At 38.9% G+C, this 106,123-nt stretch overlaps 2 protein-coding genes across 4 annotated transcripts; both read right to left on the reverse strand.

The window, feature by feature from the left end:
* Nucleotides 1-484: 484 nt before the first annotated feature.
* KIF27 (kinesin family member 27) lies at nucleotides 485-82,622 on the reverse strand. The gene is made up of 17 exons (XM_028146254.2): nucleotides 82,567-82,622; nucleotides 69,518-69,902; nucleotides 62,446-62,646; nucleotides 56,205-57,163; nucleotides 42,077-42,283; nucleotides 35,774-35,943; nucleotides 35,146-35,249; nucleotides 33,644-33,799; nucleotides 30,774-30,979; nucleotides 29,150-29,347; nucleotides 21,961-22,074; nucleotides 18,559-18,735; nucleotides 14,990-15,205; nucleotides 9,073-9,279; nucleotides 6,867-7,065; nucleotides 4,046-4,210; nucleotides 485-1,151 (listed from the first exon to the last, which is right to left on the reverse strand). The coding sequence occupies exons 2-17, from the start codon at nucleotides 69,813-69,815 to the stop codon at nucleotides 667-669; spliced, it is 4,062 nt and encodes a 1,353-aa protein (XP_028002055.2). The 5' UTR covers nucleotides 69,816-69,902; nucleotides 82,567-82,622; the 3' UTR covers nucleotides 485-666.
* Nucleotides 82,623-88,922: 6,300 nt separating this feature from the next.
* QNG1 (Q-nucleotide N-glycosylase 1) lies at nucleotides 88,923-98,285 on the reverse strand. Of its 3 annotated transcripts, none has more exons than XM_028146253.2 (4): nucleotides 98,128-98,285; nucleotides 96,314-96,573; nucleotides 93,765-93,960; nucleotides 88,923-90,171 (listed from the first exon to the last, which is right to left on the reverse strand). In XM_028146253.2, the coding sequence occupies exons 2-4, from the start codon at nucleotides 96,485-96,487 to the stop codon at nucleotides 89,939-89,941; spliced, it is 603 nt and encodes a 200-aa protein (XP_028002054.1). In that variant the 5' UTR covers nucleotides 96,488-96,573; nucleotides 98,128-98,285; the 3' UTR covers nucleotides 88,923-89,938. The 3 variants fall into 3 exon arrangements, with proteins under 3 accessions (XP_028002054.1, XP_054583368.1, XP_008140255.2); XM_054727393.1 differs by lacking the exon at nucleotides 98,128-98,285 and adding an exon at nucleotides 97,511-97,632; XM_008142033.3 differs by lacking the exon at nucleotides 98,128-98,285 and adding an exon at nucleotides 97,089-97,632.
* Nucleotides 98,286-106,123: the final 7,838 nt, after the last annotated feature.

A 106,123-nucleotide genomic window follows, 5' to 3' on the forward strand; every position in this document is an offset into this window, starting at 1 on the left:
AATGTTTTAGTGTTATTCTATTATTGCTTCCCTGTTCCATAGAACTGCACTCATTTCTCCCATTTTTAGTAGCATAAAGAGAGAGATGTTGAATAGATAGGGCAGGAAAAAAATGAAAACTTATATTCCATAATATTATCAAACCAATATTATAACATTCTAAATACAATTCCAGAAAAAGAACAGAAGCCATGTTTAAAAAAATCAAGACTGATCACTCAACCTCTGTGGGTTCTAGGACCATAAATTAACCTTAATCCACAAACCTAGCCAATTGCCTTAGCCCACAGACTACATTTTGGCACAGGTTTTTAGCTGTGTCAATACATATATAGTAGGTGACTTTCCCTCAGACATAAGCAATATTTAACTGGATCTCTTTAAAATAACAAAAATATACTTGTATTTGAAAATAACAAACATAAGATATAATTATTGCATTATAACATACTTACATAATATACTTTTATATTATATAATAATATACATTTGATGGATATATAGTTTATTATTCTACTCTTTGTCTTGTTCTTCAAATATGCCTGGAAAAGAATTTTAGACAAATTTATAAGTGGAAATATTTAAATGTTCCATTACTTGACAGTAATGGAAAATGTGTGTTTGGTTATTATGGAAAAGCAAATCAAAAGTTCTATTAATAACTACCTAAGTTTTTAAGTCACTCAGTTTCCTAGCTATTTCAATGGAATCGGCAGTCATAGATCCAACCCCAACTCCAAGACTGGACCTTCGTAATGATAGTTCCAAGGCAGAAATCTGACGTAACTCTTTACGACACAATTTTACAGGCATGACACCATGAAGCTGTCCCATGTTTCCCATTGGCTGAATTTGGGGTGATGGTTGACTGTGAGGTTTTGTGAACTGATTTTCATCTATTTCTGTTTTATCCTCGTCGCTTAACAAATGCCCTCTAGTGGGTGCTAAAGAGCTATAAATTGGAGGTAATTCAGGGTCGTCTTCCCGGAGCTTCTGAGAATTTGTTTGTATTCTTGAGCTGCTTGCTGAACTGTCTAATTCTCTTTCCCTTCCACTTAATTTCATACTTTCAGTTCTGGATGCCCATTTTAATTCTTCTGAAACCATGCTTGCTTCTTCTGGGTTCAGGACTCCATCTCCAGCATCATGATCTAAAAATAATCCAAAAAGCAAAGAAAATTAGAGTTCCTCAAAAGCAGGTATTTAGTCATGACATCCTAACATTATTACATTATAGTGTTTTTCTTTTTTATTGAGTTTATTGGGCTGATATTGGTAAATAAAATTATATAGGTTTTCAAGTGTGGTAATTACATTATTATCACTCATAAATTGTCTTTCAGCTTTTTTTGTTAAATAATTTCTTAGACAAATATAATTGTGAATATGAACTATTCTGATTTTACTTTGAGACATCTTGCATGTGACTAACTGAGAACTTTTTGCTCTGGAACAAAGTTGAAAAATAGTCTGCTAGTGATTTTGGTACTCCCTGGAAACACGGAAGTGTTTGGGCCTCTCTGGTGCCCTTCCAACCTGCCCTCCACTGGGATTGCCACCAGTGATCACATTCTAAATCCTAGCTGAGTGAAGCCAGCACTAGAGAATACTGTCTCTGCCCCATATCTCCAGCGACTCTTCTGGGACTTGGCATTATGTGCGTGACAATCTAGTCTTGATAGGAGGGTTCTACTCTCTGAATATACTCTGGGGTTCTATTATCGAAACGGAGATGGGAGCAAAGCCCCTCAGTGAGGGACACTCTGCTGGAACAAAGCCTGAGGTTCTCAAATTATAGAATCATCAAATAGCAAAGACAAAAACTTACTTAAGGGAAGCAGGTACTGGACCTCATATAATGAAAAATGCCAACTTTAACATATGTTGACACATGATTAGTACACTTCTAGACCTATGAACATCAAGTTTAAAAACAGAAGTTGCACAATGGCAACTCCCAAGCCAAATCTGACCCACAGATAGGTTTTAGTAAGCCTATAATACCTGACCCAAAATTTGAAAATTGGAAAGTTTCTAGAAAAAAAGAGAGAACTGACAATTTCTGAACAGCAACTGGAACAGAGTTGCCCCTGTCCACTTAGACAACAGCTGCAGTCCCCTCTGCTCACTTTGGCTTCCCTGGCTCCTGCAGTCATGTTAGTTTGTGACTCCTGGTTTAAAACATAATTTGTTTTCTAGTATTTAAAATTCTCTCAAAAAACACCTGAATAAGCAAATGACATAGATCCTCACAAAGAACTAGCAGATCCTCACAAAGCTGACCCCAGACAGTACTCCCAAGGTTTGCTTCACATTAGAGTCAATAGGAAGTTTTAAAAATCCTAATGCCCAGGTCACAGTGGCACATGTGGAAGAACACAGATGGGTTCACTGGAGAAGCCCACTCCCAAGCCAGTCTTGGATTCTTCACAATAGAAAGTTTCCCTCTTCCAGAATTTTACCATTAGGGAACAAATTAGAGAAGGATGACAGTAATTCACCCAAGGTCACACAGCTAGTAAAATAAGAAGTTAGGAGTCCAACCCAGATCTTCTTTATTTTTCCTTCTTGTTTTATTAAACCCAGATCTTCTGATTCTAGTATCCTCAAAGAGTTTTATAGTGATTTAAATTGACATACGGATAGAGACTGAAATATGTAAACAAGTGCATAGGCTGCATGTCCATATAAACTGATTCTATTCTCATAAAGTATGTTACAAAACAGATGCACTATACAGAGACATGACTCAAAAGTGACCACAATATTTTGGTCAAAAGATTAATTTTAAAAATATATATTTTATTGATTTGTTTACAGAGAGGAAGGGAGAGGGATAGTTAGAAACATCGATGAGAGAGAAACGTCAATCAGCTGCCTCCTGCACACCCCCTATTGGGGATGTGCCCACAACTAAGGTCCATGCCCTTGACCGGAATCGAACCTGGGAACCTTCAGTCCACAGGCCGATGCTCTATCCACTGAGCCAAACTGGGTAGGGCAAAAGATTTTTATGCATTTGAAAATGCTAAAAATATTCAAAGAAGATAAATACAAGCCCAATAGGCAGACAATGAAAAGAGTACTATAAAAACTAATGAACTGAATACCAATTAATATGTATTAACTAGAGACCTGATGCACAAAATTCGTGCAAGAGTAAGCCTTCCTTCCCCCGGCTGCCAGCACTGGCTTCCCTCTGGCACCTGGGACCTGGGTTTCCCTCCGGGACCGGGCTTCCCTCGCAGCCCTGGCTTCATCTGAAAGGTGGTCCAGAAGGACGTCTGGTCTAATTAGCATATTATGCTTTTATTATTATAGATTAGGATACTAACTATTAAGCATATAGTATTTTTTAGAAAACTCAGAATTTAATATGTTTAAGTTGCTATATTTTATAATTCAAACCAATCTTGTTTAGTGTCATTATTATTAGAGTAATATTTTGAGATAAGATATAATACAAGCTATATTCCCAATATGATTCCAACTTTTTTTTTTTTAAAGCATGAGGAAAATACTGACAAGAATTATACTAAATGTTAATAGTTCTGGATAGAATTATGGGTGTGTTTTTTTGCTATATTTTCAAATTTTTCTATAATGACTATATATCACTTTTTATAGACAAAAATAAAAGTTTTTAAGATGGGTCAAAATAGAATAGTAAATTAGCTGAAATCATATCTTTTTTTTTTTTTTTTAATCCTCACCCAAGGATATTTTTTCCATTGATCTTTAGAGAGAGAGTAGAAGGGAGTTACTTTAGGTCAGGGAATACAAAAGCCCACGGCACATGGCAAGCAAGCAATCAATATGTGTAGTTTCCTTCACACATATACATTTATACATTCATTAATTTTCCCTGTGGTTTGTCTTATACATAGACTAGAGAATTACTTTTGTTTACAGAGCCAAATAGAAGTTAAATTTATCTAGTCCTAAATAACCAAATCAATTGGGAAAAGCTGAACTACAAATCAGACCGACTTCACCAAATGCTAGAAAAACAGTGTTAGCATGACAAGTAGCACTAAATGCTTACGTTCAGATGGTACCGGTGGCCTCCGAACTGCTTCCCCTAACAGTTCCTTAAGTTTCTTCTTAAGATCTCTGCTGGTTTTCTTATAGAAATAAAGATCTTTTTCCAGCTGTTGGATTTTATCTTCATATGCTTTTAAAGTTTCCATAATGCCTTCGCCATTTTGCTCTATAAAATAGAAATTTACATTTAAAATCAGCTTAAAATAAATGTTTGAAATTATGTATTTTCATATTTAAAGGGTCAGATTATGTTACAATGTATCTGTTACCTGAATGGATTTGTTTCCACCTACAATTTGGATTCTTCTGCCTGTAAAATTTTTCAAAGTAGGAATGATACCTTAGTCACCTTCTCTACCCTACCCCCACAACATTTTTATGATTCATAAGCACTTTCTGAATTACTCCTAACTAGATTTATCTTTAGAACAAAGTTCTTTTCTATTCAAAATTCACATTTGGAACTCTGTCCATCAGCTACATCAATATCCAAGTTTGTATCAGGAACAGTGGGTATATGAAAAGTCACAAGCCTTTGACTATACACCCAGAGAATATACAACAAAAAAACACCTCAAAAAAACTAAAAAAAACAAACAAACCCAAAAACAGTCAAAAGAAGCTAGAAATACTAAATTACAAAGGAAAACACAACAAAAGAAGGGGAAGTAGCATAGTAACAGGGTGGGACAAAAGTAGGTTTACACTTGTGAGTAGGAGAAACACAGGGTTTATTCTTATACTAGAGGCCTGGTGCACGAAATTCATGGACTGGGGGGAGGGGAGGGTGTTCCTCAGCCCAGCCTGCGCCCTCTTGCAGTCCAGGAGCCCTCAGGGAATGTCTGTCTGGCGGCTTAGGCCTGTGGGGAGTGGGCCTAAGCCAGTAGTTGGACATCCTTAGCGCTGCAGCAGAGGCAGGAGAGGCTCCTGCCACCGCCGCTGTGCTCGCCAGCCATGAGCCCAGCTTCTGGTGCACTGACCACCAGGGGGCAGCTCCTGCATTGAGTGTCTGCTCCCTGGTGGTCAGTGCACATCATAGCAACCTGTTGTTTTGCCTTTCAGTTGATTTGCATGTTAGCCCTTTATTATATAGGACTAGAGGCCTAGTGCACTAATTCGTGCACAGCTGGGGTCCCTAGGCCTGGCTGGTGATCAGGGCCAATAGGGGCCATCTCACCCAGTCCCGATCAAGGCAGGCAGATCAGTGCAGCTGGTTGGAGGGAGAGACCATGGGAGGTTGGCCGGCCAGGGGGGAGGGACTGCGAGAGGTTGGCCAGCTGCGGGGAGGGACCAGGGGAGGTTAACTGGCTGCAGGAGGTTGGCTGTGGGAGTGCACTGACCACCAGGGGGCAGCTCCTGCATTGGAGCATCTGCCCCCTGGTGTTCAGTGCGCGCCATAGCAACTGGTCGTTCTGGTCATTCAGTCGTAACGGTCGCTTAGGCTTATATATATATAGACTAGAGGCCCAGCGCACAAAATCGAGCATGGGTAGGGTCCCTAGGCTTAGCCTGTGATCAAGGCCATCTTCTGCCCGCTCGCCAATCCCCAGTCCTGCCCCGCTGCCACCCCCCAGTTCGCCATGGTTCCCCAATGGCAGCATAGCTCCGGTTCCCCAGAGCCTGCAGGCTGGGGGGAGGGACCAAGAGCTCAGCTGTTCCGCCCGCTTGCCAGTCCCACCCTGCCGCCACTCACCTTGGTTCACCATTCACCATGCTGCAATCAGAGCCTGCAGGCTGGGGGGTGGGGAGGGACCGAGAGGTAGTCAATGCACCTCATGGCGACTGGTTGAGCGGTCTTTCCGCTTATGGTCGCTGGCCTCTTATTATATAGGATTATTATTTATTAATTAATAATGTGTTTTTTCCATAATGTAAACCTATTTTTACCCCACCCTGTACATTAGAAATTATATTAAAATACCACTTTTAGAGCCTTAAGGCAGAACTAAAATAAAGTAAGCAGAGCACATTTGAATAATATGATGTAAGGGATCCTGTCATCAGGCAACTGGATGTCAATTAACTGGTTATAGAATTAACTTAGAGGCAAATTGCCTAAGCACTCAAATTCACATATTTTCCAATTTTCTGCTTCCTTGGTTTGCTTCTTCCAGATCCCTTTAAAAGCATTTCCAGCTATAGATGCATAAGAATCAGGATTAAGCAGCTAAGTGGCCTGGACTGAAGCATTACCAGTATCCCCTGGCAGTGATTTTGTTGTCATAGCAACTGCTTGTTTACCAGCCATATGCCCAGGTAATGTGAGGACTGACTGCTATGACAGCTCTTTCCACACCAGAATTGATGGTTGAACTACTGTGCACTGATAACAGTATTTGCCTATTAATGGCAGACTAATTTTGACCTAAGATATAACCTTAATGCATAAAGGTTATAATCAGCTGAAAATTATAACAAGAAATATAACTAGAAATCTGTCAGAGCCTATCACTTTAATTTTATGAAGGGAAAGTAATTTAAATATCAGTTACTATATCCTTAGGAGGCAGAAATTTTTCAACTGTACACCACAAAGCCAGAAGTCATTCCACAACTCTATGTAAAAACTAGACCAACAACAAAGTAACAGGATTGCAGCAGTTCTTTTGTGTGACAGTGGGGATAAGCACATGGGGTGGCATTTCAAGCATGAATAGCCCTACATCAAAGGCTAACCAAAACACAGAAAGCAGAAAAACATGAATAAGCAGTAACTGTATAGCTGCTGGACTTTTAAGTGATCAAATGCTGTTCTATCTTCCTTTCCAAATCCCCCTCCTACATATCTCCTATACAGAACTGACAACGGGGCAGGCAGGTACCTGGGAAATGATGTAACAGCAACTGCATTTTTTGCTCATGTTCCTTTTGTTGGAAGGTCAGTCTCCGGTCACATTGCAATTTCAGATGTTCCAGTGCAGATTCCAATTCACGAAACATATTATCCCGTTCCAGAATCTTCATTTTCATTTCTTTATTCTGTAACTGTAGTTTTCGCTCAGTTTCTCGCAAATTAACCACCTAGCAAATACATTTTTTTTTAATCTTTTCAGTCTGTCTTAGATAGCCTGGTACAATAGATTAATCTACTTCTGTTAGGCAATGTAAGATGAACTTCCTTAATCACCATGGTATAACTAGGCAAATGCTTTGTAACAGACCCACAAAATAACCTAACAGTCTTTTGAATTTGTTGGGATTCTGAATTGGTAGTAATTTTATTTCAGTATAATGTTGCTCTACTAACTGCTCCTCCAACATTTCTTAGACATTTATAATCCTATAATTTACATTTATAATCCTATAATTCTATTTCTTTAGTCTAAGAAGATATTAAGAAGCTAAAGACTCTTATAACAGCCAGATAATTTCCCATGTGAAGTCCAAAATGGATGTTATAAATAAGTGACAAAATTTTTAAAACTCTATAAATACCGAGTTTGGTTTTAGATTGTCAATTTAGTCCATTGGGTTCTTCTCTGCATTGATATGAAGTAAAAAATGTCTGTGTCACAGAGCTTGTTAATAGTATAATGACTTTTTAAGAAAAATACTCACTTTTCTCAATGGTTCTCAGGATCAGATAATCCACTGACCTTGGCCTAGACGTTTTGTGTTAAGAACACTTACTCTAAGATTACCACAAAAGAGTTATCTATATCAAAACCTCCAGAGTACCCCACCATTTTTCTACCCTCCACACACCCAGCGATAGAATGCACTCTCACCAATAACAGCAGCTTACTACTGACAGTAATTATCCAAGAGGAGAACTGTGCACAACATTTCTATTCATTGCTCATCTTTTTTTCACTTGTGTAACAGAATTAGAACTTTATTTTAAACTTCAGTGTTTTATTGCTCATTAGTTGTCTGATATTCCCTTAAATTGCATATACTTTTCAGAGGAAGAAGTTATCTACTTGTTTAACACTTCATAATATATATTTTAAAAGAATACATTAGAAAAAAAATGGATATAGTTCTCCATGGTACAGAGCATTTCTGGATCAGTAAATTGTCAAATACATATAAAATCCTATATAATAAAAGCCTAATATGCTAAGTGTCTGGTCGTCCAGTCGTCTGTTCAACCAATCTAAGTGTAATATGCTAATAATATGCTAAGGCCACTCAACCACTCGCTATGACATGCACTGACCACAAGGGGCCAGACAGTCAACCGGTCGACCAGTCGCTATGATGTGCACTGACCACCAGGGGGCAGACACTCCAACTCGTAGGTTAGCTTGCTGCTGGGGTCCAACCAATCGGGACTGAGCGAGATGGGCCAAACACACCCTGGAGTCCTCCAGTGGTCCTTCCCTGGCTGGCCAACTTCCCACATCCCTCCCCAGCCCTGATCATGCAACGGTGGGGTCCCTCGGCCTGGCTGTGTCCTCTCACAATCCAGGACCCATCGGGGGATGTTGGAGAGCCAGTTTTGGCCTGATCCCACAGGCCAGGCCAAGGGACCCCACTGGTGCATGAATTTGTGCACAGGGCCTCTAGTATAAAATATTTTTATTCATATTAAGCATATTCAGGTTAGTGCTAAAATCTATTACTGTTTTTGCCAGTGATGTACCACTTCATCTCCATATCAATTCACAGGTTATGATGAAAAAGTAAGTGTACCCCTCTTCTACAGCAATGAAAGAAAGGTAACCCAAACTTGGAGGCCCTTGATTTTTCATGAGTGCTAATTAGCAACATCTAAATCTAGAAAACATCAAGAAGCAGTGACTGAGGAATGTAAATTCTTTGATTTTAAAAACTACTTCAAAAAGCTCTTATTTCAGAAGGCCCTTCAACTTTAAGAACCACACCAAGTTAGGCGTACATACTTGGATAATCACAAAGCTTTCAGATGACAGCATGCAGTACTGTAAAGAGAAATCATGCTTAAATCTGGAGTTACACCATTTTTATATGTCTTCTAATTTCCTTAAAAATTCTAAATATGTGAGATGTGTAAGCATCTGGACCCCTCTTTAGAAGAAAATCCTCTATCTCTCAAAAACTAACCTTATTGAAATATCTGAAAAGGATAGCTCTAATCTCAGTAGGATTCAGGCCAATTAGTTTTTCCAAGACGTTTGCTTCACTATGAGAGAGGTTTTGAAATGAAACTCTGAGCGAGTTCTGGCGACTTTGGATACTTTCATTCTTGTACTCAATTGCAGCTTCCAAAGCTTCAATCCCTTCTTCAAGTTGGAAAAGAGCATGTTCTTCCTAAGATATAACACAACAGAAATAATTCATTTTATTTTATTATTATTTTTTAAAATATTTTTATTGATTTCAGAGAGGAAGGGAGAGGGAGAGAGAGAGATAGAAACATCAATGATGAGAGAGAATCATGGATCCGCTGCCTCCTGCACGCCCCCTACTGGGGATCGAATCCATGGGCCCTTGACTGGAATTGAACCTGGGACCCCTCAGTCCATAGGCCGACACTCTATCCACTAAGCCAAACCAGTTAGGGCAGAAATAATTTATTTTAAATGAAATAGTATAACTTGGACTTTGTCACATACTAAGATCTTACTATGCTACATTAAGTCCTCACTTAATGTTGTGAATAGGTCCTTGGAAACTGCGACTTTAAGCAAAACAACGTATAACAAAACCAATTTTACCATATGCTAATTGATATAAACAAGAGTGAAGTTCCTATGGCATGTATCTGGCCACAAAAACATCATCAAACCCCTAAATAAAGACCCAAAACACTTCTAATATTAAACACTGAAATAAATGTGAGCTATACATACATTTAAGGAAGGTTAATAAAAACAAGTAAGATAATGATTTTCCAACCCACTAATTCAGTTCAGGGTTATGGGTGGCTGAAGCCTGTCTCTACACTCAGGGTGCAAGGTGGGAACCCTCCCTAGACAGGCCACTCTTCCATTGCAGGGCACACTCACACCCACCTTCACTCAGACTGGGACAATTTAGACACATGTATTCATCTAATGTGCACAGCTTTGGGGATGTAGGGGGAAACCTGAGTCCAAAGAGAAAACCTTCACAGACTTGGGGAGAAGGTGCAAATTTTAAATAGTGACCCCGGCCCGGAATTGATGCCTCCCCACCACCACCACCACCACCACCATTATAACGAAATGACTTCGAATGAAATGACGTTACTCAAGGACCTGCTGTATTTGAGTCTAATGGGCATTACCTTTCTACTAAACTTTAAGGAAAGAATGTTTATTGAGTGTGTGCTATGCTACACAGTGTGCTTATGTTGGTATACACATATGTAACATATAATCACTGAATTCCTGCAATAAACCTATTAGTAAAATGGAAGAGGCAGAAGCTTAGGTGAGTTATGAAACATCCCAAGGTCATACAGCAAATGCTGAACACCAAGCCTCAGCCCACAGGATTAGCAATTTTGTAATATATCTCCCTCCATAGCTCCTAAAGTGTATATTATGTGTCAGGGAGATCTGGAGACCCCTTGATGTTTCTTCAAATATCTATTAAAACAATATATTGCTAGGAGGGAAAGAAGAAATAAGATTCAGAATAAATTAAGAACTAAATCAAATTTGAGTCTCTAAGGGAAAAACAATATGGCATTAAAAAAAAGTAGTGAGGATTTAAGGACATGAAACATTTCATAAGAGACATCATTGGAGGGAAAATATGGCAGCATAATATTTTTTTATATGCCAGAGATTTCCTTTGTAGGAAAGAAATACGATGAATACCTATCAGAAAATCTAGTGGTTCTCTGAACTATCCAAATAATATGTTATTTGGGGGGAGGGATCCAAATCTTGGTAAGAAATTTTTCACACTTGCCGAGACCTCGAGATATATATATATATATATATATATATATATATATATATATACACACATATATATATATACACATATATATATATTTGTACATGTGTTGGAGGTTACCTCAACTCTAAGTTCCTGAGTGCAGAGTATCTTGTCTATATTCATGCCCTGGTTGCCTAGCACAGTATGTTACACAGTTTAAATTCATTGTCTATTGAATGAGTTGATGAAGAAGAGAAAAAAATATTTTTTTCATTATGTCTTGGTTATATGACCCAAATATTTCTTTCCACTCATCTCCCCAGCATTTCCAGGAAAATAATGTCAGTACTTTAATTTACCTAAAAAACAGAGTGATTTCCAGAGCTTCTTTTCTGAAATTCAGGGAAATAGTATGTAACAACCTATTCCAGTGAAAGGTCAAATAATATGTATTTTTAAAAGCTAGTTTATAAAATATCCTGAAAGAGCCATTTTGAACAAAGTGTTCTACAGCCATTTTATTTCTCTGTGCAATCACTAACCTTCAAGAACTTGATGATTTGACAATCACTCCATAAGAAAGAAAAAATAAACTTAAATCCTGAAAGGTACAAGGATGAATGAATCAGGAACCAGAAAATAAAAGTTATCCAAAGAACATATTTGACTCATGAATGCATAGTGTGATTATATTTTTACCAAAAACAAATGTGGAAATAGTTTGACTTTATAAATGGCTGGGAACAATTAGGTGCTAATTTAATTCCTACAGTTTTGGATCCAAGTTAAGGAAGCACCAAGATACTGTAAGACAGTATAGCAACTATGGAACCTGACACCAGCCGCTCCAATGGGGCTGCAGTGCCTAAATATCTGTGGATCCCACTAACCCAGCAATAGGTATAGAGTGACAAGATGAGTGGCAATGGGAAACTGTCCCAGGATGAAAATTTGCCACAACTCAAACCATCAATTACCAAGAATTGACTATCCTTTATCATAGAGCACTTTTTAAAACAACTGTGTACCAAGGAGTAGGTCTGGGTGGGGCCTGAGGCTCTGCATTTCTAACGCAGGTGACCCTGCTGCTGCCGGTCCAGAGGTCAGTGATCTGAGAATAGAAATGTAAAGCAATGGTCTCCATACCTTTTAAATCACACATACCAATCAATACAAAAAGAAAACAAAACTAAAAGTTTTGAGCAAGCACTACATATATGTATATTTCTCAACAAGTTAAATATATCTTATAATTCTAAAACATAAAATTGGAAGCTTACCTCAATTACTAGGCAACTACTCTGAATTATTATTTTTTTAAATCTTAAAGTTTCTGAATTTTACCAAAGGAAGTGATTTGCTTATATTAAAGTGTATAGTTATCTAAAACCTATTACTTTCCCAAATTAGAAAAATATTTTGATTTATTGTGGAAAGAGAAAATAATTCCAAGCAAGTTTAAAGACATCAAAACAGCAAACCTTTCCACCTAGATTCTATTGTCTTGTGTCACATCAGCATTTCATGTTCCCCACCATCTGCTATTGGCAGGTGTATTTGTTAATATTAATCTCAGATTGAAAACAGTGGGAAGAGCAGAGCCCATTTCAGAGCCAACTAAAAAGAACCATGTGGTCACTGGGCCAGGAGCTTAGTTAGCTCTGCTGCAAGGAACTTGAACAGAACCTGTGGTCATTCCCAATTAACCTCTTTCGTGCAGACCCAGCCTGAGATTCTGCCTGTGGCTGTGCTTGTGGCTGAGTCGTGGGGTCTTATGACGCTAAGGAAAGGTTTGACTGGAGAAAGTATCTGTGCTCCAGCTCGGCTTTGAAGCAGAGCTTGGAATGTTCCAATATGTCGATTACAATCAGCTTATAACTTTAAAAAAAACAGATAATTAGTAGTGTTATGAAGTTATTTTTTTTAATGTTTTTTATTGACTTCAGAGAGAGGGAGAGAGGGAGAGAGACAAACATCAATGATGAGAGGGAATCATTGATCAGCTAGCTGCTTCCTTCACACCCCCTACTGGGGATTGAGCCTGCAACCCAGGCGTGTGCCCTGACCGGGAATTGAACCAGGACCTCCTGGTTCATGGGTCGCCACTCAACTACTGAGCCACACCAACTGGGCTCAGCTTATTTATTTATTTAAATAAAGGTGTTTGAGGTTTTTTTAATCCTCATCCAAAGGTATTTTTCCATTGATTTTTAGAGACAGAAAGACAGAGAGAAATATCAATGTGAGAGAAACACATCCATTGGTTGCTTCCTTGACGGGAATCAAACCCGGGAACCTTTGTTCTGCAGGCTGATGCTCTATCCACTGAGCCAAACCGGCTAGGGCTGGGCTCAGCTTCTAACTTTTAATGGGAACACAAGAGCTGAATATAGCAGCAGCATCCTCCTTTCCTGAACTGCCAAGTTGAGCCTTTATAGGTAAGAAATGTATAAATGTGTGTGTATATAAGGAGGAGGAGGGGAAAAGAACCATGTGGAAGAAGGGTGCAGAGAAGCTCACACAAATAAATGGAACCCCACCAAGGCTCATCACTCCCTCACACCAACCCAGAGTGGCTGCTACACTGGTAGCATGCACACTCCTCTATTTTCACCACAAAACTTTACATGTCTTTAAAATTTTATAGAATTCCACGTGAAGAAGAAACCTTCTTGATGGCATAATGGACCATTTACCCTTCTGCAAACATAATTTGCTCATTCCCATCTCTATGCCTTATTTAACAGTGTTCTATCTATAAAATGGCCTTTTCTATATTGACCAGTTTAGTATATTATGTTTTTCATAATCTAGCTCATTTCTAATCCACCAAGACTGTCCTAATAATCTTCCCCCACATGATCACTGCATTGCTTTGTATAATAATAAGTATGGCTTATTTATGTTCTTCAGTGTTTAGAGTTTTCTTATCCTTCTATTTTCTCCAGATAGAGTATGAATCTCTCAAGAGAAGCATAATGCTTTTTTTGTTTCTTCCATTGGGCCCAGTAACAGTCTTGGGCAGGCAAGAATTCCTTAAATACTTATATGTTTTTCTGTATTTTAGGCTCTCATACCTTCAAATTTATAAACTTGGGCTCCAATTTAAACAGTCTTGTGAGGACAGCCAGAATATGTGATCCTCTGCACTGCTACCTATGTTGAGTGATAAAATGGCAGTAGAGGCTTATAATACTACATAGCCCTCAATCGACTTAGTTTTCAACACTTTTCATCATCTCAGTGAGCAATAATCTAATATCATGAAATCCTTTCTCCTCTTCCCTCTTAACTAGTTCCCTTTAACTTCCTCTCATACTTTCTCTAAAACACTACAAGATTCACCAAGGTGCATGTTTCCCAGCTACTCACTTTCTCTTAGCAAGTTTCTCTTGCTTTGGTAATGACAAGACATCACCAATAAATATTCACAAAGAAAATTCTGGCTCAAAAATTCATCGTTGTCTGATCAAGTAAGGTACAGGTACCATTGCCAACTGAGGTAAAATTCTGAAAGACAAAGTCTGGGGCAATTTGAAAGCCATGAATGAAATATCTTTTCATATTTAAAAAAATAAAGGTGAGAGAAGCTATATGGTCCCTTAAATGAAAACTAACTAAAGGGTATTTTTATTAGGGTTTGAATTTTATGCATCTATCTGGAAGGGACATGCTCCTGAACATTGGGCCTTTCTCAACCAAGGTAATAGGAAGAATTAATCCTTAATGCCTGGACAATCATTGTATGTAATGAATTGCCTAGTATCATTCAAGAAAAGATGCAGACAGAGAAGGGAGGTGCCTTCTTTGGAAGAAATGAGAAAAAAGAGTCTCTTCAAATCATTGTCTGTTTTGTGAGTTCAGATAAGTAACCCAGCTGAGAAGGGCCAGACTCAAGGAAAAGTGTTAGCCTCCCAACCCCTGGCAATCCAGGAAGGGACCACCCACATTCATGGACCTCTACATAAGGACATGGCGGTCTCTAGTCAAGCATGGCTTGTGGTGCCAGGTAAACTCATTTCATCTGACAAAGTCTCAAGGAAACAAAGTTCACCAGATTTATCATTTTTTATGTTTAAATGACAGAGGGAGGAAATCATCCAAGTGGTCCATCATACAGCACTTCCAGTTTCAAAGAATACTGACTTACTTCAGGCGATAACACGCTACCATTTTTAAGTTTCTCTTCCACACTGTTTCTTCGTCTCTGTAGCTGATCTTTTTCTTTCTGGAGGGCTTGAACTTGTTCTGAAATCTTTATTTTCTCCTCAGCTGTGCTGCTCTGGAGCTGCACATTCTTTTTGGACAACTCTTGGTCCAACAAGTTCAGGCGAGTTGATATTTTCAAACTATCTGTGCTTAAGGCCTAAAAAGATACAATCAACGAGAACCCCAAAAAATTAGAAATCCAGATTGCATATAATTAGGAAAAACATAGAGAAAATTACTAAATGAGTATTTTTTTAGGTTCTACATTATTTTCTCCCATGGATTTTTTTTTTTGGGGGGGGGGGATGTAGGAGGACTTCATTTTCTAAAATCTTAAGTTTAATGCCTTTTTTTTTTAATGAAAAATCAAACAATGAATTTACTACCAAATATTGCTTGGCCACACCAGACCACACAGCATAGGTTTTGAGAGGTACTATTTTTCTTTTATTATTTTCTAAATTGAACTTTTCTTCTTTGGCCTGGTTACATAGTAGAATTAATTACATTAAAATTTCCTAGAGTTTGAGATTTGGTTGGTTTATTATTTAAACATATAATTTGTTTCTACTCATTTCATTCTGGTCAGAAAATACAGCCAGTCAGATTTATGGAGCTCTTAATTATGGACTAAGTTAATTTTTAAAATATTTTTTCATCAAAGTAATTATATGTTTACTAGAGGCCCAGTGTACGAAATTCGTGCACGGGTAGGATCCCTAGGCCTGGCCAACGATCAAGGCTGATCAGGTTCGCCACCTCCCTGCCTCCTCCTTCCCTCGCTCCCTCAGCACCCCACTGCCACTGCTGGTCACCCACCATGTTCCATGCTGCCCCTTGGTGGTCAGCATATGTCATAGTGAGCTCCCGGTCTCGTTGTCGAATTCCCAAGGGGACACTTTGCATATTAGCCTTTTATAAATATAGATACTACCATAAGGTGTATAATTTTTTTAAAAGCCACCCTCTCACCTGAGTCCCATTCCCCAGAAACAATTACTTCAATGTTTTAGCTATTTCTTCTGGTATTTATGTCCATGTTTCTAAAGAATATTATCAATTTTAGATACTGTCTACTGACTGTCAATCATGGAAGGTAATGATTTAGCACTTTCATGCCTTCTGTTTCCTTATACTTTTAAATTTTTTGTTGTTGATTTTTTTAAAGAGAGAAACATCGATTTGTTGTTCCATTTATTTATGCATTCATTGATTCTTTTTTTTACAGCTTTTTATTGACTTTATTAACCCTTTGCACTCGCTTGCTTTTTTCAATTCCTTTATTCTATTGCTAACCGTGTCGAGTCACACTCGACATCTGAGTGCAAAGGGTTAATTTTTAAATATATATTTTTATTGATCTCAGAGAGGAAGGGAGAGGGAGAGATAGGAATATCAATGATGAGAGAGAATCATTGATCAGCTGCCTCCTGCACACCCTCTACTGGGGATCAAGCCCACAACCCAGGCATGTGCCCTTGACCAGAATCAAACCTGGGACCCTTAAGTCCACAGGCCAAACCAGCTAGGGCCATTGGTTTATTCTTGTATGTGCCCTGACTGGGGATCGAATCCCCAACCTTGGCATATCGAGACAATGTTCTTTTTTTTTTTTTTAATATATTTTATTGATTTTTTACAGAGAGGAAGGGAGAGGGATAGAGAGTTAGAAACATCGATGAGAGAGAAACATGGATCAGCTGCCTCCTGCACACCCCCTACTGGGGATGTGCCCGCAACCAAGGTACATGCCCTTGACTGGAATCGAACCCGGGACCCTTGAGTCCGCAGGCCGACGCTCTATCCACTGAGCCAAACCAGCCAGGGCTCGAGACAATGTTCTTAACAACTGAGCTACCCAGCCAGGGTTCTTATAAGTATTCCTTAAATACTGAAAAAAAAAAATACTGCATAATCTTTTTATGCCTTTTATTCAGAAAAGAACCAGTAATATGACAGTCTCAAGTTTTCCTTCTGTTTTAACATAATCTTCAAAGAATCAATTTTGCTTTGATCGACTGTGGATTTCATTTATTTGTACTCTCTACTTATGTCAGTATGTGTTTGCTCCTAAATATTACATCTTGTTGAAACTATAAAATATCTGCTCTTTTTCCCCCCTGTATCATAAACTTATTTCCATAAAAAGATTTTTTCCTTATTCCTTTTTTATTTTTTATTTTCTTCTTTTGTGATACAGAACATAACATAGAGTTCCCAGGTTATTTTCTCCTATTTACTCATTTGATATTTTAATTTGGTAATCCCATTTTCTCTTGTTTATGTTTTGAGGGACAGTTTTTAAAACTTCACATTGAAAAAAAACAAAAAAGAACTTTACATTGATAGCCAGTGTGAGCATGCTACCTGGATATAGCACCAGCAGCTCGGGTGGTTGGAGGGGATGCCCCTACCTCTGTGTCCATCAGCCTGTGCTGACAGCTATTTGGGGAACAGAGAACAGAGCGTCCCTGTCTTGCCCATTATATTGAGGTGGAGAAGTTAAGAACATAACACTGTCAACTCAGATCCTACTGATCTAGAGTCTGGCTGAAAGGCAGATCTAATAAAGAGGCAGGTCATTGATCCTCTCTGTTCATTAAATCAGTATATAGATTGACCTCAGACTCCAGGCCTGCTGGAGACAAAGTTTTGGGTGAGAAAGTCCTTTTCAAGTCTGTGGCAAGCCAGCTTCATTTTTAGATTCTGTTTTTGCTGTTGCTAATTTTGAAGATACACAAAGATATATTTAAAATGTATGTTATGGTCCTCTACTCCCTTCACAATCATTTTTTCAAAACTTGAAATTGAGGCAAACTCTTTCATAAAACTACTTTGACTGGCTCATAAAATCCAAGTCTCTAGAAAAAACTTTTGTAAAGGTCCCCAAGTCTTCATAATTTGAAAAATAATAAATCTTCATTATATAAAATCCTCTTTTATAGAAATCCTGAAACCTCTAACTTTAGATAGTAGTGATAGCTAGGTCATTTTCAAGTCTATTTTTCCAGATTACCAATGTTCAGTATACAACATCAAATAGTACAATTTATTTAGAAAATATCCACTGAAGTTAATAATAGAGGTCTCCAGGGGAAATGGAGAGTTATTGCTTAATGGTTAGAGAGTTTCTGTTTGGAGTAATAAAAAGTTTTAGAAACAGACAGTAGTGATGGTTATACAACATTGTAAATGTAATTAATGCCACTGAATTGTACATTAAAAATGGTCAACATGGTACATTTTACGTTATGTATATTTTACCACAATTTTAAAAATACAAATAAATAGTAATAAATAAATCATATTTGGCAGAACATTGAACTTTTTACTTAAAAATTGAATAGATTTCAGTTATGGCCATTAGATAAACAGTAATAAGCAAAATACACTGAAAATCAGAAGAGTTTTCTTCTGATTTCTGGCTTCACAATGGTTTACTTCTTAAAGAAAAAAATCCTACTTTATATGACTTACAACCAGAATGAAACAGCGTATTAAACAGAATACCTGACTAGATCTCAACTTCTTATTTTCCAGGTAGCTCTTCTCCTGTAACAGGGCCTCCTTCTTAGAAACTATGGCCTCCCGCTTCTTCAGGTCTTCTTCCAGCTCCTCTAATTCTTGGCGTTGGTTCAGAACTTTCTCTACTTCTTCATCTAACCATTTCTTTTGCTCATCCAATTTCTACATTAAAATTACAAAGAAACTTTGTTTTCCTTCTGCCATAAAATTTATAAGGTACTATAACTTCAGATTGGCCGAAAGACCTTAAATGAACACGTGGAAATAACAAAAATAGTGTTCCTGTCTAAAACTGTCTAGAAGTGAGTGGTTCCACTTAAGATCTTGCTGTGTTGTGTAATAAGGAATTAAAACTTACTCTCCAAATATGAGTCTGAGATTTATTTAGGCTGACCAAGAAAGGGGTGACAATTTCTTTACATATTAGTAAGAGTTCGTTCTGAGAACAAGCTGGGAATATTTTTCTCTGTCAAAGAGGTGCATACCTCTATCACAGCACTAACACTCCTGGTTCCCCAACTTGAGATCCTTGATTGAATACGGACTGTACTTTTCACCATTGGATTCCCAAAATTTGGCTCATGACTGGCCTCAATAAAATGTTAAATGAATGACTGAATGCCTGATTCAATCAACTAATCGATGAAGTGAATAAATGAATACACACAGTGGAAGACATTGATGATGGAGCATAGAAATCCACTCTGCACTGTATCCTGTCAACACCAAATAATTATTCAGAAAATACAGTCGGAAAGATTTTCAAAGCAAGCAACTTAATACTCTCTTGAATTAAGGATACCCAGAAGCAAAAACAAACAAAAATATGAAGGGAATATGACTGTTCAAAATGAACTCTATTAAGTACTCATTTGCACTGTGTTCACAGTAATGAAGCAATGCCAACTAAACAACCAATAATAGATATAAAATCAATATAGTACTATGTTCCTGTACTTTTGAAGCTTGATAAAAAATGGTTCCTAGAAATCTACATTAAGACAATGAGATAGAAAATATGCATGAGAAAAAGCAAAGTGGCCACAACAAAGTTGGAAGACTGACTCATAGCAAAGAGCTATGAGTCAGTCTTCCATCCACACCTAAAGAGTATGGTCCTATAGCACTATCACATCCAAACCACAATGAAGCCTAAAATAGTAGCGCTATAATTTTAAGAAACAGAAAGGCTATCCAGAGCAATATAGAAATAGTTTATTTTTGTTACATCCAGCTATACCACGAGTATTAAGTTGCTTGCTTTGAAAATCTTTCTGACTGTATTTTACTGAATAATTATTTGGTGTTGACAGGAAAGCCCATATATGAGACCCTATGAAGTCTAGCAATTAAACATATTCTACAAACATTCCTTGACTATGAGTTGGGTTTGAAAGATGAACAATAGAGCTTTTTAAAGCTCCATTCCAACAGGAGAGAAACCGAAACATTATTGGTGATTATAAATGCTAACTCGTAGGTACCATGTAAGCAAAAATGGAGAGGGATTGGCTTTGTCTGGAAATAAAGGAAATGCCAAAGCCAGTCCTACAGAGTAGGTAATATTTTAGCTCTGCTTTGAAGAATAGGAAGGAGTCTGCTAACATAATACAAGTTTTTTAGGGAAATAATAATAGATTTTTCTGCATTTGATATAATAGAGGTTATGATTTGTGTAATTCACTGTATCTTAGTTTTCTGAAAACTTCTTGATTTGTTTTTTTCTCTTTTTATAGCAAAAGTTCCTACCATACAGTTTTAATTTTAAATATTTTCTTCTTATACAGGGACTTCATATCAAGTCATTGTCCTATAATAAGTTCTCTGGATACTCACATTGATTAACATAATTTTGTCCTTGTTTAGAGTCAAATTCTGGAAAATGTTTGTTTTACAACATTAAGAAACATGAAGTTTTGTGTGTATTTTTCTTAACCCAAAACAGTCAGTACAAGCATTGTAAATTTTTTATTATTGTACATGTTTAAAATTTAGATCCTAAACATTTTGAAAAAGCAGATCTCACTATACTGCATATTCCTACCTCTTCTGCTCCCCTCACACCCTTCCCACCCAGAAATGCTCTTTAACCAATTTCTAAAACACACTAGTAAAATAAATAACTGGGAATACAGTAAGTCTTCACTTAACATCATTGGTAGATTCTGCAATTTTAAGCAAAACTATGTATAATGGAACCAATTTTACTATAGGCTAATTTATATAAACAAAAGTTAACTTCCCCAAGCATCTTATCGACATTACAATGAAACAATGTTGAATAATATGACGTTATTCGAGAACCTGCTGTATATTCATGAAATTCTATTAAAGTATAAAATTCAGGAACAGAGAATAAATTTTTCAGAATCAAGATGATGGTATATGCATTTGAGTATAATTATAATATTTTTTGTTTTGAGAAAGAGATTTTATTTATTTTTTATTAAGGTATTACATATGTGTCCTTATCCCCTCCCTGTTGCCCCCCAAAAAGTGCAGTAGTTTTCTGTAAGATTTTTAGAACTGCCATTTTGAATTTACATAAAATTAAAATTTTGTTTCTTTGAACATTCTTTTTTTTAAAAAACATATTTCATTATTTTTTTACAGAGAGAAAGAGAGAGGGATAGAGTTAGAAACATCGATGAGAGAGAAACATCGATCAGCTGCCTCCTGCACACTCCCTACTGGGTATGTGCCCGGAACCAAGGTATATGCCCTTGACCAGAATCGAACCTGGGGCCCTTGAGTATGCAGGCCAATGCTCTATCCACTGAGCCAAACCGGCCAGGGCTGTTTCTTTGAACTTTCATAGTAATTTATGAATTTCACTTTTTAAATGTGGCATTAGTCCTGGTGATTTTCCTCAGTGGATAGAGCATCCCTGGCCCTCAGTTGGGATGGGTGCAGGAGGCAACCAATCAATGTGTATCTCTCACATCGGTATTTCTCCCTCTCTCTCTTTCCCCCTCTCTTTCACTCTCTCTAAAAAAATGGAAAAAATATCCTTGGGTGAGGAATAAAATAAGGCACTAAAACAAACAATAGCTTTTAATATATTGTATATGGTGCATATAAAATGAATGGGGAGCTCTGATTTTTAGAAATACGTATTTCCATGGGAATAAGTCAGTTTTGACATGGGAATAAATACAATCTGGTGAACATGGATTTCATGTTTATATTCCACATGAAATAAATCCATATCTGGATAAGAAAATAATTTTTAATAACAGTAAAGTTTCAGAAGAAATACAAATTTTACCCTTAAGTTGCAAAATCTAGTGTTTGAAGATTTTATTCAGAGTTCACCATTTTTTACCTCTATTTAGACAATCACCAAATAGAAGAAAAACCAAAAAACACTAAATAGAATTGACAAACCTGGAGTTGGTCTATACTTCCAAACAAACCTTTTCTTCTTTCCATCTTAAATGCATCTAGGTCCTCAGCTTTCAGTTTCAGACCTTCTTCCAGTTCTGTTTTTAACTTTAGTTCCTACAGAAAACAGAAATCAGAAATACCTTATGGCTTTCATAGTGGCCAATGATTACTATGAAAATAATAATTTTATTAACATTTGCTTTCTTAGTTGCAAAAAGAAAGTGAATAGATGAAGTCGGGGCCATTTGAAAAGAAAATAACCTTAGCCCCTCACTAAAGCAATAAGATCTTACAGCAAAAAAATCAGGTTTTACTGACAAAACTAAGGGTTGTGTGTGTGTGTCATTCTTTCCCAGTGTTACAAATTAGTGTAACATGGATGAGTCTGAAAACTATAAATGTGTTTTTTTTTCTCTTGTGCCTTTCTGAACTCATTACCCTCAGTTAGTACATCCAAGGCACCCATCTGTCATGGGGATATTAGGATTTATGATAATAGAAATGTAAAAAGTAGCAGTCTATTTCTGGCATTCAAAAATCAGATTTTGCAGCATGAGAACAGCCTTGCAAAACGGATCATAGTCCTGTGAAGGGTATTTTCCGAATTCCTTTAGCTTCCATCCACATCTTAAGGATCACATCAGAGAGGCCCGTTGCTCACAGTGCTCTTCGGGTTTAGAGAAGATGCCGCTGTCACCACTATAGCTTAGCAGGAATCAGGAAGGAGGTCATGAACCTAAGGGGGCTAGTCCACATACTATCTCCATGGTCCATGATAGAGAAGTACAGACATGGAGTGTGTTTAGAAATTGATAGCAATTTGACAGAACACTTTTATGTCTGTTGAATATAATAATTAAAAGATGGACTTTTATAATATATTTTAATTTTTATTAAAATAGTTCATGTTTTTAAAAAGTATTGGGCTGGCCCTAGCCGGTTTGGCTCAGTGCATAGAGCATCGGTCTGTGGACTGAAGGGTCCGGGGTTTGATTCTGGTCAAGGACACATACCATGGTTGCACTGAGCCCCGGCCCTAGTCAGGGAGTGTGCAGGAGGCAACTAATCAATGTGTTTATCTCACATCAATATTTCACTCTTTCCCTCTCTCTTCCACTCTCTCTAAAAATCAATGAAAAAATATCCATATGTGAGGATTAAAAATATATATTGGGCTGGATATATTAGTAATAAAATAAAAATTGTACCTTTTCCACAGGTAATTTCTAGAAGTACTGATATAAAGAAAGTAAAAAGGAAGTATGCCATTTTCTAGCCCTGGAAACAGCAGAAAGGAGAAAAGAGACAGTAAGAAAGATGTGTGTCCTGCCCTAGCTGGTTTGGCTCAGTGGTTAGAGTGTTGGCCCACAGACTTATGGGTCTCGGGTTCGATTCCGGTCAAAGGCACATACCTCAGTTGCAGGCTCGATCCCCAGCCCTGGTGTGGGTGTGGGGGGGAGGCAACCAATCAATGTGTCTCCCTCACATCAGTGTTTCTCTCTTTCTGTCTCTCCCCCTCCCTTCCACTCTCCCTAAAATCAATGGGGGGAAAAATACCCTCGAGTGAGGATTAAAAAAAAAAAAAGATGTGTGTCCCAATTTTCCTCTCTTAAGTTTTGGCTCAGAAAGGGGGTGGTAAGTAAAAGTATCACTGAGGGTAGAGGGAGAGAGAATGTAGAGTGCAGAGGCCCCACTCCCACCTTGGATTGCCCAGCCTTGCTGAAAGAGTAAGGTATAGTCAGGAAACAGACTAATTGAACCCCTCAGCCTCAGATGACAAGGACCCTGAGTTGGGAGCCAATGGGGGTCGGTTATCATGGAGAACTGACCTGCAAAATGAAGATGAGGATAGACCCCAAGGTTAGCAGGCTAGGTGGAAGACCTAGTAGGCTCAATAGGGATTTATAATGCCACTAGGAAATGAGATGAAGTCAAAGCACCTCCATGCTAAGCTGAAAGCAAGACCAGACTATGAGTCATACCAGCCGTGAGTTTCATCATCAGGGGCCAGCAGGGAAAGGTTGACAAGGGAGAGCAGATTCCAGTCAGTTACATCCAAAGACCAAATGAAACTCAGGGGGCCACTTCCTCCATAGGAGGCAATGAAAAGGTACACACCCAATCACCACATACATTGGATTCCATCTTAGGGAGAGAAGCACAGGGTGGAAGAGGCTAAAAGTCTAAATATTCTTATTCAAGAGAGCTAAGAATTATTTAAAGGAAATGTTTAAATTCACAGAAAAGGTTTAAACAGACTGGACATTTGGTTAATTCTCATGTTCCCAGCAATTATCATGACATGGACTGGGCAGGGACAGGGGGTGTCGCAAAGAACGCAAGTCTGCTATAAACTAAATAAATGTTCTCTGCATGCATTATGAGTGAATTATACTTACTACCCACCAATTTTTCATGCTCCCCTAGATCTAGTTCATAGTTATAGTTTTGCTCCTGTCATAGTCACAGCAACTTCAGGATGCTTAAGTAAAGGTACCTTATACTTGGAGCTAACTCTACTATTTCTGTCCTTCCACATACGCTTTAAAAAAAAAAAAAAAAGAATACTACAGTAGGTCTAATTCCCTCTTCTGCATATCGAAATAGACATTACTGCCTTTATTTTATATTGTAATCCCTGGCATTGTGCTAGCCTTTTTATATCTACTTAAGGACACCACTTAATCCTCAGAATAATCCTATTGCCAAGGATTGTTATAAACTACATTTTACAGATGAGGAAAATGGTTCTTAAAGGAGTAAAAAGCCCAAGGTCACACTATGGCCCACAATTCCAGGAGTTCCCATATCTTTTCTTTATAGCTCATCCATGGACTTCAGTTAAGAATTGCTGCTCTAAGGAGAACCCATGCAGAAGTCATAATATTCTCCCGAAATGGCTTAGTTGAGTGGAAAATGGACAAAGAGAAGTATTAGCTCTAAAAAGAGGTCAAGATGGGCTTTAGGACTGTGAGCAGGTTTTCTATTTGTGCATAAATTAGTACAAACTTTCATATTTCTTTGGGGCACACTGTTCCTTTTTCTGGAATACTTATTCTCCCCCTTAAATGGGTCATTACCCTAAAATGCAAAATATGACTAAAGGAACAAAATTGTCCTACATAACAACATAAAAAGCTTAAGTTACAGATAGAATTACACTTCAGCATTCTATGCACCCTGACCAAAGTTTTTTCTTTTCCCTAAGCATAGATTTAGAGAGTTTTGTGTCTTGTTGGTTTAGCCAGGGCCTATGAGGGATGAGAAGCTGAGACAGAAAGACCATTAAGACTGACAGGCAAGCCTGATCCTTACATTGGAGGAAGGACTGTAACCAAAAGACTAGGTTACTGGCAGTAGAAATGAGAACTGAATAAACTCAAGATATTTAAAAGATATAACCTACAGGATTTAGCGATTCATTGGATATGGGTGATAAGGGAGAGGATAGAGTTAAGGATGACTATCAAATTTCTAGCTTACCCAACTAAACAGATTGAGATATCATATAAAGCACATTAGAAAACTCTGTTTTCTCCTCCATGAAGTAAGCAGCGAGTGGGGAAAATAAGGAGATTATTAAGGAAGATCATAAATTTATCTATAGGATAACCTAATGAAGATATCAATAGTCAGATATGAACCTAGGGCTCAAAGAGCAAATCTGGGATCAAGGATTAATCTGGGCGTTGTTAGAATTTAACTGCAGCCATGGAAAAAATTAGGTCACTCAGGATAGAATATAGAAGATGAGGGCACATGCTAGAGCCTTGAATTCCCATTTGTAAAGGACTGATAGTGTAGGATGAGCTGTCAAGACAGACAATAAGAAATCAATCAGAAAAAAACAACAACAAGGAGAGAATAATTTCACAAAGGCAAAGAGGGAAATATTTCAAGATGGAGGGAGTAGTGAATTGTGCTAGATGCAACTGAGGTGGTGTTAACCCTTTGTACGCCATAAGCGTCTATAGATGCAAGCAAGATAAAAGCGTCTTTGAATGTGTGGCAGTTAACTGGTTAAGACAAGGACTTTAGTGACAAAGAGCACTAGTAAACTGAGAGCTTTGAAACTGACCGTAAAGCTGAGAGCCAAAAGCCAGACTAGAGAGAATAAGAGAATGAATGGAAGCAGAGAAAACAAATAAATACAGTAAACTTTTCTAAGAAGTTTGGTTATGAAGGAAGAGAGAGAGAGTAGTATAAGACAGAAGGATAATTTTAGGATGAATAAAATCTAAGGTGTTTAAAGAAGGATTCTAGAAGAAAAGGAAAAGTTGGAAATATAGAAGAAGAATTAAATATGTTAAAGCACATAAGTACTTAGCGTAGATTAACTAAGGATACTCAATAAATATTAACTACTGCCATAATAATAATTATTACCATTATGATTAAGAATGAGTAACTCAAGGAAATTAAGAAAATTCCATCTATAATAACACCTAAAAGAATAAAATATCTGGGAATAAATTTAACCAGGGAAGTAAAAGACTACTATACTGAAAATTATAAAACTTTGCTGAAAGAAATTAAAGACTTAAATAAATGCTCATGGATAAACATTATATTGTCATGATGTCAATACTATACTAAGAGATCTACAGATTCAAAGTAATCCATATCAAAATTCCAATGGCTTTTTTTGCAGAAATGGAAAAGTTGATCCTTAAATTCATACAGAATTGCAAGAGGCCTCAAATAGCCAAAACAATCTTGAAAAGAAAGAACAAAGAAAAGAACTTACTACCCTACTTCAAAATACTACAAAGCCACAGTAATCTGGCATAAGGACAGATAAGTACACAAACAGAATAGAATTGAGAGTTTAGAAATAAATCCATAAATCTATAGCCAATTGATTTTTGACCAGGGTATAAAGTCCATTCATTGGGGAAAGAACAGTTTCTTCAACAGATGTTTCTAGGACAATTGGATTTCCACATGCAAAAGAATGAAGTTGGATCTCTATTTCACACCATATACAAAAATTAACTAAATATAGATCAACGACCTATTAAATATAAGAGCTAAAGCCATAAAATTCTTTTAAAAACCCACAGGGGGGGTAAGTCTTCACAATCTTAGATTTGGCAATGGATTGTTAGATATGACACCCAAAGCACAAGTTACAAAAGAAAAAATAAATTGTATTTCATAAAAATTAAAAATGTTGCTGCATTGATGAGTATTATCAACAAAGTTTAAAGACAACCTATAGAATGGGATAAAATATTGGAAGTCATGTATCTGATAGGGTTTAATGTCTAGACTACTAGTATATAAACAACTCCTATAACTCAACAACAAAAGTTAAACAATCCAATTAAAAAGTAGACAAAGTCTCCTTCCATCACCATTTATTTCCCCTTTCCCCTTTCCTATCTCCCTTCACCCCTTCCCTTATTGTAATCACCATGCTGTTGTCTGTGTCTGAGTTTTGTTTTTTCTTACTCCCTTCACCCTTTTCACCCTAATTTTATTAACCAATGTCACACCAATAAATTAAATTAAAAATTAAAATAAAAACAGGTTGAAATAGGAACCCAAAAAAGTAGACAAAGAACCTGAATAGACATTTCTCCAAAGAAGATATAAAAATGACCGATAAGCACATGAAAAAATGCTGAACACCATTAGTCATTTGGGAAGTGCAAATAAAAACCACAAAGAAATACCACTTCAGACATACTTGAATGTCTGTAACACACACACACACACACACACACACAACAACAACAACAAGTGTTGGTGAAGATGTGGAGAAATTAGAACCCTTGTACATCCTGGCGAGAATGTAAACTAATGCTGCGTCTACTGAAAATAGTTAGTGCTTCCTCAAAAAATGTAAATATGGAATTAACATATGACCCTGCAATTCTACTCCTAGGTATTTCAATTCCAAAGAAATTGAAAGCAGAGACTTAATTACTTGTATGCCAGTGTTTATCACAGCATTATTCACAATAGCCAAAGGTGAAAACAACCAAAATCTAACAACAAATGAATGGAAAAACAAAATGTGGTATATGAATACAATGGAATATTACTCAGCATTAAAAAGGAATGAGGTTCTGATACATGCTACAATGTGGATAAATCTTGAAAATATGCTAAAAGTTTTGGAAATAGGTAGTGATGGTTGCACAACATTATGAATGTAATTAATGCCACTGAACTGTACAATTGAACATGTTTAAAATGACATATTTCATGTTACATATCTTTTACCACAACTTATAAAATTAATTGTAATATATAAAATCCCATTGTACTGTCTACTTTAAATGGGTGAATTGTATGGTATGTGAAGTATATCTCAATAAAGCTGTTTAAAAAAAGTATTAGTAGCTTGGCTTAAATACTTTTTAAGTTCACTTCCATCACTAAATTTTATGATTTTTTTAAAGGTCTGAGAATAAATTATATTCCAAAATTAAGTATCTAGGAAATCTCCAATTATGTTCTAAGCTGTGTGTTTGGCTTAACATTTCAAGAGAAGAGACTGGTATGTAGTGCTAGATAAGTGTTTGTTATTGTTATTATGATGGTGATCCTCCTCCTCTTTCTTCAAAAGAGTTCTGTGAGGCAATTATGATTAAGGCTATTATCGATATGAATAAACAGACTCACAGAGGGTAAGTGATTTTCTCAATAAATGATCCAGCTAGGAACTGAGAGAGCCGGGATTTAAACCTCTGCTAGCCTGGCTCCAGAGCCCAGCTGACACCACACCACTAGTTCCTCCCCATCCCAATCTACTCTATAAAACTGCTGGGTGTACAGGTTTGATCACTTTTCTGCTCACTTTGAGTGAAATGGTACCATTTTACCTTGTACTTTTTTCCATGCCACCACATGGACAATGCATTTCAAAGCACTTTGAAAATGGGAAATCCTATTCAAATGTCAGATGTTATTTAGAAAGTTGGCTTTATATGTTTTTGATAGTCGCAACTACAGTTAAGAAACGGTATCACTGAATTTTCTTTTATGAAGTCAAAGCCTTCAAGACAGTACTCAGAATTCAATAAATAGGCTTTACTATGTAGGTGAACAAAGCTTTAAAGAGAATGAGATCAGCAGCCAAGGAGAGGCCAAGAAGAGATACCTCACAAATAAAATCAAGACCTTGGCTTCCTCAGCTCTGGGCCATTTCATATTTAGCAGGAAAGTATGACAATATTACTTTGATTTTTTGTTGATCCCGCTGAATTTCTGTATCCAATTGCTTCCTTTTTTCATTTTCTTCTCGAAGTCTCTTTTGCAGCTGTACTTTTTGATATTTCATGTGATCTACACTCTGCTCTAATTCATTAGCACGTTTCTCATTTTGGATTGAAAGTGATGCCAACTTCTTACTATTTTGTTGCTTCTTCTGTAAGACCTGGGGTCATATGGAATATTTCAAAATGAAAAAATTGCATTTCTCATAAACTTCAAATAAACTTAAAACTTTTCATTCAATGGCAAGGATAAGCATTTTGCATATTTTTTTTTATAAATTCACAATTGTTTTTTACATTTTTACTTTTACAATTGGGAAACCACCATAATTTTCACTAGATATAAAGGATGATGAGGCTTCCTGATGCTGACACCCAAACAGAACAAAATTAATCTCTTTGATTTTTATTAATGAGTATTGTAATTTAAAAATATTACATGTACATGGTAAATATTAAAATAATACAAAACTGAACTTATATTTAATTTTGACAGTAATTGCAAAACTGCAGCAAAATGATGTTACTAGCAATTAATGTCTTTTTCATACCACTGTAAGTACTGAAAATCTTATTTAAAAGTGAGATAGGGCCCAGCCGGTGTGACTCAGTAGTTGAGCATCAACCTATGCACCAAGAGGTCACTGGTTCAATTCCTGGTCAGGACACATGCCCAGGTTTTGGGCTTGATCCCCAGTAGGGGGCGTGCAGGAGGCAACCAATCAATGTTTCTCACAGTAATGTTTCTCTTGTTCTCCCTCTTCCTTCCTCTCTCTAAAATCAGTAAAACATATTTTTAAAAAAACTGAGAAAGGATATCACTACCTTTTGCATTTATTCCACAGATGCTCAAGTGTACCAATTAGCATCAAAATATTAATGCAGCATATAGCTACATATATAATAACACAAAGAATACAAATTTCAGGGTTTTTCAATTTTAAAAATTTGTTTTATGAACTGAAATAACTTCATTATACCAAAACAAAACAAAAAAAGTAGCATTTCAATATTTAAAATGGTATATGTTAGAATACTGAAAGATGGTATTGTCATAACTGTGTGACCCTTAAGTAGTTTTTTCACCTTTCTAAATTTCAGCTTGCTCATTTATAAAATAGGGTAAAAAATACCCACTTCAATGGATTAAATAATGATTAAGTAATGCATACAAAACACCCAGGATGTATATGGCACCACTTAACTGGTAACTATCATGCTCCTCCTTACCCCCACCACCATCCTCATCATCTTCCTCATGCCCTCCCCCACCAGTTGTGCACAGATATGTCAAAGGCACAGAAATTTCTAAAACTGCATGTCCGTCCAAAAATGACATTTCTGTGTTATCTTTATTTCTTACCTTATGGTTTTTTAGAAAAGATTAAAATAATGTACTTCTTGAATGCAGAAATATATTACCCAGATCGAAATTATGTAAACCTACCAGTGCTCTGGAAAAGAAAAGTTGTATTCCAGTTTGTCTTGCTGGTAAAAACTGAGTCCTATTTTTTTCATAACTAGGTACAAGAATCCTCAAAAGCAGAAAGCTTTAAATAGGTTTTCTCAATTACATTTTTAAATTACCTGGATTTTCAGCTTTGCGGCATCCATCTTTTTACGGAACTCCCTCTGTAATTTTACTTTCAAAGCAACATCAGACAGATCTTTGTTTTCCAGTTCCTGTAGCTGCTTTTCTGTCTCAATTAATTCCACTTTTGCCTGTGCTGCTTCGTGGGCAAGTTTTGTTACTTTCAGAGAATACTGTTTGCTTACAGACTTGGCATCATTACCTTCACCAAAATAATAATAATAACAATTATAAATTATATATATTTTTTAAAACTAAGTAAAACATCAAAAACATAAAAATGCTCTACTCTTTTTTTTTTTTAATCCTCACCCAAGGATATTTTTTCCATTGCTTTTTAGAGAGAGTGGAATGGAGAGGGAGAGACAGAGAGAAACACCGGTGTGGGAGAGACAGAGAGAAACACCATGTGAGAGAGACACATCGATTGGTTGCCTCCCGCATACTCCCACCAGGGCCCAGGGAGCCTGCAACCGAGGTATGTGCCCTTGACCAGAATCTAACTTGGGACCCTTTAGTCCCAACAAACTATCCACTGGCCAAACCGGCTAGGGCAAAAAATGCTCTACTCTCAAAAGGCCAGCTGGGCCCAGTCGGCATGGCTCAGTGGTTGAGTGTCGACATATGAACTAGGAGGTCTTGGTTTGATTCCCTGTCAGGGCACATGCCCAACTTGCGGGCTCGACCCCGTGTGGGGCATGCGGGAGGCAGCCAATCAATGATTCTCTCTCATCATTGATGTTTCTATCACTCAATGCTTTTCTTACAAATATTTAGAACACAGAGAAAAACAGAGTAAGATATTTCCATATCTCTTTTCATTCTAAGGTCAGCTACTAAACCTAAAAACTTGGTTTTTGATTAGTTTTGAAGAGTCAACTGTCCCTAAACTAGATTAGCAAACTCATCGCAGTGGTAAATAAGAGTCCAGAGGTCATGGGATGAATAATTTCCAGGGACAGTTTCTCACACTATTATACTGAAAATCTCTTAATATTTTCATAAAAAGGAGTTCTTGAACTAAATGCACTGGCTCTGCAACTCTGTGATAATTTGACTAACTTTAAAATACATACAACTACTATTTTTAGTGAATCTAAGGCCCTATAAAGTATTCAACACACCAATATTTTATAAACTAAGAAAAAAGGTACAGTGCCAATTAACCAATGACATGACAATATGTTAAGATGCCGATGATTATGACATACATCCTGATTTTAGAGATATTAAAATGTGAAAAATGTGTATCAGAATTGATGAAATACAGTATAGTTATTATTGTCTGAAGTAGTTGCTCTTCAGGAGAAATCTTCATTGAGGCACCTGTGAAAAGTAAGCACACACTGACCCTCTTGCTAGTCACCATCCCTAAGGGTCCTTTGGAAAGCTCCAAACTGTCCGTGGTTCTAACGAGTAAGAAGAGGAACTTCTCTGTGTAAGTTCAGGTGTCCTCTATATTAAGGCATCCAGGATGCGATACCCCATATGTGATAACCTGAAGGGTAAATATCCTCAACTACCACAGGCAGTACCCTGAAATCTTGGAGACGAAGAAGTTATTTCACCCCCTAAATCAGTTCTTGGATACTCCTAAGAGAGTTTTACTGGCAGTGATCCTGTCTGTGAGGAAGGAAGATATTCAAACTCAATTAGACACTGGGGAGACTGGAGCTGGGGTGATGCACAGCATAGAGGTCGCCAGGAATAAGGAAGGAAATGCTTTGGGACAGGAGCAGGGTGAGGCGGTTTAGAAAGGAGGACCGTCAGCCAGAAAGCAAGTTTGCAGGAAAGAGGGGAAAGTAGAAAAACAGGCAGAGGAGTTGGGACCCATCGTAATTCTTATAATTTGGGTGTGAGTATAGCCTGGGGCTTGAAGAAAAGGAAGATAATATTTCCTTCAGTTCCCCTAAATGTGACCAGAGAGTTGTTTTTCATTGGAATTGGAGAAAAGAAACACTGGTAGCTCTTATTCCTCTAATTCTTAACTAAATTTCAAAGTAGTCAAGGCTCATACTTTGAGTATATTTGGGGGAGGAGAGGGTGCAAAAAGCACGAGACATACTTTTAGGGCAAGTCGAATGTAGCTGAGGGTGAGGAGAAGGTGTGGCACATACAACCAACCTGGCAGAAATTTGAGACTAAAAGTCAGAGGTAAAAGCTTGGCTCGCTCAAGAAAACAGCTCTCAAGAATAACTCCTTACATCTTTAGAGAAATAAAAATTAACTACATTTAAAATATAAAGTTTATGATTACTGTTAAAAATGAACTATCAAAAAAATAGATTAATAATTTAAAATAAATTATTATAGCAGAAACCGGTTTGGCTCAGTGGATAGAGCGTTGGCCTGCGGACTCAAGGGTTCCAGGTTCGATTCCGGTCAAGGGCATGTGCCTTGGTTGCGGGCACATCCCCAGTAGGGGGTGTGCAAGAGGCAGCTGATCGATGTTTCTCTCTATCCCTCTCTCTTCCTCTCTGTAAAAAATCAATAAAATATATTAAAAAATAAAAAATAAAATAAAATAAAATAATTATTAAAACGAGTTAGAAAAACATCCCAGACATATTTCCAAATGCCTAGTATAATGTTTCTTTGAAAGTGGCAAAAATGGAAGTGCCACAGAGTTTCAACACAGCACACAGAAAGCACACTGGTTAGAAAAATTCATAGATGAATCCCAATACAACAAAGTTCTTTTAATAACTAACCTCCACATATTGGCTTTCGAACAAACCTTGTTATACCAAATGCCAAGCTACAGTGGAGTGTCCTGAGCATCAAAAACTAAAGTAAATGTTACACATCAGAAACAATTTTAGAAACTTTTCTTTCTTATATTAGCTGGTTCATAGGCTATTATTACCTGTTTTCACTAATTCTTTAATCAGATCTTCTTTCATATTGATGTTAATTGTAAGTTCTCTTATTTTTTGTTTAGCTTCAGTAAGTATGAGTTCTGAATGCTTTAATTTTTGCAAATTCAACTCTTGACTCTCCTGAAGACATTCAATCTTTAAATCTTTAAAAGAAAAGAAATAAAATTGGAAAATAAAACTATCTGCTTATAAAATATTCAACAGAAATGGAACTAAAAAAAGAAAAGTAAACACGGAGATAGCAGAGGAAGGGACAGAAACAGGAAAGGAAAAAATACACGGAAATTGGGATTTTAGTTTTCTAGTTTACAGAAAGTCTTTATATATGCTTTCGTCATATCCCATGGGTTCTGATACAGTTTTTCATTACCCTTAAATATTCTGCAATTTGAGTTTTTTACTTGAGTTATTTAAGAAAGGTATAAAATCTCCAGGTGGGTATAGTGAATTTTTCCTATTAACTTTTAGTCTTCTGGTAATAAAAGAATCTAGTCTACACCAGACTACTAGAGTATGGGCCAGCACTGTTTGTTCTTATCTTACACTAGAACGTAAATCAACTATGTCACCATTAAAGATTAACCCTTTGCACTCGCTTGCTTTTTTCTTGATTCCTTTATTCTAATGCTAACCGTGTCGAGTCACACTCGACATCCGAGTGCAAAAGGTTAAGTTCAGCTTATCTTTCTTTTCATAGGGAGACTTCCTCAGTGAAGGAGCTAGTGCACTGATTTACATTCTGGCATAAGTTTCTTTCCTGGTTGTAGATCAGTAACAGTTCAAGAATGGCAATTTGACTAGTACTTATCTATATTTCTTACACATTTTTTAACTTACTTAAGATTTATTTGTGACATATAGGTAGTTTTTGTTAAATTTATATGCATAACCTCTTTAAAAAGACTATTTTCATAGTATAGGGCTTATTTGTCATGTTATTTTTATTCTCTATACTCTTACTTTTTGTGCTTTAAGCACTCACAGGCCAATATAAACTAGTTAAAATTTCCTACTATAGTTTTTGGAACATAAACATTTTACACTGTTGTGCATCAAATAATGTGTATTAGAATATTATGAGCACCCGCAGACTATTTGGCTCCAATGCCAAGGGTACATCACTAATGGTAGGCATGTGTGCCAATGAAGCAGGAAAGCAGACACCTAGTAAATTACGTAAGATACATTTTAAAGTAGTCAAGAGTACAGTGCATAGCAACTTGGGCTTGAGTGTAAAATCCCCATTCTGAGAGATTTAGCCTGTAACTCTAGCCAGAATTGTTTGGTGGGAAAAACTTTCTATTAAGGAGTAAAAATTAATAAAAAATTAGAAGTAGAGCACAGAACATACAGAAAGTTCTACCAATGAGGAAAACACTCCTACCAAGTTCCATCATTGAGAATTCCTAGATGCTTCTTAAATTATTGACTGAAGAAAAAGAGAAGTGTCTTATAAACATTAGATATAAATTACTTAAAGTCTGTGTACCTTCATTCCCCAAACTTGACTTTTGTGTTTGATCATGAATATCATTCAATTCAATAAGAGAACAAACAGAGCCTGGCTTCTGAATCCATGAGTGATTTCTATGTCTAAAAAAACAAAGATCAGGATCAAAGGTAACTTGTCTGTTAGTGTTTGCTAATCTGCCCTCAAATTAGTTTCGCCAAAAAGTGACTATAATGTTAAAATAATTATTACTTATACTGTATAAGATAAACAGAATTTTACTAACATTCCCATCCATGTTGGGCCTAGTGAGATATTCATTATATCTGTTGTCACTGTGGCAGCAGAATCAGGAAATTCAAAAACATTCTCCCTGAAAATTAATATCCAATAAATATATAAGCTCTAAAAGCAAAATTATTTTTCAATTTAAGACTGGTGACTGACACCTTAATCAATAAAGACATTTAAAAAATAAAAATAAAAAGACTGATGACTGTGTTCAAACACTGGTTTCATAATGCATTAGTTGACAGCACATTTATCAAAAACTACCTACTGTTATTTCAATAGAAAAGATACATTTTAATGAAAAAACCTCCATCTGTATATATTTATTGCATCATAAAATTATAATGTGTTTATTAAACCAGTCTATTTAACATACCTAATTTCAGATTTCTCTTGGCCTTCTGATTCTTCATCATCGCTGTTATCAGAAAATTGGCAGTGGAGGACTTCATCTTGTTCTTCTATGTGACCCAGCAGGATTTGACTTCGTGTTCGAAATCCAGCAACTACTCGATCCAGAGAGTACATAGAAGGACTTGTGTAGACCTTACAAGTAATTCCCCCACCCAACAACAACAAAAAATGATTTTTTAAATGTCTATTTTTATCTTCTTACTCAAAATGTCTTAAGAGGTTATTAAATAAGTACTCTTAAAATATCCAATTGCTGAAAATATGCATTGCCCCCCCCCCCAAAATATCAAGTTTCATTGCACAATACTATTGTGCTTCATGAACACATACTTCTTTCAGAATCTATATAGTTCTTCTTCTAAAAAGTTCTTCTATCTTCAACTACAGCTTCATGGAAAATTCTTTTGAATACTATTTGGACTCATTTTTATGAAACCAAAGACTAAAAATATCACAGCACAGGTACTCCCCAACACATGCAAAGCCCATACATAGTGCAATAGGAGGCAACTGTTTTACACCCCACCAACCTTCCCAGTTCTGAACACTTGGAGAATTACGGTGTTGCTGCTCAGGGTCTGCATCCCCCTCCAATCCAAATCCACCAAATGAAGAAATCCAGAGCCATCACCACTCCACTGCTAAGTCAAAATATTCTCAATTTGAAAATCCAAATGTATTTACTCACACTTTATATGTGGTGGTTAGGCATAGCTGAGTTAGTACTCTAAGTGACATACTTAATATGTCTCATAGGATAATTAAATGTTCATGAGCTAGCCTGAGAACTTTCTATATTATAGCATGCTTCTATTGACAATGTACCTTAATGAGCTTGGAAAACAACAATGAATTAGAAATTGCCTTTACACTTTTATTCTAGTTTCTGTTACCAAATATTTATTTTCACCACCTCTTTGTAACCAAATCTCAGGGTAATTTCTCAAAAAAGGTAAATAATAAAACCTTACAGGATACATGTAATTTGTTAATATAAATTATTATAAGTATTATAACATGAGGCCGTCAGTCAAGATGGAAGCAATACTCACCTCCTCCCACAACCAAATCAAAATTATAAATAACTACAGAACAACCATCATTCAGAACCACTTGAAATCTGGCCGAATGGAAGGCCTACAACCAGGGAATTAAAGAAGCTACATCAAGACTGGTAGATGGGGTGTAGATGCAGAATAGGCTAGTCCCATATCCACGTATGGTAGATAAAAATTGGGAGGGATATCTTGGCTGCAGAGGTCTCTCCTAAGAAGCAAAGGGTCCCAGTCCTCCCATCCTAGTGTTCCATGCCAGGAAGAGAAGTCCCCATAACTTCTAGCTATAAAAACCAGCAGGTATTGAGGCTGAGTGAGATGAAGGGCTGCTGGAGTCCCAAGCAGTTCCTCTTAAATAGACCACACAAAGACTCACTCATACTTAATTCCTCTGAGCTCAAGCACTAGAGCACCAGCTCGAAAGACACCAGAGATGCTACAGACAGGAACTGAATTGTCTAGCATCAGGGAGAGACCTGGGAGGAGCTTTAACCTAGACAGAGGTGCTGGCAGAAGCCACTGCTCTTTTGATAAGCCCCTTCCCCTGCAGAGCCCACAGTTGGGTGAGACTCCATCAACCTGGCTCACACTGTTTGCCCCACCTTGGTGATTCTCTGAGGCCATGGCCACCCAAGCTGTTCCCAGTGGCTTTACCATACAAATGGTCTGTCTTGGCTCATGTTTCAGATATTCCTAAAATCTCTCAAAACAAACAGCATCTGGCCTCAGCAAGCCCCAGACCTCTCACTAGTTCCAGGCATGGCACTAGCAGCAAATGGCCTTGGTTCACAACACGGCCTTGCCTGGGCAACTCCAAGTCCAGCACAAGTAACAGCCATAGGCAGATCACTTTGTAGCCAATGCTGAGTAGCCCCAGGCAGGTCACAAATGAAAGAAATGGAGGCAAGCAAACGACTGGATATAGAGTTCAAAACCACAGTTATAAAGTTTTTCAAGAATTTTCTAGAAAAGGCCGATAAATTTAGTGAGACACTCGAGGATATGAAAAAGGACCAACTAGAAATTAAGCGTACACTGACTGAAATAAAAAATAATATACAGAGATCCAACAGCAGACTAGAGGATCGCAAGAATCAAGTCAAAGATTTGAAATACAAAGAAGCAAAAAACACCCAACCGGAAAACCAAAAAGAATACAAAAATATGAAGATAGTGTAAGGAGCCTCTGGGACAACTTCAAGTGTACCAACATCCGAATTATGGGGGTGCCAGAAGAAGAGAGAGAGCAAGATACTGAAAACCTATTTGAAGAAATAATGACAGAAAACTTCCCCCACCTGGTGAAAGAAATAAACTTAGAAGTCCAGGAAGCGCACAGAACCCCAAACAAGAGGAATCCAAAGAGGACCACACCAAGACACATCATAATTAAAATGCCAAGAGCAAAAGACAAAGAGAGAATATCAAAAGCAACAAGAGAAAAACAGTTAGTTACCTACAAGGGAGCACCCATATGATTGTAAGCTGATTTCTCAACAGAAACTATGCAGGCCAGAAGGGAGTGGCAAGAAATATTCAAAGTGATGAATAGCAAAAGCCTACAACCAAGATTACTCTACCCAGCAAAGCTATCATTCAGAATTGAAGGTCAGATAAAGAGCTTCACAGATAAGAAAAAAAGCTAAAAGAGTTCATCACCGCCAAATCAGTATTATATGAAATGCTGAAAGGTATTCTTTAAAAAGAGGAAGAAGAAGAAAAAGGTAAAGGTAAAAATTATGAACAACAAATACATATCTATCAACAAGTGAATCTAAGAATCAAGTGAATAAAAAATCTGATGAACAGAATAAACTGGTGAATATAATAGAATCAGGGGCATAGAAAGGGAGTGGACTGACAATTCTCGGGGCGAAAGAGATGTGGGGGGTGCGGGAAGAGACTGGACAAAAATCTTATACCTATGGATGAGGACAGTGGCGGGGTAAGGGGGTTAAGAGAAGAGGGTGTGGTGGGAACCGGATGGAGGGGAGCTATGGGGAGAAGAAAGAGGAACAATTGTAATAATCTGAACAATAAAGATTTATTAATGATGCATAAATAAGTGGAACAACAAACCAATGTTTCTTTCTCTCCCTTCTCTCTTTCTCTAAAATCAATAAAATAGTCCTAACTGGTTTGGCTCAGTGGATAGAGCATCGGCCTGCGGACTCAAGGGTCCCAGGTTCGATTCCAGTCAAGGGCATGTACCTTGGTTGCGGGCACATACCCAGTGAGGAGTGTGCAGGAGACAGCTGATCGATGTTTCTCTCTCTTCGATGTTTCTAATTCTCTATCCCTCTCTCTTCCTCTCTGTAAAAAATCAATAAAATATATTTAAAAAAATAATAACGCCCTGACTGGTTTGGCTCAGTGGATAGAGCGTCGGCCTGAGGACTGAAAGGTCTCAGGTTCGATTCCGGTCATGGGCATGTACCTTGGTTGTGGGCACATCACTGACAGAAGGTATGCAGGAAGCAGCTGATCGATGTTTCTCTCTCATCGATGTTTCTAACTCTTTCCCTCTCCCTTCCTCTCTGTAAAAAAAAAAAAAATCAATAAAATATATTTTAAAAAATTAGAAAATTAAAAATAAAATAAAATAAAATAAAATAAGTTTAAATGTAATGCCTTCTGGGGGGAAAAAAAGATTTTGCAATTTTAGAAGTATTCTACTTTTGTGAATCTGGATATTCCAGAAGGTTTTTAAATATATCTCTTAAGAATATTTCAGTTGGTTTTCTTAGTATACAATTACGTCAAGTACTGAAAGTGGTATTATATACCTATTGTCTTATTTCCTTTTCATGATACCACATTTCATCAAATCTAAAATGCCATCAACACCATTATTTTTATAGCACCAAGAAGGAAAAAAAAACTGTCAAATTATGACATAAAAAACTGTCAAACCATCAACCATAAAACATATCCTGCCACCAAAGATGATAAAATGTGATAGTTTAAATCTTACAATCAATGAATTATGGTAGGTTTTCATCAGCATTTGTGTTTTTATACTAAACCTAACTAATGACTAGGACCACCTTTGTAATTTATTTTTTTCCAAAGTACCTTTTTAGTATGTACAACTTTGGCTTTTGGTTTTAATTATATCATTATTTCAATATTTAAAAAGTTAGAAATCTCTATTATATTTTAAGTTTAAATCAAGATTCAATTTTGCATTTCATCAGATCAATTTTTGGTATTTATTGAGACAAATGAGTTTTTCTTTATTTTCATATTAATTTAGTACATAATATTAGTACTTTTCTTTTATTTACCTGTATACTATTTGCAAAGATATGTGTACCCCTAGTCTGATTGGTGCAGCTCAATGGTTGAGGGTCAACCCATGAACCAAGAGGTCACTGGTTTAATTCCCAATCAGGGCACATGCAGAAGGCAGATAATCGATGTCACTCTCGCATCGATGTTTCTATCTCTCTATCCCTCTCTCTTCTCCTCTCTCTAAAATCCATAAAAATATATTTTAAAAATAGATAAATAAAATAAAATAAAAAACAGAGACCAAGAGAGGGGGAGAATAAATATGTGTAACTTCTGTAATAAAAAAAAACACCCCGTGTTATTTTTAAAAAATAAAAAAATGGAACCAGAAATACTTTCACATAACCAATATAAAAAACAGAAAATTAAATATAGATCACTTAATATGTAAGTATTAAACTGAAATAACAGACAACGTGAATTATGTGAAGAATTTATCTTTCTCCCTAAATGTTTTATAAAAAGGTACCATATATTCAACCATAAGGAAAATGTCGATGATTCTACAAAGTAAAACTGAAATTAATAATAACAATGATTTCATTTTTTAATTCAATTACTCAAGATGGAAAACCATAGAGAATAACATCTGTCTGTCTTAATCACTCTGAGGTACTGAACCTGGGACATAGTAAAGGCACCCCATGGACATCTACTGAGGACACAATGTACTAGGCCCATGGTCGGCAAACTGCGGCTCGCGAGCCACATGCGGCTCTTTGGCCCCTTGAGTGTGACTCTTCCACAAAATACCACAGCCTGGGCGAGTCTGTTTTGAAGAAGTGGCATTAGAAGAAGTTTAAGTTTAAAAAAATTGGCTCTCAAAAGAAATTTCAATCGTTGTACTGTTGATATTTGGCTCTGTTGACTAATGAGTTTGCCAACCACTGTACTAGGCAATTTCAGAGTCATCATCTCATGTAAATCCTCCACACACACCCATGTTTCCCCCATTCTGACATATAAGGAACCTGGGGCTCCCACAGGTTTAGTCATATGAGGCCTATGCAATAAATAGAGCTGGTGTTCACCCCAAGCCTGCCTGATTGCAAAGTCTATGACACCTAGCATATTTCTTATCCCTTTGACTATAATCATCACATAGATCTCAAACAAATCACCTCCATAAAAATAACAGAAGCCAAATTCATGAGTCTGCTAGTCTTTTCCATGTAACGATAACTTGATGATTTTTTAAGAGAAATGTGTGTGCATATAATTACTACACACATATTCATAATTAAAAAAAAACAAAAGTTCAGCCCAGCTCTGTGGTTGAGCATTGATCTATATGAACCAGGAGGTCACAGTTTGATTCACGGTCAAGGCATATGCCCGGGTTGTGGGCTTGATCCCCAGTAGGAGGCAGCCAATCAATGATTTTCTCTCATCATTGATCTTTCTATCTCTCCCTCCTCTCTCTTCCTCTCTAAAATTAAAAAATATGTATATTAAAAAAAAGTTCATACAGATCTTTATACAGTCTTGAAGTGTCAGCTTGGCAAGACTGAGTAATACATAAATGTCATTTTGAAAATAGTAAGACAAACCAAGTAAGTAAAAATAAATACCCTCCAACCTCATCTCAACTTGGTGTGGTTAAAGAAAGAAAAAAATTCATGAAGATACCAGATTTACTAATCATGACTAAAAATATGATGGCAAAGGATAGCTTTTTCTCCTTGATGAATGTAGATATTACCTTCAACTATTCTTTCTAAATATAACTATTCTCCTATTTATTTATTTTTATTAAAAAGGAGCATTATATAATTAAAAGAAAGAGAATACACAAGTCCATTAAAACCAAACAGAAACCAAACTACGTGCTGAGACTGTACAAATACACTGTGATATTTTATTACATATAATATTTTTAAGATCTTAAATATAAGAGATTAATGTTTAGACTTTACCTTCCTGGCATCTGATCTTTCTGGGATATAAATATAACGTCCCAAACGAGCATCAAACGGTACAGTATATGGTCTCTTTTCTGGTATCCTGGCATCTGGGCCATCTCCACAAATTTCCTTAGCTGAAGAAGTCATTGACAGGTTAAGTTTTGTTGGTTCTCCACTCAGTTGATCCAGAAGAAGTTGTTGTTCTATTATTTTTTCATTCTTTGTAGAAGATGAGAATTTAAAAAATAGAAATTCAGGGAGAATTTTAAAAATAGAGATCCTCAGTACAGGTATAAATAATGATAAAAAAAATGAGTTGTACATTGACCAAAATCACAACTACAAATCACAATTACCTTAACGGTACAGTAAAACCTCATTTATCCAAAGACTAGCCTTCTGGTGTTCATAAGGATCAAGGACTGTTCTGACTGGTAAACACTTTTGAATAGTCAGCAGCAACAAACACAGCAGAGAGTTAAATACTCAAAAAAAAAAAAAAAAAAGGCCCTATACACTGTGTTTGGTTGATTTGCCAACCTGAACCACTCTGATTAGCTGATCTTTATAAAAATTTGGGCTTTGAGTGAAATCAAAAAGTAACAAGAGACAAGAAAGTTGAAAAGTGGATGAAAAGCTGCAAATAGCAGAGGTGGCAGCAAGAGAGACAGCAGATGCAGCGAAGTGAAATTCTTTACTCAGTAGGAAAAAAAAGGCCAAAGCACAAAGAGATAAAGGTAGACAAACAATAATTATTCACACTTGGGTACATAGTAGACATTTTCTCAAAAATGAAAACCATCATTTTCAAGGGAAACAACTAACAATATTTGTTATAAATGCTAAAACTCTGGTTTCATGGAAAAATTAGAATTTTGGAAAACATTTCTGCTATTGTGAGCATGAGGACAGCTTCTAATACTTAAAGACTGCTATTGAAATAAGTGGTGATAGTAATGAATGTGATTTTTTGATATTGTATAATGAAATGCGTCAACATCTGCAAGGTCTGCATAACTTAGTAAATAAATATTTTCCAAATGACCAATGCATGATAATTCAAAATCAGATGTGGATAAAAGGTCCATTCAAAGTACAAGATAGGGAGGGACCAATGACTTTTAATGTATAGATCTTTTTTCTTTATTAAGGTATTACATGTGTCCTTATCACCCCATTACTCCCCACCCCCAAACCAACTCATGCCCTCAACCCCTGATGTCTGTGTCCATTAGTTAGGTTTATATGAACATATACAAGTCCTTTGGTTGATCTCTCCCCTTTACCTCCACCCTCCCCTACCTTCCCTCTGAGGTTTGAGCATCTAATTGATGCTACTCTGTCTCTAGATCTGTTTTTGTTAATCAGTTTATATTGTTCATTATATTCCACAAATGAGTGAGATCATGTGATATTTATCTTTCTCAGACTGGCTTATTTTGCTTAGCATAATGCTCCCCAGGACCATCCATGCTATTGCAAATGGTAGTTCCTTCCTTTTTATTTTTAAAAAATATATTTTATTGATTTTTTATAGAGAGGAATAGAGAGTTAGAAACATCGATGGGAGAGAAACATCGATCAGCTGCCTCCTTCACACCTCCCATCGTGGATGTGCCTGAAACCAAGGTACATGCCCCTTACCGGAATCGAACCTGGGACCTTTCAGTCCGCAGGCCGACGCTCTATCAACTGAGCCAATCCGGTTAGGGCACTTCCTTCCTTTTTAAAGCAGCACAGTATTCCACTGTGTAGATGTACAATAGTTTTTTTTAAGTCTTTATTGTTCAGATTATTACAGTTGTTCCTCTTTTTTCTCCCCATAGCTCCCCTCCACTGGTTCCCACTCCACCCCATGCCCTTACCCCCACACCATTGTCCTCGTCCATACATGTTCAATTTTTGTCCAGTTTCTCCCTGTACCCCGCCACACCCCTTTCCCCCCAAGAATTGTCAGTTCACTCCCTTTCTATGTCCCTGATTCTATTATATTCACCAGTTTATTCTGTTTATCATATTTTTTCACTCTATTTTTAGATTCACTTGTTGATAGATATGTATTTGTTGGCACTTCTTTCATTTGTTGTTCATAATTTTTATCTTTACCTTTTTCTTCTTCTTCCTAAAGAATACCCTTCAGCATTTCATATAATACTGGTTTGGCAGTGATGAACTCCTTTAGTTGTTCTTATCTGTGAAGCTCTTTATCTGACCTTCAATTCTAAATGATAGCTTTGTTGGGTAGAGTAATCTTGGTTGTAAGTTCTTGCTATTCATCACTTTGAATATTTCTTGCCACTCCCTTCTGGCCTGCATAGTTTCTGTTGAGAAATCAGCTTACAATCGTATGGGTGCTCCCTTGTAGGTAACTAACTGTTTTTCTCTTTCTGCTTTTAATATTCTCTCTTTGTCTTTTGCTCTTGGCATTTTAATTATGATGTGTCTTGGTGTGGTCTTCTTTGGATTCCTTTTCTTTGGGGTTCTGTGCACTTCATGGACTTGTAAGTCTATTTCTTTCACCAGGTGGGGGAAGTTTTCTGTCATTATTTCTTCAAATAGGTTTTCAGTATCTTGCTTTCTCTCTTCTTCTGGTACCCCTATAATTCGGATGTTGGTACGCTTAAAGTTGTCCCAGAGGCTCCTTGCACTATCTTCATATTTTGTATTCTTTTTTCTTTTTGGTTTTCCGGTTGGGTGTTTTTTGCTTCTTTGTATTTCAAATCTTTGACTTGATTCTTGCGATCCTCTAGTCTGCTGTTGGATCTCTGTATATTATCCTTTATTTAAGTCAGTGTATGCTTAATTTCTAGTTGGTCCTTTTTCATATCCTTGAGGATCTCACTAAATTTCTCGGAGGTCTCTAGAAGATTCTTGAGTAACCTTATAACTGTGGTTTTGAACTCTATATCCAGTCGTTTGCTTTCCTCCATTTCTTTCATTTGTGACCTGTTTCTTTGTCTCTGCATTTTGGCTGCTTCCTTGTGTTGATATGGTGGCTTTGTGTGCTAGGTGTCCTATAGGGCCCAGTGGCTCAGCCTCCCCAGTTACCTGAGGTGGATGCTCTTGGTGCACCCCTTTGTGGGTTGTATGCACAGTCTTGTTGTAGTTAAGCCTTGATTGCTATTGATATCACTGGGCGGAATTGACCTCTAAGCCAATTGGCCGTGAGAACCAGTTGTGTCTACAATGGGGGAACTGCTGTGTTGGAGACACCCTTATGGGGCAGGACTTGCTTCAGTGGGGCTTTGGTGCTCACTGAGTCTGCCCCCTGAGTGTGTCTCTTATGGATCTGACGAGTTGTAATCTGGTGTGGTATCACTTTGACCACTGGGTGCACTGGCTCTTGGATATCCAAGGAGGTGGTAAGTCAACCCTTGCCTGAGGCCACCCAGCAGGAGCTAGGAGAGATCTGCAGTTTCCTCCTTAGTTTGGGGTTTGGAGGTGCCCAGATGAGACATAGCTGTGAAGCAATGAAGGCTGCTGTTGGGCCTTAGGCAGTCTTTTGGAAGCTCTGGGGTTCTGTGACCCAGCAGCAGTTTGTTAGGTTAGGTTGCAAAAGGCCAGGCCATTCATATGCAAACGCCTCTACGCTCAGCTTGGGTGGGGTTGTAAATTGAGTGGGGCATGGTCTCTGGGAATCAGAGGGCAGAGCAAACAGCAATGGCTCCCCGTCAGCCCTGCCCTAAAGAGGCCCCTGTGTCTCTGTGTCCCTGGGCCCCGTGCAGGAACAATGAACGCTGCAACCACCTCTGAGAGAAAGCCACCCTCGTGTTCCGGCTCAATGCCAGACAGTCCAGTTTCTCCCCGAATGAGTCTGGGACCCCAGAGTCTCACCTGGTACTGGAATTCAGAGCAGTCGGGAGCTTCTATCTCCCTCCGCATTGAAAAAGACCACGGCGTAATCAGTTTTCAAGCCTGTTTCCGTGTGCACTTCCATACCTTCACTCTTCTGCACTTCTGCACCTCCTACCAGTCTAGATGTGCTTTTCTCTTTCCTTCTTATTGTAGAACTTCCTCTCAGCCAGCCTTCCCGTGGTTCTGGATAATATCTATTTTTTCTTTTACTTGTAGTTTTATGTGGTTGTGCAATACAGCAAGTTCAGGTGTTTACCTATGCCGCCATCTTAGTTCCCCTTGTACCACAGTTTTTAATCCACTCACCTGTTGTTGGGCACTTAGGCTGTTTCCAAATATTAGCTATGATAAATTGTGCTGCTATGAACATAGGGGTGCATATATCCTTTCTGATTGGTGTTTCTAGTTTCTTGGGATATAGTCCTAGAAGTGGGACCACTGGGTCAAATGGGAGTTCCATTTTTAACTTTTTAAGGAAATTCCATACTGTCTTCCACAGTGGCTACACCAGTTTGCATTCCCACCAGCAGTTCACGAGGGTTCCTTCCTCTTTGCATCCTCTCCAGCACTTGTCGTTTGTTGATTTGTTGACAATAGCCATTCTGACAGGTGTGAGATGGTACCTCAATGTCATTTTAATTTGCATCTCTTGGGTGATTAGTGACTTTGAACATGTTTTCCTATGTTTCTTGGCCTTCCTAATGTCCTTTTTTGAAAAGTATCTACTTAGGTACATTGCCCATTTTTTGATCGGGTTGATTATCTTCCTTTTGTTAAGTTGTATGAGTTCCCTGTAAATATTGGAGATTAAACCCTTATCGGAGATAACACTGACAAATATGTTCGCCCATGCAGTGGATTTTCTTGTTGTTTTGCTGATGGTTTCTTTTGCTGTGCAAAAGCTTTTTATTTTGATGTAGTCCCATTTGTTTATTTTCTCTTTAGTTTTCATTGCTCTAGGAGCTGTATTGGTGAACAAATTGCTTCAGCATATGTCTGAGATTTTGCTGTCTGTTGATTCCTCTAATATTTTTATGGTTTTCCTATCTTACGTTTAAGTCCTTTATCCGTTTTGATTTTATTTTTGTGTATGGTGTAAGTTGGTGGTCTAGTTTCATTTTTTTGCATGAATCTGTCCAATTTTCCCAACACCATTTATTGAAGAGACTGTCTTGACTCCATTGTATGTTCATGCCTCCTTTGTCAATATTAATTGAGCATCGTGGTTTGGGTCAATTTCTGGATTCTCTATTCTATTCCATTGATCTGTATGACTGTTCTTGTGCCAGTACCAGGAAGTTTTGAGAAGGGTGGCTTTGTAATCCAACTTGCTATGTGGTATTGAGATCCCTTCTACTTTGTTCTTCTTTCTCAGGATTTCTGCAGCTATTTGGGTGGGTCATGTTTTCTTATCCACTCAGCCACTCGATATCTTTTGATTGGAGCATTTAGTCCATTTACATTTAAAGTTATTGATAGGTACTTGTTTGTAGCCATTTTTATTTCTTTGTGCCTGTTTTCCTTCTTCCCTTTTTATTTCTTCTTTTTACACCAGTCCCTTTAGCATTTCTTGCATTGCTGGCTTGTTGGTGATAAACTCCCTTAGCCTTTTTTTTATCTGTGAAGCTCCTTATTTTCCCTTCAATTTTGAAATGATAGCCTTGCTGGATAGAGTATTCTTGGATTCAGTCCCTTGCTTTGCATCACTTTGAATACTTCCATTCATTCCTTTCTGGCCTGATGTGTTTCTGTTGAGAAATCATTTGATAATATAATGGGAGATCCCTTGTAACTTCCTGTCTCTCTCTTGCACCCTTTTAAGGTTCTTTTTCCTTAACGTTAGCCATCGTAATTATGATGTGTGTTGGTGTGGGTCTTTTAGGGTTGATCTTATTTGGGACTCTCTGTGCTTTTATAATTTTTTTCTTCCCCAAATCAGGGAAGTTTTCTGACATTATTTCTTCAAATAGGTTTTCCAACTCTTGATCCTCTTCCTGTCTTTCTGGCACCCCTATTATACCCATGTTGCTGTTTCATTTTGTTCTAAAGCTCCCTTAGGCTCTCCTCCTGCCTTTTGATTTTTTTCTCCAATTGCAGTTCAGATTGGGTGCATTTTGTTTCCGTCTTCTAATTCATTAATTCTGTCCTTCACTTCTCCTACTCTTGAAAGCTTCCAATGAGGTTTTTATTGTAACTATATCACTCTTTATTTCTTCCTGATTCTCACATAGGTTGTTGATTTTCTCATCCATCCAGTTTATGAATTGTATGACCCTTACTCTGAATTCTTTTTCTGACAAATTGCATGCCTCAGTTTCATTTAATTCCTCTTCTGGTGATTCCTCCTTTTCTTTCCTTTGGGGTTTTTTTGTCTCCCCATTTTTAAAAAATAAATCTTTATTGTTCAGATTATTACAGTTGTTCCTCTTTTTACCCCCCATAGCTCCCCTCCACCCGGTTCCCACCACACCCCCTGCCCTCATACCCCGCCCCACTATCCTCGTCCATAGATGTATGATTTTTGTCCAGTCTCTTCCCACAACCCCTTCCCCCCAAGAACTGTCAGTCCACTCCCTTTCTATGCCCCTGATTCTATTATATTCACCAGTTTATTCTATTTGTCAGATTTTTTTATTCACTTGATTTTTAGATTCACTTGATATGTATCTGTTGTCACTTTGTTGTTCATAATTCTTATCTTTATCTTTTTCTTCTTCTTCCTCTTCTTAAAGAATACCCTTTAGCATTTCATATAATACTGGTTTAGCGGTGATGAACTCCTGTAGTTGTTCTTATCTGTGAAGCTCTTTATCTGACCTTCAATTCTAAATCATAGCTTTGCTGGGTAGAGTAATCTTGGTTGTAGGTTCTTGCTATTCATCACTTTGAATATTTCTTGCCACTCCCTTCTGGCCTGCATAGGTTCTCTTTTTTTAATTTAATAAATCTTTATTGTTCAGATTATTACAATTGTTTCTCCTTTTTTCCCCATAGCTCCCCTCCATCCAGTTCCCACCCCACCCTCTGCACTTACCTCCCCCCTACTGTCCTCATCCATAGGTGTATGCTTTTTGTCCAGTCTCTTCCCGCACCCCCCACACCCTTTTCCCCCTGAGAATTATCAATCTACTCCCTTTCTATGCCCCTGATTCTATTATATTCACCAGTTTATTCTGTTCCTCAGATTAATTCACTTGATTTTTAGATTCACTTGTTGATAAATATGTATTTGTTGTTCATAATTTTTATCTTTACTTGTTTCTTCTTCTTCCTCTTCTTAAAGATTACCTTTCAGCATTTCACATAATACTGATTTGGTGGTGATGAACTCCTTTAGCTTTTTCTTATCTGTGAAGCTCTTTATCTGTCCTTCAATTCTGAATGATAACTTTGCTGGGTAGAGTAATCTTGGTTGTAGGTTCTTGCTATTCATCACTTTGAATATTTCTTGCCACTCCCTTCTGGCCTGCATAGTTTCTGTTGAGAAATCAGCTGACAATTGTATGGGTGCTCCCTTGTAAGTAATTAACTGTTCTTCTCTTGCTGCTTTTAACCCTTTGCACTCAGATGTCAAGTGTGACTCGACACGGTTAGCAGTAGAATAAAGGAATCGAAAAAAGCGAGTACAAAGGGTTAATATTCTCTTTTTGTCTTTTGCTCTTAGCATTTTAATTATGATGTATCTTGGTGTGGTCCTCTTTGGATTCCTTTTCTTTGGGGTTCTGTGCACTTCCTGGACTTGTAAGTCTATTCTTTTACCAGGTGGGGGAAGTTTTCTGTCATTATTTCTTCAAATAGGTTTTCAGTATCTTGCTCTCTCTCTTCTTCTGGCACCCCCATAATTCTGATGCTGGTACGCTTAAAGTTGTCCCAGAGGCTTCTTACACTATCTTCAAATTTTTGGATTCTTTTTTCTTTTTGGTTTCCCGGTTGAGTGTTTTTTGCTTCATTGTATTTCAAATCTTTAACTTGATTCTTGCGTTCCTCTAGTCTGCTGTTGGGTCTCTGCATAATATTTTTTATATTCAGTCAGTGTATGTTTAATTTCTAGTTGGTCCTTTTTCATATCCTCGAGGGTCTCATTAAATTTATCAGCCTTTTCTAGGAAATTCTTGAAAAACCTTGTTTTCCTCCATTTCTTTTGTTTGTGATCTGTTTCTCTGTCTCCACATTTTCGCTGCTTCCCTGAGTTGGTAGGGTGGCTTTGTGTGCTAGGTGTCCTATACAGGCCAGTGGGTCGGCCTCCTAGTTACCTGAAGTGGACACTCTTAGTGCACCCCTTTGTGGACTGTGTGTACAGCCTTGTTGTAGTTAAGTCTTGATTGTTGTTGGTGTCACTGGGAGGAATTGACCTCCAGGCAAATTGGCTGTGAGGACCTGCTGTGTCTATAATGGAAGAACTGCTGAGCTGGAGACACGCTTAGGGGGCAGGACTTGCTTCAGTGGGGCTTTGGTGCTCACCGAGTCTGTCTCTTGAATGTGTCACTTATGGATGTGAATAGTTGAAATCTGGTGTCATCTCACACTGACCACTAGATACACTAGCTTCTGGATCTCCAATGGGGTACAGGTCAGCTACTGTCTGAGGCCACCGAGCAGGAGCTACAGTGAGAACTACAGTTTTCTCCTCTTTGCTTGAAGTTTGGAGGTTTTGGATCTGTCTGACCAGAGCTGCAGATTGTTAGGTTAAGCTGCGATAGGGCAGGCCTTTTATATGCAAAAGCCGATGCGTGGAGCTTCGGTGGATTTGTAAATTGTGCGGGGCGGAGTCTCAGGGAGTCACTAGGCTAGGGCGTGGCAAACAGCAATGGCTGCCAGTCAGCCGTCTCTGTGTCTCCGAGTTTCCCTGTCCCCGCGTCTCGCGCCCCAGCGTAGTAAACAATGATTGTTGCGCGTACCTCTGCAAGAAAGTCACCCTCACTTTCCGACCCGATGGCAGACAGTCCAGCTTCTCCCTGTAGGAGTTCGGGTCCCCAGTGTCTCCCCAGAAACTGGAGTTCAGAGTAATTGGGAGTTTGTCTCCCTTCGGGTTGAAAAAAGCAGGGCACCCAGTCACCCACAGCCAGCCCGATATGCGTGCCTCCGTACCTCAGCTTTTCAGCGCTTGTGCATGTCTCAATGCTCTTTTCTCTTTCCTTCTAGTTGTAGAACTTCCACTCAGCCAGCTTTCCCGTGGTTCTGGGTGATAAGACGTTTTGTCTTTTAGTTGTAGTTTTGAAATTGTTGTGCGAGGCAGCAGTTTGGGTGTTTAACTATGCCGCCATATTGGTTTCCCCCTCTGGCCTGCATAATTTCTGTTGAGAAATCAGCTGACAATCATATGGATGCTCCCTTGTAGGTAACTAACTGTTTTTTTCTTGCTGCTCTTAAGATTCTCTCTTCGTCTTTTACTCTTGGCATTTTAATTATGATGTGTCTTGGTGTGGTCCTCTTTGGATTCATTTTGTTTGGGGTTCTCTGCACTTTTAAGTCTATTATTTTCACCAGGTGGGGGAAGTTTTCTGTCATTATTTCTTCAAATAGGTTTTCAATATCTTGTTCTGTCTCTTCTTCTGACACCCCTATAATTCGGATATTAGTATGCTTTAAGTTGTCCCAGAGGCTCCTTACACTATCTTCATATTTTTAGATTATTTTTTCCTTTTGCTTCTCCTGTTGGGTTTTTTGCTTCATTGTATTTCAAATGTTTAACTTGATTCTTGCGTTCCTCTAGTCTGCTGTTGGGTCTCTGCATAATATTTTTATATTCAGTCAGTGTATGTTTAATTTCTAGTTGGTCCTTTTTCATATCCTTGAGGATCTCACTAAATTTCTTGGAGGTCTCTAGAAGATTCTTAAGTAACCTTATCTTATAACTGTGGTTTTGAACTCTATATCCAGTAGTTTGCTTTCCTCCATTTCTTTCATTTGTGACCTGTTTGTCTCCACATTTTGGCTGCTTCCCTGAGTTGATAGAGTGGCTTTGTGTGCTAGGTGTCCTATAGGGCCCAGTGGCACAGCCTCCCCAGTCACCTGCGGTGGACGCTCTTGGTGCACCCTTTTGTGGGATGTGTGCACAATCTTGTTGTAGTTAAGCCCTGATTGTTGTTAGTATCATTGGGAGGAATTGATCTCCAGGCCAATTGGCTGTGAGGACCAGTTGTGTCTACAGTGGGAGAACTTCTGTGCTGGAGACACCCTTACGGGGCAGGACTTGCTTCAGTGGGGCTTTGGTGCTCACTGAGTCTGCTCCCTGAGTGTGTGTCTTATGGATGTGAAGAGTTGTAATCTGGATGGTCTCACTCTGACCACTGGGATCTCCAAGGAGGTGCAAAGTCAGCCACTGCCTGAGGCCACCCAGCAGGAGCTACAGTGAGATCTGCAGGTTCCTCCTCTTTGTTTGGGGTTTGGAGGTGCCCAGATGAGGCCCAGCTGTGAAGCAATACAAGCTGCTATCCAGCCTTAGACCTTCTTTTGGAGGCTCTGAGGCTCTGATCCAGCTGCAGTTTGACAGGTTTTTAGGTGGAGAAAGACCAGGCCATTCATGCAAACATCTCTGCACACAGCTTGGGTGGGGTTTTAAATTGAGTAGGGCATGGTCTCAGGGAATCACGGGGCAGAGTAAACAGCAAAGGCTTCCTGTCAGCCCTACCCCAAAGAGGCCCCCAGGTCTCTGTGTCCTGCGGCACCGTGCAGAAACAATGACTGCTGCAAGCAGCTCTGACAGAAAGCCGCCCTCGTGTTCTGACCCAATGCCAGACAGTCCTTTTCTCCCCGTATGAGTCTGGGTCCCCAGAGTCTCGCCCGGAACTGGAGTTCAGAGCAGTCAGGAGCTTGTATCTCCCTCGCAATTCAAAAAGACAACAGCGTACCCAGCTGCCAGCCCCTTTCTAGTGCGCCTCTGTACCTCCACACTTCACTTCCGCACCTCCTACACGACTCAATGCGCTTTTCTCCTTCCTTCTAGTTGTAGAATTTCCACTCATCCAGCCTTCCTGTGGTTCTGGATGATATTTGTTTTGTCTTTTAGTTGTAGTTTTAATGTGGTTGTGCGTGGCAGCAAGTTCAGGTGTTTACCTATGTCGCCATCTTGGTTTCTCTGTCTCCCCATTTTTGCTGTCTCTTTCTGGCCCTGGGCTACCTGCTTGGTGTCTAATGGGTTGAGGCTCCTCACAGTCCAATGGCTGTGGATTCACTAGCCCCAGGGGCTGGGTCTTCCTTGAATTTCACACCTTTTTTGTTTCTGCTCTGAGTTGTATCCCCTTCTCTCACAGTTCTGGTCCCTCAATTATCCCTTTCTCAGGGTTGGTGGGGGCGGGTGCCCAGTACCCCTAGTGTGCTACTCTCTGTGAGAGCCCAGAGCCCTTTGGCATGCAGTTCACTGTCCTCCTCCAGACCCTAAGGCAGGATGTTAGCCTAGGTCCCTCTGGCAGTACACTTGCAGTGTGGACCTGTGACCTGTGATTTGGCACACCAGGTTGTGCCAGCAGCTCTGACCTGGGCTGTGGGCAGGGCGTGCGCCCTTTGACAGCTGTCTGTCCTGGGGACAGGGTGTACACTAGCAGAAGGCTCTGTCTGTGCTGATGGCAGATCACCCACTGGCTCAAGGTTCTGTCTCAGCCAGATGCTATCCCACTCTGGGCTGCAGCTGTCTGTGCTAGAATGGGGTGTGTCCCAGCCAAAGGGTCTGTCTGTGCTGGTGCTGGATCTGCTGAGTCTATGCCGGGGCCTGGGCACTTGCCCTGAAGGGCTCTTCCTATACTGGTGGCTGGGCGCACTCGATCTGTGCCAGAGGCGGGGTGCTGGCCCTGTGCAGGCTTTGCCTAAGCTGGCGGTGGAGTGCAAAACTAGTGGCAGAGCGTGCTCAGTCTGCACAAGGGGCGGGGCCCTCATTCTGTGCCCTGTGAGGGCTCTAAGCTGGCTGTGGAGAGTGCTCAGTCAGTGTCAGGGGCGGGGCGCTCACTTGGCTAGGGTTCCGTCTGGGCAGGGGTGTAGGACACACTGGGCTGAGGTTCTGTATTGGTATCAGGGATAGAGTGGGGAGTGGGGAACCCATAGCTTGCACTCACAGCGCGAGGACCTGAAGCGTGGGATCCTGGGGCGCTGGGTTTGTGCTCTGGTTCGGAGACTCAGCTCCGGAGGTCTGTCTGATGCGTTCCCACTGAAGTCGTCTGGGACCCACGTCGCGGTACCGTGTTGCTCACTGCTGGGGCACGGTGGTGGTTCCACGCGGGTTATAGCTGGCAAGCGGCTCCCTGCCCAGGTCCGGGGGTGCTGCCCAAGGTCAGTCCGGATGTTGGTGGGGCAGCACTCCTGGCTTCCTTTACTTCCTTCTACAAGATGGTGTGCTTTCCACACCAAAGCCAAACCAGCATCGGGGTGCCCAAGGCAAGCCCAATCTGCCAGTCCCTGGTATTCCTGAGATATCTATCTGTCCCTCACTCACCCACGCACACACCACATACTTCCCTACATGCTCCTCTCGCTTCTTTACTGTTACTCTCTCTCCCTGCTGTCCTGTCAGCCTCCATCTTCTGAATCTAATGTATAGATCTTAATGTAATAAAATAGTTTCAAATCCAACATTGCAAGTAATCTTTAGGAAATTTCTACTTGTTGAGTTTGAGTATGATTTCAAAGAATATCCACAATTATCTAAAAAAGGCATTAAATATCCTCTCCTTTTAATTACAAATCTATATGATGCTGGATTTTCTTCATATATTTCAACTAAAACAACATATTGTGACAAACTGAATGCTGAAGCAGATATGAAAATTTACCTGTCTTCTATTAAGCCAGATATTAAAGAGATGTGCAAAAATGTAAAACAATTTCACTTATTAATTTTTTGGTTTCTGGAAATATTGTTCATGAAAAATAGTCTATATATTATCATCTAATCAGATTATTATTATTTTTTAATAAATTAGTAATTAAATTTTTTGTTTTAATTCTAATATGGTAAATATCAATAGATACAATGGTGGAACTTGATTTTAAGAAACCTACGAACACCCCTAGCCTGTGTGGCTCAATTGGTTGGAGCATCATCCCATGCACCAGATGGTTGTGGGTTCAATTCCCAGTCAGGGCACATACCTAGGTTGCGGGTTCAATTCCAGTCAAGGGGTGTATAGGAGGTAACTAATCGATGTATCTCTTTCATCAATGTTTCTCTCTCTCTCAAATCAATAAAAAATAATAATAAAAAAGAAACCTGCGAACAAAATTTAAATGACTGCTATAATAAAGAATATATAACTGGCTTTTTCCTAATACATATAAAAGAGGAAAGATTTCTAACTAGACAGCTATGTTTTAAACTATTTTTACATTTTAACTATGATTTGGTTGGAGCATCATCCCATGCACCAGATGGTTGTGGGTTCAATTCCCAGTCAGGGCACATACCTAGGTTGCGGGTTCAATTCCAGTCAAGGGGTGTATAGGAGGCAACTAATCGATGTATCTCTTTCATCAATGTTTTTCTCTCTCTCAAATCAATAAAAAATAATAATAATAAAGAAACCTGCGAACAAAATTTAAATGACTGCTATAATAAAGAATATATAACTGGCTTTTTCCTAATACATATAAAAAGAGGAAAGATTTCTAACTAGACAGCTATGTTTTAAACTATTTTTACATTTTAACTATGATTTCCTACTTTAAAAATCTGTCAGAACATCTATTTGCCCACCAAACTGCAAACTCCACATAAGCAGAACTAGGTATGTCTTGCTATTTACTACCTCTCCTGTGACACAATCTTCACTCAATAAATGTTTTTTTAATGAAAAGTGGGGAAATGTAATTCTAAACTCAATGTATGTAAATGCAATACATATAACACATATATGCACATACCTACATTTCTTAAATATTACCAAACATGATGATTTTGCTTCTTTTATAAAAAATCAGTACTCCAAATTCAAGGGATGAAGTATTTTTTCTTTCAAGAACCACTTACCCATTGAGGGATAAAACTCAGTTAAAGTATAACTAAATTTTGTTTCTGAAACTATTTCTTTCCATCCTCTAAATTTAATGACCAGGTCAATAAGATTGTACTTAATAAACATAACAAGTTAAAATAGGTTTTACAGGAGAAAAAAGGAGGAGCCAGGAAAGGTATGAATATGAGGAGAAAGAATAGGAAAAGGGAGAAACAGAGCAAAGGCAAATGAGATTTTACATATAATCCTTTTAAAATTTTTCTGACATTCTACAGCAACTTTTACTTGCCCAAAATAAATTTAGTCTTTAAAAACGTTATTTTATAAAAGCAGTGTCTATGTACCTGGCATTTCTTCAGCTCTCGCTTCAGTTGGTTAACTCTACTATGCTGTGTTCCTTCTTCCAGGTTTCCAATGCCTTGGCTTCCTCTGAATGAGCTGGGAATCGCCTTCCTGACCTCCTGGGTCATGTTAAACCACTCCTGCAGCTTCTGTTGCTGATTTTGGTTTAGACTGACAGTATCTTTTAACTCCACCAGGAGGGTGAAGGCTTCCTCTACACAATGTTGGTAACCCAGACATTCTCCTTGGAGCTGAGCTACTTGTTCCTCAAGAGAAAGGATCCTGTTATCAGGAGTCCCCTCTCGATGGATCTGGCTGGTTTGGCTAATATTACTAGCCTGCTGACTCTGCAAAGCTTCTCGAAGCAACTTAATCTCAAATTCCATTTCATCCATCCGGTCTGACTCAGGGCTGAAGTTTAAGGTGGGTTTGTTCCTGATGTTGCGTGCTCTATTGGCATATTTGAGAGAATTTAAGGATTCGTCAAAATTCAAGGAAGATGGGCTGACACAAGTGATCATGACAGTCTTGGCAGTGCCTCCCAGGGAATCTTTCAGAAGCCGGGTAATTTTAGCATCCCTATATGGAATATGTGAACTCTTTCTGCGTGGGTCCCCAAGAGCACTTATTACATTTCCTAAAGCCAGCAACCCACTGTTGATCTGAATGGATTCTTTGAACCGTTCGCCAGTATTCCCTGTTTTCGTTGCTCTTTCTGATCCAGCCAAATCCACAAAGTGGAACTTTGAGACAATTTGCCGACGGGAAGACCATGATTCATCTTTAGCTGCCTCTGTATTTTTTTCAACTTGACAAATGCTGATTGTAAAAATTGCATGTGATCTACTGGAGTGTTCATTCATTTGGGTGGTACCTGTACGCCTGGCTGCATTCCCCATCTCCAGGAGGCTCATCACTTCATCTGCACTCTCCACCTGGCATTCCTTGGCCCCGACAATCACTTAAAACAGCAAGTTTTTAAATCAAGTTTTAATCAAAATCCAGTACAGTCAAATTAACCACGTAACAGTTATTTGCTAGACTGCCCAGCTAAGACATTCCCTTTAAAAAAAATCAATAGTACCCTAGTTGGTTTGGCTCAGTGGATAGAGCATCGGCCTGTGGGCTGAAGGGTCCTGGGTTTGATTCCGGTCAAGGGCACGTGCCTTGGTTGCAGGCTCCCAGAGCCCTGATGGGGGGCATGCGGGAGATAACCAATCGATATGTCTCTCTCACATTGGTGTTTCTCTCTGTCTCTCCCTCTCTCTTCCTCTATCTCTAAAAGTCAAAGGAAAAATATCCTCAGATGAGGACTTTTTAAAAAATCAATAGTATTTCAAACAATAGTAACAGCAGCAACATTAATTAATTTTAGAGAATGTCCCAAAGGAACATTTTACAGAGTGCTCATTTTGATGTTTAAATTCTAAAAGATATAATACTTTACATAATTTATAACTATCTGGTTTCTCTGCAGTCACACATTATGCTCAATTCTTTAAAACAGCTAACAAGAGAAAAACTCTTGATTTTAGTATTTGATTTGGAGAACCTAGTGGATTATTTAAAAAATAATAAATTAATTAAATATATAATTCAAAAGAATTAATCAGCCCTGGCCAGGTGGCTCAGTTGGTTGGAGTGTAGTCCCATACACCAAAAGGGTACAGGTTCAATTGCCGGTCAGGACACATACCTAGGTTTCGGGTTCAGTCCCTGGTCAGGGCGAGAAGGGAGGCAATGGATTGATGTTTCTCTCTCACATCAATGTTTCTTTCACTCCCTTCCTCTCTCTCTAAAATCAATAAATATATCCTTGAGTGAGGATTAAAAAACAAATAATTAATTAGTAATAGATTCATTTTTTAAAAATAGTTTCTCTTGCCGAAACCGGTTTGGCTCAGTGGATAGAGCGTTGGTCTGCGGACTGAAGGGTCCCAGGTTCGATTCCAGTCGGGGGCATGTATATTGGTTGCGGGCACATCCCCTGCAGGGGGTGTGCAGGAGGCAGCTGGTCGATGTTTCTCTCTCATCGATGTTTCTGGCTCTCTATCCCTCTCCCTTCCTCTTAGTAAAAAATCAATAGAATACATTTAAAAAAAAATAGTTTCTCTTGAATTTTGTTACTATTCAAGCTCTCCTTAGGTTTAAGGTTTTTTTATATTGTGGAATCACATCTAATGATAGATGAAAATTTTAGTATAAGTAGTTATTCATTTTAAAAGCAGGTGTGTCCTACATAATATCAGAGTGCAAGGTAAACAAATGAAATGGCAATTCAAAACAAGCAGAAATTTTCTATTTCAACAGCAGAATAAGAACCAACAAGTCACCTAAGTTTACTATTACCAACATTATGTTTATATCCAAAATTTTCAAAAAAGAGTAAATTTCAGATTTGAATCAAAGCAGTAAAGCTCCTAATTCTGAGCTCAAATTACAATGGTATACTTCCTTTTTAATCAGATCCCATCATGCCACTGTTTCTTTGAAAAATAATCATGTTGCTTATATTATTTCCATCACGCCACCTTTTTTAACAACCTGGTTCATTTAAAGTTCTAAAGTACCTGTACTACAGATAGTGCTAAAATATCAGCAATTATAAAATATGATAACTATAAATCATAGCATAAGTTTTATATAACTTTTCTAATGTTAGGGTAAAGCTAAGTACTAGCTAAGGTTCTCAAGCCCAGCTGCAAATCACCTGGGAGGGAGCTTTATAAAAAAGAAAGTACCTGTGCCCAGGTCCATCCCAGACTAATTCATTAGAATTTCTGAAAAGTAAGGCCAGAAACCAGTACTTTAAAAAAATATTTTTTTACTGCTTTCAGAGAGGAAAGGAGAGGGAGAGATAGAAACATCAATGATGAGAGAGAATCATTGATCGGCTGCTTCCTGCCTGCCCCACACTGGGGATCAAGCCCGCAACCGGGCATGTGCCCTGACCAGGAAGAAATTTTAGTGACTTCCTGGTTCATAGGTTGACACTCAACCACTGAGCAACACCGGCTGGGCACCAATACTTTTTAAAAAGCTTCAAAGATGATACTAATTGTGCAACTTCCGGGTTGGATACCAACCACTGCTTCACACAAAGGACTCAATAAATATGTCAAACAAATGCATGCTGTAAGACATTATGTAAGATATTTGGCATTTTGTCTTAACACAATTTGTTACATCCTTCCAAAATTTTTGCAGGATTGAAATCAGTCATGGAATATTTTGATCATTAAGTTTAACAGGAGTGACAATGTACCCTTCCGTATTGTGAGATGATTTTAAAATAAATATATTATTTTTGTAATTTTTAATAAAAGATAAAAATATTCAGTAAATATATTTCATGATACAAAAGCTCAAAACACCAGTCTGAATTCTGTCCAGAAAAAAAAAACTATATTGAATTATCTAATCTATAAAAGCCAAGGGACCAAACGGCAGCAGAACGACCAGAATGACTGGTGGCTATGATGAGCACTGTGGCGGCCAACCAGCCAGATCGGGGGCAGGGCCACCAGCCAACCGCCCATAGACCCTCCCCCCTGCCAACTCCACCCCTAATCGGCCCCCGCCACCCCGATCACTGAAGTGTGACCTTCAGTGATTCTAAGTAAGTAAACACTCTCGAGCCTTCATAGACCAGGAATCTGAATGACAAGTGATCAAGAGTAAAACTGCTGACCGTCTGGACCATCAGTCAGGTGTCCAGGAGAGGTGCCCAGCACAACCACCATCTCCCTGCGTTCTCTCTCCACTGCTTACTACCAAAGAGGGCAGCCACATCACACCACGGCCTCTCTTTAGAGGGTTTGTCAGCAGGGAACTGAACCACATTACCTGTCTAGAGAGAGGCTTAGAAACCGAAGCTGTAAGTCCCTGACACTAAAGCGCCTTTGAAGCTTCAACTCATCTGAAAGCCAACTGCAAACGTGTATACACCCTGCAAAGATCTTTGACACCAATAACTGCTTCCCCCTGCCCCCCGCTTGCACCACCCCCGATTTCCCCCCCCACAGTGGGGGTGGGCGGCCAGACCCCATCCATGCACTATTCATGCACCGGGCCTCTAGTAATTTCATAAACTACTATGTATGCTTTCTAAAAACAAACAAGCAAACAAAACAAAAACAGTTTCTTCAAATGTCCAGGAATGCCAGTGCTGCCAGGACAGAGTCTCTAAGAAGACAAGCTTTACTGCCCCCTGCAGGCTGCTATTTGAATGACTATAGCCATCTTACTTTCCTAGCTGCTAAGAAATTCCCCCAAGGAGTGACTCAATCATCAGGACCCTTTATCTCCTGGAAGGTTCTACTACATGTGTTTTCTAGGAGAGGAAGAAATCCAAGAAGTGTAACTTGTTATTAATAACTAGAGGCCTGGTGCATGAAATTTGTGCGGGGGGGGGGGCGGGCGTCCCTCAGCCCAGCCTGCACCCTCTCCAATCTGGGACCCCTCAAGGGATGTCCAACTGCCCATTTAGGCCTGATCCTGGTGGGACTGGGCCTAAATGGGAAGTTGGACATCCTTCTCACAATCCAGGACTGCAAAAAAAAAAAACACACAAAAAAAACAACAATCCAGGACTGCTGGCTCCCAACCACTCGCCTGCCTGCCTGCCTGATTACCCCTAACTGCTTCTGCCTGTCAGCCTGATCACCCCCTAACCACTCCCCTGTCAGCCTGATCGACACCTAACTGCTCCCCTGCCGGCCCGATTGCCCCTAACTGCCCTCCCCTGCCGGCCTGGTCATCCCTAATTTCAGAGTTAAAAGTTTTCACATGCACGCCCTTACTCAAAATTTATTCATGCAGTCATTCAACAAATATTTATTTAGTACCTTCTTTTTGCTCCCCTGCCGGCCTGGCCATCCCTAACTGCCCTCCCCTGCCGACCTGGTCATCCCTAACTGCCCACCCCTGCCGACCTGGTCACCCCTGCAGGCCTGGTCCCCCCCAACTGCCCTCCCCTGCAGGCCTGGTCGCCCCGAACTGCCCTCCCCTGCAGGCCTGGTCGCCCCCAACTGCCCTCCCCTGCTGGCCTGGTCCCCCTAACTGCCCTCCCCTGCAGGCCTGATCGCCCCCCAACTGCCCTCCCTTGCAGGCCTGGTCCCTCCCAAATGCCCTCCCCTGCCGGCCATCTTGTGTCCACATGGGGGCAGCCATCTTTGACCACATGGGGTGGACATCTTTGTGTTGGGGTGACGGTCAATTTGCATATTACTCTTTTATTAGATAGGATAGTGAAAATTTTGAAACAGCCTAAATATCCAACAATGAAACAATAGTTAAATAAATTATTATGATACATTCAGAAGACAAATTACCACATGACCACTAAGAGTCACAAGGCTGAAAACTATTTAAAGCCATGTGAAAATGCTCACAATACAAATATTAAGTGAAAAAACAAGATGTAATACTATATGTGAAGGATCGCAAGTACATTTTAAAAAAACCTCTACGTACATAGAAAAAGAAAACACAACAATAAGAGAAACTATTTTGGGTTCTGGGATCAAACATAATCTTTTATTTTCTTCCTTATACTTTTTTATGTTTTCAAAATATTTTATGTTGAATATTTTTCCTTTCAAATAAAAGCAGAAAGTATTATTCTTTAACATACTTGCATTTTAACCCTCCACTTCTAATCTTTTCCTATTTCCAAACAAATGGATATTTAATGAGATTAATCGTTGCTAAACACAGAAAATCAGACTTTGAGAAGCTCAACAAAGGACAGGTAAATGTTAATATGGAGAAGCAAACACATAAACTCTCTACACTAAAAAATAAAATAAAATAAGGAAGCAATAGGTATGCTGACAAAAATAAAAAAACAAAGGTGAATTCTAGATCAACCTGGCTGAACAGCAAAGGGAGAAGCCATCCCCTATCTTGGGGTAACTGAGAGGAAGAAAAAAGTACAAAAATTAATTTAAACTATTTCTCAGTCTCACTTAAGGTCAGTGTCTGGGGTGGAAGTGGGGAATTTTTAGGAACTAAGTTATCTTAAATTACAACTTAATAACATCATCTTGCCTACCAGTTGAACTTCTACTTTTCACCTGGGCAATTTAACTGATATTGTTAATAAGATATTCAATTTTTAAAGTAAAAACAAATTCATTTTGCTTCTATGTGTTTCTAAAACTTCTTTGCAATGTATCCAGAAACTGAATTAAATCATATCTATTTGCTAAAGGAGGCCATCTAGTAAATAGGCTACTTTACCTGTGTTTCCTTTTTCATCTTCTCGGATGTGAAGATCCTTCACAGATGTCTCCAATTCTAGAAGATCTCTTAGGTCTTCCTTATATACTTCTATATAAGAAACTTTTATTTTAAAGTCAGTGCTAGGATTTTCAGAGATGTTTTGAAATATTTCTTGGATAGCTCGAGGAATGATACCCTTTTGACCATCTACAACTGAAGCTGAAATTTTAGAAAAAAAAGAGAAAAAAGCACATATGAAACTTAAAATATAAGAAAAGCTACAACATGAAATTGACAATCAATACATTTATTTTCTTACAATTCTCTATATTATAAATCTTTTAAACCATAATTACAAATTTCAGAGTTAAAAGTTTTCACATGCACGCCCTTACTCAAAATTTATTCATGCAGTCATTCAACAAATATTTATTTAGTACCTTCTTTTTGCCAGGCAGTATTCTAGGACCCTGGGAACCATTAGTGAACAAAACAGAAGCAAAAAATCCCTGCCCTTGTGGGACTATACTGAAAATAGACAACAGCAAAAAAAAAGTAACTGGTAAGTGAATTAAATAGTATGTTAAAAGTGATAGGTATATCCAGATAAAAAAATTGAGCAGGGTAAGGGGGAATGGATGTGTAGGTGCGTCTAAGTGGGAGGTGTTTGCAACGTTAGGTAGGAAAGTCACGATGGGCATCATTGAGAAGCTGACATTTAAGCAAAGACTTGAAAGAGATGGCAGAGGAGCCATGTGCATATCTGACGGAAGAGTAACCCAGGGAGAGAACAACCAGTACAAAGACGCTAAACTGATGTGATCCATTAGCAAGAAGGCCAGTGTGGCTGAAGCAGAGAGAGCAACGGGAGAGTGACAGGGGATGAGGTCAGAGAGGTGACAGAGCCAGAACATGTAAGTCTGTGTAGACCACAGTAGACCTCGGGTTTTATTCTGTGTGAAAGGATAGTAGTAAGTTGCGATTTAAGAGCAATTTAAGGCGGTGTTTTGCAAATACCATAAAAAGGCAGGAGTGGATGTGGGGAAACCACTTAGAAGGCTGTGCAGTAATCTGGGAATCAAGAGGGTTGGGCAGGTAAATATAATGTGGCTCACAGCAGGATGGTAGCAGAGAAAGGATGTGAAGTGACCTAATTTGGGATTTATGTTCAAAGTAACATCATTAAGATTCCCTGATAGATTGGATGTGGGATGTGAAAGAAAGCAATGAGTCAAGACTGACTCTAGCCCTGGCCATTTTGGTCCCAGGTTCGATTCTAGTCAAGGGCATGTACCTCAGTTGCAGGCTCCTCCCTGGCCTGGGCCCTGGTCAGGGCGCATGCAGGATGTAACCTCTCACATCGATGTTTCTCTCTCTTTCCCTCTTTCTCCCACTCTCCCTAAAAATCAATGGAAAAATATCCTCTGGTGAGGATTAACAACAACAACAGAATGACTCTAAGGTTTTGTCTTGAGCCACTGGAGTTGCCATCAACTAATATGGGTAAGAGTGGGGACTAAATTGGTTTGAGGGGAAAATAGCAGAAGTTCATTTTTTGACCAATTAAGCTTGAGGCATCTGTTAACATCCAACTGAGATACTTTGTGGTCAATTGCAAAGACTAAACAGGCAGTAGTTGGATATATAAGTCCAGAGTTCAAGACAGTAGCCTGGATTGGAGATTTTTTTAAAAATCAGAAGTCAGCTACATATAGATGATATTCAATATCATGAGACTGGATGAGATCAAGGAAAAAATAGTCATATATCTCTTTTCCTTTATCTCTTCTACAACCCAGAACACAGATCTGCACATTATGAATGAACAACAATACATACTAGGGACTCAGATACTTGTACACCAATGTCCATAGCAGGATTATTCACAACAGCCAAAAAGGGGGAAAACTCAAGTGCCAACCAACACAGGAATGAATAAGCAAAATATGACATATAGATAAAATGGAATTTTATTCAGTCATAAAAAGGAATAAAGTTCTGATACATGCTACAAGGAGGATGCCCTTGGAAACAAGTGAAAGAATCCAGACAGAGGAGGACAATTATATGATTCCACTTCTAAGCAATATCTAGAAGATGAAAATTCATAGAGAAAGAAAGTAAATTAGAGGTCACCAGGGGGTGGGGAAGGGGAGTTATTTCTTAATGGGTACAGAGTTTCTATTTGGGATGCTGGGGAAAAAATAAGTGATGGTTACAAAACACTAAGATTATGGTTAGATCACTATAATCTTAAAATGGTTAAAATAGTAAATTTTGTTATCTACACTAATAAAAAAGATTCAAATTGACCATACCTTTGCAACGCCCACCAGCCAATTAGGAGTGAGTATGCAAATTAACCCAACAAAGATGATGGGTTAATTTGCATATGCAGGCCCCGAGTGGCCGGGGGCAGGACGCCTGCATTATCGTCACTGACAACACAGGCAACCTGCACAGCCCCAAACGCTCCGGGCCTCTGGGCAGCGTGGGAAGGCAGAAAGGCGGCTCTGGCCAGAGTGAAGGCGGTGCTGGCAGCCAGGGGAAGGAAGGCCCATTCTTGCATGAATCTTCATGCATTGGGCCTCTAGTATATATATTTACCATAATTTTTAAAATAGTAAAAAAAAAGTACAATATAAAATTTAAAGTAAATGAAATAAATTGGGACTTAAGGTTAAATAAGTTTCTGTAGGCCAATTTAGAAACAAACGTACCTACCACGTTCAGCATTGTTTCATGGAAAATATATTACAAGCTACAAAACACTAGTTTACAAATGAACCTTAAAACCAACTTGTTTCCAAGTTGAAGATTACCAATGTTTAAATTTTTGACAACAATCATCCTGAAAAATCTGAACTATTAAATTGGACTGCCTTTCACCTAACTTAAGATGTAATACTGCCATCATGTGGCATGTACAGGAAGCTGTAGGTTTTCCAATACAAGGGAGAAAGTGGATTCCTTTTTGACAGCTTCCAAGAACAAGATAATAGCAATATCTATAAACCAAAGTATAAGCATTCTGGATTAGCCAGTATGTATAGATGATCATTCCCCACTTCAAAAGATAATAAAAATCCCACAAAAATTCAAAAGACTTACCAAAAAGCTCAATTTCAAATAATATTTATAATAAAGCTTCAATACGTATTTTGGTAACATATAATCACATTGCAATGTTAGGCTTATATTCCTGAAATAAACTATTTCAGAGAGAGAATTTATAAAGTTTTGTACCTCAATAGCCATCATTTAGCTATTTATTATATGCTATTTAAAGAGCAGAGAAATAAAAGTTTTTAGCAATTAGGCCTAGTAAAAGTCAGTACATCCAAGTTTCTGAAAAATTGGAAAATGAATTATTAGTTTAAATAAGAATCATATTAAAAAATAAGAAATTTTCATTCTGGCCATGACTGGTTTGGCTCAGTGGATAGAGCGTCGGCCTGCGGACTGAAGGGTCCCGGGTTCGATTCCGGTCAAGGGCATGTACCTTGGTTGTGGGCACATCCCCACTAGGGAGTGTGCAGGAGGCAGCTGATCGATATTTCTCTCTCGTCGATGTTTCTAACTCTCCCTTCCTCTCTGTGAAAAATCAATAAAATATATTAAAAAAAAGAAAAGAAATTTTCATTCTGTCATAGGACCTAGCATGGTGCCTTAGATACTGCAAATGCTCAATAAATTATTTATTGGGTGAAAAAACCAACATTATTTTCACGGTCAATAATTAAACAGCAGACAACTAACCCAGAATTGGGAATTTCATGTGATGAAATAATATTCCCAGAATTGGGAATGTCAATCTGGGAAATTGAAAATGCTCACTGGTTCACAGGCTGACGCTCTATCCACTGAGCCAAACCAGTTGGGACCAAAATTTATTTCTAATGGTGGTCTGTTTCTTCTGATAAAGAGCACCTCAGAATAGTTAAAAGTATTTTAGGACAACTTTTTTCCTTAAAGAATTAAAATTACACTCGTGGCCTCTTAAATATAAAAAAATATAGGTATGCCCAGCCAGTGTGGCTCAGTGGTTCATTCCCAGTGAGGACACATGCCTGGGTTGCGGGCTTGATCCCAGGTGGGGGGCTGTGCAGGAGGCAGCTAATCAACGATTCTCTCTCGTTATTGATGTTTCCATCTCTCTCTCCCCTTCCTTTCCTCTGTGAAATCAATAAAAATATATTAAAAAAAAAAACAACATAGCCCCTAGCTCAAGCATGTCAAACTTGCGGCCTACAGGCCGCATGCAGCCCACAATGAAATATTTGCGGCCCAGCCAATATAACAATATGTAAGAAATGTTTTAATAGCCCTGGCTGGTTTGGCTCAGTGGGTAGAGCGTCGGCCTGTGGATTGAAGGGTCCCGGGTTTGATTCCAGTCAAGGGCACATGCTTGGGTTGCAGGCTCGATCCCCAGTGCGGGACATGCAGGAGGCAGCTGATCAATGATTCTCTCTCATCATTGATGTTTCTAGCTCTCTCTCCCTCCCTCTCTCTTCCTCTCTGAAATCAATAAAAATGTTTTTAAAAAAAAAGAAATGTTTTAATAAAAATTTCATAACTCAATTTTACAATATCCTATTATATATATTAATAATGAACTACAACATTCAATAATGAATGATTATTATGATTGTGTTGCATTCATTTCCCTTACACGCCTTACGCACAGGCGCACCATTTATCTCCACTAATACTAGCAGTGAATATTTTAGCAGCCGGTTGCCACATCATTAGTCTTCTACTGACTTGTTTGGTGTGCACAAGAGGAAATATTTCGCTTCCGGAGAACAAGAAAAATAGGTTTATTTGCATTATGCTTATTAATTTATGCAGTTCTTCAGTGTCTGGTAAAAATTAATTTTTATTAAAATGTTCTATTATTTTATGTTAACGATTACTCATTTATTTTAGCTCTTTGTATTCAGCATGTCTCCATCGAAATAAACCTACGTTTCTATGAAAATTGAAGCTTTTGGTTTTTGCAACCCACATAAACTTAAACCTTGTTTATTTGGCCTGTGTTAGCCCTAGTTGCTTTGGCTCAGTGGATAGAGTGTTGGCCTGTGGACTGAAGAGTCCCAGGTTCGATTCTGGTTATGTGCATATGCTCTGGTTGCGGGCTTGATCCCCAGTGTGGGGTGTGTGGGAGGTAGCCAATCAATGATTCTCTCTCATCATTGATGTGTGTCTCTCTCTCTCCCTTTCCCCTTCCTCTCTGAAATCAATAAAAATATATTTTTAAAAAACCAATATAGCTATATTTGTCACCAAGGTCTGAACATTTTATACTCTTATTAGCATAAAGCACATACTGAGTCTTTAAGGTGGTAAAACATTGGCCAATAAAAAAACAAAAACAACAAAAAACTATGATCTTCAAGAAAAACCACAATAGTAGAAAATCTGAAATTTATTTTATTGTGAGACCCTAAAATAATCTAATATCTTAAGTCTCCTATTCCTGTATAACACTAATTCTAAAAAATTGGAGAAGGTAGTGGCAGTAGGCATTTAAGGCCCCTCCATTTAATCTTTGGAATGAGGGCTTCCTCAAACCACACAGCCACCTCCAAACCTCCCCCCACCAATCCCTGCACTTAACGAGAGATGTTTCTGAAAGTTACATATTCTACATTTGAGAAGTATGAAAGTAGAAAAAATATTAAAAGCCATTATACATATAGGTAATACTAATGATCACTTTCAAAATGATCTATATGCACAACATTCAAAAGCTTGCTTTTAGTATAAAAATACCAATACAATCAACAGTCTCAACAGAAGACTTGGCTTTCAATTCCAGCTCTGTCACCCGCCACCTAACTCAGTAAGCCCTTCAGCGTTCTGTGGCTGGAGCTCCTCACTCATAAATGAAATGATTTTCAAGGTTTTTTCTAGCTCTAAAGGAAATCTTACGATACTATCTTCTCTAAATTATTACAAGGAAGAGAAATTATATCCTAAAGTACTCAGTATTTAAAATAGAAATCTGTATACATATGGGAGGTGGTGGATGCATTACCTAGAAGGGAGGAATCCTTTCACAATGTACACACAGATAAAATCATTACAATGTATACTTAAAATACCTTACAATTTGTCAACTAAACCTCAATAAAGTTGTAAAAAAAACTTTACAACTGGCTAAAAAATGAGGGGAAAAAAGACTCTTTAAATTACTTTCCTATAAGTCCTGGTTACAGGACTCTTAATATTTACAAGTGGACTATTAAAAGATGCAAAATCTAGGAAAAATGCATAATCTCATCATGTTAACTCATGTCTCTCTAATTTAAATTCTGTTCAAAATGACAAAGGGTTGCCAGAGGCACATGGTTTGGGGGTGAGGGTAACGGTTATAAGATAAGTAAGTCCTGCCGAAACCGGTTTGGCTCAGTGGATAGAGCGTCGGTCTGCGGACTGAAAGGTCCCAGGTTCGATTCCGGTCAAGGGCATGTACATTGGTTGCGGGCACATCCCCGGTGGGGGGTGTGCAGGAGGCAGCTGATTGATGTTTCTCTCTCATCGATGTTTCTAGCTCTCTGTCCCTCTCCCTTCCTCTCTGTGGAAAATCAATAAAATATATTTAAAAAAAAAAAAAAAAAGATAAGTAAGTCCTGAGGTGACTACAGTTAACAATACTATATTGTATATTTAAAAGTTGCTAAGATTTCTCATCACAAGAAAAAAAATTGAAACTGTGAAGTGATTGATATAAACTCAACTGTGGTAATCACTTTGCAATATAAACATATATCAAATCATTATGTTGTATACCTTGGACTAATATAATATTGTATGTCAATTTATCTCAATAAAATTGGAAAAAATGTCAAAGGTCTAAACACTGAACATTGTCTTAAACTTCTTTCCTCAAACAAATATAAGCATAAATTGTTTAATGAAAATTCAAATAAAAAAACAATGTTTTAAAGATGACGTATGAGCACATCTGATTATCCTATTCATTATTTCATTCAATTAATATGCTGAGCACCTACAATGTGTCAGGTACTCTCATGTTTTAGCTTCTTTCAAGTATTTCAAAAGTCAAACACTATGGGAATCTTACCAACATGGCCTCCTCCGATGGTGTATGTCTTCCCAGATCCAGTTTGTCCATAGGCAAAAACAGTTACATTATAGCCTTCAATGAGTGATAACACTAGTGGCTTTATGCACGTATTATAAACTTCGTCTTGAGTGGAACTTTTGCCAAAAACAAAATCAAAAGTAAAGACTCTATCTCTCCCAATGATAATTTGCTGGGTGTTTGGAATAACTCTCACACAAACTTGATGATTATGAAGAACTTCTTTGCATAGCAGAGGTCTAATTCTTACAGCAACTTTTACTGGTATTTCCTCCATGGCAGCTTAGATTTTGCTAAACAGATTTTCTACTTAACATTCAGTGTCTAGTGTGAGAGCCATCCATTTTACATAAGATCTGGACTCCTGTGTATAAAAATAAAAACAAAATTTAATTACTGATTCTATCCTAATAAATCATCATCTAAAGCAAAGTCAATTAGAGCAGGTTTTGTTCCAACATAAGCTAGTTACAAAGAATAAATCTGTCTTGTAAAGGACATCTATAATTTATAGATGAAATTATATGATGTCTGGATTTGCTGTAAATAATCTAGGGGGTAGAGGCTATGAGTTGGTAAATGATGAAAACTAAATGATAAGCACATGGGATTCCATTGTGCCCTTCTTTCTGTAATGATAATATATTTCCCAGCTCATTAATCTAAATATTGAATAATTGGGGAGTTAAAAAATTAAATCAAGGAAATAACTGGGTAATTGTACACGTGTGTTAAAAGCAAATCCTTGCACTAGGTTTTATAGCTATATATTTAAAAATAACATCTCCTCATTGCCACAAATATTATAAATAAGTCCATGAAATAATTTTAAGGATTTCCATAAGTCAATATAAATCTAAGTCATTTTTTATTCAAAAATAATCAAAACTGAAAAACTGCTTTTCTACTCCTAAATTGTTATACTAATTTCTGAAGATCTCTAGTGGAATTAACACATTAAAAATTAAACTGGGTCGGGCTGCTGTGGCTCAGTGGTTGAGCATTGGCCTATGAACCAAGAGGTCATGGTTTGATTCCCAGTCAGGGCACATGCCTGGGTTTTGGGCTCAATCCCCAGTAGGGGGTGTGCAGGAGGCAGCTGACTGATGATTCTTTCTCATCACGAATGTTTCTATCTCTCTCTCTCCCTCCCTCCATTTCTCTGGAATTAATAAAAAGGTATCTTTTTTAAAAAAATAAATTGGTAGCTACACTTACAATGAACAACCTGAAAAAATAAATTAAGAAAACAATTCCAACCCTAGCCCATTTGGCTCAGTGGTTGGAACATCTGCCCAAGAACTGAAGGATTCAGGGTTCGATGCCGGTCAAGGGCATGTACCTCAGTTGTAGGTTTGATCCTTAGTCCTGGTTGGGGAGTGCATAGTGGGCAACTAATCCATGTCTCTCACATCGATGTTTCTCTCTCTCTCTCTCTCTCTCTCTCTCTCTCTCTCTCCCCCCCCCCCCCCTTCCATTCTGTCTAAAAATATCCTTGGGTGAAGATTAGCAACAACAAAAAGAAAACAATTCCATTTACAATAGCATTAAAGGAATAAAATACTTAGGAATAAATTTTTTTAAAAGATGTGTAAAACTGATACTTTGAAAACTACAAAATACTGTTGGAAGAAAGAAGATCTAAATAAATGGAAAACCATCTCATGTTCATGGATTGCAAGACATTGTTGAGATGACAATGCAATATTCCCCAAACAGATCTAAAGATTCAACACAAGTCCTATCAGAATCCCAGCTGATTTCTTTGTAGAAGTTGACAAGCTCATCCAAAAATTCACATGGAAATTCAAGGGACACAGAATACCAAAAACAATAATGAAAAAGAACAAAATTGGAGGACACACTTCCCCAATTTTAAAATCAAGCAATAGTAATCAAGACAGTGTGGTATGGGCATAGCCAGACTTAAAGATCAATGGAAAATAACTGAGAATCCAGAAATAAACCATCACATTTATAGGCAATTAATTTTCAACAAGCAGGCCAACACAATTCAATGGGGGAAAACAGTCTTTTCAACAAATGGTCATGTACAACTGGATATCCACCCTCCAGATCAACTCCTATCTCACATACACCAAAGTTAATTCAAAATGATTCATAGACCTAAATGTAAGATCGAAACTATAAAATTCGTAAAAGAAAACATGGGGGTAATCTTGCTAACCTTAGATTTGGCAATGGTTGTTCAGATACTACAGCAAAAGCAAGAATAATAAGCAATAAAATGAAAAAATAGATAAAATGCACTTAATCAAATGCAAAAGTTTTAAGCCTCAAAAGACACTATCAGCCCTAGCTGGTTTGGCTCAGTGGATAGAGTATTGGCCTGTGGACTAAAAGGTCTCGGGTTAGATTCTGGTCAAGGGAAATGAGCCAGTTGCAGGCCCAATCCCCAATGGGGGGCGTGCAGGAGGCAGCTAATCAATGATTCTCTCTCATCATAGATGTTCCTAACTCTCTCTCCCTCTCCCTTCCTCTCTGAAATCAACAAAAATATATATTTTTTAAAAACACAAAACTTGAGAGCGGAAAAATGGCGGCTTGTCCCGGAGCAGAAAGAAAGAACAGCTGAGAGTCGCAAGGGGAGTGTTTGTTAGCAAGTTAAGGGACAGCTAAACTCCAGGAGAAGGTGGGGGACTGCTGGACGGGGTTCCCCTGACCTGGCAGCCCCCACTGCGGCTGGGTCCCTTCCAGGAGCTACTGGCTCAGATGAGGAAACCGCCCACGCCATCTTAAAAGGGTAAGTGGATCTTATCGGAAGCCTGAAAACCCACAACTGCGGGAAGCCTGAAAACCCACAACTGCGGAGATCACCGAACACCTGGGAGCCCCAGAACACCGGTCCCCAATCAGCGCAAACACGCAGATTCAAAGGAGATCTTCACTCCTCCACGGAAAGGTCAGATTTCGCCGGCAGGAGAGAGAAACGCGCGCTTTGTGGGAGCTGGAGGTACAGGGAAGTCTGTGCCTAGAAAAATCCCTGGCTGTTGGGGCTGGCGTGATCCGTGAATGTGGAAGGGGGTCCTCAGAGCTGCTAACAGAAGGGATCTCTAAAAAGCAACCCATTTTGATCTGACGCGGAGGGTCAGACTAAGAATTTCAAAGGAGTGCAGGCTTCTTAGTCTTGCGCGCAGACCCACTGTCCGCAAACTTGGGCTTTTTCCGATTCTGATTACTAAGCCCAATACATAAGATAACCCAGTTGGGGATACCCTGAGAGACTTGCAGGGGGAAGTTGTTTTTCTGGAACCTGGGGATCGGAGCTGGGAGTGACCATCACAGAGCCAGCTCTGAGGCAGCCCACCTCCACAAACCGGTATTGAGTGCCACAGGGAAAGAAGGCTAGAGAGACCCGGAAGTCGATCCAGAAACACTGCCACCCAGGGGATGAATCACAAATTGACTCTGTGTAATCAAAAATAAAGTAATACAAGAAATTAAGACACCGCCTGCTTAAAAATCAGGACTGGCTTACAACACTGAGGAGCAGTGGAACGCAGGGAACTGCAATACTGTCCAGACTGGGAAACAGGCGTGCCAAACAGAGCAATAGAGGAAGTGAATGACCTTCACTACTGCACATTTTATTTTTATTTATTTATTTATTTTTATTTTCCTTTTTTGCATCTTTTACTTAAGAAACTAAATTTTTTCTTTTTTCCTCACTTGATTTTACCTTTTTAATTATTACATTGTTATTTTCAATCAGTATTATTACTACTACTATTTTACCTTTTTTTCTCTTTTTTTTTTTAAGTGTCATTTTATTTTCTCTTTATTTTACTTTGGGATCAGTGTTCTACATCCTATTTTCATCTTTCCTTTAGCATCGTTTTACCCTATCTCAACTCTACCTTTATGCCATCACTCTCTTCCTAACCTTTCCCCTTTTGGTGTCCTATTTAATCTTAACCATTTCCTGCTTTAGACTTTCCCTATTCTGTTTATCCCCTGCTAAAATTTCACCCTACTTATATACCTAATTTCCAATCCCCTGCTCCAAGTCATACACACCTCTCTCTTCGCTGTCTTAACTATTCAACAATTGTTTTTCTCTCTGTCCTTTTGTTGTTGTTTGCTTGAATGTTGATCATATCGAATTTTTATGCTTTTTTGTGAGATTGTTTTGCTTATTCTTTTTTTGTTTGTTTTTTGTTTGTTTGCTTTGTTTTTGCTTGTTTTTTACTTCTGTTTTCCCTTGCCTCGCTTAATATTAGTTGGTGTTGTAGTTTGTATTAATCTCCAGGTACTTGTTGCTGGCATTTGCTGGGACTAGTGGTTGTTCTACTGGAGTTTTCTCCCCATATATATAGTTGGTTCCCCTTTTCTCTCTTAGTCTCGTTCTTGTCTCTCTTACTTTTTTTTTCTTTTCCCAATTTCATTTTGACACTCCTTTTCTCTTTTTCTTTTTCTTTTTTTTTTTACTTTTCTACTTTCTCTCCTATCCCCTAATTTTCCTTTCTCTGGTGGTCACCTTTATTGGAGGTTATTAATATCGTGAATACATTTCTGTTCAGTGCCTTGTGTGTTGTACCTGGTTGTGTTGTATTTTGAACCTTTAAATCAACGCAGAAGAGAGAGAGCTACATAACCAGACAACCTGAAAAGAGAGACCATGGGGAGACAAAGAAACAGCCCGAACATGAAAGAAAAGCAGGCATCACCAGAAAAGGAAGGAAACGAAATAGAGGCAAGCAACCTGTCGGAGAAAGAATTCAGAGAAATGATCATAAGGTGGCTGAAAAGAATGGAAGACAAATTCAACAATATGAGTAAGAACCAAGAGGAAATGAAGAAGAACCAAGAAGAAATGAAAAATGACATCGCTGCTGTAAAGAACTCAATAGAAAGCATCAAGAGTTGACTAGAAGAAGCAGAGGACCGCATCAGTGAGCTAGAAGACAAGATGGGAAAAAATACCCAAGTAGAGCAGCTTCTAGAAAAAAAATATTAAAAAGCAGGAGGAGAGCCTAAGGGAACTTTGGAACAACATGAAACAAAACAACATCCACATAATAGGGGTTCCAGAAGGAGAGGACACTGAGCAAGGAATAGAAAACCTGTTTGAAGAAATAATGACAGAAAACTTCCCTGATATAGGGAAGAAAAAACCCACACAAACCCAAGAAGCTCACAGAGTCCCAAGCAAAATGAACCCCAAAAGACCAACGCCAAGGCACATTATAATTAAATTGGAAAACACCAACGACAAAGTAAGAATCTTAAAAGCAGCCAGAGAGAGACAGAAAGTTATATACAAAGGGACCCCCATCAGACTAGCAACTGATTTCTCAACAGAAACTCATCAGGCCAGAAGGGAATGGAATGAAATATACAAAGTCATGCAAAGGAAGGGTCTGAATCCAAGAATACTGTACCCAGCAAGGCTATCAATCAAAATTGAAGGTGAAATCAGGAGCTTCACAGACAAAAAAGGACTAAGGGAAATTTATCACCACCAAACCAGCAATGCAAGAAATGCTAAAGGGTCTGCTGTAAAAAAAAGAAATAGGAAGCAAAGAAGGAACACAGGGGTAAAGAATAAAAATGGCAACAAATAAGTACTTATCAATAATAACTTTAAATGTAAATGTATTAAATGCCCCAATCAAAAGACATAGGGTAACGGATTGGATAAGAAAACAAGACCCATATATCTGCTGTCTACAAGAAACCCACCTCAGAAAAAAAAGACGCACACAGACTGAGGGTGAAGGGATGGAAAAAGGTTTTCCAGGCGAACGGAAATGAAAAAAAAGCTGGGGTAGCAATACTTATTTCTGACAAATTAGATCTCAAAGTGAAGGACATAACGAGATAAGGAAGGCCACTTCATAATACTAAAGGGAGCAATCCAACAAGAAGAAATAACTCTGGTAAACATATATGCACCCAATACAGGAGCACCCAAATACATAAAAAAACTCCTGGAGTATATCAAAGGAGAGATTAACAGCAATACAATCATAGTAGGAGACTTTAATACCCCACTATCACCATTGGAAAAATCCTCTAAACAAAAAATCAGCAAAGAAACATCAATCCTAAATGACTCACTAGACCAGATGGAATTAATTGACATCTTCAGAACATTTCACCCCAAAGCCACAGAATATACATTCTTCTCAAGTGCACATGGGTCATTTTCAAAGATAGACCATATGTTGGGACATAGGCAAAGTCTCTTCAAATTCAAGAAGATAGAAATCATACCAAGCATCTTCTCAGACCACAGTGGCATAAAACTGGAAATCAACTGCAATAAAAACAATCCAAAGAAATCAAACACATGGAGACTAAACAGCATGCTATTAAACAATGACTGGGTTACCAGAGAAATCAAGGAATAAATAAAAAACATCATGGCAACAAATGACAATGAAAATACAACAATCCAAAATCTATAGGACACAGCGAAAGCAGTCTTGAGAGGGAAGTTCATAGCTCTACAAGCCTACTGCAAAAAAACAAGAAACAATGGTAATAAATTACCTAACCCTACAACTCAAAGAGTTAGAGAGAGAGCAACAAGAAAAGCCCAGTGTAAGCAGAAGGAAGGAAATAATAAAGATCAGAGTGGAGATAAACGACATAGAGACCAAAGAAACAGTACAAAAGATCAACAAAACCAAGAGCTGGTTCTTTGAAAGGATAAACAAGATTGATGAACCTCTAGCCAGGCTCACCAAGAAGCAAAGAGAGAGGACCCAAATAAACAAAATCAGAAATGAAAGAGGTGAAATAACAACAGACCCCGCTGAAATACAAAGGATTGTTAAAAAATACTACGAACAACTCTATTCCAACAAACTGGACAACCTAGAGGAAATGGACATATTCCTAGAAAAATATAACCTTCCAAAACTCAATCAGGAAGAATCTAAACAGCTCAATAGGCCAGTAACTATGGAAGAAATTGAAACAGTCATCAAAAAGCTTCTGGCAAACAAAAGCCCGGGGCCTGATGGCTTCACAGGAGAGTTTTACCAAACATTCAAGGAAGAACTAAAACCTATCCTCCTCAGAATATTCCAAAAATTTCAAGAGGAAGGAACACTTCCAAACTCCTTCTATGAAGCCAGCATCACCCTAATACCAAAACCAGATAAAGACAACACAATGAAAGAGAATTACAGACCAATATCCCTCATGAACATAGATGCCAAAATCCTCAACAAAATTCTAGCAAATCGGCTCCAGCAGTACATCAGAAAGATCATACACCATGACCAAGTAGGATTTATCCCAGGAATGCAAGGATGGTACAATATCCGCAAATCAATAAACGTGATACATCACATAAACAATTGAGAGATAAAAATCACATAGTCATATCAATTGATGCAGAAAAAGCATTTGACAAAATCCAACACCCTTTCTTGATTAAAAACTCTCAACAAGGTGGGAATAGAAGGATCATACCTCAACATAATAAAAGCTATATATGATAAACCCACAGCAAACATCATACTCAATGGGAAAAAACTAAAACCATTTCCCCTGAGAACAGGAACAAGACAGGGATGCCCACTCTCACCACTCCTGTTTGACATAGTACTGGAAGTATTAGCCATTGCAATTAGACAAGAAGAAGAAATAAAAGGCATCCAAATTGGAAAAGAGCAAGTAAAGCTGTCTTTATTTGCAGATGACATGATATTGTACATAAAAAACCCAAAAGACTCCATCAAAAAACTAATAGACTTAATAAATTAATTCGGCAATGTAGCAGGATACAAAATTAACACCAAGAAATCTATGGCCTTTCTTTACATCAATAGTGAACTTACAGAAAGAGAGACTAAAAAAGCAATCCCATTTACCATCGCACCAAAAAAATTAAGATATCTAGGAATAAACTTAACTAAGGAGGTACAAGACCTACAAGCAGAAAACTACAGGACACTGAAAAAAGAGATAGAGGAAGACGTAAACAGATGGAAGAACATACCATGTTCATGGACTGGTAGAATTAACATCATTAAAATGTCCATACTACCCAAAGCAATCTATAGATTCAATGCACTCCCCATTAAAATACCAACAGCATATTTCACAGACCTAGAAAGAACTCTCCAAAAATTCATCTGGAATAAAAAAAGACCCCGAATAGCCACAGCAACCCTGAGAAAGAAGAATAAAGGCCAAAACCGGTTTGGCTCAGTGGATAAAGCGTCGGCCTGCGGACTGAAAGGTCCCAGGTTCGATTCCGGTCAAGGGCATGTGCCTTGGTTGCGGGCACATCCCCAGTGGGGGGTGTGCAGGAGGCAGCTGATCGATGTTTCTAACTCTCTATTCCTCTCCCTTCCTCTCCGTAAAAAATAAATAAAATATATTTTTTTAAAAAAAGAAGAAAGTAGGAGGGATCTCAATACCAGATTTCAAGCTGTATTACAAAGCCACGGTTCTCAAAACAGCATGGTACTGGCACAAGAACAGACATATAGATCAATGGAATAGAACAGAGAATCCAGATATCAACACAAACCACTATGCTCAATTAATATTTGATAAAGGAGGCATGAACATACAATGGAGTCAAGACAGTCTCTTCAATAAATGGTGTTGGGAAAATTGGACAGATACATGCAAAAAAATGAAACTAGACCACCAACTTACACCATACACAAAAATAAACTCAAAATGGATACAGGACTTAAACATAAGACGGGAAACCATAAAAATACTAGAGGAATCCACAGGCAGCAAAATCTCAGACATATGCCAAAAGAACTTCTTCACCGATACTGCCCCTAGGGCAATGGAAGCTAAAGAGAAAATAAACAAATGGGACTACATCAAAATAAAAAGCTTTTTTACAGCAAAAGAAACTATCAACAAAACAACAAGAAATCCCACTGTATTTGAGAACATATTTGCAAATGTTATCACTGATAAAGGTTCAATCTCCAACATCTACAGGCAGCTTATAAAACTTAATAAAAGGAAGATAAATGATCCAATAAAAAAATGGGCAACAGACCTAAATAGAATCATTTCGAAAGAAGACAGAAGGCAGGCCAAGAGACACATGAAAACATGCTCAAAGCCAAAACCAGTTTGGCTCAGTGGATAGAGCGTTGGCCTGCGGACTGAGGGGTCCCGGGTTCGATTCCAGTCAAGGGCATGTACCTTGGTTGTGGGCACATCCCCAGTGGGGGCTGTGCAGGAGGCAGCTGATGGATGTTTCTCTCTCATCAATGTTTCTAACTCTCTATCCCTCTCCCTTCCTCTCTGTAAAAAATCAATAAAATATATTTTTAAAAAGAAAAGAAAAGAAAACATGCTCAAAGTCACTAATTATCCGAGAGATGCAAATCAAAATGACAATGCGGTACCATCTCACACCAGCCAGAATGGCTATCATCAACAAATCAACAAACGACAAGTGTTGGCGAGGATGCGGAGAAAAAGGAACCCTCGTGCACTGCTGGTGGGAATGCAGACTGGTGCAGCCACTGTGGAGAACAGTATGGAGTTTCCTCAAAAAACTAAAAGTGGAACTCCCATTTGACCCAGTAATCCCACTCCTAGGAATATATCCTAAGAAACTAGAAACACCAATCAGAAAGGATATATGCACCCCTATGTTCATAGCAGCACAATTTACAATAGCTAAGATTTGGGAACAGCCTAGGTGCCCGTCAGCAGATGACTGGATCAGAAAACTGTGGTACAACTACACAATGGAATACTATGCTGCCATAAAAAAAGAAGGAATTCTTACCATTTGCAGCAAACTGGATGGAATTGGAGAACCTTATGCTGAGTGAAATTAGCCAGTCAATGAAAGAAAAATACCACATGATCTCACTCATTTATGGATAATAAAGAAAATTATAAACTCTTGAACAAAAAGATAGATACAGAGACAGTAAACCATCAAACAGACTGTCAAATTACAGCGGGAAGGTTAGGAGAGGTGGGGGTGATAAGAGATCAACTGAAGGACTTGTATGCATGCATATAAGCATAACCAATGGACGCAAAAAGCTGGGGGGTGAGGAAATGTATGGGAGTGGGGGGGGGGCAATGGTAAGATATGCACACATATAATACCTTAATAAAAAAACGAGAGAAAAAAACAAAAAAAATAGAATTCAAAAAAATAAAACCACAAAACTTGTAGGTCTTGGTAGGATAAAAAGTTTAAAAATGTAACAAGCAATCTATGATAAAAGTTTAGTGTAGATGATGAAAAATAATCAGTTTGGGAGAAGGCAAGTCTTAATATCATTAAGTAATCTAGTAGACTAATGGATAAGAGTAACATCTGCTTGCTTTGGAAATGTTAATTAAGACATATTTAATATTAACTAGCCTTTAAAAACTCTGCAGCAATAACTGTGCATTTATAACTTTGTGAGTAGATAGTTTGAAAAGGAACACAATAACAAAAAACATTTACATCACTCCACTAAGAGCCCACTGAGAGTAAAAAAATATCAGCTCCCTTGGGCCATAAAATCCCAAAATAGTTAGCAAACTATCTTTAATGGCCAAAAAGATGCATCTAACCTTGTCAGTTTTATTCATTCTACTAAATGAATGAACAAATAAATACTCATATGTATTTATTCAGGGATCCTAAAGGACTCTACAATCATCTGCTGCTGGTAACTTTTCCAAAGAAATTGCAGAGATGCTGTGTTGACTTGGTTCTTCCAAATGTCTTTAAACACCTACATTAGAAGTTTCATCATACAGATTAGTTGTGTGTTTTTATACTATCACATTAAAACAAGTCATGGTCTGTGTTAAGCCAAGACTACTTTCAACGAAATTGCTAATAAAAAGTACTAAGTATAATTGGGATATTTTCATTTTCTTGGGTTCAAACCCCCCCCCCCCCGGCAATGAACATATATTTTTAATGAATATATTTCTTTCATAAGACAGCCATTAAAGCAAATTAACTAAGTTGTGATATATTTTCAAACGATGCAAGACAAACACATACACACAAACAAAAACTGGTTTTAGGCTGATGCAAGAAGGTATGTGTTTCTCAATCTGATAAAGGGAGTGGGTTTAGACAAAGTGAAAATCAAGAAGTATTTCTTTCTCAAAGTAAATGTGCATAAGGACTCAAAGGGCAGATGAGCAGAGAAAAGCAGTCTTGAATCCCTGCGGAATCAGCAGGAACATCGCTGTCCATGGTTACCAGCTCTAATCAGTGCGCTCAAATGTCAGCAGCTTTGCTGGCTAGTGTAGTCTTGTTGTTTTATTTTTGGTAATAGCATACTTGTGTTTCACATGGAATGTTGATTTAAATCAATGGTGAGGAAGTTCTACTTTTTTAGAAAGTTCTGAATTCTTCCTTTCAAACAGTTTTTGTTTTGTTACTTTTGTCATTAGTTCTTTCCTTTTCTGCATTTCTCTTTTTAAGAAACTTGACCCTGCTGAAACCGGTTTGGCTCAGTGGATAGAGCGTCGGCCTGCAGACTCAAGGGTCCCAGGTTCGATTCCGGTCAAGGGCATATACCTTGGTTGCGGGCACATCACCAGTAGGGGATGTGCAAGAGGCAGCTGATCGATGTTTCTCTCTCATCGACGTTTCTAACTCTCTATCCCTCTCTCTTCCTCTCTGTAAAAAATCAATAAAATATATTTTAAAAAAGAAAAGAAACTTGACCCATAGGAGATACCAATGAGATTTTCAAGCCTTCCACTGCCTTCCAAAACCTGTATAATACTTAAACTTTGCATATTTCCACAATTTCTTCTGATTTCTTAACTTTAGATAGTAACACTATTAATTTTTTCAAAGTGGTTAGAGATGGAAATACTTCTCCATTCTTTCATTTCTTTACAATGACAATATGTATTATTAACCACACTGTCTTTCGGAATTTCACTTTTTCTCATTCCCACTGAGTAGTAGGAGAAAGGACTAAGAAATGTGCAAACCTGTAGAGAATTTTTATAAATGTGTATTTGAACGAGATAGGCAGCATGATCTCAAATGCTCCCCCTCTTGTTTTTTTTTTTTTTGTTTTGTTTTTTTATAATAGGAATTTAGCTACAAAGGCTAGGACCCATAAACATATGGCTTGCAAAAAAAATAATATGTACGAATTTGTTTAAAAATCCACAGCACTTACACTTCTTCAGCTTCTGATCAATTACAGTAATCAGAAAAATGTGTATTATGTCATCGTTAAATGTAAAGGAAGGTGAAATCTGACTGGCTGGTAATATATAGGCATGCTCAATGGAAGTCTGAAAGCTGAGCAAAGACAAGATAAATATTTGATCACTGATGCCAGGTCATTCATCAGAAATAAGTGTTTCCAAATACGGTTGGCATCCCGTGCCCTTGGTTTTTCAGAAGTAGTGGTTACCGTATCTAAAAATTGTGGCTTGTTAACATTTCCATAAGAAACTTCCAGCAAAGGGACCTCAGAAAAGGCTTCAAATACATGAAGTGTCTAGATGGGGAAGATAGGAAGTAAAGAGGGGGAAACAGCCACGGTTTAAAAACTTGAAGAGGGCGGTGTTATTTGAAAGGCGTTTTAAAGAGAGAACCTGGGCATCCTTTATGGTTACCAGCTACCTCTGGGGGAGGGGGCTGTCGGACTTGTCCCGCACTCAGAAGGCGCCAAGTTTCAGCAACCGCGAAGGAAAAAAGGCGCCTGCGACAAAGCGAAACTCCCCATTCCTTCCAGACCCCGCAGTGGGAAGTACAAACACGAGAAATAACCAAGGATCCGACTCCAGAGCCGCTCGGTCCCGCGCTCCCCCGACCTTCTCAGCGGCGCCCAACTTCCTCCGGCGGGGTCCCAGCACCCCGCGGGCGCCGTCGTCGGCCGGGCCGGCTTCGCAACCGCCCGTCCCCCGTCTCCCCCCCCCCGCCCCCCGCAACGAAGCCCACCCGCGGCGGCCCCCGAGCGCGCCCCTCCCGGCCCGCGCTTCCTCCTCCCAACGGCCGGCCCGGGGCGCGGCAGGCGGGAGGAAGCTCCGCACCCGGCCTCGCCAGCCCGGCCGGCCCGCCGCGCACTGACCGGCCAGAGAAAGCCCGTCTCCGGCGGCGAGCGCAGCGCAGAACTCCTCGGTTTCCTTCCACCGCGCCGCCGCCGCCGCCGCCGCCGTCCGCGCCTTTTGTTGTCACGGGTTCTCCCGGCAACCGGCGAAGCCCGACGCCGACGCGCCCCCTCCCGGCCGGGCGTCACGCTGCGCATTGGGCCCCGCCCCTCCCTGTCAAGCCCCGCCCCACCCCGCCCCACCCCACCCAAAGTTGTATGTCAGGACCGCAAGTTGATAGGACTAAAGCCTCAATGAATAACAGGAACAATTTAGATTTGAGAATTCCTAGGAAAGCTAACCAAACCATTTGTGACAGAGGGCTGTTTGCAGGAACTTGAAGATATGCCAGTCCCAGAGTCTAGTCCCATGATGAATAAAACCAAAGCTTGACCATGTGATCCTAAAAGGCCTCTAAGATTAGAAGAAAGCCTAAGTCGGCTTGCATCAATGTTTTGCTTCACTGATAAATCAAACAATGCAAATGAAAACGATAAACCATTTTCACCTATTAAGTTGTCAACAACTTATTGTAATATCAGCAAGTGAGACAGACACTTTTATACATAATCCAACCTCTTGTCATCGCTCCTAAAAAGATAGAGATACTGATAAAGAATCATGTACAAATATGTCCATTAGGGTATTATTTATAATAGCAAAAACTTGGAGGTTACACATATGTTCAATGAAAGGGATTGATAAATTAACAATAGTACATTTATAAGAGAAAATATTATGTCCTCATTGAAATTCATGTTTACAAAAATTTGGCACAAGGAAATACAAATTAAGGATGCAAATAGTGTATAGTTTTCTCATTTGAAGAACTGGGATAAAAATCATCTCTAGCCGAAACCGGTTTGGCTCAGTGGATAGAGCATCGGTCTGAGGACTGAAAGGTCCCAGGTTCGATTCCGGTCAAAGGCATGTACATTGGTTGCAGGCACATCTCCGGTAGGGGGTGTGCAAGAGGCAGCTGGTCGATGTTTCTCTCTCATCGATGTTTCTAGCTCTCTGTCCCTCTCCTTTCCTCTCTGTAAAAAAATCAATAAAATATATTTTTTAAAAAAATCTTCTCTACTTCATAGGGTTGTTTTGAAGTTTAAAAGGAGAACATAATTGTAAAGCACACAGAATAGTAAGTACTTAAAAGTTATTAGGTGACTAGAATTATGATAATTTCCTCATATACACATATAAAAAACGTAAGACAGGGCCCTGGCCAGGTAACTCAGTTGGTTAGAGTGTCGTCCCAATACATCAAGTTTGAAGGTTTAATCTCCGGTTAGGGCACCTACAAGAATCAACTAATGAATGCATAAATAAGTGGAACAACAAATCAATGTTTCTCTCTCTCCCCATCTCTTTAAAAACCAATCAATAAAACAAGATAGTAAAACTATTCAACAAAATTATAACACTCATCAACACTGAATTAAAGTTCATTTTTAAAATTCTTTATTGGGGTGACATTCTATATAATAAAAGCCCAGTGACCCTTATGGCGGAACGACCAGAACAACCAGTCGCTATGGCACGCACTGACCACCAGGGGGCAGGCGCTTAACTCAGGAGCTGCCCCCAGGTGGTCAGTGCCCTCCCATAGCAAGAGTGCCACTTAGCCAGAAGCCGGGCTGGCAAGCACAGCGGGGTGGCAGGAGCCTCTCCTGCCTCTGGGGCAGGGCTAAGAAGCTTCGAGCCAAGCGGTAAGGAGCAAGGAGCAGGAGGGTGGTAAGGAGTGGGCAGGTGGTAAAGAGCGAGCAGGTGGGTGGTTAGGAGTGAGGGGTCCCAGATTGCAAGAGGGATGTCCGACTGCCAGTTTAGGCCTGTTGGCACTTACACTTCTTCAGCCTGGTCTAAACCGGCAGTCGGACATCTCCCAAGGGGTCCCAGATTGCGAGAGGGCGCAGGCTGGGCTGAGGGACCCCGCGCCTTGCACGAATTTCATGCATCGGGACTCTAGTTGGTTAATAAAATTATATAGGTTTCAATTAAAGGTCATTTTAAAAGTTGAATCAACTAGGGTATTGGTTCCAAGGAATAGAAACCAATTCTGAATTACTAAAGAAAAAAAGACTTGTTTGAAAAGTTTATAATTAGCCCTAGCCGGTTTGGCTCAGTGGATAGGGTCCCGGGTTCGATTCCGATCAAGGGCATGTACCTTGCTTGCAGGCTCCTTCCCGGCCCCGGCCCTGGTTGGGGCTCATGCAGGAGGCAACCAATTGGTGTGTTTCTCTCACATCAATGTTTCTCTCTGTCTTTCCCTCTCTCTTCCACTCTCCCTAAAAAATCAATGGAAAAATATCCTTGGGGGAGGATTAAAAATAATAATAATAATAATAATAATAATAATAATAATAATATATTTTAGTTCATGTAACTTGAAATGAAATGTGAAAAATTATGTTTTAGAATCAATGAAATAGAACATACTCCTATATATTCGTTAGTTTATTTAAAGGGGATCCCTATTCTGTTGCATCAATTAGTACATTCCTGAACCAATAACATGCTGCTTTAATTACTATAACTTTCTTATATATTTTGCTATCTAATAGGGCCAAGCCCTTCCTTGTTGTTCTAAGTTTTCTTAGCTATTCTTGACATTTGTTTTCCTAAAGAACTTTTGAATCAGTTTGACAATTTTCAGAAGAAAGTTCCATTAAGATTTTAAAAATTGGGATTGCATTTAATTTTTTTAAATTTATAAGTACATTATTTTTATAAACATAAAGGACAACTTTAAAAAATAAGAACTTCAATAGCTCTTTATGATAAAGTCCAATCTTCTACATGCATATAAGGCCTTCCAGATTCTATTTTTGCCTAGCTTTCTAGACTTATCCGTGCTATTTCTTGTCTCACATTTTATTCTTCAGTATCAGCAGAGACCATATATTATTTTTTAATAGTCTGGCAGTTCCTTTTTTAAATATGTTTTTATTGATTTTAGAGAGAGGAAGGAAGAGATAGAGACATCAATGCATCAACATCAATGGACTGCCTCCTGTGTGCCTCCTGTTGGGGATCAACCCTGAAACCTGGGCATGTGCCCTGATCTGGAATAGAACCAGTGACCTCTTGGTGCATGGGTTGACATTCAACCACTGAGCCACACCAGCTGGACTATTATTTATTTTTATGTCCCCATTGTTGAGCAATCAGTATTTAATATATAGTAAATATTAAGCTGATTGCATAGATTCAATAAATGTTTATGGAAATAAACATTTAAAAACAGAAAACAAAAAAAATAAATAAAAACAGAAAACAGCCCTAGCTGGATAAAGCATCAGCCTGGGGACTACAGGGTCCCGGGTTCGAATCTGGTCAAGGGCATGTATCTCGGTTGCAGGTTTGATCCCCAGCCCTGGTTGAGATGTGTGCGGGAGGCAGCCAACTGATGAATCTCTCTCATATTGATGTTTCTCCCTGTCTCTTCCCCTCCCTTCCACTCTCTCTAAAAATCAATGGAAAAATATCTTCAAATGAGGATTAACAAAAATAAATACATACATACGTACATACATACATACATAAAAAATATCCTGGGGTGCCCTGACTGGTTTGGCTCAGTGGATAGAGTGTTGGCCTGCGGACTCAAGGGTCCCAGGTTTGATTCTGGTCAAGGGCATGTACCTTGGTTGCGGGCACATCCCCAGTGGGGGGGGTGTGGGGGGGCAGCTGATTGATGTTTCTCTCTCATCAATGTTTCTAACTCTCTCTCCCTCTCCCTTCCTCTCTGTAAAAAAATCAATAAAATATATTTTTTAAAAAAAGAAAGAAAAGGAGCAGATACAAAGAAAGAGAGGAGACACCCAGGGAAGGCCATACTTGAAGTGATGTAGCTACAAGCCAAAGAATGCAAAGAATTACTGGGAGTCACCCAAGGCTAAAAAGAGGTAAGGAAGGATTCTTTCTGAAAGTCTAGACGCTTGATTAGATTCGGGTTCAATTTGTCTGCCAAGAATAATTCATAAATGGGGTTGTGAACTTCCTATTGCAACACACCAGCAGGCACATAATGTCTGCATATCCCACTTTTAGTGATGTTAAGATTATTGGTGAGTTCAGGTGCATTCAGCCTAATCCATCCATTAAAAAAGTTCCCCATCAACATTTTGTTTAATGGTTTTAACAGCCATTGGTCAATAAATCCGGTCATTTTCCAGATCTATTAATTCATTAGGAATTCAAAAATGGTTATTTTCTAATTCCAATATTCCTTTTTGCATTTATTAGCTGAAATTGTTCTATAGAGAAGAGCTTTCCCTTCATCAGATTATTCTGAAATGCAGTTTGTATACAAATAGCAGGATACATACTTGATTTTTCCCCCTTTTAGTTATTGATTTTGAGAATAATGAATTGATCAACCAATAGAGTTTCTATTTTTGGAGTTGAACTCATAGATTTTTGCTTTCAAAATACTATTTTCATTCCTCAAAGTAAGTATATCTAGACTTCTTATTAAATGCCATTTGACCCATTGTTTCTTTTCATTTTAACTCGGGCATCATCAAAGTATTGAGACTTACTAATTGAATTCCAATTCCTGCAACCAACCCTTAGTTTATCCTGAGAATGTCAAAATAGGAATGGTAAAAAGAAGGGAGAGTTACTAGGTTTTGCCCCCACAGGAAATTGATTAGTTCTTTCCTTAAATTGAATTAGTTCTTTCATTGAACCAACTCAGAATGTAGCCTTATGCTTTTCTTAGCTCTTCTTCAGCAGTTCCTACCTTGAAATGATCCCCACCTGCTGAAGAATTCTGAACATACAAAGGTATAGAAGACAAGGTTGTTTGGGCTGCCTGCCATCCCTTCTTTTCTATAAGCAAATCTCCTCTATCTCTTCAAGAACTGCCCCTGCTCCACTTCATAGGCCAGCCAAGTATGTGGCCTTTGCCCCAGGCCACAGCAAAGGCCAGAGTGGCAGGTGGGGAGGTGCATGGGGCACCTGAGACTCAAGCCAGGCTCATCAGCAAAACCTGATTCTTGCTTGAGCTATTGGCAAAAATTTGCATTCTGTTGCCTGGACTCATTAGCTATTAGTTATCTCTTCAAACAGAGCAAAAAGAAATACAAGGTATGGTGTCTGGGCATGGCTAAGGCCAGCTCTTTCTCTGGATTTACCTTTTTTTTTATCATTACATTTCCTTTTTCAATAAGCTAATTTAGTCTAGCTTTTTCCCCACTAAAAACTAAAATATCCTCCCACAGGCACCCTGTTCCTACAACCAGAGTCTATAAAGAGAACTAACTATGTGCAAAAACAAACAAACAAACAAAACTAAAATATCCTTAACCCAAAGTAAGAAATCAAAACAGAGAGGAAACAGAAAAGAAGGAATGTAGTGCATGAGAAGAGAAACTTAGATGAACGCTACAATAATATATTTCTTCAAATTTCCAATTGCTTTAGTCAGTGAATTTTATATCTGAAAGAAATCTTGCAAGTGATTTAGTTGCACCATATATTTATTAGGGTTTGTGTTTTTTTAATATATTTTTTTCATTCATTTCAGAGAGGAAGGAATAGAAATATCAACGATGAGAATCATTGATTGGCTGCCTCCTGCATGCCCCTTACTGAGGGGGTGCAGGGGGCGTGGAGGGGAATCGAACCTGGGACCCTTTAGTCCACAGGCCAACGCTCTATACACTGAGCCAAACTGGTTAGGGCCATTTATTAGTTTTTTATTTTATAGTCAATATCCCTAAGATAGACAAAGTTATTTTGCCATATTATTTATCCATACCTGTATTAGTGTTCTCTAGAGAAACAGAACCAATGGAATATGGAGTGATAATGATAGACATGTGTCTATCTATAGACCTATAATATCTATCTATCTATCTATCTATCTATCTATCCATTTAAAGAGAGTCAGAGAAACTTATTTTAAGGAATTAACTCACATAATTATGGGAGCTGGCAAATCCAAAATCTGAAGGGCAGGCCAGCAAACTGGAAATTCAGATAAGAGTAGATGTTATTGTCTTTAGTCTAAACTCTGCAGGTCAGGCCAGCAAGTGGAAACTCAAGCATGATTTCCATATTTGTAGTTATTATGACAAGTTTCCAGCAGATGGCAGTAAAGTGCTTGGGGAAAGAATACCTTTTTGAGTTACACAGTCACAGGGAGCTGGCAGGGTAGATAATAACAAAAATCAAGATTAGAAAGAAGGTGAGGGTGAAAGTGGGAAATAAGTGAGTGGTAGATAATGAGAATTCCGAAATATAAAGTAAATAATCAAATTCATTGTAAACCTTTTAAAATTATATCTGGTCAATTCTATTTTAATGAAAGAATACATTTCAGGTTTAAGAAAAGTTTTTAAAATCTTTATTCAATTTCAATGTAGTTACATACTCTGAAAGAAAAATAAAACTGGACAGACTGATATCCTAAATTGAAATCATTATGTACAAAACCCACTGTCACCCTGGCTGGTTTGGCTGAGTGGATGGAGCCTCAACCTGCAGACGGAAGGGTCCCAGGTAATTCCAGTCAAGGACACATGCCTGTTTGCAGGCTCAATCCCCAGTAGGGGGCGTGCAGGAGGCAGCCAATCTATGATTCTAAATCACCATTGATGTTTCTCTCCCTCTCCCTTCCTCTCTGAATCAATAAAAATATATTTTAAAAAAAACACACCACCGTCATTACCAAGAAAAAGTTTAAAATAAGCTGCAAAGATTTTATAAGAGCAGCAGCAATTATATAGCAAAGACCTGACCCACCCCTGTCTCATATCTCATGATTAAGGTATACAGAAAATTATACCTTGAGAAAAGATACCAATTAAATAGATGAAATACTGTCACTGAAGATTAATTATAAGACATGATTAAGCCTTGACCGGTTTGGCTCAGTGGATGGAACATCGGCCTTCGGACTGAAGGGTCCCAGGTTCGATTCCAGTCAAGGGCATGTACCTTGGTTGCGGGCACATCCCCAGTAGGGGGTGTGCAGGAGGCAGCTGATTGATGTTTCTCTCTCATCGATGTTTCTAACTCTCTGTAAAAAATCAATAAAATATATATTTTTTAAAAAGACATGATTAATTTTAAGAAATCTGAGATTTAAAGCATTAAAGTTCCTTCACTATTTCTGTCATATGTCCACAAAGAGGAAAAATAGTATCAAACTAAATAAGCAGAAAAAGGATAAATTTGGGAATACCGAGTGATATGTCAGGAGAAAATTTTTAAGTGAGACTGGGTAATCAGTGTTCTTGTTGCTGTAACCCTACCACTTTCTCTTAATATCAAAGTGAAATTGTATAAACAATTATGTGATATAAAAATGCAAGCAGTTTTCTTTGGGTCAATTTACACTTTGGGTCAATAATATATGCAACGTGTTCGATGAAATGGAATTCCTTTCATATCGTCCCTGTGATCACGGGCATAGTCCCATAAGTAATAATCCAGAAGAATGGAATTGATCTCTTCACTCATTTTTTCACCCTTTTTTTCAATAAGCTCCAGAAGACAATCCCGGATCAGCTCAACACACCAAAGTGAGCAGCCTCTGATTTCTACTTCTTGCCTACTTCCATACGAGAGCATTTCTCCTGCAAGGGGAAAAACAGAGCAAGAAGCACCAACAGTCAATGATATGAAATCTACTCAGAACACTACTATAGAACAAAACACAGTTTAAAACTGTAAACCTATCTATATTTACTTTTAGTAATTTAAACTATTTCTAAACTCAGGCATTAATTCAAAATTGCAAGTTAAGTTCCACGAGGACAGAGATGATGTCTGGCTTGTTTGTCTCAATATTCCTAGGACCTAGCATGGCAACTTGCACATACTAGTTCCCAATAAATATTTACTAAAATAAATGTTATAAGAGTCAGAGGTTTGATTTTCATATGAAATCTCCTGTCAAGTGTTGATAACTAATAAAAATTGCTTAAAGCACTCTTCAGGCTAAACACATCTGTAGGCCTCTTACACAGATCTTCACAGTACCCGATAAGCACAATAATCCAATGAGACTTAGGAAAAATGCCCCAGCCCCACTAGGTTCCACTCTGTCACCTGGGATCTTAAGTAATGTTACTAACGTCCCATCTACCCATCTCTCCCAAGGGCTTAGGCACTGGTCACTGGGGAAGAACCAGTGGAAGAACAGACACTAGCTGTGCCCCTCCGTTTCCTTATTTTGCTCCAGGTGCCAAGCATACAAATCTATCCCTTCCTCTTCATTCTCTTGTTAATCAATTCTCCCAAACGTAACTACAACTTGCCAGAATTCTCAAATCAACCACAACAGTGATCTTGGAGGCAGATACCACCCCCCAAGTCGAGTCATTCAATGAGTCCACTACCACAGCTGACAGCTTGACTGCCACCTTGACCCACAGGCATCCAGTTAGGCAGCACCCAGTCTCCTGACCCGCAAAAACCATGAGATGATAAGTGTCTTGTTTTAAGTCACTAAATTTTAGCATACTTTGTTACCCCCCAATAAATAACTGTAGGTTGGTCTGTGTCCTCCAAAAAGATACCAGTCAAGTCAAACTCCTGGTACCTGTGAATGTGGTCTTATCTATAAATAGGCTCTTTGCAGATATAATCAATATTAAGATGAGGTTATACAGAATTAGGGTGAGTCTTATATGCCATGACTGGTGTCCTTGTAAGAAAAGGAGCAGATGCCCTAATCGGTTTGGCTCAGTGGATGGAGCGACGGCCTGTGCACCGAAGGGTCCCAGGTTCGATTCCGGTCAAGGGCATGTACCTTGGTTGCGGGCACATCCCCAGTAGGGGGTGTGCAGGAGGCAGCTGATCAATGCTTCTCTCTCATCGATGTTTCTAACTCTCTACCTCTCTCCCTTCCTCTCTGTAAAAAAATCAATAAAATATATTTTTTAAAAAAAAAGAAAGAAAAGGAGCAGATACAAAGAAAGAGAGGAGACACCGAGGGAAGGCCATACTTGAAGTGATGTAGCTACAAGCCAAAGAATGCAAAGAATTACTGGGAGCCACCGAAAGCTAGAAAGAGGTAAGGAAGGATTCTTTCTGAAAGCCTTCAGAGGGATTCAGACTTAACTTCCAGAGCTGTGAGAGAATAAATTTCTGTGGTTTTAAGCCAGCCAGTTTGTGGTAATTTTGCATGTCAGTCTTATGAGACTAATACAGTTAACAGATACAGCAACTTACAGGGTAGGATAGGACATGGATTTTGAAAGAGAAAAAAAATGAAACCATTTGAGAGGAATGACAAACATATAGAGTCAGGGAAGGTAACGTGGCCAAAATATTAGGCCTAAAGCTCAACGCGAGAATCACAGTTGAAGAATCTAAATCTAGCCAAATTGCATTGTCAGTTTTATAACTGGCTAAAAAATATATATATGCCTTTGGTGATGAGATGGGTTAAAGATAAAATAAACAAAAATCTGGGTAGGCTTTCCAAGGGCTGTCCTGGAGATATCCTGAAAAGAGGAGAGTAAAAGAAATATAAGTGTAGCACATCCTCAAGTTTGGAAGAAGTATCGTTAGAGGCCAGTTAAGGAAAGTTCTACCTCATCTAGTCAAGCCACCTGGTTTTAGATTTCACTTAAGATAGTTTTGTTTTCTTCAGTACATATACCTTTACATTTATAGTTTCTGTTTCTCCTCTAGTTTGCTAATAAAGTACTTTTTAGGGGGAAAAAAATCCAACTTTGTTTAAACAAACTAGGGGCAAATATATTTGTCCACCCTATACCAAACTGGTAAGGACAGCCGAGTCTCCTTTTAGGAGCTGGACAAAATGAAGGCAGTAACAGCTGCAGATGCACATCTGGAAAAGAGCATCTGGAGATAATGTAAATGGCAGGAGAAAGTTCAGACAACTCTGTCCAACTATGTGGGATGGATCCCTTTTAACCAGGGTTTTTCTCACAGTAGCAGAGACAATTGGATGCTATAAAAATTCAAGAGAAGGAGATGGACAAATCATGAAGAGTCAGGAAAAGCTATGTGGAAGAGGCAGCACTGGAGCTAAGCCTTTGTGGATGTGTAGGATTTTAACTGAAAAAAGAACATTTGAATTTGGGTGAGGACAACCAGGCAAGAAAATGTTTAGAGATAGGAATGAGCAGCATATACATTGGCCAAAAAAAAGATCAGCTGACTATGTCTGTATGCAAAGGAAGCCCTGATTGCTAACAGTTGTCCCTTTGAAAGGTATCCAACAATGAGCCAGGACATGAGCATTGTGACATAAAATGGCTTGTTATTTTTCAAATGAGGAAACAGAGAGACAAAGTGGATTGCCCAAGGCAGCATTAAAGCCTGGAAGAAGCAACCACAGGAATAATGGTGCCTTTATATTCTGTATTATTCTTATTTTGAGTGATTAAAATCTATTTCACAAGAGAAAATAATGCAACATAAAAACGACTTTCTTTTAAAAGTAAAGAAAAAAGTAGCTGAAAATACAGCACCCAAAAGAGAAATTAACATTAAAATTTTACAATATAATTATTTTCCTTACACAAGAAATGTTTAAGAAACAAAAAGCTAATTTTCTCACAAACGTAATTATTTGTACTCTAATATTATAATAAGGCTTCCACTCTTGAGAATCAAAAATCAAATCCAATAATGGTAAATAAACAAGCCTAGAAAAGTGAGTGACTGGAGCATTTGAAATCTTGCTTCCCGGCATGTCACCAGTTTGGCTCAAATAAACTCATACAAATAAAAATTAAAAAAGAAAGAAAACTGAGTGACTTGTGTAAGATAACCCAGTGGCAGACCTTGGAGCCTCCAAACTAAAAATCCACTACCTATTACCTCTCAGCCCATATTTTATTTCACATTGTAGTGTGCTCTTCGGCTTAATACTCTTCAAATACTACACTTGATGAACTGTCTTAGTGTTGCACACCTTCTTATAATAGAAATTTAGATTTCACTCTATTATGATGCTCTAAAATGATAACGTCTTAAATAGCGCAATTTCCCACAATATCCATATTCCATAATATAACAACAAAAAGCAATTTTCTCTATATTTTAATTGCCCTTGCATTTTTTCTTTACGTATGTTTTTAACAATAAGTATTTCTTTTTTTCTAAGGAAAGGAGACCTTTTGTGAAAGAAACTACAGACTCAACAATAATTCACAGTATAACAAAGAATGTCTTAACAAAGCTGACAAACCTTTGAGAAGCTTCTCCAGTAGTTCTTCCGAGTATTTCAGGGCTCCCAGGTGAACAAGAACCTGAGGTAATCGATAGTCAGCAAACATGGTAATACTTGAGATGTCCTTAAAGCAGCCGTCTCCTTCTCCCTCTAACACACTCCACGTATCTGCCACAAGGATTTGGGCCCGTTTGTAAAAAGAAATTCTTTTCCCCTGATGAGTGAAGAGAATATAAATGTTACCTGGGTATCTCAAAGCCTTATGAAATGCCATAAAAAAAAAAAAGACATGTTGAAAATACTTTTCAAGGGAAGAAGAATCTTACTCTGTTGGTAACAGACCTTTTACAAAAAAAGGGAGGGGGGTAATAAATATTAAATTATCTCTATCACTCCAAATTTACTTCCTATATTTTTCAAGGCACATAAAATACAACTTATGTAATCATGATTCTATTTAGTGTTCTTTTTCAATAGTATTACTTCATGTACATATTTCTGTGTCACTATAATTGACCTACTTATTATTTTTAATAGATAGCATTGCTTTAGAGAGTTTATGTGTTTTTCTAATTGCAACATAATTCACATTAATTGCATAAATACAGAAAAGTATAAAGAAGAAAATATCATCCCTAAACTCACCTCGGAAGAGAATCACAATATTCATTTTTGCCTGTTTCCTTTCAGATAATATGATTAACTTATTCACAGATAAAGACATAATTGACCAACAGCTAGAATTTGTCTGCCGCTTTTGGAAATAGTCAAAGTTAATATGTAACAAAAGTTAACTACCAATTATATTTATACATGGAAGAAAAAAATTAACTCAGCATTATAAGATAGTGGGTTATAATTTAACTCAAAAATCCTCTACAAATACAGGATGAGGCAAAAGTAGGTTTATAGTTGTTTGTTTGGAAAATAATACAATAACTAATAAGTAATAATACAAGAATAAACTCTGTTTTGTGTACTAACAACTATAAACCTACTTTTGCCCAACCTTATATTCAAATGGACCCAGGAACTGGATCCATTTCTTGAAAAACAAGGCTGAAATTATGTACTTTGAAGACAAATTTCAAAGTAACCTCTGCATTAGCAAAATGGTTAGTTAAAACAGAATGAAGTTCAACAGTAAGCTAACCTATGGACTCTTTTCTAAGAACGGTCTCTGCCCATCCACACACCCTGAAAGCCACATCTAAACGGTCATAATCCCTGCCAGTTCAATCAGTCCTTGCCCATAAGTTTTAGAACTGGAACTGAGAAAGTCTCTCTCTCTCTCTCTGGAACTGAGAAAGTCTCTGTCTCTGTCTCTCTGTCTCTCCCCACCCCCATCTCCCGTGCTGAAGCAATAAGATGCAAAGTTCATGGACCTTCATGGAAAAAACTGGTCAACAGTAATAGAAAAATGGAGTCAACAGAAGCTAAAAGGAGAGACTGAATCCTGATGGCACTGAGCCCTTGATTGATCCTGGATGTGCCTATCCAAAATACCTTCCAAAAATTCTTTTTGATACGTTTTTTTCTAGTTTTGTTTCTGTCATTTGCAAATAAAAGAATTTTTACATACATAATCAGGCCATCTCTAACTTTATAGCTAACTATTATCTAAATAACCTAAGATAAACTAGTTAAACTTTCTTTTTTGACTGGTTCCTGCTGCAAAGGGGACAATATGCCCCTTGTCCTTAGGCTCTAAAGAGCAATTTAAGCAATATTATTGGTAATTTTAGTTGTTGAAATGTGACTACAGAAGGGTAGCTTGAACATTTAAATTTGACTTAAGTATTCGTTAACTTAGGCAATAAGTCAACAGATTTATATTATGTGAATCTACTGAAGTTGCTTTTAATTGTTGTCACAGTTAAAATATACAGTGATAAGATTCTAAATTTTTACATACCTGGAATGGTATACAAAATGCTCACCATTTTAAAAGTAAATCTCTTTAAACTATTTTGTACCATAAAGCAATAATACTGTCAAAGTACTCGGTCCATGTAAAGGAAAACCCATTATATATATACATATATACCAGAACTCTGCAAAAAATACTTTTTATTTTTTAATAGAATTATTTTAAAATTATTAAATAAAATAATTGTTTAAATATATTTAAATAGAGAATTTAATAAAATAACTATTTAAATATACTTAGAGAAAATTTAGTATACATCCTGATTTTCATCTAATGAAGTAGATTTTTTGAAGTATTAAAAGGACCTCTTTATCCCTAAGGGACAACATCATGTTCAAGGTTCAGTGTTGTATTTAGTTTGAAACATTATAAAAGGACAACCAAAAAATAAAAATAAAAAGAACAAAAAAAGGACAAAAGAATTATGGGAATATACTGATTAGAAATCACTAGAGAAGTAATGTCTTTGAAACACTACTTAACTTGTTATATTCCTTGTCCACAAGAACAGGTTTCAAAATTTAACTTTTTATTCTCAAAAGGAAGGAGTTCCAGAAATAAAGAGTCCACAACGAACAGACTTGACAATGAAAAGATATAATCAAGAATTCTAAAATCCCCAACTAAAGCAACTCACCTCAAACTCAGTCACATCTCTGTAAGAGGGAAAGTTTTCAACTACCAGGTGCATTAACTTCTGTGCACTTTTTTCGCTTTTTCGGACACAATTAAGAAAAGAGCCTTCAAATTTCTCAAGCAAGATTTTCCCGGTTTCGTTGAGAATCCGATGCCTCTCTTCTATCAAAGGCATGGGAACATCCGTGTCAGAACGGAGTATGTGCCGAACTTGATCCAGGGCTACTGTGGCATAGTACGATGCGCTAGTTATCGGTATCCCTTGGGGAGAAAAAGAAAACGCAAAGGGACAACGTCATATTTTTATATTTATTAGACCCTTTCTTTTACAACATAGAGTTAACATGAAACTAAATGAGTGTTACAAGACTGAACTAAAAGCGGATGACTAATAAAAAAACCAGACGAGGTGCCTCCTTTTCTATGTATTCATCTGTACCGTTTCATCCATTTCTAACAACTGTAATATTTACACATCAGGTGTATTTTGGCCGTGTAAAATGTTCTATCTGTCCCCTTTGTCCTTAAGATTTCATCAGGCTGGCTTTTTGGGCTTAGCTGCGGTCATGATACCAGGATCAGTTCCCACGGAATAAGGATGTTTAATGCCAGCCTCTTATCATACTTTTATTTTAAGCTGAGGGGCTGGCAATGAAGAACTTCAAAGGTCGCCTTATGAACACCTGACTCCACCTTCCACCCCCGCTCCTTGGGACCCTTCCGGTAAGCGGACGCCTCCAAGGCTGCGGGGTCTGACGGGCAGAAGGGGCGCCCACCTTCGTCGAGGGCTCTGTTGATGGCGGCGCACAGGGACCAGTACCCGCTGTACGTCCCGCCCCGGTAGCCCACCAGACACTTGCGCTCCTCACGCTCCGACCAGAAGGAGAAGTTGAGTGTGTCCGCCACGAACACCCAGTTGACCGCGGCCTCGTCGGCCGCCCTGGGGTTCAGCTCATGAAGGGCCTTCCAGCCGCCCAGGCGCAGCTCGGGCCCCGCGGCCTTGGCGAGCAGCAGCTCGGCCACCCTCCGCACGCCTCCGCCGTCGACGGACACGTCTCGACTGTTTTCAGCAATGAACTTGGCGGACTCCCGGGGAGTCAGGAGCCCGGCCATCTCGCCCCTCCCTTTGGGACTAGGGAACGACACTTTTGCCGGCGGGACAGCCAAACTCTCTTTCCTCTGCGCGTCTCCCACCCACCGCGGCTCCGAGGACCGAGGTCTCGGCGGGAACCGCTTCTCCTCTCCACGCGCTCGCCCCCGCTGGGCGCCTCCGGAGTTGGAGGGCCGAGCTCCCCGCCACGCTGCCGCACTTCCGGGAAGGCGGCCCCGCCTACTCTCTCCCGGGCGCGCGCCCGGAGTCCCGCTTCCGACTTCGCTGCTCCGGAAACGCACCCGGATGGCCCGGCGCGCGCCGGCCCGAGTCGCCCACCCTGCGCCGCGCGGCTGCGCCATTTTGTCCGCGTTGCCCCCTCCCTGCCTCCCTGCGGGCAGGTGGGTCTGAGGTTCGCTTCCAGGGCCGCAGTCGCGACGACTCCAGTGGATGTACTGCTTTCCTCCGCTTGGCTTCCGCTGCTCCTCTCCCCGAGGGCGAAGTCTGGGCGGGACGCCCCGCATCCGGAGCCGTGGGCCGCGACGAGTAAACGGCCTTTCGGTCTCGGTGCGGAGGGCCGAGCCTCGCCCAGGCTGCGACCCGGGTCGAGGGTTCCCCATCCCCATCCGTGCCTCTTCTTTCTTTTACTAAATTCCTGCCCAATCATCGGTTGGAACGTTTGGAGAAGCGAATGAAGAAGCAAGTGTATTAAATCATTAAATTACCTGGAGTTGTACTTAAATACTGAAGCTCATTTAGTGTTGGTCGTGGCAAAATTATCCATAATCCGTGTTTTGCAGGAAGCTGGGATTTGCATCCTTGGTCACCGATTCCCCAAGCCAAGGGCACTTTCTGCAAACCAAGCTTATCAATCAATGGGAACTCGTACTGTCAAGTAATGACTTTATCAATGGTCCAACGGAGACAGAGGAGATAAGTATTACCTTACAGCCCCAAACTTTTTAAACAATACTATTTAGGATGAGGAGAGAGGTATTAAAAGCCAATTTAGTGATGATCCACATTTGCCTAGTGATGAAAAGTTAGTATAGAGGCATATTCTTTTTTCTCCTTCGGAGACAAGCCACCATGGATAACAACGTAAAATGTTTACACCTTTGAAAATCAACTGTTTTTAAAAAATCAGTAGTCGTCTCTAGTTACTGACAGTCAAGAACCCCAGAATCTTTGGATGATTTGGAACTTGTAAGTTTGACAACTGCCTCTAGAGAAACAGAACCTCATCTCTCCAGTTTCTTCATTTTGGCAAGAAAAATGAACTTTAGGGACTTCGCTGATTCACTTTTCCTGAAAAAGTCACTAGTACATCAATATAGTAGTTGAATAAATGTACATCTGTGGGCTTGGAATTTTTCCTGTGTACCCCAGCAGCTCTAAAGTTTTGGGAGTCAAAGAAGCTGATTAACAAGAAAATCTAGCAATCGGCAAAGAAATCTAGGAAGTTAAATTAAGCCATTTTCTCTCACTGAGACTGATTTAAAAAAAAAAATCAACAATTTGAATTCCTACTATGTTCAGGATTGAGTTAAAACACTAGGAGTATAAACAAGAGTAAAAGCATACTTCCTTCACTCAAGAACCTTATTGTTGAGATAAAGCATAAACTGTGTTTGTGGGTGTTCTGTTTTGGCTTTTAAGTTTGTCTACGAGATGTTGGGAATACAAAAAGTGAGCTGTTCACATACTCAACATCTTTTCCCTCCTCCCCTTCTAACAGAACCCTGCTGTTGTTCAGGAATCCCTCCCTCCTACCCACAGTTGGTATAGCTCAGCCTCCTGGGTTCCAGGGGTGGTCTGGACTGGTCTAAGGATAATAGCACCCTCTTGCCAGAGACTGGATTAGGATCATGCATGTACCTCACTGCACCTCAATGAGTTTCAAGGATAGGTTTTCAGGATCCTTTCAGAAAAACTTTTCCGGGGGAACTTCCAGAAGTGATCCACACTCCCACTGGGCATGTTGAGCTGTGACATATGTCATGAAATTCCTCCAGTGCTTTTGATGGCAACCTGAGTATATGAAGTCAACACACAGGGGAGGTCAAAAGAATAGCAGAGAGCCCTAGCTGGTTTGGCTCAGTGGATAGAGTGTTGGCCTGTGGACTCAAGGGTCCCGGGTTTGATTCTGGTCAAGGGCACATGCCTGGGTTGCGGGCTCAATCCCCCCCAATAGGGGACGTGGAGGAGGCAGCCAATCAATAATTCTCTCTCATCATTGATGTTTCTATCTCTCTTCCCCTCTCCCTTCCTCACTGAAATCAATAAAAATATATTTTTATAAAAAGGATAGCAGAAAATGTAACTGGGATAATGGGATCACGTCAACTCTTAGGTCTGTCCTACTTTTGGATCTCCAGTTATGTGAGTTCATAAACTTCTGTATAGCTTAAAGCAGTTTTGAGTTGAATTTTCTATCTTACACAGGTAGCAAATATAGACATGATACCTGACATGATGTTGTGGAAAAGGCAGACAATCAAATATCTGGGTAGGATTGTACTTCACACAACAGAAAACCAGACTATCAATGACTAAACAAAAGGGATTGTTTTTCTCATTTAGTAAGTCTAGAGGTAGGCACTCCAGGACTAGTGCAGCTATTTGAGAACTAGGCTCCTTGCTTTCAACAAGAAATATAAATGGGCATGGCCACTGTTTTAAAAAACGATATTTGTTTTTTAATATATCTTTATTGATTTCAGAGCAGAAAGGGAGAGGAAGAGAGAAATAGAAACATCAATGAGAGAGAATCATTAACTGGCTGCCTCCTGCATGCCCCCTACTGGGGATCGAGCCCCCTTCACTGGAATAGAACCTGGGACCTTTAGTCCGCAGGCGGATGCTCTGTTCACTGAGCCAAACTGGCTAGGGCACCACTTTTATCTCTTTATGAGAATAACAGTATAAAGAAAGCTCTTCAATTGACCCTTTTGTCTAGGACTCCTAAACACTCACCACATGGTCAAGATTGACCTGAATTAACCCCTGTGGGACCCAGGAGCCCCCACTAACTGTCATTTTGGAAAGGATCAGCTATCTGGAGTTGCTGCTCTCACTAATCATCCCCCACTTGCCCTGCACCAGGCTGAACCCTAAGGTTTATGAGGGACCAAGCTGGCACCTTCTACTCTACTGTTCCTGCCAATCTCTCTCCTTACTATCAAAATGACTTCTCCTCCCTCTTTTGGTCTGATAAACAGCTGTCACATGCTTTCCCATCCCTACCCTACAGACTGTTTTGTTCTGGGTGAACTGGCCCTTCCCTTCCATGAAGCATGTCCCTTAATGGTAGACTTCAGGACAAAAAGGGGAAAGAGGGATAGGATGAACAAAAGGGGAAAATGTTTGATAGGATTTTGAAAGGTGTGATGGTTTGGTGACAATGCCTTTTATTTCCCTCAAAATTATAGGTCTGGGGGTTACAGGTCTGAGTGTGGGGAATCAGGGAGAAATGGGGTGGGACTGTTGAGAGGACAGAAAATCCTTATGAGTTCTGGACAAAAAAATGAGGTGGAGGCTAGGAAGTTTTCAGGTCATAGAATAGGATAGCTGGTATTTCAATTTACCCCAACTCGGTTGCTAGTGCCAGTTGACAAACAGGAGAAACGAACCCCACATTAACATTTGCATTTTGTACATTCAACCACGCAGCTCAGCAAATTAGCTTCCCATTTAAAATGTGGACAAATGTATAGTATAACTACCTTGACTTTAATTTTCCAGGTAGTCCCTTCTCTCCTCTTCCTCACGTCAGAAAAGAAAGTGCTAAAGCCTGCCTTGGGCAAATGATGTCCATCTGTGCACACAAGCTCTGATGTCTTTTTCATCTGCTAAGAACAGAGGGCAAATTTTTTATCAACACACTGGGACTTTCCCAGTTTTAATGATTTACAATGCTGTTTGAAGCAACTTAACATGATTGTGAATGTACACATATCTTACAGTCCTAAGAAGTTTCTTTTTCCTCATTATCAATTTGTTATAATTATTGGATTGTCTCTTCAAATAGACCATTTTTGCTAACCACTGCACCCTTAGGGCCTACTGTCCCTGTACACACTTCAGGAACTAAATACATTCGTATGAATTAATTAAAAGGTATGGAAATATATTTATGGTTCTTACTACATATTACCTAGTTGCAGACAAAGGCCCTTTCATCCCATTATCAAAATACTTAAACCCTTTGCACCCAGACCTTAGAAGGTCTTGGAAAGGTGGAGATGATAAAAAGACCTTTTAACAATTTAAACTGTTAACCCCAGGCATTGTTAAATGTGCAGGTTCTTATTTTTATCGTTGGCTCTATTACAGATGTCCCCCATTTCCGACCCGCTTTGCCGCCCTACACCCTGTCCCCTGGAGGCCTTCACCATATTATTGTCAGTGTCCACGGATTATGCATATATGCATATGTTGTTGTTTTTTTAATCTCATCCCATCCTTCCCCTCCCACTTCCCCTTTAAGATGTCAGTCTTTCATTTATCCATGCTTTTGGTCCTATTTTGTTCTTTATATTTCATATATAAGTGAAATCATGTGATATTTGTTGTTCTCTGACTGGCTTATTTTGCTTAGCATAATACTCTCCAGGTCCCTCCATACTGTCTTAAAGGATATGAGATCCATTTTTTTTTTTATCCTCACCCAAGGTTAGTTTTTCATTGATTTCTAGAGAAAATGGAAGAGGGAAAGACAGAAACATTGATGTGAGAGAAACACAATTGGTTGCCTCCTGCACAAGCCCTGACCAGGGCCCAGGCCGGGGAGTCTGCAACTAAGGTACATGCCTTTGACCGTAATCGAACCCAGGATCCTTTGGTCTGCAGACCGATGCTCTATTCACTGAGCCAAACCGGCTAGGAAGCAGTGGTTCTCAACCTTTCTAATGCCTCGACCATTTAATACAGTTCCTCATGTTGTAGTGACCCCCAACCATAAAATTATTTTTGTTGCTACTTCATAACTGTAATTTTGCTACTGTTATGAATCATAGTGTAAATATGTGTTTTCCGATGGTCTTAGGCTCTACAGGTTGAGAACCACTAGCAGGGTCGCCTAAGACCATCGGAAAACACAGATATTTACGTTACGATTCATAACAGTAGCAAAATTACAGTTATGAAGTAGCAACGAAAATAATTTTATGGTTGGGGAGTCACCACAACATGAGGAACTGTATTAAAGGGTCGTGGCATTAGAAAGGTTGAGAACCACTGGGCTAGGGCAAGGGAACCTTCTTCCCTACTGCTGCATAGTATTCCATGGTGTAAATGTGTCAGTTTTTATCCATTCATCTATTGGTGGGCACTTGTGCAATTTCCAGACCTTGGCTATCCTATCCAATAAAAGAGTAATATGCAGATTGACCATCACTCCAACACACAAGATCAAGATAGCTGCCCCTATGTGGTCAAAGATCCTGCCCCCATGTAGACACAAGATGGCCACCACAAGACGGCCAGCAGGGGAGGGCAGTTGGGAGGCACCAGGCCTGCAAGGGAGGGCAGTTGGAGGCAATCAACCCTGCAGGGGATGGCAGTTAGGGGTGACCAGGCTGGCAGAGGAGGGAAGTTGGGGGCAAACAGGCTGGCAGGGGAGCAGTTCGACATCAATCAGGCTGGCATGGGAGTGGTTAGAGGGTGATCAGGCTGGCAGACAGAAGCAATTTAGGGGCAATCAGGAAGGCAGGCAGGCGAGCAGTTGGGAGCCAGCAGTCCTGGATTGTGAGAGGGATCCCAGATTGGAGAGGGTGCAGGCTGGGCTGAGGGACACCCCCCCCCTTCCGTGCACGAATTTCATGCACCGGGCCTCTAGTTGTAAATAACACAGCTATGAATATTGGGGTGCGAATGTTCTGATTGGTGTTTTGGGATTCTTAGGATATATTCCTAGAAGTGGGATCAGTTCCATTTTTAATTCAAAAGGCTATCTTTTTTTATTTTAGAGAGGAAGGGTGAAACATCGATGGAGAATCACTGATCAGCTGCCTCCTGCATGCCTGCTACTGAGGATTGAGCCCACAACTTCGGCATATGCCCTGACTGGGAATCAAACCGTGACCTCCTGGTTCATAGGTTGGTGCTCAACTGGCTGGGTTATTTTTAATTTTTTGAGGAGACTCCATACTGTTTTCTAGTGGCTGCACCAGTCTGCATTCCCATCAAGTGTACTAGGGTTCCCCTTTCTCTATATCCTCTCCAGCACTTGATCCGATAGTTGCTGTTTTGACCAGTGTGGGGTGATACCTCATTGTCATTTTTATTTGCATCTGATCATAGGTGACCTTGAGCATTTTTTTCATGTCTATTGGGCATCTGTATGTCAAACGTGCAGATTCTTGCTGCCTCTTTATGGTGACTGATTTGCTAGTACTGAGGTGTGGGCCATTTTCATGTTTAAACAGCATTGTTGATTTTTTTTAATAGTTTTTTTTTTTAAATATATATTTTATTGATTTTTTACAGAGAGGAAGGGAGAGGGATAGAGAGTTAGAAACATCGATCAGCTGCCTCCTGCACACCTCCTACTGGGGATGTGCCCGCAACCAAGGTACATGCCCTTGACCGGAATCGAATCTGGGACCTTTCAGTCCGCAGGCCGACGCTCTATCCACTGAGCCAAACTGGTTTCGGCAGCATTGTTGATTTTGAAGATGGTCCTATTAACAGTTTGAGAAACACTGTGATATTGCTTTGAACAAGTTCAGTGTCACCATCAAGAAATTGGGTCAGCCCTAACCGGTTTGGCTCAGTGGATAGAGCGTCGGCCTGCGGACTCAAGGGTCCCAGGTTCGATTCCGGTCAAGGGCATGTACCTTGGTTGCAGGCACATCCCCAGTGGGGATTGTGTAGGAGGCAGCTGATGGATGTTTCTCTCTCATCGATATTTCTAACTCTCTATCCCTCTCCCTTCCTCTCTGTAAAAAATCAGTAAGATATATTAAAAGAAAAAAAAAAAAGAAATTGGGTCAATTTCACTTCAAACTGCACCCAAACAAGCAAGGGGCAAACATTGACAATAAACAGATGTAAACATAGTATTTAAGGTTTAATTTAGCCATCAAGATTAAATCCCAAAATTCATTAAATCCAAAATTCATATGGCACTAAACATTTTTTAAACCAACCTTATGGACTTATTTTCATTGACCTGAAAATAAAATTTGAAATTTAAAATATAGGCCTGGTTGAATTTCATCCATGCACCAAAAGGTTGTGGGTTTGATTTGGGTAGGGCACATACCTGGGTTGTGGGTTTGATCCACCGATCATTGTTTCTCTCTCCCTTCCTCTAAAACATGTTTTCTGGTGAGGATTAAAAAAACAAAATATAGCCGAAACCGGTTTGGCTCAGTGGATAGAGCGTCGGCCTGCGGACTCAAGGGTCCCAGGTTCGATTCCGGTCAAGGGCATGTACCTTGGTTGCGGGCACATCCCCAGTAGGGGGTGTGCAAGAGGCAGCTGATCGATGTTTCTCTCTCATCGATGTTTCTAACTCTCTATCCCTCTCTCTTCCTCTCTGTAAAAAATCAATAAAATATATTAAAAAAAAAAAAAAAAAAAAAAACCAAAAAAAAAACACAAAATATAGGCCTCTTCAGTGGCAAACTTAAGCAAATCACAACCTGTCATGTTTGTGGAACAGTAATTCCAATTTGAGTATTAACGTAAGACACAGGAAAACCAACCACTGAAGTGATTGAGAAAAATTGCTGGTTTGATAATCGTTCCCTTTCCTGAAAGATTGTCTCTCTATATACAAGAGGTATCAGTAATTAAAGATTTAGGAGTAACTGCATCATTCAACACAATGAAAATATTTTCCATTATAGTCTCATTGTAAAGGCAAACTACTAAAATGTGAATAGGCAAAGGTTTCAAATTCTTTATTCCTGTAAAATGGGTGGGAAACATCCGGCCCACGGCCTTATATGGCCTGTGAAATCATTTGGTCTGGCCCTGCCAAGGCATTAGGGGTGAGTTAAGTAAATGTTTGACTAAATATAGCAGGCTAATTTTTAAGTTGATAATTTTGTATGGCCTATAAATGAGGTTATATCCAAATGACCCTTGGCAGAAAAGTTTCCCCACTCCTGCTGTAAAACCTTGGTATGACCTGATTTCCACTGTTGTCATTTTGCTAATTGTCAGGAAGTTAAGCTAAAATTTGAAACCTTCCATGTTTGTTTATAGTGAGGAGGAATAACTTGTTGTTCCCCTTATTTATGCATTTATTGGTTGATTATTGTATGTGCTGAACTGGGATTGAATCCAAATCTTGGCGTTAACAGTATGACACCATCTGACTGAGCTACCCCAACAAGGGCTGTTTACATTTTTAAAGCTGCAAATTAGCATATGTACTAGTTATAAAATTTGTTCAATGTTGCATTTAGTAAATTCTAAACTTCAGCATTTTTTTCAATTTAACTCAATCCCCAGCCTACGTTCAAGTTCAAACATCCAGATATTCTCCAATTCTTTAGGTTCATGTGTTCAAAGTCTGAATTGTTTGTATAAGGCAAAAATTAAAACTTTCAGCTACTCATATATATTTACGTAACTAATTTTTGAATGACTAATGAAATGTTTGAAAACCAGTGTTTGCTCCAGGAATGCTTTTCACAGGTCGGAATAACTTGTCTAAATGTCATCCCCCTCGTTTTTTCTCTGGGAAGGACTCATTTCAAACACCAG

The sequence above is a fragment of the Eptesicus fuscus genome, chromosome 15, assembly GCF_027574615.1.
Source record: "Eptesicus fuscus isolate TK198812 chromosome 15, DD_ASM_mEF_20220401, whole genome shotgun sequence".
Classification (NCBI taxonomy): Eukaryota; Metazoa; Chordata; class Mammalia; order Chiroptera; family Vespertilionidae; genus Eptesicus; species Eptesicus fuscus.

What these genes read in the sequence shown, in the direction of transcription:
- KIF27 (XM_028146254.2), bottom strand. Translation starts at nt 69,815, where the DNA reads ATGGAGGAAATACCAGTAAAAGTTGCTGTAAGAATTAGACCTCTGCTA. An exon ending in AGATGAAAAAGGAAACACAG is followed by an intron (nt 57,164 to 62,445) that starts GTAAAGTAGCCT and finishes TGCTGTTTTAAG; the next exon opens with TGATTGTCGGGGCCAAGGAA. An exon ending in GAGAGCTGAAGAAATGCCAG is followed by an intron (nt 42,284 to 56,204) that starts GTACATAGACAC and finishes TCTTCTACAAAG; the next exon opens with AATGAAAAAATAATAGAACA.
- QNG1 (XM_008142033.3), bottom strand. Translation starts at nt 97,425, where the DNA reads ATGGCCGGGCTCCTGACTCCCCGGGAGTCCGCCAAGTTCATTGCTGAA. An exon ending in GAGATGTGACTGAGTTTGAG is followed by an intron (nt 93,961 to 96,313) that starts GTGAGTTGCTTT and finishes TTCACTCATCAG; the next exon opens with GGGAAAAGAATTTCTTTTTA. An exon ending in ACTGGAGAAGCTTCTCAAAG is followed by an intron (nt 90,172 to 93,764) that starts GTTTGTCAGCTT and finishes TTCCCCTTGCAG; the next exon opens with GAGAAATGCTCTCGTATGGA.